The sequence below is a fragment of the Perna viridis genome, chromosome 11 (genome assembly GCF_037379345.1).
Source record: "Perna viridis isolate PV_CMFRI_1.1 ecotype Kerala chromosome 11, ASM3737934v1, whole genome shotgun sequence".
NCBI lineage: Eukaryota > Metazoa > Mollusca > Bivalvia > Mytilida > Mytilidae > Perna > Perna viridis.
Genome location: NC_142455.1, coordinates 16958738 through 17102916, shown reverse-complemented (window position 1 = coordinate 17102916; position 144179 = coordinate 16958738). Strand labels below are relative to the sequence as shown.

The window sequence follows — 144179 nt, the reverse complement described above, 5'->3', positions numbered from 1 at the left end:
GGCTGACTTCACAGTGTGTGGAGTATCCTTTTTCTCAAGTTCTTTTGGGTAGATGTGATGTATAAAATCCCTTAAATTAGGATTGTTTAAAGATAATATGTCATCTATATAGCGGAAACTGAGATTGAAGGAGACTGTTGACTTTTAATATAAGTGCTATAATGGTCATGCTAAAAATCTTGAAATACAATGCGTAAAAACACGTCCTTTACACCTGCTTTGAATAGGTGACCTTTTTTTCAATTTTCAGGATACAAGTACTTATCTTGGTTGATTGTTTTAAGATAATATCTTCCTGTTCGATTAATCTACACTTAATACTTTAAGCACATGTAAGCGAGGCATGTTTCCAAAGTCTACACACTTTTTGAACTAAAACTGTTGTTAATGTTACGTATACAGCACTTTTATATCCTTAAAGCTGTTCTGGCAAGACTCGTAACTATAAAAGGGAAATCAAGGGAACCAGAACATAAAGAAACACATGTAAAAACCATAATATCACTTAAAGACAACACCTCACTATTTTCAAATATCCAATTAATATGTTTTTAAATTCTTCATAACATCAATTCTGACTGTGCTTACTGTGAAAGATTTTACGATAATTCATCAAAGTTTTATCTAATGTGTGACAAATATGTTAACAGAATGCCAAAAGATGTTGCCAAATATTAGGTAATATGATTTGCATAGCGTTTTTTTGTTTTTTTTTGTTTTTGTTTTGTTTTTGTTTTTTTTTTTTTTGTTTTTTGTTTTTTTTGGGGTTTTTTTTTTTTTTACTAAATCTTTCAAACACGCTAAGAGATTCAAAATTTACCAAAAAAAAGAATTTTAGCACATTTTCTTTTTTAACTTGTTTCCAAAGGGTTTTTTTTAACCATAATAACAATAAATCAGATGTCATATATCAACTTCCATCTATAAAACGGCGACTATATTTAGATATAGAAGAAAACCTTTATGCTAAATCATTGTTTTTTTTAATTTTTTATGTGAATAAAAAAATCTGACAACTACAACTTTTTATCTGCTTCCGACAAAGAGATGGGATCAAATATGTGTATGTGTGGGCGAAACTTATTAAGTCACTGTCTTTGTAAGAATCATGCAAAATCTGAAAAATGTGATATACCCCCTAAAACGTTACATATTTTTATTTTTGTAATTAAGTTGTGTTATAGGTCTATATTGTGAAATGTGTAATTATTCATTCATATCTGCCTGCTCTTAGGAGATAATCAACATTGAAAATCCAATAGATGTATTTGAGTGTCATTTACAGAGTTATTTCCCTTAATTTTGAAATCTATAGTGCATTCTATATAATTTGTTTCTCATATGAACATGGATTATATGAAAAACCACATGTTACTTTCTGTTAACTATGACATTTTAAATAAAATATCAAAAATAAAAATATGTAGGCTTTCCAACCATGAATCATATTTTGCATGATTCTTATTGGGAGTGCTAATTAATAGCTTTACAACGTAATCATTATTGAAGATTATATTTGCAATACCAACTATGATATTGATGTATTCTTCATTTACTTATAATAATTTGAATAGGTAATTTTGTTATTCTTTTATAATTAAAAACAGAACTTTTTATTGTAAGGTGTTAGGAACTTATAATAAAATTACTAGAAAAGAGGAGACTTACGCCTACTGAAAGAGAAAACCCAATCATACTGACGTACTCGAACCGTTATTATTTAATAAAACACATCAAATGTCGTCAAAAATAACATTTCTGATATCTAACCGTTTTAATATGTTCCATCTGTATCGGCATCCTCAAAAGTAACCTGTCGAGGCTACACGGAATATGCGCACCGTGCTTAATTTCTTACAAATAAGCTATTCGTACAAAGTCATGTGCACCAAAAATGCATTTGCATGAATGCAGATACCGAAGTATTGGTTGATCTTTTTCATAATCATTGGGGTAAAGCTGATGACCGTAACGGCTTTTACGGACCTCTCATGATGGCGGAGCAATACTTGGGCAAGAATTTTTTTTTTTCATATAGTTTTTTTTTTCTTTTCAAGATATTGAATAATAAACAAACAGTTGGTAATTCTTCCTAGCTTGGAATTTTAAGCGGGAAGCATAGGTGCAAAATGTATGATTTATGAATATTCATGAGATAAAATTATCGACGGGATGACCGTAACGGAGAATCGTATTTTTCAAAGGATGACCATAACATTCGACAATGGATGTCCGTAACATACAGACACAGAAATATATCGTGATGAATGATTATCGATAATACACTCTACGCAAGAAACTATCATCATTAAAGTTTCTGAAGTCTTGTATTGTTGCAGAGACATAGCTGTATGTAAATTTTCATGCTTTGATAGTTCCTTTAAATCTATCAGCGTCATTTAAACCTTTGAGCATCATTTGCGTGCCAGAAATCACTTAATATACACATAAATGTATGATTATTTACTTAGAAATATTTCCTACACAGAAAAACATCGGAAGTAATAGGAAGCGACAACGGGAAACGGCGACAGAATTAACAAGTTATCCTCTATACAAGGATTGGATAAAATCAAGAATAGGAAAAACTGAGGGGATAAGTAGGGTTGAGAAAACACTCACGTTTGAAATCTTACTTAAACGGACATTAAAAATGAAAATTTGCTGTGAAAGTTATATATTTTGTCATTAAGCATTGTGGTTTGAAAAAAAAACATCCGAATAGAATTGATAATTATATTTGCTATATTTAAAAAAGGGTGTTCATAAATATGATATGAAAATTGACATTGTTGAACAATATATCCTATATCAACAATGTTAATAAACCTAATTCATTTCTAATCTGTGCTATGAATGAACCTTTTTATCAATTCTATTTGCTGCATTAATAAAAAAAAACAATGTTCATTATAACGATCTGAAAACTGACATCGTAGAATAATATACTAATTGACAAAACATAACAATGGAGCAGAGGCGAAGAACTAAACAAAATCAAACACTTCCACGTTTTTGTAAAGGTGTTCAATACTTTCAATTAGATGCATATGCATTGTACCTGCAATTAAGTTTCACACGTAGCTAAACAATATATATATTTATTCTGTTACAAATTAACAGAACTTTTAGATACGCAAATTTATAATCATCCACAAGACAAACAGTGACCGAAGTAATTTCTCTTTGGATTGTTTTAAGTTTAAAAATTCCAGTTACAACAAACATGATAGAGATTAGAATTAATTGTAAGTCTCTGTAAGAATCAGTCAGTGAGTGAAACATGGTATGAAAAAAACCCATCATTTTGAAAGTATAATTTGACTACTTGCACCATCAGAATCAAAGAAAACAGACAGGATTTTCCATATCATATTGAACTGCACTGAAAAAGAACATTTCAAGGGCAGATAACTCTGTCAAAAAGCTTATTTTCTAACATTCTATTGAAAAATTTCTGAGCAAAGCCAGTGATGCAGATAACAAATAACGTTATTTTCAAATAGAGAAGGTATCCATTAGTGATATTACATTGTCAGATCAATGAGTTTTTTGACATGCATGCTCTAATTTTTCCCATTTTTACTGATACTTACAAACACTTACACTTACAAATTTTCATCTTTTAATCAGTTTATTTTAACAAGTCACTGTAGAATGACTTTTGGGGATTTATTTTCCGAATGTTATTGACAGACCGTGTGTTTACTTATGTATTGGTCTTTGTTGCGTTTATTGCAACGGTATAAATAAATTTTTGAAGAAAAGAAAGAAAAAACTAAGATACCAACCATTACATTATATAATTTTCAGGCTGTACAAATGCTTCAGGCAGTAACTTATCATCAGCAGCGTACGAATCAATTTCATGGTAAATCAGAAACAGAACTAAATACCAACACCGACCTGCTAAATTATATAAAGGATTTAAACCCATTATAAAAAATCACGGTGATCAACTTCATTTTGTTGATAGAATTTAATCAATGAAAGCGGAAAAAACATTCCATCGACCTTTGTCTTGTTAACATTAGTACCTAGTAGATGTATCTTAGAGCATCAGAACGCATTCAATTTAGAACGTGTCTTTACGTGTGAAAATATATTATTGTAAATAAACTAATAGGAGATGGAGAATTTGCGTAATAAACTTCATCTGTTTTGACCTTCAAACGTATCATAAATAACATGAATTTGACAAAAAAAAAAGAAATACAGCCATTCTTGGTTCTATTTTATCTGTTATTGTTTACGAAGAGAGAATAACCACTTACTAGCAATAGCTGCGAACTTTCTCTCATATTGATAATAATGGTAAAAGAGAGACTATCCCGGTTTATATCATTGGAAAAACATAATTTACTAATATAATTAGCAGTATATATGTATGTTAGATCAATAAATAGCAACTGACGCAATGTTTCCTACCTTTTTGCGAAATTCGGATCGTTGACTCGCCCTACATTTTGTAAACATTTACTTCTGTAAACCAAAACCCAAGCACTCGCCTGGTATTTTTGGGGGAGTAAATGTAGGCTCCTTTTTTACAATGTTTTAGTATTAAAAAGAATCTATAGCGAATGAGAAACAAAATTTATAAGTCAAGAACATTGGTCGACATTAAAGATTTTGAAAATATATTGTTCAGTACTGGAAAAGAAGTTGATCTTAGTCAAAACTTTTTATCTGTACGTATGGTGGTTAATTGTCTTTTTTTTATTCTTTAGCGGAACTCTCACATAACACCGATTCTTCTGGAAACGGCCCCTTGTGAGTTAAGACGTCCTATGTATGACGATGTCACGCACGCTCGTCTTAACTCGTTGTCTTAACAAATCAAACTTTTTTAAAAGTTGCAACGTCAAAAACACAATCAAACAAAGGCAAGAGAAAAATTAACGTCACTGTATTTATTATTTAATTGTTCCAGAAATAGCGACTCTCTCTAAGAGAAGCAAACAAATTTTTTTTTCACGAAAGAACCAGGTACATGTACTTATACTAGTTGCAGATCAAAGATCGGGTATTATTTTACTCGTTGGAGAAATTATTGGTCTTTTAACTCATTCAACTACGCTCCATTTGTGAAAAGGACTTGAGTCTCTAAAATTTGTACAAGATAACCTGATCGATTTTTAGTCTTCACTTATGCACATGTAAGAACCTATTATCCTATTACAATATTTTGTGCCACTTTTGTACCTAAGCGTTCAATATTTACCTTTTGTCACAGGCTGCATTTCTAAGTCGAGCCAAAGTCATAACACATCCGAGAGGCTTTAACAAGAGATTGCTCAACGAAGCTTTATTGTACTGTTGTTCAGAGTTCAAACAAAGTCACAGAAATTATTTATGAATGTCATTATCTTTCAATAACAACGTAATGCTCTTTTGCCTATTTTTAGAGACCAGACAGTACTGTGATACATTTTGAAGAGTTTGAAACACGGCACATTTTTTTCTGTGTAGTGTTAAAAGTTTGGTTCGAATAGGTTATAGCATATAAATAATTGGTAGTTTGTGCACTTCACTTTTTTTTGGTTTTCCTTCAGGTGAGGTATTCAGTCTTTTTTATGAAAGTCTGTATTCCTTTCACCATATAATATTTTTTCAAAACCTATTTTATACTTGTCGTATAAAACTTATACCTTGATATTTTTCCGACACAGTCACTATGGTTCCGCTTTTTACCCTTTGTCCTTAAAGACGCTCTTCCATGGAAATGCAAGTCACCTGATCGTAATTCTGTTTCCTGATTGGCCAAATACTAATAACTTTGTGGCGTTCGAAAAAACTGTATCGAAATTGCTTGCCACGTGTCATTTCCTGAATGAAATGTAGAAAATTATAGGTAAAAAGAACAAAACTATTTTTTTTTCTAAAGATTGTACTTGTTTAGAATGCGCACGTCGTACGACTTTGTTACTAATTGTATAGCAGAGACAAAGTCGTTAAGAATTAATAAACCTATGTTCAAGATATAATATGAGATTTAGGTGAGGATTATTTATTTCCATCATTTAGAAGCACGTCTGGCGGAAACATAAACCAGTACATTTTTTACTCTGGAAAATTAACTTCCGTAGAATATCTTTGCATCATTGGAACCTATTTCCTGTTTTATATCAATTTCCCATTAGTGGAAGTTTGCTTATTTATGGGATGACGGGAATTTGATCTTCAATTCTTAAGACAAGTGTACTAAATCCAATTTATGGCATCGTTCGTTTATTCATTTTACGATGCATAACAAAGGAAATATTACATAGCATTGTTATCAGAATATATCGAAAATACGCGTCTAACATCCTTAGAGCGGAAATACTGTCAACTCAAAACTAAAGTAAATTTAAAAACTACAAAAAATTAGAAACTATTTTACCTTGAACTCGAAATAACGACCTCAACACAGTTTTAATGATTTCAGAACAAACGTTTAACATAGGATATCTACATGTTGTTGCATAAAATTATTTCTGACAACAGAAAAAACATATAGGGTCGTTCTATCTTATTTATTCAACATTATTTTCCTATGTAGACGAGAAATGCCTATTTATTATCCATGTGGACAATTTGAATGCATGATAATTTTTTTATAAATTAATTTGAGATAAATACTGTAATCTGATTGGTTAAAATAATTTTGTTATATCTCAATGGATAAAAAAATATTGACACACTATTCAGTTAAATTCGCGCAATAAACAATATGCACATGGAAAATTTGTTATTTTTTTAATAGACACATTTTTATTATTGCCAATTATTAAATATTTTCATATCATTATTTTTTTATCATTTTTGTCAATATTTTAATGACTGTCATCATCATTATTATTATTATTAATAAAAGATTCAATAAAATGTGAAATGTTGTGTTGGCAAAACGGCTGCAGAAAGCGGAAAGACGAGATCTGGTAAGACAGTACAAACCACCGAGAAGTAAATTGGCTGAGGTAGGCGTTTCGCTAGTAACAGCGATAACGGAAGTTCCTCCGTGCATTATTGAGTGAACAGGGAGCCTGATCCTCACATACGTTAGGCCACATGTAAATAAATAAATCTGGTTACAGAGGACGAGAAATTCCGACTGGTACCAGTTGCGAACCGGCCGCTCTGGTAACTGATAAAGTCTTATTTAAATCCACCTTCCCCGTGGTACCACAGAAAGATATAAAATTATATGGTCCAGCGCAGAATTATAGGATCCTGACCCCATCTCATCTTGCCAGATGCCGCCCGCCCATCACTGCAACAATTTCATTTTATTCACTTATATAGCAATAAAATACAATATACAAAAAATGTCATACTAAGTATAAACCGCATTATGAATATGCAAAAAAAAAAACAGATTCTAAAACAGATTTGCTGCCTTTCAAATTCGGTCTTCTGAGAGAATGTTGCTGGTCATATGGTTTTCTTTACATATCGTTAAGAACAAACATGTACAGTTTTCCATTCATAGGGCATGTCGGGTATTAAATGAACATCATAATGACAAATACTACTGCAATTGTGGTCAAATCTGTACCACGATTAACAATAACGTTTGGCTTTGTAAGTTTAAACTTCGACGTTCTGAATGACAAATCCAACTTCACAAAAAAACTGTAAAGTTGTACTATGCGATTCTTTGTATCAGGGATTTAAAAGATAGAAACGATAATACGACATCTTGCTAGTCTGCAAATATTGAATATCAAACCATGCATCATTAAGATAATATCCCACCTGGTGATTCTGAAAAATATCGGCGTTTTGATGACAAATCCTGCATCATAAGATAATGTTGCGCTTTTCGAGTCTGTAAATAATGGTGCTTTGAATGTCCCATCGTGCATCATACAAAAACGCACTTCAGATAGAATGACAACAGGCAAAATAATTATCGCGATGCACAACAAAGCTGCGCTTCCTTACTGAAAGTATCTGCATGTTGAATATTGTTACGCTCGTGGGCATCAATCGCTCTGGCGACTAAATCTGTGCTGTAATATCTGTAGTTATCGCTGAAAAATATAAGAATACAACAGCAGAAAAGTATCTGTGGAAGTTGAAGGGGATGGAGGGAGGGTTTTGCGAACCGTTCGCCATTCATGAACGCTGACAATGACGTAACAGGTTACTGACGTAAGCATGATAAAGGCTTGTCGAAAACCGGACACAACTCCGGAATTAACGTTACATTAATTGAACTTTCATTAAACTCGCTTTATCGTTTACCCGATAACTAGTACTTATTATTATTAATACAAATTTTAATTTAAGTTTTTAATCTTCTTAATTTCAAAACAGAAAAAAACGAATTGAATTATTAAATTGATTTTAATTTGATTATATTATCAATACTGAATTGTTTTTTTTTCCGTTTTTTTTATATAACGAATGAAAGCTTACTATTCCAGTGAACGAAGTTTTAATCGAACCGCTTATTTCTTTTTATTTATTATATAATACTGTTGTTGTGTTCGTTTTTATTGTTTACCACAGATTCAAATATATAGATCAATGTGTCCTATTTATGTGACAATAATAGCCTTAGATAATAATGTAATCTGGTCTGACAGAAGTTTTAATAGTCTTTATCAATACTCCAAAAGCACTGAGTACTAATTAATACCCCAGAAGTACTTAGTAAAATGTCATTTCTGGAATGAAAAACATCTACTTACTCTTATCATTTATTTGATATTTTTACAACTTCCTAACTACATACACGTCTTATTGGGTATAATTTGAAATAAGAAATACTGTATAGCCTACAGAATGAAAATAAACAAAAGATTTAAAAAAAAATGTTTTTATAACATATGGTAGTATAGTCATAATTTTTTTTTATAATTTGATATTTTGTCGAGAGCTGATTTTGAAACGTTTTGCTTGGGATGGATATGAATTTGATTATATGTTATCAAAAATATGGCACCTTTAAGAAGATGACAAAAGGAAGCATACTTTCTACTTGAGTGGTTTATTTGTTTAAAGATAGGACTTACGACGAAAGCAATCTAGCTGTCATAAGCAATTCATAAAAAAAAGTGGATACCATAAGGTAGAGTAACAATTTGAATATTCAAAACTCAATTCAGAAATATAAAAAAATTGTCATACCAGTTACGCGTCAGCAAAGGAAAAAAAATCAAAAATTGTCTCAGTACGTAATCCATCAGCCTGATGATTTGGTTACAGTATAAACATGAAAAACTGCAGTTGCACATGATAACGGACTAGGTGTACCCCATTCGGCAAACTAAACTCGCTTCTTAAGACGTTTGCCCCATCCATATAAATCTACCTTGAGAGTGATTTTTTTTCGTCCGATACCAATTTCTTTTCTCGTAGGACCACCAAATATTCACTATATGGAGTGATAGAGTAAAAATTAGAAGGTCACAATAGAAATGAAATTGATATCGTTCGGAAACAAAAATCACTTACAATGCCCCATCTATATAAACTGCTTACCAAATGTGAAATCAATTCTCTCTTTGGGAGTCGCGATAATAATGAAACAAAAATTAAGACTAACGGAAGAGAGATCCAAAATCTCGATATTACGTTTTTGACAACATATTTGAAATTCACTTTTTGTCGCAACTTTGAAATCCCTTATCTTTTCATTATTTAAATTAAATGTACAAGTATTCACCAGCCTAGTAGTCATGCCTTTCTGAGTCAAATTATGTCAACGACAGATCCGATATTTATCTGCTGTATTACGAATTTCAAAACCCAAAATACATAATCTTCATTCGTTGTATTGCACATGGTAGAACTTTTCGGTATTCAATCGATTTAGATCTTTCTATGTTTTTTTGTTCTATGGCTGATGATGTGAGGTTACTACATGTGTTCAATATAACGGATTTTTTTTTAAATTACTTTGAGGTGTAAGTTTTTTTTATAATTTTGTTTTGTTTTGTTTTGTTTTGTTTTGTTTTGTTTTTTTTTATTTGTTATTTTTATTTTTTTTATTTTTATTTTTTTTATTTTTATTTTTTTTATTTTAATTTGGTTTGGTTTGTTTTGTTTTGTTTTGTTTTGTTTGTTTGTTTGTTTGTTTGTTTTGTATTGTTAACTTTTACACTTCATTGTTACCTTTATATATAGATTCATTGTTATTTATTGTACAAATCTATATATATTTTTACAAAAATGTATCTCATTATGGCCGTTGTATGTACTTTGCAAATTGATTTCGATTTCTGATGGGAAACCCGTACAATTATACTTGACAGTAAAATTCACGATCGTTAGTTCGACAATGAAGATTATGGAAACCAAGAACTGTCATTGTTACTGTAATGTTGGTTTAACAAAAGAAATTGCAGGTATTGTGGTTTAATATTCAAGACTTTTGGCTGACGAAAAGCGATTCTCTTTTCAATTTAACAAGATATGTGGTATATTAAATACAAAACAAATGTAGATAAAAGACTGTAATAATACTGACAGCACTAGAAATTATTTTCTCACTCAAGAGACAGGCAAAATCCTATTTGTTTGCCACTTTATCTGGTCCGTGGGAAGTATAACTACACTGCGTTTGCAATAGAGATCAACCGCATGTAGACATTACTCAACGTAGCGATACGTAAAAAGAAGGGTACCAGTTATTTTCAACCTTAAAATGATGACCAAAACAAGCATTTTGCAAATAGCATATCAGGGCTTATACAGTTAATTAAGTAACTCTCTTTGTAAGAATCATGCAAAATCTGAAAAATTTGATACACACCAAAAAAGGCTACATATTTTTATTTTTGTATTTAAGTTATTTTATGGGTCTATACTATGAAATGTGTAATTATTCATTCAAATCTGCCTGCACTTAGGAGATAATCAACATTGAAAAACCAATAGATTTTATTTGGGTGGTGTCACTTACAGAGTTATCTCCCATAATTTTGAAATCTACAGTGCATTCTATATAATTTTTTATCTCCTAATAACACGGGTTATTTGAAAAACTGAATGTTAATTTCTGTTTACTATGGCAATTCAAACAAAATATCAAAAATAAAAATAAGTAGACTTTTTACCAACGAAACACATTTTGCATGATTCTTAACTGGAGTGCTACTTAATTTCTCATTAATTTGACTTTATTTACACTATTAACCTTCTCCAACAAAACGGGTTAGTGTTCAGAATTTGGTCGCTTTATCAGTAGGTCTGGTTAGGTTTCAGCAATTTTTCTTACGTGCTTACAGACAGCTACCAATGTTACTGTTCCTGTTTTAATGGCTGTATGTGTCTTCTTTTAGATTTAATGAAACTATTCGCAAAGCATAGCAGAAAAGTAAGAAGTAAAAGTAGTTGGAATGGAACATACTAAATCATATATAATTAAATAATTACTATTGTTTTATGTGCACCAAATAATTGTATTGTAAACGTATATCATGCCACCTTTTCAATTTCTAAATATTCTGTGAATGTGCACCAAATAATTGTATTGTAAACGTCTGTCATGCCACCTTTTCAATTTCTAAATATTCTGTGAAAGTACTATTGTTGGCAGCATACCAATTTTCGTGGTTTCCTTGGGTAGGATAAACCACGAAATATGGTTCCCAAAGAAAAGAAGATTTCCCTTGATGAGTATACTGTAAACCTTAAAACCACGAATTCAGGATTCCACGAACTTGTGTTTCTTCCCTAATCCAAGAAAATTGGTATCCACGAAAAAAGTATTTTCACACTAGTCCCTAATTTTCCAAATAACTGTTTGACATTTAAGATGTACAACAATGGACGGATGCGATATTGTATTGAAATGAAAGAGAAAGTCCCTGCATGAACTATATTAATGTACTAACTTCAAAATCTTCGTTTGATATAAGAATGAGATATTTTTTTCTTTTTGGTTTCATCTACTTTTAACCAATTATCACATAATGCTAAGCATTCGACAATCAAGTAAGATGGTAAAATTATGACTCTCACTGGTTTCCGTAGCAGAAAGTAGACGTGATGAGGATAATTTTTTTATGTTCTTTGTATCAGATAATCAATTATATAGTCAGGTGTAAACGTAACTGTAGAATAAGGCATTAGCTTGTTTTCTACCAATTTGACTCAATGTAAAACAGAATTATAATGTTATTCATTTGTTCTATGTGCGCGATTTGGTGTTTTACCCACTTGAGGATTTTGAACAATTTTCTTATTAATCTATCAATCTTACTGATGAAAATAAATTCTAGAAATACATATGATATGAGACATTATTTCTATTACGCTAGTAAGAATGAGAATAAACAATGAGTCTTTTGGAAGTGTCTACTACGTTGCACATTTCACCGTCAAAGTTACCTATTTAACCAAGATTGCCCCCAAACAATGTCATAGGTATAAGTAAATATATTTTTAACACATTTGTGTAAGAAGTATCCTGTTTGGGCAAGCTTTGGTAGACACAGGAAAACGAAAAAAAAAAGCACAACACAAAGAATTTTGCAGATATTTCCTTTATGAATTAAGTTTTGTTGAAAGGTTAAGTGCAAATTGTTTTTCCAGTACCGAAACATTGTTTTGAAAATTTTTATTGGTACATGTTTAGTACATTAGTCAAAAGACTTGGTCACACATTCAGGGCATGTCTTCGTACCTAAAATTAAAATCATTTGAGCTTTAGCCTTTTTGACTTTACGCCAGGTTTCCGCCTTCAATAATTTCACCATAGGTAAAAAAAAAATATGTAGTGTACCCGAATATAGGGTGGGTACCCTGACATACATGTATGTAGTTAGCAGCTTTGGGAATGCTTTTATACAATATTTGGTAGATGTTTGTGACGTATATCCTTTATTTGACGTGGTGTACTGTTTTTGAAGATACCGTTTTTATATGACTTGCTAGTTTGGTAAAACTTTTATTATTTTTACAAACTTTTGTTACGCTCTCTTTTACATGTAGAACACTTTAAAAAAACTGATTCAGGAAAGTATGTAATTGTGCAAAGTTTCTTGTGTAACACCATTAAAAAAACGTTTTTTTTTTTGTTTGTTTGTTTGTTCGTTTTTTTATAAAATAATAAATAACATTTATATTAACTATTTTTGTTGTTGCAAACCGACTGTCTGGTTCCCGCCATTTGATCCTAGTTGCCTGAATAGATTTTAATGAAACTTTCACTTTGGTTAAGGAAGGACACCTACTACGTTCGGTATTACCATGTCTAACGTCAAGGTCTTAATTATTGAATAGAAAGTTTAAATGTTTTCAAATGAACGTAGAGTTTGTCATTCCAGCTGACACGTTCTCGTTAAGCTGGAAAGAAAATTGTATCCATTTTTAACATTAAGTAGAATAGCTTGGAACTTCTACATTATTTGAAAGACATTTAAGAACAAACAAGGTTAAAGTTTGTCTTTAAAGCGGGGACTGCAAAAGCATGTTTTCACTTATTTTCCTTTCCCTGGACACGTGACTCGGTGGGTGCTTCTAGAAAAGACGCTTGTCCTACCGATTAAACTATTCCATTCTTCCAGTTTTATAGGAAATGCGTTCCTGTCAAATACATTTACTTGTGATATATATAACTTTTGATATTATCTAGAATCCTTCAAAATTTTAAGCTAATAAATCTGACAATCATATATATGACGTGATTGAAATAAATACATCACAAAATATAGCTGATTCAACCGATTTGTTGTTTTATTGCAGTTGACATCCAAATACAACTCGTTAAAATTGGCCGAAATTGCTCTTATTGCAAATCAACCTTTTATAATACACTGCTTTATTAAAAGTTGGTATGTGTAGTTCCATTCTTTGTCTGTGATCACATTTGACGTGGTATTGTCTTCGTACACAAATTCAATATGAAATTACTTTTAAAGAATAACAAAAAAGCTCTATAAAAAAGGAAATTTATCGTCATAAATATGATACATGAAATGAAAAATATATCCTATATTCATTAAGTGTAAGTGTTTGTAAGAACATGTTAATAAATATTTATTAATATCTATAAATGGGGAAGAATTCCACAACGGCTTGCCATTGAATCAGGCAAAATGGGAAAAATCAGAAACATGCATGTCAAAATCTCACCGATCTGACAATAAAATATCACTCAATGATGCTTTAAAGAAAAGACCATTATTTGATCTCTGCAACACTGGCTTTGCTCAGAAATTTTTCAATAGAATGTTAGAAAAATGAGGTTTTTGACAGAGTTATCTGCCCTTCAAATGTTCATTTTCAGTGCAGTTCAATGAAATTGTAATTCATTGGGCCAGCATGATATGGAAAATCTTGACTGTTTTTCTTGATTCTGATGGTGAAAATAGTCAAATCAAACAATCAAAATGGTGGATTTTTCATACCATGTTTCAACCATTGCCTGATTCTTACAGATACTGACACTTAAAGTTGCGATCACTACTAACCTCTCTTAAATTCTGTCAGAATGTGTCAGGTTTCTGCTCTACGACAGCAAATAGAACAGAACTCCTGACAGTGTCTGACAGAGACTGTGCTGGGTCGTGACAAAGAAAAAAATCTTGATTACAAAATTTACATTGAATTTCCAATGATATATTTAGAGCTCGTCGTGATTATCATCCCACAATCACTCGATCGTTGTTCATGTTTCAGTTTTCATCGATCACCGTCCAGTCACTCATCGTTCAAAAATTATCATACCTGTGATATTAATTAATTTAAATTATTGAATAATAAAATTAAAGGTCTAAGTGTAAAAGTGGTAACCGATAACTTTCAGATGTTTGGTAATTCGCACAAAGTTCAAGATAGACAAAGTACTTTTTGAGTAAAAGCTACTTTTAATAACATAAGGGTCACAGATCATTCTAAAACAATGTTAAAATTGACAATTTTAACTTGAAATGGGTGACTGATACCTAAATATTTCGATCAAAATTCTTCAAAATTCCACTTTTAATTACAAATATGAGTGTGAACACTTCCAATTTACCTATATAGTCTTATATGTGTACAGAATGTTGAAATTAAAACAGTTAGTGTCATGTTAATGAATATGACACCTGTATTTAAGTAAAAATTCTGCAAAATGTATGAGCAGTTTTATTTTTCACAATGGTCTAAAATTATTGACTAAATTGCTAAATTTTTCAATATAACAATGATATAGTGGCTCTGACATATTAATTTGAGTCAAAATCCTTTAAAAAATGTCATATTCTTGCAAAATGTATGAGTGCGCACACTTTTAATTTCATTGAGGATTGAAAATTAATGACTGGAATGCTAAATTGTTCAATATAACTATCATGTTGTGGCTGCAATATATTAGTTTGAGTCAAAATTCTTTAAAAATGTCATATTCCAGCATATGTATGAGTGCCCACACTTTTAATTTCTATGAGGGTCTGAAATAATGACTAAATTGCTAAATTGTTCAATACAATTATCATATAGTGGATGTGACACATTTATCTTGGTCAAAATTCTTTAAAGATAGCTTATTCGTACCAAATGTATGAGTGCGGGCACTTTTCATTTCCATGAGAGTCTAAATTGACTAAAATGCTATTTTTTTGTAATATAACTACCATGTGGGTGACACTGCGACTTATATATTTCAGTCAAAATTCTTCAAACACGTATATATACATCAGTCAAAATTCATCAAAAATGTCTTATTTTTTTAAAGTGTATGAGTGTGAACACTTTAAAGTTCCATAAAGGTCTAAAATGTCTGTATAATCTGTTTAGAATTGTCAATATATATAGGTACTCTGTATCATACCGGTGTCTAGATCTACAACCAAAAGAATTCAGTCCAAATTCTTTAAAGTTAGGTGCGTAGCCGATACGCAGGCAATATTTTTTATTGTTACTGCATGTCATACATAAAGGTCGGGTAAAAAATGAAAAAAAAAAAACAAGTTTAAACATAGCAAGTCTTCTCTCTCGTCATACGAATCGGGATTCGGATGCTACGCTTCTTTTTTTTTTTTTTTTTTTTTGGAATTACGTACATGTACTGTATGTAATTCAGTCAGAGAAGTATACTCGAGCTAATGACTGTCAGAATATGTCAGGACCTCTTCTAATCCACAAATCTGTTCTACCTAGTACAGTTTTTGACAGGAGAGTGTCAGGACCCATGACAGATTATGACCGAGCTTGTCCAAAGCCCTGACAGACCCTGACAAAGTGTGTCGCGGATCAGAACAGTTTCTGACAGTTTAGAACTGTTCTATGACAGCGAATCATGACTGGATCGAAGAGAGGTCAGAAGTGATCGCAACTGTAAGTTCTCGTTTTAGCTTCTTAAAGCGGCCAACTTTTACTTTAATATCATTCATACGCAAGGTTTACTAAGCCTCTTAACACATTACTTTAAATGTGTATAAATTGTTTTAGCCAATTAATCGAAAACTGTATCTATGTTAACTCGATCTGCCAGAATTGTTCTATAACTAATTCTACTAGCCTTATCTATTACCTACACTTCTTTCGCCAGATATTAACACATCGACTTTGAAAACAAAATTGAACTGGTAATCTGACTTCTATAAACATTTTCAGGTGAAATAAAGGTAATCTCCGATGAAGCCTTCGCATTTTCTTTAACTAGCCAATAAACATTCGTCAAATAACTGGCTTTTGATATTCAAGTCATTTATTATAATTTATGCTGCTTAACTCCTTTAAAAGACTAAAAGAAAGATGTATCATTTCATCTAAATCACATCAAAGTAAAGTTGAATAAACTACTTTGAAAATGAATATATCAGTAAATAATTCAACTAATTTTTCTAATTCTTCGTTTCAAGTTATGAAAATTGGATTAACAAATCAGTTTTTCATTTCATTATTCTTGCTTTATATACCAGGAATCATAACGAATATTATTTCACTGATCGTAATCGTGTACGAAGCGAGACATACCGGCCGGCCTACAAATTTTCTCTTGTTCATCCTATGTATGACTGACCTGGTAGCTGTCATGACTTCGGCACTGTGGCACAATTTAGGACGATTTGGTGTGATCCAGACGTACAGTGTTTGTGCGGTGAAGTCGTTTATGCAAGTATTTTGTCCAATTTTTTCAGGTTCCGTTAGTGTATTACTTGCATTGGATCGAGCACTAGCTTTTTGTGCTCCGTTTTTTTATCGTTCTCATGTTACTAAAAAAGTTTGGTCCGTTGCGTGCCTTTGTGCAAGCCTGTGTGTGTCTTGTCTTTGTCTGCTACCTCATCTTGGTCTGGGAAGTCTTTGGAATCCAGTATATAAAGGTAACACGGTTAGATATAGCTGCACGGCATTTCGATTTCAGGAAGAACTTAAGAAGAAAACATTCCTAATCCTAATATCAATCATAGGACTTTTGCTTATCATATCGATCATAACGTGCAACTCCATTGTTGTTTACGAAGTTCTTAAGCTGCATCAAAGAAAAGCATGTGTGACGAAATCATCCAGGGCATTGCCACCTACAAAAGCATCTGAATTACGATTTGCAGTTATCGTTGTTGTTCTAGCTATTGTATACTTAACGTGCTGGACACCATATAACGTAAGTAAAAGTTACATGTTTAGCATCTGAATTACGATTTGCAGTGATCGTCGTTGTTCTAGCTATTGTATACTTAACATGCTGGACACCATATAACGTTTACTAAGTAAATGTTACATTTTTAGCATCTGAATTACGATTTGCAGTGATCGTTGTTGTTCTAGCTATTGTATACTTAACGTGCTGGACACCATATAACGTTTACTAAGTAAAAGTTACATTTTTAGCATCTGAATTACGATTTGCAGTGATCGTTGTTGTTCTAGCTATTGTATACTTAACGTGCTGGACACCATATAACGTAAGTAAAAGTTTTTTATAAAATTTTTATAGGTATTTTCTATGTTACAAAATTAGGTTTATGAAAACCATGACGTTGTGATTGCTTCCATTTTTTATGAAAATAAAAAATAGATCATTCCGAAAGTATATTGTCTGTTAAATGCTGATATTTTACATATAATACCGTTTCAATTTCCGAAAGAAAACATAGACATTAAAGCTTATTAACATGTGATCAACATACATACTTCAAGCATTTCCTGAAAATATTACTGCCCAACCTCGTTCTGATATTTGCCATATTCACAGCTTCGTGGATAAACATGAAATATAAAATGCATACGAAGAACATTAACAGTCCGGTTTAACATGTCATGAAATAATATTATTCACACATAAGTTTTCCCCGGACCTGAAAGACCTATCTCTAATCGTTTTTCTTCTTTGAAATCTTGTTTTTATTCCTTCCTTCTTTTATTTATTTTTTTTTCATAATCATATTTACCTCTATTTTATAATTTTGATAGGCGTGGTTGTCTCCTTGACATCCTTGCTTTAAAAATAAATACAGTGCTGGCCAATATAATAGTTTGTCTCAATTCACATTCATTCATTTGAAGTTGTTAAAACTAATAAGAGGTTACAGCTGTAAGAAAAATAAGGATTTTGTTCCCTGTATACAATAACAGTTTGACCAAAAAATTAATCGGTATCATAAGCGTTTGATATTTATAATTGTTACATTGTTTCACGCCTACCGTTTTCTTTGTCATTGCTTATATGCAATTGGTCAGGTATTGTAAAAAAAACAACTGTTTCACTTCCACGTCATAGTAATAAGGGTTTGGTTTTTAGTTTCACAGAACAAACAGAAATCTAAAAATAAAGAAAATTTAATCAAATACAATATTTCTAATTAAAATCGTCATGATATAATTATTATGTAATCAACTTATTTATTCTTAAGGTTTGGATACTATATTCCCTTGTTGGAGCGGAAATGTCCGCAGCTGTACGTGGTAAAATCCACATGATTGCTGGATTCAATTTTACTATCGATCCATTTGTGTATTTGATCATTCGGAAGTCCAATCGACAGATGCTACGACGCCTTTTTTTCTGTAGAAATTGCACATCATGGAGACGTGAAGCAAATTTCAGTACTACAGCCTCAGATAATTCGATGTCTAATTCCATGACAATGCAAACATCGGTTACGAATATAAAGCCTTGTAACGATGTTTTGTTTATGAAGACCGCACATTTCAGCCATGGTCCAAATATCCAAAACAAATAGAATCGTTTATTTTCAAAGAAACATTAGTGTTCTGTTGTTTGTTTGTTTGTTTGTTGTTTTTTTTTTTAGATCTTTCCACATGGGTGTACTTTAATGTGCTGTTAACTTTTTCAAATTTTTTTTTCAACATTTTGTCAAATAAATATATTCCTTGAATAAAAAAGACAAAATCAGTAAATAGTGTAAGGAATTGTCAATACGTAACTCAATTTTGTATACCTGTATTGTATGATATACATTTCTATTGGACAAATTATGGTAGATTTATGTTATGGTTATATTGCTTAAAAGTGTAATAAAGAACTCTGCGTAGTTTCGTATTTGTTTTTGTTCTCTTGAAAAATTCGAAAAATTCAATAAAAATCTATTTTTCTTAAAATGGAATATGTACGTCCGAATAATTTTCTACAAATAGAATTATACGGTTTCATTTATTTATTTATTTTTAATTTTATTTTTTTCTTAATATTTATATAACTTGTTGGACTGTGGATGGATTGATCATTTTGTAGCTGATGGAATTAGCCACACCACATTATATATTTATATATTCGAATCATTGGTTTTTATTTTATTAGCCCAATAGGATTTATAAATAAAAAAGTACTTTAGTCGAATATCTCGAATTTATCTTTTAACGTTAATCCAGTTTGAATCGACTTTCTTTTTGATTTGAAAATTAGCTCGATTCAGACAAGTTTTTTCCCGCTTACCAATGGTTAAAATACACTTGTATTGCCGTAGAGAGACATGTTGTTGGAATATTCAGGGTTTGGTTTATACTGGATTATCTGTTAAATAATGGTGATCATATTAAGATTTGTTTTCTTTTCTTTGCAAAAGAGGCATGTGGCTCTAAAATATCATCATTGTTTTGCTGGCAAAAACTTTTTTATGATTTTCCTCTCGAATTAACTCATTGGCATGATCATTTTAGGAGCAAGGTATTTTTGTGCAACATCTATAACGATTACCTAGGTATAACTGGCGTACAGGATACTTTGTGATTGGGGTAGAAAAGCGTATCCTAAGACCTTGATAGTTTCTATCATTTTTTACCTGGTCTTCCAGTCTGACTGATCGCTTTTGAATGTTTCTACCAGACAAAAATACCAAAAACATCACAAGTTATAGAAATTTTATGTTAATATCTAAAGATTAAATGTTTTCTTCAAAACTTACCTTGAAGTACACTTTTTTAATTTCTTAGTGACTTTTACGTGGTCGTCTGGAACTACTGTACACATTGAGAAACCGGAAAACATACTGGTGCGGTCCGTCGTTTGACTTCAACATTTACAATCAGTGTTTTGCAAGAGGTGTGTTTCATTTGTTTTGATTTAATTTCTATGTGAGCGGACAAACGGCCCTTCTAGATTTTTCGTGTAGAGAAAGATGTTGATCTGATCTAACAGTGTGAAATATGAGCGTGGGCTGTAGGTACACTCATATTGAATTTGTCTTAGAACCCAGAAAATGGGCACCATTTTCATGATTATTAACGACAACACTATATTAATTGCCACCTATGTTCAAGTACGGTTATATCTACTGACACTGGTGTCTTATATATTAAACACCCGTGGTTGTGCTAAAACAGACGTATAATTTATTTAATAATATCCGTCTTTTAAAATTTTCCAAAAAGGGATCAACAACCAATATCTTACCATATCTCGTCCTTTGTTCTTATAATGAAGAATTTACCGATATTACAGCGTAGTTAAAGTACTTTGACGTGTTCAATCTCCCCTTAAAATGTGGCCATGTGGCCACTGTGGATAAAAAAATATTACACAAACAAACATGTCTCAGTTCAAATAAGATCTGAGTCACTTGTTAAAACAGAAATGAAGAAACTGATTATACGTTTCACAAATGTACAAACAAGGGAGTACTAGCGGTAAATTGACATGCCATCTCAAACTTACAAAAGGTTATGTCCTCATGCATTTTAAAAGATGCATTTCTTGTATGAGGACACTAAAAATATCTGTACTTTCTGATACTAACACCATATTTATCCTAGTATCAAAATTAAAGTTTACTTAAGTACCAATACATATTAAAATTCAGACACTACCAATGGTAGATATGATACATGATCATGAATTATAATTCCTATAAAGTACTAATTTCATGTACAATCCATATAAATGTAATCTCCAAAGCGCAACATCCAAATGAAAAACCAAGACTGATTACGTTGTCTGTAACTGACTTTGAATAGGAAATAAAAGTAAAGTTGGTGGGTGAAATTCGGGTGAATCGAGCCTTGATGTGAAATTCACGTGCATTGTTTACGTTCATGTTAAGCAAATTTCACGTGAAAATCATGTTCATTTCATGTGAAATTGAAATTCACGTGAATTTTATATGAAGCTCGATTAACATGAATTTCATGTGAGAAATATTTGGAAATATTTGCCTGTGTAATTCAAGAGCGAAATAGTTCTGGAGAAAACAATACTGTTCCTTTGACTGGCTTTGAGCACAAAGCACACAATCAATTTACAGTTAACTTATTATAGTGAATCTTATAACCGAAATCTCACAACGAATAAAGCATTTTTAAGATAAAAAAAAATCGAAAAAAAAATGATTCCAAAGAACTCCATAGAATGCGTTCCAAAGTATCAAACTATTTCATAATTCGTGGACAAAAACAGCCATAAAATATCATAAAGCAATAAATACGAAGAGATATGCACTTGAAATACGACGGACTTAAGTAGTTAGACCTAGGCTAATGAGCATAATTCTTACGAATCATTGGAACGTTTGTGTAAAGCATTTTACATCTATGTCATGTAAGCATAAAAGTAACTCGGATTGATCTCCAAAACTTGAAAGGCTTTAGTGAAATTGAATACGATATACATATATTACTGATTTCAAGAGTTATGCCCCTTGCCTTAGGTCTACCTCCATAAGAAGTACACATAAAAACAGCTAACGAATTTTTACTTGATTATCTTTTTAAAACACAACTTGAGATTTCCACAAATCCTTACAGTTGTCCTCAAATCTTAATTTGAAGAAATCTGCAAACCATCAAAATTTGTGTTGAAGAAAGAAAATGTGGAAAGGGATATTTTCAGGAAATATCATAATCGGCTTCGAAAAGGTTTATTTCATTAAACACTTCTACTTTAAAACATATTTGTCTTTGATATTTAAACATCAATAACCGTTTCTAATGGGACAACTTTTAGCATAGTATTTTCAAAACGTGCGATTTATTATTTTTGGATTACAAAAACTTCTAATTTTGTTACATTACTTCGAAAACATAAAATATTGTTTATTCTTTACGGTGTATCCATTTGCGCCATGAAAACTGCTTTGTTCAACGGGTCATAGTTTTCCTTTCCTCTTTCGTCTACCCCGGACTTGACTTTTTATAAGCATCTCGGCGGACGCTTACCCTACCGATGCACCCGATCCATGCTCCCATTTTTTAGTGGAGTCCGAGTTGCTCATTTGCTTGTGTTACTTATTATGTATGATTTTAGTTACTTTACGTTCTTTGTTATGCATGTCTGTTTTTCATGTCTGGTCTTTGTCCCTGGATTACATTCTTTTGATTACCGCTCTTTAACAAAGGATTCAGATATTGTTTTAGCTTTAACATTTGTATATTAAAAAAATCAGATAAAATATTGAAATCTCGACAAAACAGTAGATCTAAAACTAGTGTTAGTGAACCTACCGCTTCAAATTTTAGACATATATTGATTCAGACCTTAATCTGGATAGGTGATCATTTCTTAAGTCCTAAAAGACACCATCCATGTTAAAGACCATGGTTAATTGTCAATAGAACCCATGTATATTCAAATTATCTCAGGTTGTCTTTTAGGTTATTGGTTTTACCTAAAACGTACACATGGCTGTTTTAAACCCAAATTATAGAACTGGATTATACACTTTAAGCAAAATCAAGTGCATAAGTCAAAATGTCAAAAGAACGAACGTCCTTATAACTAACAGCAATACTAAAGCAAAAAAGATAACTCTGCAATGGTTCACACTTGTTTCAGGCAATAAGACACGATCGAAGCAACAGTAAGACTATATTAATATGCATTGGTAATTAGATCTCGTCCCTTACATTTACAGAATGCGTGGATACTTTTAGATGAAATACGATTATCCTCAGTTGAATTATTAACGGGCTAAAACACATCGGTCATTGTGGATCGGGAGATAGTCCAATGGGTAGATATATTGGGTTTTGGTTTATATGCTTTCGGCACTTTCATAATCCAAAACTTAAAATAAATCCACAACAAAATTTGCATACAAATGGACTTTCAGAGCGTACGAAAAGGTTTATTTATACTGGTTAAAGACTTTTTGGTGATGTCTGAATGTATATACTACTTTATTTTACGGTTATATACTAGTGCATGTATTGCGTTTGTCATAAACGTCATTTATATACATTCTATACAACAGATAAACAAATCTAGAACATAAACACTGTAAATCCATATAGCAGAAAAATGAGAAACCTCGTAATATTCTATGATTTACATCATGTTTAGAATGAATGCTTTCTCTAAGACATGTTTATATGTTATTTCGAAACAATTAATTATGTACAAACATTAAATTCTGTGTATATATCCGATTAAAGCCATATTAAGGTTTCATAAACCCGTATGTAATGTCCGCTTACCGTGATTACTCTTGTTACAAATATACTCAAACAATGCAAAGGATGATTGTACTGAGATATAAAGCACCGTTTGAACCATTGTTGGCACGTTAACCTATTGCTAAAATAGTGTTTTCTTTTCTTACTAATCAATGGTTGGCAAACAACAGAAAATACTGGACAAACTCTGACCTAAACCAAAGTTGTAAATCATAGTGTATCCTCGTCATTGCTTCTAACTAATAGGTATTTTACTCAGGCGAGTAACATATTCTGCTACTAAACACTTTTTTCTGATGTAACTTACATTTTGTGTTTGTATGTTTTGTTTTGTTTTGTTTTGTTTTGTTTTTTATTTTTTTGTTTTTTTTTGTTTTTTTTTGTTTTTTTTTTTTTTGTTTTGGCTTTTTTGTGGTTGCTTCATTTTTGTATTTGTTTTTCTTTTTTTTTTTTTTGATGTTTTGGTTTTTGTTTGCTTGGTTGGTTTCATTTTTATTTTTTTCTTTTGGTTTTGTTTGATCTTGTTTTGCTTTCTTTTGTTTTTGTTTTTGTTGTTTGTTTTTAGTTATTGTTTTAGCTGTTGATTTCGGAACTTGATCGGCTGGTATTACACATCAGAAGTGGGGACAGTTGTACTTCTAGTGATAAATGTTTTAATGAAAATACTTTAGTGGCAATTAAAAGGGGGTATCCATAGGCAAAACATATTAAAGATCTTATAAACTGACAATAGAAAACACAATTATATACATTAGAAACGAGAATCTTGAACACTGGAAACAACTAAGTTGCTTTGGAGCAATCAGTAGTAAAAACTTATTGCGAAAAACCCGTGCGATCCATGAGGTTGGATTCAAAGTCACATATGAAACAATTGGAAGGATTATTGCATTCTTTAGCGTATGTTCTAATCAACGAACGTCCAATTTTAAAAGATAAAAATGACTTTCTATTTCCACCTAATAATTGAAAATAAAAAGAGATGAAATTAGTTATTCTGGCTTTCACGTTTGTAAATTGGCACATAAAAGAAATGAGCTTACAAAAGCTTAAATTCCTTCAAATTCCGGATATGAAACTTACAGATCCAGAGAAAATATATTCTGACGTATATGTCATGTCAAAAGGTTTCATAAAACAGTTAATTCAAATTTCATAAATCTATCGAAAGATTTTTTTCTTGGGGAAAATATGTAGTAATGCCTCAATTGAAATGGAAGTATGTGCCATGCTTTTATTTAATTATATTGTTTTCCGACAAAGGATGTTAACTCGAACCAATCTGTTTCCTATACTTTTTTTTATTAAGTTGCCTTTCTTTTTTTTAAAAAAAAAAAGCTTGCTTCGCTTATCCTGTGATTTGCATTTTTGTTCTAGATTTTCTTAATATGTGAACGGTAAAAGTATTAAATTACATCCTTCTTTATTAAATTAAAACAGAAGAGTATGGTAATTTTTCTAAGTGAAACGATTTTTTTTTCAAATATTAAGTACCAGTCCATATAAAATTCAGACACTGCCCATATTGAATTAATTCATGGTGGAGAAAACCCCCCTAACAAACAATGCTTTTCAAATCAACGTATGCTATACTTTTACGTAACAGTTGTCCTTTCCATGTTAAGATCTGTACTTTTTAGATAATCATACATTTATATCTCCTTAAAATCAACAAAATCTAACTAAATCAAGAACAATAACTCTTGCAAAGTGCTAATTGGATGTACAGTATAAATTCTATTTCAAAAGCGCAGTCATCACATGAAACACTAAGACTGGTTATATGGTCTGTAGCTGATTCTGATTAAGAAATAAAAGTAAATTCAGTGGGTTTTTGACATGCATGAATCACCTCCTTTATGACAAAAGTCAAAGGAATAATTTTTGAGTCATATAAAAACAAACTGTATTTTGGGTAAATGTTTGATTTATTGCCTAGTATACAGTAATACAAAATGTCACATATCAACAATCCCTTTTCCACAATTATACTGCAATTTTGTAAAACAGAATAGAGAATATCTCCTGTAACCTTTCCATCACCAAAGCGATTGTTGTTTTGTACGATGAAAATGTTTATTTCGTGCTCGATATTTACTTGTTTTAGTATGTATTAGCTGTACATTTGACTCTTTGGGCTATTTAAGTTTTTTCACATGAAGTATTTGTTTGTACTTATATCTTTTCGGAAAAAAAAGCGTCATATTCATGAACGCATACAAAGTTATGATTCATTAAGTAACAAATATAATTAGTTTCACAGGGAATGCATAAATTAGAGGACAGATTGTATTTGCGTATTTTGAATGACTATGAATATTTTACTCTCTGGAATGGTATTATTATAAAATATAAAAAAAGTATAAAAAAAAATGTATTTTGACTAGCAATTCTCAAAGTGATCTATATATAAAACACGGTTAATTGTATCTTTGTTAATATATGTCATTATACTAGTAAGTTACATCTTGTTACTGCTGAAATGACTGAAACTTAACAGATGTTGCTTTTCCTCAAATACATTTTATAAAAGATAACAATCGAAGTGGAATAGTACTATGACTTAATACCAACTCGTGCAGCATTTATCTTCCTGAAGTCAACTACCAACCAGTTACTAACGTTGCATGATTGTATTAAATCTTTGAGTTAATAGATGTCTGTTGTGCCAAACAATTTTAAATTAAGTCAAGAACAGCTTTATAACTTTCTTCAAATACCGTTTATGTCAGGTACATAACCAAGCTACTTGTGTCTACCCTATTTTCGGTTTCATATATTACTCATTTACGTCATATAATGTCACAATGATGTTAAGGCACTTCCGGTTTATTCATAAGATCAAACAACTGATGATTTCCGTTCTGTTTTACTTTTACCGGAATCTTGGTCACTGTTCTCCTGAAACATAATGGAAATTAACAATATGTAAGGAAAGTCTTACAATACAACATGAGTCGAGTAGTTTTGTTTACACACCTCTATAGTTGCAAAAATGATGCATTCGTTTTGAATTTGAATTATAGTTCATCTATCTATTATCGAAAATATATCATTGCAACCTCTGTACTCGGAGTATTGCTATAAATACACCAACATAAGTGATATTCTATTCATCTACATAATCATCTCCCCCCCCACCCCCCACCCCCTGTAAAATATTTAAAAGCATTTTTTATTTATTTATGTGTGTATAGACTGGTGGACAGTGATTCATATCTATTGGCTACAATCTACATTTGTTATGTTTTTTTTTCATCATGGACCAATAACATATCAAAGGGCCATCATCGAGGATATTACTAGTGTATTATGGAAAATGCATTTCTTAATACATTAGAAAACCAGTTAATTAAAACTTTTTATTATAATGTATGTGAATAGTTTTTTTTTCTATTCTGTTGTACGCCAAAAGACTATTGACCGGTCAATAATATTTTAAAAGTAAGGTTTTTAACGCCTCATTCAGAATTCTCAGCTTTCAGTGTAATTCAAGGTCGAGTCAAGTTTTCAAATTTCAGTTTGACGATAAAAAAGCATGGTCAGTTGCAAGTCAATTTGTCTGCTTTCTCCTCGAAGTAAAAAAAAATATGACTATGTGCATGATTTCTTGAAAAGGTATATGGATTTCCTTATTTCATGAGATCTAGTATGCTGTCTCTATCAGTCTTTGGTATAAATTTGTTTCTTTTGTCTCTTTCTTTTTAATGAAACACTAACCGACTCTTTATTCGGGGAAAAGTAAATTTATTTCCCCTCAGTTACAATTATGGCTCTCAGTAACGCCTTGGGCAATAGTTGTACCTCAGGGAAAAATAAATTTACTATTCCCTTTATACCCAGTGAGTAAGTATAAATTGGTTGTCTAATTAATCATCATGTACAAGTTATGTTAAAAATGTGTTTTCTAAAGATTTACCTCAAAATAAAATGACATATTATAACATCTGCATCATTCTAATAGGAGTTATAAAAATAAATTAACATCATCATACTTGCACCCCTTTTGTACCTATGAGGATGCAACATGAAATATCTTTCGGAAGTCGTAATTGGCCGTTTCGAACCGCTAAATTAACCGGTTTACCCTCTAATGGATTTGTAAGAAACATAATGTACACTATATTGTTAAATAATTCAAGGAAATGCATCTACAATGTAATTAAGAATCAGTCAGGGGTGAAACATGGTACGACAAAACCAACCATTTTGAAAGTTTATTGACAGTTTGCAACATCAGAATCAAGGAATAAAGACAAAATTTTCCATATCATATTGAGTTATAATTTTATTGAAATGCACTGAAAATGAACATTTTAAGAGCAGATAACTCTGTCAAATTCATTTTTCTAAAACTCATTTGAAAACATTTTGAGCAAATCAATGATGCAGAGATCAAATAATAGTATTTTCAAATAGAGAATGCATCCTCGAGTGACATTATATTGTCAGATTGGTAGTGTCTTGACATGCACGTTTCAGATTTTTCCTATTTTGCTTGATTCTTACAAATATTTACAGTTAACTGCTTAATCTTACAAATAGGCTGGTCCGAAAGACAATGCAAATTGTTGGCATTATATAAATCAAGCTAATGTTTTGTTCAATAACTGGTTAATAATTTGAAATACAAATCAAACCACTTCAACCAACTTATTTTCTCCATGTTAAAAAAATACCTCTGGTTCAGCTAGTTTTACACTGTCATCTTTACCATGTACTTTTTGATTGGCTAAATGAATGGATTTCTTTCTATTATTATTTCCCTGTTGAACTGCCGAGTATACAAAACTTCTTCCGGTCTCCGTTCGACTCATTCGACGTTTCACCCATTTACATTGGGTTTTCATAAGAAAGAGCACCTACAACGATATGACCTATTTAATTAAGATTGTATGGTATCTTAGATACAAAGAACACAATACGATATAACATGAGGATATTAATCCAAATAAAGCAATGTCGTTGTTGTTTTAGGTAATATCGTATACAAAAACGGATAACAGGAAGTCGAGTAAGTCACGATGAGATTAAATTAATCGCATAATATCAGCTTACAGAGGACAAACGGCTTGGCATGAACAATAAGTTTACGAAAATTGTTCAAGAAACCAGATAAAATGACAAAAGATTCAGAATGCAAGAAAAAACAAAGATTTATTTTGATGAATATTTTTTGTGTGGTCGTCTTCGTGTGCTCGTGGATCGTTGCGTTGTGTCTATCTGTGCATGGGGCTGATTTGTTCGATGTGCCATAATTTTCCTTTCACCTTTCATCTACCCTGACCTGAACTTGACTTTTTATGAGAGACTCGGCGGGTGTTTCTAGAAAAACAGAGGACGTATACTGGTGCACCTGGTCCATGGTCCTAGGTTTTCATGGAGTCGCAGTTGCTCTTTTACTTTTGTTACTTTGTATGTATCATTTTGTTTATTTTATGTTCTTTGTGTTTGTTTTCCATGTCTGGTCTATGTCCCTAGATTACATTTGTTTGAATTACGCTGGAATCTTGGTTCTTAGGATTACTCTGTGTGGTTTACTTAGTGTAAACATTTATTTATATCTTAATGCATTATAAAATGATTGCACGCATAATACACCAGTTCTGTATCCGCCATTGTTAACAAAGAACTATAAGTAAAATTTGATGCATTTTTTGGCCTTTTTCTATTTTTCTTCATACAAAGCTTGAGCAATCAAATACAGTACACAGAAACACAGAAAACTGATTGAAGAAGTAACATTTATATAAAATTACGTATCATTCTGTTTGGTGTCTCTTACTGAATATTTCTTTCGTCATAAAAATGAAATACCTTTATAAAGAAAAATATCAACCATCTTACCTCTCCGTTCAGAAAGCAGAAAAGGAGCGCTACTAAAAACCCCTAGAAAGACAGATTATTGATACAAAAAAATCATTCGTTCAATTTTTTTTTTATATGTAAAATATATATGTTTGTGTAAAATCACTAACAAATGCCTTGCACGTTTGTATATATGTCTTAGTAATAATTTCGGTGAAGTCATTTGTTGTAAAAGACGTTTAAACCGTAATAAGTAGATCGAAGATGTTGAGTATAAAGTTCAACTAACTACGAACTAAGTGGCCGTTGTTCATCAAATAAACATATGAATACTAAATAAAATCTGAACAGGAAGGTCATAACTAAATCATTAAATCATATTTTTAATGGAAGTTTGTGATGAATTGATGGTGAAAAAGTGTTGCCGGTGAAATAACAGAAGTCCATAGAATAAACATCACTTTGAAAATAACCACTGCCTTTAAGCGTGGGTATGAATAGAATCTATGAAACTATTTGTGGATCTGCCTTTCAGGAAAGGGGTGAGGGTTAGGTTACATTGACATTGTTGTATCTAAACTCTTACCGGATTTTACTAAAGTGTTGTGTGATAGGTACCGCTTGTAGAGCAGGTCGGTCCCGACTTCCGGTGCCGGGGCATATACTTCCGGATTTTTGTGAGAGGTCCCCAAGTCCTTTAGTTTTCCTAGTTTTCAGAATGCTGGAAATTTTTATCGACAACATATTTGTCTAGTGTGGTGGATGCCTTTTTCGAAAAACGGTCATTGATTACTCTTTCATTTCCTCTTTCGTCTACCCCGGACTTGACTTTTTATGAGCAACTCGGTGAGTGTTTCTAGAAAAAGCAGAGAACGCTTACTCTACCGGTGCATCTGGTGTATGCTTCCAAGGTTTTAGTGGAGTCTGATTGCTCATTTAATTTTGTTACTTAATATGTATTATTTTGTTTATTATATGGTCTTTGTTGTGTTTGTCTGTTTTTCATGTCTGGTCTTTGTCTCTGGATTACATTCTTTAAATTTCCGCTAGAATTTTGGTTCCTTGATTACTTTTCCAGAAGTAATTGTATATTATTGTGTTCGCTTCCTTATGTTTGTATATAGTGTCTGTTTCTTGTCTTCACTATTAGGCCATGCACTTGTCATATCTGTCTTAGTTTTGACGCTTGCATATTTTTGTCGCTATTTGGAACTAACCTGGAATGATGCAAGAGTTGCTGATGCTATGTCATATGCAAATTTCTGATGTTCCGCACTATCATCCGGTCTGTTTGGGACTAGAAAACACTGGATACCAAACAATGGGATGAGAATTAATGTAGCTCGCACTGTCTGTCTGTAAAGTAATTTTACAATTTCGATTTAATCAAACATCTGAGAAAGAATTTGCTACTTATGTATGAAAATATACAAGGGTGAATAACTCATTTTTTTCAAAATGGACAAAAATGGCTAAGTTAACATTTCCTTAACTGTGTCAGCAATATAGTCTTTTTTGTTTTTGTTTGTTTTTTTTTTCAATAACTTTTCTTTTTTGAAATAAGTGAAAGGTATTTCAGTCGCGACTTTTATGACATTAAAAAAACCTACTCTAATTTTCCTAAGAAGATACAAGGTAATGAAAGACTAAAATATACAATGATACAAATATCTTTAAGACGTGAATTTCTTTTTCTTTTTTTTTCACAAACATCCTATATAAATTTGTATAGCATTTATTATTGAAATATATTCTATTAATTATTTTGTACATAGCAGCAACTGCTCGATGTCATTTATGGTAGATCATAGGTTGTTGAGGGCAATTTTTTTCTGACTCGATTTATATTATACATTATTTTACTAAATTTATAAATTCAATTCAAAAAGTGCTAAAACATAAGGTTCACTTGATAAGATCTATGTACCTGATTCTAATACCGTTGTTGATAAGAGTATACCTTTCAATCACGTGAGCAGCACAAAAGAATTTATTATATTGATAGAAGGGGTATTCCTTGCATTTGCTTTACATTAAACTCCCGAATGCTGGAACCAAATTACCATTTACTTGTACATTTCCGTTGTCATTAGAACGGGAAAGCAATAATGATGATATCTGCATATTCATCTATGATCTATGACTTTTTAGGACGTCCAATTAGAACTTTTGATATATCTGTCTATCAAGATACGTTTTCCATTCAAACGCATCGTTGTATCTTAGCTGTACATACCTTACAGGATGAGTTTCTTGTCTGTTTAGAGATCGCACTTTTGAGCATAATATTCGTAACACATTGAGCAAAAAGATAAAGTTAATCTGCAAACAGTAAAAAATGTACATATGTCATTACACATATGATATGAGCTAGTTACAAAAACAATAAAAGCTTTATAAAATTCAATGTATACCATCTTTAACCCACACCTGCATATTCGTATGGCACATTCATGGCATTAGCTAGTTCAAAATATACAGTGACCGTCTGTAACATCTCAAATTCCCATTTCATCACTAATACTAACGGAAAGGTTATTTATAAAAATGTTTTTAGAAACTACTCATACAATAAATTCACCAATTTATGAATCCAAAAAAAGTTCCAGAAAATGTTATTCACGAACTAAGTAGTCTGGACTATGTGTCAAGTGGTCACGATTCGAGATGTCAGGTCTTACAATAGGCATTGTAATGCATTGTAACAAAAAATAATACAGAAAAGTATAATATATTATCGGTACAATACTGTGATAATTGTTGAAATTTTGAAGTTGTATTGAGTAAAAACACAGTCGCAAAGGTAGCTAAGCAAGACAAAAAAAACAATCATACAATGGTACGCTTAAAAAATTGATTTGGAAAAGATAGTCTCTATTCCTAGTCAAATTAAGCATGTAACGTAATAGTAAGTTTTTAAGACGCACAAAGATTTAAAATAAATGTTTGAAGAACAGCATGTAAGTAAGTTATTCAATATATCATTTATTACTTACGACTAATGAGACTGTAATTGGGCCTGTAAATATCCATTTGTAGTATGTATCTTCATGCCAGCAGCTATAAATGGAACACATACAAAATCTTAATGGTCAAATTACTGGTTACCAGGACATGATTTCTATTACCGTTCCCTTCAGCGTTGTTTTATTGTGGTCGACCATTGGTCACTTGCAACCTATGTTTCCAGCTAACAGCAGATTTGGCATAAACATCATCGTTATACAATATACATACATGTGCAATGGTTAAATGAACATGAGAAGAAGAAATTTTTGTTTTGTTTTTTTGTTTTTATTTTTTTAGTTTAGTTTAGTTTTTGTTTAGTTTTTGTTTGTTTGTTTGTTTGGTTTTTTTTTTGTTTGGTTTCTTGTTTTGTTTTTGTTTTTGTCTTTTGTTTTTGTATATTTGTTTGTTTTTGTATTGTTTTTGTTTTAATGACCTATGTAAAAGTTTTCATTTGCAGTATGGAACACATCTTTCCTTCTTTCCTATTTATTTCCATTTTCATTAATGGTAAGACTTCAATTATTTCATGTTTGTGTATTCATAACATTTTCACAAGTCTTCTACACGTTATTTCTCTTTAGTTTATTTACTTTTTTATTAGTTCCATTTAAATAAATGCTACTAATTAAACATTTCTCAGAAAAGAGGACGATCACTACGACGTTTATAACTATAGAATTGGGTGAATATTTCCAAGGCATCCCGTCGTTTTGTCGTACTTATTTCCTGCCTTGATATTTAAAAGACTCTTACGCAAAAACTATTATGAACGAACTATTGTCAGAACCAAGAAGTATTTCAAGATCAGTTTTGAAATGATTTTAACAAAAACACCCACTGAAAATATAGTGTAACCACAAACAGAAGATCAAGGATCACCATAAAGGGGGTATATTCACGTTCTAATTAAGTTTTTGTAAGAGTCAGGCAATATGGGAAAACAAGAAACATGCATGTCAAAACCCCACCGACCTGACAATTTGATTTCACTCAGGGATGCTTTCTCTATTTGAAAAGACAACTATTTGATCTCTGCATACTGACTTGCTCAGACATTTTTTTTCAATAGAATAATAGAAAAATGAAGTGAAGTTATTGACAAATTTGTCTGCCCTTGAAATATTCATTTTCAGAGTGCATGTCAATGAAATTATAACTCAATTTTATTCAGTGACATGGAACATCTTGTATTTTTCCCTTGATTCTGATGGTGCAAAAAGTGAAATAAAATTCAAAATAGTTTTGTTCATACCATGTTTTATCCCCTGCCTGATTTGTACAAAGACTGGCACTTAAGCAAGAAAAACGATCGTATCGAACAGAAGTCGTCTAAAATTATTCATATTATGCTTTGCTAAAAATGGCATTTTGTACAAGTTTTGAAATTGAATAAGGAAACACTAATGGTTTTATGGTCTAATTATCTATTTCTAGAAAAGCTGAGGACGTTTACCCAACCGGTGCACCTGGTCCATGCTCCCAGTTTTTAGTGGAATCCGAGTTGCTCATTTCCGTTTGTTACTTTGTATGCATTATTTTGTTAAGTGTGTGTTCTTTGCTGTTTTTGTCTGTTTTCCATGTCTGGTTTTTGTCCCTGGATTACATTCTTTTGATTTCTGCTAGAATCTTGATTCCCTTGATTACCCTTTCATATTGACTTTTAAAACAATGAATCGTTATACAAATGTGTGCATGTATATTTTTCAATTGCAGTTTGTAATAAATTTAAAAGAAAGTAAAAATATTAAAATTTTATTCATATAATACAAATGTTATTTTATTAAGCCTTTGTTTCTTTCCTTTGTTTTTAGTTTTTGTTATTTTTTTGTTTTGTTTTGTTTTGTTTTTTGAACTCGTGATTATAGTTTATCGATTTACCTTTTGTCTGTTTCTTTGTTGTTTGCTCTGTACCCCACATAAATTGCAGATGGAATCAGAGACACCACTGAATTATATAAATACATTTATTTTATAAGTTACTGTAGTACTTCTACAAACACATTTTCGTGATATTGTCACTTTGTCCAACACAGCAGAATACTGAGTACCGATTTGTTCGACTTGTCATAGTTTCCTCTTTGGTCTACCTGGACTTACTTTTTATGAGAAACCAGGCGATTGTTTCTAGGGAAGCTGAGGACGCTTGCCTTACCGAGGCACATGTTCCATGCTCCCAGTTTTTAGTGGAGTCCGAATTGCTCATTTACTTTTGTTGTGCATGCTTTGTGCGTAGCATTTTGGTTATTATATATATTTTATTGTGTGTGTCTGTTTTTTTCTCTCTGGTCTTTGTCCTGCATTACATTTTTTTTTTATTTCCGCTAGAATATTGGTTCCCTTAATTACCTTTATATGCATTAAATAAAAAAATCAACAAAATTTCTTTGATCAAAATTTGAATTAGGCTTTTTGAAGAAATGAAGTTATATAAAATTAATAATTGCATTATTTTTTCCAATGTTACCACGTCAGTGCTATTCTATGCATTGGATTAGTTTCATAAAGGGTGCCTTGTATAAATAATGGTATATCTATATAAAATTACCTTGATGTATCATTGAAAAGAGAATTTAATTATGCATTACACACTTTCTTTTTAAATAAATCCTCAAACAAGCCCTTTGTTTAATAGACGTACTCTTTTGTATTATTTGTTAAAGTGTTTGTTTTCTGAATTAATAACAAGAGCTAAATCTGAATTCAAAAGATATTTATAGTTGGTTTTAGTTTATTGTTGAATATTCTACCAATCTTTCGGGTTAGGGGGTGAGCGGTCTCAAACATTTTACCCATGCCAGATACTCTATGTGCCTGTCTCATGCCAGGAATCTTTAGTCCAGTGGTTCTCGTTATTTGTTACGTTCATAATTATTCGCTTTACGTTTTTCCTAATGATTAAAGCGATTTTCGTCTTTAACGAATAATTTCACTTCATTTATTTTAGGCCTTTTCCAGCTTGCTTTGTAGTATTGGTTATGCCCACTGAAGACCGTGTGGTGACCTGTAGAAGTTAAATTGTTCGTCGCTTGACTTTGAGTGGGTGACTGTTTAATTGGCAATCATACCACATCACAATTTTTATATTCATCCTCATTTTCTACAACTATGTAGTACATAGCATATAGACATTACAACTTACCCCACCCTATGATATAACACACGGTTAAAAGAACAGTTTCATTGCTAAAGGTCCACACAAGTATTGTATGTAGATAGAATCCTTCACATACCATCCATGCGTAGTTACACATTGTTACATACTGTGCAAGGACGTGTAGAACTTTACACCACATCTGAAGATAGATAACGCATACTGAGTAAGGACTTGTAGAACTTGCACCACATCTGAAGATAGATAACACAATAAAATGGAGATAAATAGAACAGAGTGCTGAGTTTCATATGGCATTATTTACTAAACTATATTTCTTAACACTATCCGAAACAATCGAGACAAGATTTCTTTTTGGTTTCTGGGTTTGATTTCGTTTGGTGTTTTTGTTTGTTTTGTTGTTTTGTTTGTATTTGTATTTTGTTTTTGTTTTTGCTCTTTTTGCGTTTATTTTTGTTTTGGGATGTATGTGAAGAGTTGGTTTTTGTGTCTCAGTTAATTTTTGTCTAAGGACAATTTTTTTCAAATCTTAAGTTTTAAATGTTTTACCTTCATATTTTATTGCTACCTTGTTTCATACTTCATTAACTTAGTCACTAGAACATTAAATAAAATCACGCAATTTTATTGTACCGAATATTCTTTCAAATAACTTCTCTGACTAAAATGAATATATCATATTAGTTTTAGCACAAAGTGGGACATACATTTTTTTTTCATCAAAGACCTATCAACAATATAAAATAAGACTATTAGTAGCCGTATTTGATATAGTCATTAAAGACATATTTGTCATTTTATTGTCACGTTATGTTCTATTTTTAACGGATAAATCAACCCAATATCCTTTTATTGCATAGAATATCATTCTTATAATGATTTTAATGGCTGCAATCTTTCAATATCAGGATCAAACCTCATTTTATGTACTAAGATCTTGGCTTTTAGACATATCAATATACTTTGATATAAGTAACAAAATAACTAAAGATGATTCTTTATGATTAAATGATGCATAATGTAACATATGAATGTTGATTTGTCTACGTTTTATGTATATATGTATTTAGAAAAACCAGGCAGGGTGAAATTTAATAAGAGTTTTGGATACAGATAAGTACAAATTACTAACCCTGAGTTTCTTTGAAATATCGATCTTGACATAGGAGATAAGGAATGTACAGAATGCATAAATACAATGGAAATAATTTGAAACTTGCTACAGAAATACTTCCTAAAGGCGCTACTTGTACTATTTCATACACTAATTGCATTAACATCTTTATAATAAATAAATAAGAAACAAACAAGATTTTATTTATTTTACTGTTTTATGGTAACTCAGTAAACAGCTGTTTGGTCAAGAAGTTCTCAAATAGCCGCTCATATAGTGAACATAATTATTTCATTGCGTTACAATCACTTTTCCAATAATAGCTTTCATCCGTTGTGATTTACATGATAGCGATCATTATGACTTTTAAAATATGTTGGTACAATATTTATTGAACTAGAATCTCAAGAGACCCTGAATCACTCACCTGGTTTATCATTTGCTTATTTGAAAAACTTCACGAATGAGACAGGCTAAGTTAAAGTTTACTGAATTGTCAAATGCCGGAAATGCTTTTAATAGCATTTTTATTACCTGAACCAGAATTGTGCTAAAGGAAATAGTTTTTGAATTATTTCAAATATCTGTCTTCAGACCCCTATTTTCCATTTTTAGTATAGGCAGCCGTATCTATTCACGGATTTAAACCACAAGTCATTCTGAACACATTACACTACAGAATCAATATGCTTATTTTCATTAAATGATATTAAATGGTTTTAGAGAACATTTTCAAAGATGTGCATGTGGGGAAAAAATAAGAATTGTTTTAGGAGCCATCAGTAGCTGAATTGTTTCGAAATTTGGGCATTTGTCGGTCTTATGATGTGGAACAATAATATCTCAGCAAAACTTTTGCCAAAAGGAACGGTTTTTGAGTTATTAGGAAAAAAACTGTCTTCTGACCACCTATGTTCTTTTCTTCTATGGTTTTTCAGGGATTAAAATCCCAAATGTCATATCGTGTGGGATAACCTAAGGAGCAAATATGCCAACGTTCATTAAATTCTGTACAATGGTTTTAGAAAAGAAGATTTTCAAAGTTTCAGGGGCCTTAACTCCTACATCAAATGATGAATTGTTTTGAAAATTTTTGGCAAAGGTCCATCCAATGATGCTGACGAATATTACCCTGACAGAATTTCGTTAAAGGTAACAACTTTTGAGTTATTTGCAAAAAAATGTCTTCAGCCTCCTATGTTCTATTTTAAGTAACGGCGGTCATGTGTTATCACGGATCATAAATCCCAATGGTCATCTTGTGCACATTACTCAAAGAAAAATTTGTTCACGACGACGACGGATGTCAAGTGATGGCATAAGCTCAGGTGAGCTAAGAAATGAAGATAAGATCAATGTATTTTAAAACAAAAATTTACAAGTACAATACTTTTAGAGAATAAGGCAAATCTAGAAAGACCAATAAAATTTCTGAAAATAAAACCTGAAAATATAAATATACTAAAGGAAGTCTTCCTTGTTTGAAATTACCACTTTTTGGTCTCTGCATGACTGGATATGTTAGGCTTTTTTTTTCATTACAATTTCAGAAACTAGAGTTTTTTTTTCTGCCCACGAGATGTTCATTTGCGGTGTTTTCATATAAGATGACAGCTCAGTTTACCACGAAAAAATCTTTGTCTTTATTTCCTTTATTTATTGATTTGGTTCACATATACACTGTAAAGTGGTGCGTTTTTTTTAATACTATGTTTCACCCCCTGCCTGATTCTTACGGAGGTTGACACTGAAATATTTAATGCATCCAAAACCAGAGTAAATGACTTATTTCAAGATAAACATAAAATAAATTTACTTTTCTAAACGATTTAAGCACCCTATATACCATTTAATGTACAAATTGAATACTAAAGGCAACATACAAAAGTAAAAGGTTTTTTAAGGGAAGTTAGAAAACATCAAACACAGTTAACGCTTTTCAAAATAGTTCTAATCAGATATTGTAACAGAAAATGTAATAAACTGGTAGGTTTACAGTTTATTAACCTTATGTCAACTTTATGACATAGTAGGGTAGATGTATAACACGTGGGCATACTATACCAAATATTTTTTATGCTATTGCCAAAAGATTACATTAATTTTCTTCAATTTATGCAACCCCTACAAACTAACAAGTACTAGCTTTTTTAAGATGAATATGATACACAACGGGGTATGTTTCCTACAACATTTTATTTTATTTTTTAGATCATTTTAAGTGCCATTCATTTTCTTGACTTCAATTTCCATGTCAATCGGAACTATTCAACTATAGTCCTTTGACTATGCATTGGCACAGATGGAAGAATTGGAGAATGGTGTTCACCGAATTAATTCTTTTTTTTTTTTTGCGGATACTTATTTCTGCATGCAAGGATGTCAATTCACTTGTGCTTCTATATTTTTTAGAGTAAACCTTGACTTATATCTATTCCATATAAAGGGGTGTACACATATGTAATCTTGATATGTTAATTTTTACATAATGTTAAAACGGTTATCAGTTTGGGTCGAACAGGATGTAAAAAGGGTTATAAGTTCGGGTCTAACAACCGGTTTCAGTTCCGGTTATTGAATTAGCATACGCATTATTTTACCGTTTGAAACTACGTTTTGCATGGATGAGACAGGGAATAATACAATAACAGATATCAACTTTGCACCGGTAACCGGTACAATTCATTAGAAAAGCTACAAATGTAGGTACGATTATTAAAGTGTTTCGAGCTTAGCAGTAGCTTAATGGTTTTGTATATTTCTCATACTCAATTTATTTTTTAATCTTAATCTTCCTTATGATTTGTTTCCAATCCGGCTAATGATAGGTCACTCCTTAAACGCATATGTAGCATGCCGAAATATGCGTGTTGTATATGAATAATGTATTTATATGTATTTACAATTCAGAGTTGTAGTTTAAAGTGTAAATGTTAAACGCAACTCTAGAACTGTATCTTCGACTAATGAAATCTCAATACGTACCGGGTTTTCTACAATGATTCTTGGGTCAAAAGCACTACTGGCATAGTAAGTTATCCACAATATGGCTGTGATGATATACGACAGAAAGAGATTTTTATGGATGGTCACTCTGGTACATCGTAACTGTCTGAAATGTTGAAAAATGTGTGTGTATATATATATATAGAAGGGTCTGAAAAATTCCCAACGATGTTAGAACTGTCAAATTTGCGATCCAATTTTTTTGTCGTTCCCTCCGCGGGACAGCGGAATTCGTTCCGCTGTGACATCTATGACAACAAAGTCCAGCGCCCTAGACCACTCGGCCGGCTAGGCTATATAAAAAATATAGCTTTCGCTGACCGAGTCATTCCTTCTCGTAGGATTAATCTAGGGCTCTTACTTGGTATACGATGTATGGTAGTACGAGACGGATCACAATAACACATAGATGAACTGTGCAGGCGGTGTTGGCATAAATGTCACAGCGGTACGAGTTCGAGTCCCGCGGAGGGAACGACCAAAAATTTGCATCGCAAATTTGACAGTTCTAACATCGTTGGGAATTTTTCAGACTCTTCTAGATAGATAGATAGATAGATAGATAGATAGATAGATAGATAGGAATAATCAAGGTAGATAGGAATAATCAAGGTAACTAAGGTTATAGCAGGAGTCAAGAGGGTGTAATCCAGGGACAAAGACCAGACATGGAAAACAGACATACACAACAAAGAACATGAAGTAACTTAAGTGATACATACAAAGTAAAGTAATAAAAGCAAACGAGCAACTCTGACTCCACTAAAAGTTGGGAGCATGGACCAGGTGTATCGGTAGGATAAGCGTCCTCTGCTTTTCTAGAAACACCCGCCGAGTTTCTCATACAAAGTCAAGTCCGGGGTAGAAAAACAATCGAATTTTTACGTCAAGTATAATAATTACAAATAACATACTGGATAAATGACAATAGCTTTAACTTTTGCCATACTATTCAGAGCCTCCACATTTTATGAATAATTGCAGAAAGGACAATCCGTTACCCGCTTGATTTGCGTGACAAAAAATTGCTACAACTTAAGTTTGGAAATGTCATAGAAAGTGTGCGAAAGCTATATTGTGTCTTTATAATAGTTGTATAGTTATAATTATCCTGGACAGATTGGACTGCTGACTTGTATTGGAAACTCGGGTTTCATAACAAGTCATGTATCAGCACATGCATCTCCTAGGGGATGGCTGATAACAGCTAGAATGTATGTGATTCAAAGGAACTAGAACTTTCCTGACCCCAGCTTTCAATTCAGAAGGGAGTTCTATGCTGAATGACAATGACAAGTGATTTCAAACTAAATCCTTGGAGAAGGTAAACAAAGTCATCTTCAACTGAACTTGTAACATAAATTACATGGGTTCAATGAAGAAAATAAAGATAATATTCCACACAGATTTGACCTACATAATTGTAAAACAAACAGTTAATTAATCTCCTTAATAATCAGAAGTATATTTGGAATATCTTTAGACATACCAACAAAATTTTAGTACACTGATTTTAATAAGTTTTAACCTCTGAAATCGACGTACGCTACGCATACAGCTCATCATATGCTGATTATTAAAGGTCATGTTTCACCTTGTCTTGAAGTGACATTGATTAGAAATTCGGCGCGTTTGTTTTTTTTTTTTTTTTTTTTTTTTTTTTGTTTTGTTTTTTCTCTAGAAAGTAGATGATGGTTATCTTTAGGGCTTCCCTGTGTCCCATGTTCCAAGTTTGTAGTGTATTTAGGGCTACAAACTAATATCGTTCTCTATCAGTCTGTTATTGAGATTTAGTAAAGTATTTATATGTGTATAATTTTTCTTTGTCCAATATTTGTTCCTGGAAATGTTTACGTTAGAAACATGGGTCCCTCGATTTCCAGTCCAGCAGATAGATAAAAACGAGATACGTTAGCTTGCAAGTTAAAATTACAGACACAATTTAACTAAACCTTTCGAATTCGTTCTAATAAAGAATCAGAAACTGTTGCTAGTAATGATTAGTTAAGTAGCACTCCGCCTAAGAATCATGCAAAATCTGATTCATGGTTGCAAAGCCTACATATTTTTATTTTTGATATTTTGTTTAAAATGTCATAGTAAACAGAGAGTAACACGTGGTTTTTCATACAACCCATGTTCATAGGAGATACAAACTATATAGAATGCACTGTATATTTTAAATTTAAGGGAGACAACTCTGTAAATGACACTCAAATACAACAGAATCTATTGGATTTTCAATGATGATTATCTCCTAAGAGCAGGCAGATATGAATGAATACTTAAACATTTCACAATATAGACCTATAAAACAACTTAATTACAAATATAAAAATATGTAGCCTTTTTTAGGGTGTATCACATTTTTTCAGATTTTGCATGATTCTTACAAAGACAGCTACTTAAGATGTCGTAAGAAGTAGTCTTTGCAAGATCGAATCAATACAATAAAAAATTAAAAAGACCATGCAGACTAAGTCTTTCATCATATATAGTACTGTTTGAATTACCTAAAAAACAGGAAGATTCCCAAGGACAGGATAAGAGACACAATGGACAAACTGTAGCCACTAAAGTATACATAAAGCACATACTTCGCTCTCTGAAACAGACAACATAACAACATAATATTCTACCTGTTTTAGTTTAGGTTTTGACGTAACAAAGAACATCTATTAGTATTTCTATAAACATTGACTTCAATAGCCTTATCTCAAATACTATGTTATAACAGTAAATTATTCAGCAACCAAATCATGTTCGAAATAATAAGATAAAAAAGAGGGAGTACTTAGGAAAAATCCTGAGTCAAATTAACTCTAACAATGACAAGGTAATAATGCTTCAAGAGTTAAATTTCTACAATTTTTAGTTTAGTATTTTAGCAATTTTGGGACACCAACTTCTAAAATATTTCAGTTATTTTGTTTTATATTAATGTACAAACATCAACCATTGTAATTATACAACAGGCATTATATGTATTTCTTGTTTGTCAGTACACGAATTCACAATCATAATTATACTCCGAATGACATCAGGGAAACAATTAAATTTTACCTTATGGCGTCAGTTATCTTTCCATTGAAGAGATGTAAATATGAAAACAACGGAAAAAATATATTTTTTCTTGCATTGTCGTCCGCATGTCTGAATACGTCTTTGATCCATAAACATAGATGCTCAGCGTCTTTATACATGCTCATAAATTCTTCTATAGTGCTGACTCAAAATGGTTAAAAAAGGCTCTTTCATGCATGGTACCATTTGAACAATTTTTCAGGCGCAATGCAAAAGTGGTTCCCTTTTTTCAATTTTTATTTTTCATATGACAGTAAAAAATAGTTTATTCTTCATTCAGATTCAAATTTGTTTACCAGATAGCCACAAAATGAAATTTAATTTATCATCACCTATCAGATTTTTATATGGGCCTGTACTTAATACCATACTTTTAGCTTGAATGTGTACATGTATTGAATTTATCTGTTACATGACTATGGAAGATAATTGTCGTTGGAAGGAGACATTTTGACAGATTGAATGTGGTATCGTTTACTTCCTATTATTTATTCGGCTTGAGTAATGAACAAGTGATTGTAAGAGTAGGTTACATAACAAATTTATCGGATGCAGTTTAAGTACAACAATAAATTTGAAGTTAAAGCATAAATTGTATTTGTTACTGCTCTATAGTTTTCATACAATGCAGCAATCTTTCTATGATCGTCAAGAAAATTTGGAGTCAAAGGAACTTTGGAAACCTTTCATGAATTTGTTGAATATAAATATGTACAAATGTTTCGATTTGACAGCTTTTTTTCCTTTAGTATCTGATGCAGATTCAAATCATCAAGTTGTATTTGGTTTAACTTCCGAGTTTTAAATAAGCCTTTGAATGTGGTTACACGTAAACAGTAAATATTTTATTTATTATAGAAGTAGTACAGAACAAAAAAAGCCTACTCTCTGTTCAACAAAATTGTTCTCATTAAAAAAGATTTACAAGACAACATGATGATTTACAACTGAAACAGATACTAAATGAAAAAGGTGGAAAGTGAAATAATAAACTAGACAAGTAATGCACGTGAATTCTCTTTCACATTTTTTGTTAACCTCAGTTTAAATATTTTTTTTTTATTTTTTTTTTTGCATTATTGTATTTTATCCATTGAAGGTTGAACTATATCAAGAGAATAAACCGCCAGTTTGGTTAGGTTGAATTCTACATATCAGTTGACATATTCTTCTTGTCCAAAGGCGTTAGTAATGTATATATTAAGATAATATATTTCAATTTTATTCAAAGAGAATAAGTAATTTATTTAGACTTTACAAAAACGTGCAGTATGAGTTTCTATGGAAAACAGATGATAAACCCACTTACCCGGACTTTGTCTGTATCAGAACAAGGGAGATAATTGGTCCATGGTCGCCCAGATTCAGGATGTCTGTACCAGGTGCCATCCCTGTTACAGTCTTTGTAGGGCAAACCTTTAGAAGATAAAAATCATAGAAAAATATGTTCTAATTAATACAGTCCGCTCCAATGTTCATATCAACTACTTTTTTTATCAAAATTAACCTATGGAAAACGATAAAGGAAAAGTGGGTAGAATTGTCCAATCAATTGGGTCTAATATAAAATTGAAGCCTCTGTCTAACGTTTACAATTTACAATAGATTAATATAAAACAAAATCCAAGGCATGTGGTTCTCGAATATTTACTGTATTTCAATTGTCTATGAGTTAGAGCTGTTGCACAGGTCTGTATGGTTGGGTTTGATTTAAACGACAAGGCAAAATATTTTCTTTCAAGTTAAATTCAGAAGTCTTACAGTCTTACTTCCTCAGTCTTATATTTCATTTATTGTTGTTATAAGAAGGTCATAGTCTCGCAAAATGATCAGTTAACTGTAGTGTGATATGTTCAACATTTTTGCGATATTATAAATCAATTTCTCAAAGAGTAATTATCATATTTAGTCGCCAACAATATTTTATTCTAACTTGCAGGAAACACCTTACGATGCATTTTTTAACCCACGATGGCAATAAACCACTAAAAGATAGTTTTTTTTATAGTTCTATGGGACCTCAAAACATCACAATAAAAGGATATTGACATCTTCAATTGAGAAAAAAGCTTTTTCAATAAATGTGTCATAGTATGGCAAAATGACACAGCGTCCTTTTAAAGACAAGGCTAATGACAACGGGACCATTAGCCTAGCATGTTGAAATATGTCTGTTAGTGTAGAAATTTCAAACAGAAACTTGTTTGTGATATTTTACATTTTGTATTACAATTAAACTGTCTCAGTTTATCAACAAATAAAATAAGACCAACCTAAATTGTTAATACATATCTCATAAAGTAGAATTGCATACTAATGCATTGGTTACGGTATTTCTATGGAAAAAACTTCAAATTATATGATGTACAGAGGGTGGGGAATGGAGAAGGTAGTGTGTGATGGAACGGGGATTTCAAGTAGGGTGAATAAGGAAATTGGTTTTGAAAAAAATTATTTATCTGAAAATTGGATTGAGAGAAATCCCGAGTCAAATTTACGATAACAAAGAAAAAACGCTAGCATAAAAAATATAATTCAAAATTACAATTCAAATGTTGAAGAATTTAGAAATGTAAAATTTATTTTTTTATGTAAATACTTTATAAATGCAATAGGGAATCAAAGGAGAATGGTGATGGAAACACGTGGACAATTTGCGTGGACATTGCATTGCTGCCATTTATTAATTTATCACCATATCTTCTATATATGGCTCGTTCTGATTTAATCATGTTATAAAAGCATATAAGATATAGACTATTCTCCTGTGGCTTCAAGAAACCAGCCAAGGCTATAAATATTTATATGTGTCCAATATCAGTTTAATTGATAAAGGTGAAATTACTTAAACACTTCAAGATCGATCAAAATGTTACCTAATGTAAAAAATACCAAGAGAAATTATATCATATAACGTCTATCTTCCTAATACCGAATAATGTAAAAGGGTAGACAGGTACAAATATGTTACACATCTACATCTTGGATCTTTATATACATGTCCGGTTCTACAAGTAAATCCGATTTATTTAAGATCTCACAAACATGTCTGACTGCAAAATGATTACAAAAACTTATACAATTTATTTCAGTAAATACATACAGTAATATAAAGTAGCAAATTACTGGATATATCTGCATATCCTCCATACATAACAAAAGTAATTATTAGACAAGTTTGTCTGGATTATATCAAAACATTTATGATTTTTTAGAAAAAGCCCTCAACGTAAAGGTTTACGGAATCCCGCTAACAACCCTAGTTTCTATTACGTCGTCGTGTTTGTTAAACACCAGAAATAATGAAGACCATAGTATCGGCTCCTTTTCAAATCAACCAAAAAAACAATGTTCTAGTATCTACAGAAGAACGTTACACGAAAATTCTTTATACATCTTCATTGTAGGAGGTAAAATGTTTTGTTTTTTTTTTTCAAATCCAAAAAAACGTGAATAGAAGTCACAGTATCATTGGATCTGTTTGTGAAATTTGACTTTTTTGTGGAACCGGACATGAATCTTAGTCTTGTATATGTTTTTATATATATCATTGTTTTTTGTCAATGCTTCTGTTAAGAGAAACTCTCTTTTCTTACAAACTAATTTTTCACAAACAAACATATTGGTAGAAAAACAAAATGCCAAATCGTTTTGATTTTATACACAAATATAAGTAATTACCTAGGTTTTCTCCGAACTTAAACTCCATGAACTGTGGACATGTACCGTACGTTCTGCTACCAGCTTTTGCAAAGTTCCAGCAATCATAGCCATCAAATGTAGCATTGCAGTATAAACCACCTATAGAATACATAATAATACGAGCATTATAAAATTATATATAACTGATGTGTTAATTCAAATAATACTTTTATTTGTTATGAAAGAGTAATCAAGGGAACCAAGGTTATAGTGGTAATCAAAAGAATGTAATCCAGGGACAAAGACCAGACATGGAAAACAGACATACACAACAAAGAACATAAAGTAACTAAAATCATACATACAAACTAACAAAAGTTAATGAGCAACTCCAGTAAAAACTGGGAGCATGGACCAGGTGCACCGGTAGGATAAGCGTTCTCTGCTTTTCTAGAAAAAACCGCCAAGTTGCTCATAAAAGTCAAGTCTGTGGTAGACAAACGAGGAAAGGAAAACTATGACCCGTTGAATAAATCAGTTTTCATGGTGCTGATAGATACACCATAACGATCCACGGGTTCATGATGACGACCATAGAACTTCTGTAGTGATGACTTCAATCTTGTAGCAACATAACCCTGCCCCAGAAGCCTATTTGTTAGAGTTCTAGCGCGATACAAAAAGTCTGCGTAGTTTCGGCAAGCTCTGGCATAACATACAAGTTGTGATATGAACACTGCATACGCAGGAGCCGAAGGGATGTTGCCATAGATAAAAACATACAAAAAATACCAATGAATGATAGCAATACTTCAGTTTCGATATGCTGTACACATGCTTCAAGTAGATATCTGATCAACAACATTAGAATTTAATACCCAGAAATATGAGATATAACGTTTTTCTGAAAACGTGATATAGGGGAATAAATTAATAATAAAAAACATTTTTCTAAGTACTATTTTGAATTGCACGAAATTGCCTTGTGGTACTTATAATGTGCAATACACTAAATTTATTAAGTATTATTAGTTACGACTTAAGGAGGTAGACTTAGGGTAAGAGACATAACTCTTGAAATCAGTGATATGTTTGTGTCATATTCAATTTCACCAAAGCCTCTCAAGCTTTCATTTGAAGCAGAATAAAATCAAGTCACTTAGATGCTTAAATGAGATTGATGCAAAATAAAATGCTGAATACAAACGTCCCAATGATTTTTAAGAGTTGTGTCCCTTACCTTAGATCGCCTGAATATAGCTGAAATATTGCTGCTCGGGCGTTAAACCCCCAACAAACAAACAAACAAACCCTTACCCTGGGTTGCCTTCTTAAGTGCTACACAGTAGATAAATACTAGTTTTACAAATTATGCAGGAAGAAAATGGGTACTTATGATTAACAGTAAAAATATCTTCGAGACATGACCATATCATTTGTCATTTGAATAAACTTGTATTTTAGATCAGGAACGATTTAAAAATAACTTAAAGACTTGTTATTACTTAATGTGTCTCTTGTAAATTCCCAAGAGTCTTGATCATAAGGTAAAGTGTATAAATAAATGAATATTTTGTGTAAAATTTACACTTTCTATTTTTATAGGGAAGCAAACAGCAGAACATCCTGCAATGGAAGAACATATATATTTGGGTCTTATAGACTAATTGGTATCTGAATAGATTTGTGACAACATCCCCTTTTTTAAACACAGAGTTATTAAGTTTTATAAATTTGCTCTTTTACATATCATGTTCTAGATATATTACGTGACGTAATGCCATTATCTTTCGTAATTGGCATTACGGAAGGGAATAACATATGATAAGGGAAAGTCGAAAGGCGATATATTTGACAGGACGGCCTACCTGCAATATATAATTTAGAAGATTTATACAGCCAGTTATTTGACTTGATTAAATGAATAATTCTTAAGACGAAACACTTTGTTTCTGGCCTACCTGTCAAAAAATGTACGATGTATTGGGATTCACCAACATCTTATAGCTTTCAAGATTTTAATTGACTATTAACTGAAAAATGTAATGAAAAATGAAAATTATAATAGCTGTTTGACAGTTTCACTATCTATTTAATTCTAATTTAGCCTTGTCCACGGGTTCATTATTGACAAATGAAAATATAGTTTCTTGAACCAGTTATAATGATGACGTCAATATGACATGGGTATGCTTTGTGTTATAAAATGGCAAGATACAATTAAATCCATCGTATGCAACTCATTATCAGCAATTTCCAAACATGTTTAGCAAAATCAAAAATTGGTCTTAATGAATATGAAATCAAGAGATAAAACTAACAATGAAGGGTAATAACAAAACTATCGAACTGATAAAATTTAGGCAATTGTCAAAAGGAATGTCCGCATAATAAATGGTAATGTCAAGATAAAAACTGAAAAGTTTGAAACCCCCGTAAATGTACAAGCATTTCAAAAAGAAATGTGGGTTAAACCAGGTTTTAAAACGCACATAACCTCCGACTGCCATTACGATCACTCACACAACGAGTACAGTTACTGGTGTATTTGTTCAGTTAAGACGCAACGATAGTACATAATAGACTATGTTTTACAATCACATCTACAGAGTGAACTATTTGTACCATATCGTAATTTTTTTTAAACTGTCTATACCAGACCCTTCCAAATTCCTCTTATATCAATTATAATGTATTTTAAAACTAGGGAGACCGACACACCTGACAAAACCAATTTTAGTCCAAAAAGGACAGGTTTTAAAGTATTTGAAAGGATATTATGGTTTATTTATCAACGATAGAATAGACAAAAATCATTCATATAATTAATAATCGCATGGTAATATAAAACCCATTCACCTATTTGCCCAATCGTGTTTGTAAAGAAATCAACATACTTCTGTTTTACCACAGTTTGAATAGCTGATAGAAAAGAAAAAAACAATGTTTACAAGTAATACTGCGTTTGCAAGCAAAACACAAAAGTCGCCAAAACCGGGAAGTAGTCGAATTTAGTCGAATTATGAATCCGCCATTGAATTAAGAATGCAGTGCTTACCCTAGAAATTAATTTTCGTTGAAATCCAACTATGTTGACATTTTGTCGATTTTTGCAGCCATTTTAAAACATTTTTAGGCCAAATCTGAAGCCGTCATTGAATTTAGAATGTCATGTTTACCCTAGATATCAATTTTCATTAAAATCGAACCATGTTGAAATTTTGTCGATTTTGGAGGCCATTTTGAAAAAAAAAATGACGGCATTCTAGAGAATTATTTAACGCCTATGATGTCAGCAAGTCAAGAACAGCGTTCATACGTCTAATGAGTTCCACTAGTTCTATAGAATATCTTTTTTCATTTTTCAGGGTTTTGTTTTGGCGGCCATTTTGAAATCGGCAGCATTTTGAAATTCCGGAAGTGGCTTGCACACTCCCTGAGCATGCTTGATTTGTGAGCCAAGTGTGGTATAAATCGAATAAACGGTCTCCGAGAAATCACCAGGACATCTTTACGTGCAGAAGAAGAATAATAATAATAAGAAGAAGAAACGGTGCAGAAACAATAAGTCGCAAAACTTCGTTCTGGCGACTTAATTATGTTGCATGCATGTGTCTGGTGACCCAATAATATTTACTGTATAGGAACTGTAAAAAAATCACTTAGATATGAAGACAATGTGACAAAAGTTTATAGTTATTGTCCATCGTTAAACCTATCCGAGTTTCTAGTACATGAAAACCTAGGGAATACCGAGGTACAAACCAGGATGAGTGGCCGTAGACAATAACAGCTTGAAACAATAAAAACATAACTGACAAAGAAAAAGACAACATAACACAGTAACATACATTTTCCTTAGATAATAAAATTATCACAATGACATTTTCATTTCTTTCTTTCATAGGAACTTGTAGATTCCTGCATGATAAAAATACTAGTAATAATCTATCAAGGTAACCAAGAATTTAAGTACTTCTCCGTCTAAGAATCGGGCAAAATGTATATACGGTGTGGCACATGAAGGGAAAAAACGCTGAGATTTTATTGCATTAACCAATTAATTGTACCTAATAACCATCTAAGTGTTTATAAAATTTGCCTTTTTAAGATATTGATAGGTCAAATTTAGTTGAAATGCACAACAGAAAAATGGCCGGAAAAATTTTCCTGCACTCTTTCCCTGTATAAGCAGTCAAAAGATATCTACATCACAGATGCTTCAGGATAAACTTAAATAGCTTTTTGATTGTTTTCTAGATGTACTGAATATATTTTAGGCAAAAATGACTACATTAGTGAAAATGATGTGCCACCCATTGCCTGATTCTTACACAAAATGGTACTTAAAATGACAATAGCAAGTTATAAGTACCACAACAAGTACTTAATCAGATAAATGAGTACGACTTAAAGTAATTTTAAAATTTAATATTAAAAATTGTACAGCACATGATAGGAAATTGTTCCCTATTAGTGTCTCATTTTTAACATTTCTTTATTTTTATTCAACGTTTCTTATATTGGACCCTTTCATCTTTATTAATTAGAATGCATTACGAATAGGGGAGATACATTACATCAGATCAATTATTTAAGAATATTATTTTGCAAAATGTTTTCATGGAAGAGGAAATGGCTTTTAAAACAGGTTTTTTTGTGCAGCTTTGCTTAGTTTAATTTGTTATACTAAATGAAAGGATTTTAATCACTAGAGCGTTTGAATGACTCCTAACATGCAAGCTTCAAAGTTGTACTAATGTTTAAGGGAAGTAAATAAGGGTTCAACTTCTGGAACAAAGATGCCAGCCCAGTATATCTGCTTTGTTGAAGTGATTAAACGTTTCAAATGGGTACAATGAGGAATATATTTTATAAGGTGGGAAAACGTTTGAAATGATGCCTTCTACTGCAAACCAAGATTCCTTTAGATAAAATATTCAAACTGAAATATGAAATATGAAAAATATCTCTGTCATGTACGGCTAACCAATAACCTTGCCAGTTTTATAACTCCTTAACCTTTTAGAGTTAAAAAAAATCATAATTCCTTATAAGACTTCAAGCTATCTGTTTTCATTTTGTTGCTTTGTTCAGCATATGACTATCCAGCATTGAACTATGTTTAGCATATAATTTTGTCCCTTCGTGTAGGAGTATGAATATTTTTGTGGCAATATTTTGCTACAGCAGTTGACTCAAGCCGTGCCCGGCAATGTCATTTCTTCAATATATCATAATTTGATATTTTGTAACTTTATAGTATATTAACATAATTATAGCTATAATGATTAAATCTTTTAAAAAATATATTTCAATGCCTTACCCTACAATCATTAAAACATTAAAAAAAACTACACGGTGAACATTTTTGAAAATTTGTTTAATGATTTGCATATGAATATTCTATATAATACATGTATCAGTTTTGAACGAAAATTGAATTATGGATTTTTTTTTTTTTTTTTGTGCAAAATATAGGTTTTTATATAAGCAAAAAGCCGAAATTTACCATTCTTTTTGTTATTTTGGTAAATTAAATGCCTAGAATCTCTTCCATAAAATGGATAGAATAAAATTTCATGGTAAATCTGATCTATTTATTCTCTTAAAGTAAATTTGACTTAATACTCAGTTATTTATTTAAATACATCGTCAAAATTACCCTAAAATACCAGATATGGGTCAGTTTGGCCAATATTTTCTAAAAATAACAATATTTTAGTCTTCATTGTTCAAAATCTGCACGGTGAATTTTCTTTAAAATTTTACAAATGAAGAGCAACAGTTAGTGTAATATCATAGATAAATTTACAGAAATTAGAATTATGGGAAAATTATGGGCGTACCCTAGGTCTACTACCCTAAGTAGCAGTGTCTTTGTAAGAATCATGCAAATTCTGTAATATGTGATACACTCCAAAATAGGCTACATATTTTTGTTTTTGTTGCATTATGGGTCTATATGATGACATGTATAATAATCCATTCCAATCTCTCTGCTCTTAGGAGTAAATCAACATTTAAATCCAACAGTTTCTATTGTATTTTAGTGTCATTTACAAAGTTGTCTCCCTTAATTTTGAATTGTACAGAGCATTACATATATTTTTTATCTCCTATGAACAAGGGGTATATGAAAAGCCACATGTTACTTTCTGTCTACTATGACATTTTAAAAAAAATATCAAAAATATAAATACATAGGCTTTCCAACCATGAATCACATTTTGCATGATTCTTATGTGGAGTGCTACTTAACAAAAAGAAGCACAGCATATTATTTTTTATTGTTTTACTAGCGGTATATCATATTAATGTACGTTATTAATCACATTTCTTTCATATGGTCATAATACATCATGTGCCACCTTCATATTTGTTTGATTTCTTATTTGGGACTGTATTCATTTTCTCCCTTTTAAAACATTTAAAAAAAAGATATATTAATATTCTCAGCCAAAATGACCCTATCTTTTCAGATTAAGTTGAAGACAAATATATAACTATCGTAATTTACCGAGATGAAATACAATTTCTATTGAAATACTGCATGGCCTGCCAAATATATTAATTGACGACAGACAACGATAAGTTGGTGAAAAAATGGGTGTCGTTCAAATTTCTACAAAAATGACTTATTTTGACTATCAGAAATACCAACAGAAAATCATCGCTTTTGTTTCTTTAATAAATAGATATTGATTATATTAATATATTTAATGAAGGTTTTTTTTCGCTCAGTTCATAGAGATACCATTTAAAAACAAAGAAAGTGTTTGTTTATCGAGCTAGTAAGGACTACAATTTTGACAACAAAATCTCATCTGCGTAAAAAGGATCATAATAATACGAGTTTGTTAATTACGCATAAAAGAAAAAAAATGATAACCATGCATCACTCTGGTGTACCCGGAATTAGCAAACTAAACAACAGAAATAGGTCTTTTGAATTTAACAGTAGAAATTCTGGCTTTTTGAGAACGAGACTTGCAAGCCCTATTGTACTTAATATAGCTATTAGGTTTACATGAAACTATCTTCGGGAAAGATGAATTTACAATATGACATTAAAATAAACTACACTATAATATAATCATATATAATACAGCTATGTTTTGTCCATAAAACAATTTGAGCAAAAATGAGATATAAATATAAAATATTCAGTAAAATCTGCCTTGACCGAACCCTGTATAGGACGAGCATCTCTCTAATCCAGACACATTGTAAAGTCCTTTCATATCAGTTTAAATGTATTTTGAAGTTTAGCAAACCGAATACCTGTCTAAAGCAATCAAACTCTACAGTACAAAAGAGGTTCGATTTAGACAGGTTACACTATAATTGTATTCACTTACCGTCACTAGGATATGGTTTGTGGAGAACTGTATCATTGCAGCGGAAAAAATTCCTGATTATCTCTGCACTCATTAGCTCATCAAATGTCAACGGTGAATTAGCAGTGGTTGTGCCAATTTCCATTTTTAGATATTACGTAATCCCTTTCACATATCTTCTTATCACTTGAACTGTTAGAACTTTTTCATAAGCATATATTTAAGATCTGCTTTCCACTGCCCCATGTTAATAAACATACATGCCATAATAACAAAGTTATCACAATGAAATGACCCCAAATTACTGATAAATATCCATGTTTTTCTTCAAGTTACCATAAATAGTTCCTTCTTTAAAACCGACAAAATGATGCACAGTCAATTGTTAAATCATCAATTCTATTATCTGTTTTTTTTCTATACCATCCACAACGTGTTCACTATACAGTACAGTAATTAGAAATATTATCTCCGAGTCTCGTCCTTTTCTCTTAAATAAGATAATATTTATTGTAATATTTCAAACATATTAAGTCGGTTTATTTTATATATATATAGCAAAAAAACAGTGGCAGCAATTCAGTTACTCACTGATAGGTTATAAGATGTTGAAATCAAACAACGACAAACAGCTAGTAAAAACAGACAGAGTTATCCCCGCCTAAGTATATAGTTTGTCTGAACACTTAAAATCAAAAATATAGATATGAGAGTTCACTATTTTTTCAAGTCACATAAAATATTTTGATCATACAAATTATACTCCAATCTGATTTCAAAATCGTTGTCCTTTGAATTTATCCATGAAACGTGCACAATTATCTGTCAGGAGAGTTAGAATATTTTTTTAGATCATCAGTAACAAAATTTCAACTTTTTCTGGTGACGAAAAATCATGTACGAGAGATAGTCAAGCCTCTTTACTGCAAACTCCAACTGCTAATCCTAAATACGAGTTATAATAGAACACGATATGCAATGTAGATGTCACAATCGGTCTTGATGCACACCTGAAAATCCCAAATAAAGTTTTGGTTTTACATCTAAATTATAACAGTTATACAATAAAAGTAACGAGATACTTCTTAATGAGAACAATGATAACTATACTGTTATAGAAATACGATCTATGATATCGTTGACGATAGACCTAATATGCCTGTCCCTTCTGGAAACATGCAGCTGATGAAAAATAATAAAGTAAAAAAATTCTCGAAATATCAAACTAGAAAAAAAAATGATTTTGTCCGTGTTTACGGGGAAGGGTAATCAAGGGAACAAAGATTCTAGCGGAAATTAAATGAATGTAATCCAGAGACAAAGAGCAGAAATGGAAAACAGACACAGACAACAAAGAACATAAAATATAAAATGACCAAAATAATACGTACTAACAATGGTAAATGACTTAAATAACATATGAAAATAAGCGATTCAGATGTTGCTTTTGATTTATTATTTAGATTTAGACTGATCATCGAAACTGTAAAATTAAAAACCCGGCGCAAAAAATTCCAGGTTATGTCTGTCAAAATATTTATATATATATATATATATATATATATATAGAAAGGTCTGAAAAATTCCCAACGATGTTAGAACTGTCAAATTTGCGATGTAAATTTTTGGTCGTTCCCTCCGCGGGACTCGAACTCGTACCGCTGAGACATCTATGGCAACACCGCCTGCACTAAGTCCAGCGCCCTAGACCACTCGGCCAGCTAGGCTATAAAACATAGCTATTGCTGTCCGAGTCATTCCTCCTAGGGCTGTTACTTAGTACACGATGTGTGGTAGTACGGGACAGCTCATCTAGGTGTTACTAGCGAATAGAGTCGTCACATTCTGAGACGTTTGTATATATATATATGAAAGGTAATTACAAAACTACCGAATGTATAGAACATATATCAGACATGTACAGTTTTTTTTTAAAAAGACATGTGTAAAAACATTACAAATGATTCAATGTGTTTATAGCAAAAAGCAAGAAAGTCCAATATCGAATTACTGAGTTGTTAAAAAATCACTGGAAAAAAAATGTAAAGTAAACAGGATTGATATAAATGTATAATAGCAAAATGCTTTAAACTGTTGGTGTTTATTTTTCGGATACCGTTGAAACAAAATTGTTTCAAACATCGGCTTGATGTTGAAAATAAGTATCAAGGAAATGACAATTTGTTTTAGTTGTCGTGCGAGGAATACCCTCACTAGCATGGCAGCAGCCACAATCGCTTGCAATGCATCTCCCGCATGGAAGAGTAATCAAAAGAACCAAGGTTATAGTTGTAATCAAAAGAGTGTAATCCAGGGACAAAGACCAGACATGGAAAACAGATATACACGACAAAGATCATAAAGTAACTACAAAGAAACAAAAGCAAATGAACAACTCGGACTCCACTAAAAGGTAGGAGTATGAACCAGGTGCACCGGTAGGATAAGCGTCCTCTAAAGTCGATTACATTTTGTTGATATTTTCATACGTAAAAGTGAAAGGTCGCCTCAATCCTTTGCTGCGAAATATGTAAATACTATCAAAGGGATAAATCGTTTATTTTAAGCATGTTTGTAAAGAAATATATTTTATCTCGTGTTTTTCTTCCTGCGTTCGGCATTGATATTTGATTAGTGTTTACTCCATACAATGGCAAATATATTTCACGTAAATTTTAAGTAAATCGAGCTTCACATGTAATTCACGGGAACTTCATATGAAATTAACATGGTTTTCGCGTGAAATTCAGTTAACACAAATTTCATGTGAACTCTTCACATGAATTTTACGTGAAGGCTCGATTCACCCGAATTTCATGTTAACCCTGTCAAAAAGTTCAAGTGAAATTCATGTAAAATCATGTGAGATAATTCTGCCATTGTATAACAAATGTATCTGTGCAAGTCGCGTAATATACTCATGGCAGAATTGATATAAGAAAAGATAACCACAAAAGCTGTTCGAAAAAAAATGGTTTTGTAAAAAAGCTTTTTTAAAAACCTCTTTTAGACTTTGAAATTGGTTCAGATTGGTTAAACTGGTACCTCTCAAATTAGTTTGAGATGTTTTTTGTTTAACAAGTTCCAAACTACATTTAAACTAATATGAAGGAACCTCTTAACGTAATTAAATAGGATTAGTTTTAGGTTTATCAGGTATCGGTAAGGACATGTTTCCTGTATTTGGGTAGTGTAAATGCCACTCATTTTCCCGGTATTTGGGTGTTGAAAATACCAATTTTTTCTGTATTTGGGTAGTGTAAATACCACTCATTTTTTCTGAGTATGGTGATCAAGTGAACCACTCTCAACTGCTGGCGTATGTGTATACTGAATACTATAAGTTATTGTTACGACTATTTCCCGAAACTCTCTGATGCACCGTTCTTTAGTAGAAACTGAATAATCCCATTCCTCTTCGCACAACTTCCAATAAATTACTGATGTTTCCTTTATTAAATCATTTTCAACAAGCGTCTGATGTGTCTCGTGTGTGTGTGTGTGTGTGTGTGTGTGTGTGTGTGTGTGTGTGCATTTGGAGAACGGGACAAAAAGGATAGGAAAGAACTTTGGTTTTCAGTGGGTGGTTTTATTGAATGAAGTGATATACCAGGGTAATGCATCTTTGTTAACCGATGAAAAATGTTTATGTATGAAGTATAATTTATCGTATTACGTACCTGAAACTTAGTGTGCTATACTAGTTCCATTTTTTTTCATAGAATTTCATTAGAAATATACATATGAAAGTATAAAGAGCTTCAACTGGTAACTTCTATTTTGTTTTTGTCAATTGGAAGCAATCCGTTAAGAAAACCACCAATTGATATGCGTATCAATATTTACTCATGAATGTGATAACAATATTTCCTTACGTTGTTTGCGGACAATAAATTTATATAATAAACGTTTTGACAAAACTCATTGCCAAAACATTTTGTAAAAGCATCTGCAATATTCATTTTTGTACTCTACCAATCAATAGAGGAAATCAATATTCTTCACACTAAAGTACATACAATGTATGTCGACTTCAGTGTTTACTTAACATCAGAAGTTAAAATCTGATATCTGCAATAACATTTCATTGTTCATTAGTTTTATGCATTTTTGATATATATTTCAAAACAAGTCTGTCGTAACTCTAAATTCGAAGTGAGACTGTATATTTTCACCGACTTCCCAATAGGAGTACAACGTCATCTCTGCTATGACAAACAATGCAACACTATTTGCATCAAGTTTAATACACAAGACACTTGACTAACTATACTTATTAACACTAATGAAAGAGTCATCAATGAAACCAAGTTTCGAGCAGGAAAAAAAATAATCCAAGGATGAAGACTATACAGGGAAAATAGACACACACAATAAAGAACATCATGAAATAACAAAACACACGTACAAAGAAGCAAAAGTAAATGAGTAACTTCACTAACAATTTGGAGCAAAGGTCAAGTTCACCCGTAAGGAAGCTACCTTTGTTTTTTTTTTCTGAACACAAGCGCAGGTCTTGATGGGATGTTGCCACAAATGAAGGAGAACATTATTGATTTGGCATTTGTGATTTTGCATATTCTGAAATATTGAAATATATATCTTAAAACTTTTCTGAAATAGCTTATGATCATAAGTGTGCATCGTAATTTTTAGGACATACCTCTTGATTTTAATGTTAAGCCAGTCAAATGACACTTTTATACTGCACGCTTGTATAAACAATGTGAGTCGGTTTCGCAAAACACACATTCTATTAAATACCCTATCATGAGACACTTGAGAAAGTGATTAATGAGAATAGCCAAAGAGCTTTGAATTGACATTGGAAATATCTAGTTCAGCTGATAGTTCATTGTCAATATTATAGGCAATATGTCACAATAAATTAAGGAGGTAGACCTAGGGTAAGGAACATAAGTCTTGAAATCAGTGATATGTTTGTTTCATATATCAATTCACCAAAGTCAATCAAGCTTTTATTTGAAACAGAATGAAATCAATTCTTGTTACTTTGATGCTTACATGAGATTAATATAATATACCGAATAAAACGTTCTTATGATTTACAAGAGTTATGTCCCTTACCCTAGGTCTACCTCGTTAAATCACTATAACAGACAATTTCACAACCAAAATATCAAAATAATGAAGAAAAATATTAAAATAACTGTAGCCCAGTTTTGCTAGTTTACTTTGCTTTTTTAAAAACGAAGCTAAATTTAAACAATTGTAAACAATACTGAAAATTAATCCTGTTGAACGGGTTTAGGATACCGATAAACCAATTTAATATATATATATATATATTGTTTAACATGACTTACATTTTAATGTAGAATATGATACTAACTGAAATCATTCAAAAACCATTTATTTTGGTCAACTGTAACTATAACTAGTTTTAAAAATAGAAGTAAGGATATACAGTTACTCGTAGCGTTTTTGTCTTTGACTAGACTACTTATCCAGATGACGTTCGCTGACGTATATTTTTAATATGACGTAAGACTTCTACGGAATCATTTGTACTAACGGAATCCATGACGTGGTATTCTGTTCTAAATTGACCTTGTTTTTATATAAAGCAAATGCAATCATTATAAATATCAACTCTAAGAGAACCAATGCCATACAAGCAGTGACAAATAATATGATAATCTAATTGTAAACGACACAGACTATATGACACGTATTGCAGAATAGGAAATGACTAATTCTTACATTATAAACAAGTTTAACTATGTCATTATTGACTTTTCATAATTATAAATTGTAAATTGTGCAACTTGATGCTGATAAGTAGGTTTATCATTGCCATTTGGTTATAATAGTGTATTGAACTTAATTATTTTTTATTATAACTATAATTACAAGAATGACTTAAAGTTGCATTAGCTGACAAATTTGTTCAGTTCTGATTCTATTGCATTATTATACCTACAGAATATTGTGACAACAACGTTTTTTTAATCAAAGATGATAGCTCTGATCTAATTATTTTTAGCCATTACTTCCGAAGATTGCCGACAGGACAAAACCTGGGTTAAAAATACTTTCACTTTGGTAAAACAAATAACAATAAGGGATGCACAGGTAAGCATGTGTCTTGTGTACATTTCATTTCATCTATTTCTTCATTAGTTTTCAAATAAATAATGACAATTACTGCCCATATTTGTGCCACATTATACCACAATACGTAAATTACAAAAGGATCCTTGCGTTTTATTCGAACTTTTTTTCCTTTTACGACTTGAGTATCTGCTTAATTATCGGAAAGAAATTGACATACGTATAAACGACACGATTATAAGTATACTTAAGTATTGCTAGTTACAACCTTATGTGCCTCATGAGGATAAGACATCAGACTTAAATTCAGCATAGCAGTGTATTATAACGGATAAATCCCTAAGATATGCAGTATCGTCTAAATCTATTTGTGATACAGTCATTTTCTTTTCATGGCGAAATAAATTAATTTGAGATAAATACTGTAATCTGACTGGTTAAAATAATTTTGTTATATCTCAATGGATAAAAAAAATATTGACACGCCCGTATTCAGTTAAATTCAGCGCTACTTTTCTCATTTTTAAAGATAAAAATATGTTTTAAAATTAATTTATACGAATTGGCAATAATGAAAATATTGTCTATTGAAAAGTAACATAAATTTTCCATGTGCATATTTTGTTTATTGCGCTATTGCGAATCAACATTCATCTTATGTTTATTTATTTCTTGTAATATTATCGTAACACTTCCGTAAATTTTAATAGTGTCTCTCAGACGTTGATGGGAAGAGAGACATATTCCTTTTGCTTTGGCCGTCTGGTGGTTTGTCTGTCCGTCACGCCTTTGTAAGCACAAATCCTTGGAAACATCGAAACCAAATTTCCACACCAAACTTTATAGGTATTTAGGACATTTTTTGTGCATGTTACACGGAATTTTCGATCCAATGAATTTTGCTTGAGTTTTTGAACTTTTGAAGGGAGGGAAACATATCTTTTGTATGCGAAAACAACATTTAATGTTGATATACGCCGACTGTATCACATCACTTTTATCATCCTATTTCTTTTCAAAATATCGATATATTGTCCAAAAGCCGTTCCTTTTACCAGTATCATGTATCATGGTTTAAATGATGGATCAAATTCACTAGGTTAGTAGGTTATGTACTAGTTCCATTTTGATACACTATATCAAATTATGCAAGTATGCCATGACTTAAATTTTAACAATGTTATTTTTAAACGCTTTGCAAATATATGTCAAAACACTCTTTAATATACTCTGAATTTACAGTTCTGTGTCGATATATAAAAGCGACCCAAAATAGGCCGTTTATATGATGAGATAGAGACAAAGACAAGTGAGAGATGTGATTTACCACATTCTCGAAGTCAATTGTTAAAAAAAAACAGAAAACGGTTCTTTCACATTGCGTGGAATGACATAATGTCATTGAATTGATTGCTGATTCTTTAAAACAATAATGAGGACAGGACGTGTCAATTTATATTATACAGTTTTATCTTAAAAATTACTTACATTGAAAAAAAAGTATATTGTGTGCATTAAGAAGTATTTAAAAATATGTAAATTTGGTCTGTAAAAACTAGATGAAGTTTCTTCTTTCGTCATGAATTTTATATTTTATGTCAACCAAGTTTGACAGCGATAGGTTAGTGAACGATCACAACACCTTTGATTTTGCTGCATATTTTTCTTCATAAGAAAATAAATTAATATGAGATAAATACTGTAATCTGATTAGTTAAAATAATTTTGTTATATCTCAATGGATAAAAAATATTGACACGCCCCTATTCAGTTAAATTTCTCATGTTTAAATATAAAAAATATGTCTTAAAATTAATTTATAAGAATTGGGCTATGATAAAAATTATTATTGCCAATTCTTAAATGTTTCGATTTATAGATGTCAGTGTTCATATATACCAATGACGAATCATTATGATAAGTGTCTACTCTGATTTTATTTCATAATTAGTAAAGCATAACATATTTATACTGTTTTTACGCATTTCTGTTGATAAAAGTGTGGTCTTAACTGTGTAAACTATCACTTCCTTTTCATTTAAGACGGATAAAGAGATCTTACAAGACCTCAGCTGAGATAAGTTGTTGCAAAGTCTTGAATGAACAACATTAAGTTCTTCTAATGATGCATATTTGAAATACAGCTATTTTTATGAACGCTCTTTCACATCTTTTTTCTCTTACACTGAATAAAAATGACAATATGGGCATATCTTAATTGCTTTTGTGTTTTATGTCATTAACAAGATCTGACACATCCGTAAAAGAAAACGTGATGCTTAAATATTATGAAATAGAACTACTAAATAATTAGCTTTACAAGGAGAACATTGTTAACTTAATGTAGTTAAGATAATATACTGCTTTATCACATGAATATATTTTTCTTCTGATTAGCTTGAAACTACTTTCAGGTCATGTTAAATCATGATAGTAGTTTCAATTAGCTGCGAGACAATTATTTCTTGTATGTTACATTCTATAAATAACCAAACTGCGACCGGAATACCGGTCATGTGGAATATAATAGCGTATGGTTTTAATCTTATATAAAATCAAAAGTAGGTTGATAGTGTAAATGATTGTGAGGATAATTGTGAATCATCAAATGTTCCTTGTGTTTTAATTGTAAACTTCATAAAATAGAAAGTGGGAGTTGAATATCACAAAATATCAATTTCAGTTATTTAATCTATACATCATAATAAACGAGCCTCGTTAAGAGAGCTGATATTTTGCGATATTCAACCTACATGAGTTATAAAACCTTTTTTCTATGATGCCTTTGGAGTACTTTAGCCGACTCACATTCGGCATGTGTCATGGCAGAAATTCAAGCGATTGTCCTTCTATGATGTTATCAATAGTGTCAAGAGAACAACGTTAGAAATGTTGGCTTCCGACCAATCAAGTTTTACAGAAAATCACACAATAACCAATCGCAACGTCGATTTTTTTTATCACTTTTCATATCACACCGTCTATGATGTGATTTCGTATCATAGACAAATTTTGATAACTCATTCGTGAAATAAATTCTGCGATTTCTCTTTCTTCCACTAAAATGACGTCTGCTATATTTGACGTCTGTGGTGCGATTGAATAATACAAAATACAACATTTATTTGAATATACGAAATTTTGATAGATATTTACGTGAATAATCAAAACATGTTTAATCCTGCAAAAATCCCTTCGAGATTTTAAGCTTGCACGGAACAGCATCCAGTACTCGTGTACCAACAAATTATACAATAATGAATGTTACATGATTTTAAGAACGGAATATTTTTTCTATTTCTGAACCAAAATAATTTAGTCCATACATTTTCATCTTTTTCAGCAGGAATATAGTAAACTATTTCTACTTTTAACAACATTAGACTACATTTTATTTTTAAAAATGACAAACAGCAATACCAGTGCATCAAACGATGGAAAATGTGTTTAATGACTACACCGGGAACACGAGAAAACAAAGTTTCATTTTTTGGAAAAAAGAATTGAATTCATCATTAAACAGAACAAATAGATATTCAAAAATTCCATCATACATTAATTAAAAGTATATACCATGTTCTACAATCTTCGACTTGCATTTTTTTCATTTCTTATCATTTTTTTTATTTTGTTTTATTTTGTTTGTTTGTTTACAACAACAATTCTTCCATTACATTTATTTTCACATTAGTACTGATGGAAAAACTTTTGCGCTACAAACAGACATGCATAAACCATTATAAAATGTCCCTAACATATTGATGCAGTAACGATTCAATAATTATCTCTAAAATGATGTACAAAATCTATATTATCAAGCGACAATCGTGTATAATTTGCTTGGTTTTAAGAAAAAAATGTTAGACTGGTTTGAGGAGGTAGACCTAGAGTAAGGTACATAACTCTTAAAATCAGTGATGTGTTTGTATCTTATTCAATTTCACCAACGCCTTTTAAGTTTTCATTTGAAACAAAATAAAATAAACCCAAGTTACTTTGATGCTTAAATGAGGTTGATCTAAAAATGCTGAATCCAAACGTTCCAATGATTTGTGATGTTCCCTTACCATAGGTCTACCTCCTTAAATCACAGTGGAGTGTAATAGCTGAATGATAACGAACTATTGTATTGTTTTAATTAGGCTTTGACATTAAGTTTAGTCTCGACATCTTTAGTCTTGTTCTACCCGACACTGTAGACAATACTCTGATGCAACAATGCTTTTAAAACGTTGCGTGAAAATGAAATTAGTCTAGCTCTATAATAAATCCCTTAGAGAAACACTTTGCTTTAATAAAAATCATTTGTGTTGTTCCAATTAAACGTCCTCACATTCAAACTATGAATGATGCTGTCTGTGTGGGTTGGGTGTCAATTACTTCAAGAATAAAATCCCAAACCAGTACTTTTAATTGTATATATGCTAATAGGGAGAACATACGTTGTCCATTATCAAGCACCTTCCGTTCTACCGTTTAGTAATTTAATATCAAATTCATTATTACAATGCACAAGCCCGGGGAATCGACTTTACACTATATATCTGTATTTGCATGGAAGCTTTATAACTATTACAAAAATAACCAATGAGTTTGAAAAATTAACCTGATCGTTGTCAAATTAGGGGATAATAGTATAACGAGAATAGGTATGGTGAATATGTCGATGAAACAACAACCCCACCTAGATGAAAATGTCAGCTCAAGGCCAATCATTTGTCTTCAATGAACGACAAGGAAACCCTCACATCACACCATTCTAAATGCATTTTTGTTGTTGAAGGAACTACCACATGTATGATATGGATATGAGATAAAATGATGGTCGTTAGTGAGAAGCATGAATTTAACTTCGTTATGAATAATACTAGAACTAGTACCAAATAAATCTAGGTTAGCTAGATTTTTTTGGATCCATAAAAAACAAAAAATATATATCTCAAATGTTCATTACACTATGCAAAGAAATGAATTTTTATCTTTAAAATCTCATTTTTCACCATCTTCATTTTATTCACCAAATAATTCAGTGTGACAGTGAATTTGTAGTAACATGGAACAATTATCAACAAAAGCAAGAAAACATGGTCATAACATCAATCGACCAAATTTATGTTTCAAAACATTGCAACAATACAGCTAGTGTTATACCTTTGGGCATCATTGATCATTATCTGACATATGCCATTTGCAAAAAGAAATAAAGCGGTCCGAACAAATATACAACCATAAAATACAGAGACTACAAACATCTTGACGAAGCTAGAAGATTTGCGTAATATCAATTGGCAATTGACTGATAGAAAGGCAATTTAACTTTTTAAATCCTTAAATCCTTAGTTCAAGAATATTCAGATGCTCTCAAATATTGTTCATCAAGTTAGTACTAGATCCACAAGGCCAAGTAGGCAAAATTTACATAACATTCCTAATTCCAAAACTGAGTATTTCAAACGCTATTTTATTTTTTCAGGCAGTTATTCTGGGAATGACTTAAATGCAATTTGACAAAGTGTGTCGTAAAACTTGTCGGATTTTAAATACTTGCATTAACAGGACATGCTAACATTGCTCACTTAGAATATTGACGCATCTGCTTTAGTAAACGCTTTGGGATTCCTTTTGTATAAGCAAGTGTTATTGGTTAGACATGGTCAACTGGTAATCAATGCCAAAAGACCTTATATAGATAGCAGTGTTTTATCGAATGTTCCCAGGGTAATAGATTTTCGATAATTTACACTGTGAAATAAATTCGGCAATTTCACTCTCAGACTTTCTCCCGCCAAACACAGAATTTAAAATTCATGTTGAAAATATCGATAAGCTAAGACAAAAATCAATATAATAGATAGGATAATTAATTGGTAAGAGTGAATAACCAAAAAATTATCACTCGTGCCAAGAACGCATGAAGATTTAACTCGTGCGCAGGATATGTTCCCCACACTCGTTAAATTTAAAAATATTTTGATTATTCACTCTTACCAATTAATTATTCATTATTATTATCGTCAATAAAATGAACAAGACATTTATGGTTCGAGGCATTATCAAGGTTTCAGGCAATATCACTGGATATAAATTTATCTGGGCGTTTTTTTTTTTTTTTTTTTTTTTGTTTTTTTTTTTTTTTTTTTTTTTTTTTTTTTTGTTTTTTGGGGGTTTTTTTTGTTGTTTTTTTTTTCGGGGGGGGGATAATTTAATTTCTATTTCATTGGTATAGTTGAAGGACAAAATCAGAGAAATGAATATGCGCCTTTTTAGTCTGCTTGTCTGCCTGTATATCATTACCGATTAAGTTCGACACCAACTCTTTATCAAAGCAGTAATCAAACATACGAAATAAATCCTATTTAAATTTGAGTATAAATAACTTTATTACTTCAGTATCAGTCTTTATAAATATCAGACAGGGTTGATTTATATATGTAAAACATACACAATTCACTTGTATTTATTACTCAAAAACAGTAATATGCCAAATATTCAATTTTATTGATAATTTTTATTTTGTTTATGACAGTTTGTCATACAGAAAATGCAGTTTTGAGATAAAACTATACAGATTGTACATAAAATTAGTAGATTGCAAGAGTTATCGTTCTTGATTTTGATTTTCGTTGATGGATGCATGGGTTCTTCCGTGTTATAGATCTATGAGCAGAAAGAACTATATATCTGACTTTTACATATCTTAAAATCATACAATATTAGTAATACAAATCCTCCTCCAAAAACCAAAATCCCAAACAATTGTATACAAATTTCTCAAATCCAAAAGTATCGAAATAGAAAGCCAAATCCAGCAGTTCTACCATGTGCAATACAAGAAATAAGCATGGTGTTTTATGAATTTTAAAATTTGTATCACTGCAAATTTCGAAATATATGAAATAATTCGTGGTCAGACACGTCTGACTTCTGGGTGACTACGGTCGGGGACCTTTGTTCCACCAGCAATGGCATCGACTATAATTGTTTAATGAATTACCAATTCACTTAAACCAATAAGGGGCTACCATTTGATCCTGGGGTGGAGAGCTTCCGATTAAATTATTCATTTTCATCATATCAACGGTTAAAATATTTGATTTAAAAGTCTCAACCCATCTCCAACACATACAAATGGTCGTCCTCGTATTGTGACTTCATATTGTTCATTTTGAAATATTGTTTTGTTTGTCTGTTTGGGTTCTTTTGTTGGTTTGTTTGTTAGCTTGTTCGTTTTGTTTTGTTTTTTGTTGTTTGTTTGTTTTGATTTTTTTTGGGAGGGGGGTATTATTAATATTATTATTGTTGTTGTTGTTGTTGTTGTTGTTTTTTTTTTTCAAAGTATTTTATGCAGATCTGATAAACTGAATATATACATCTACATTGTATATAGGCAGATACAGGGGATGGCCCGGGTCCCTATCATGAAATTGTAAATACCATACTTTTATATGTTTAGACATAGAAAACATTCTAAAAACCAATGAACATCAAACATTTATCACCGAATTTCTGATATAACATTATAAAATCATCATAAGAACATTGGAATATTGGATATTTTAACATTTTTCATGAGGAAAGATTGTGGGACCATTGTCAGCCCCACCCCACCCCCTATTTGTAAATCTCCGCCACTGGTGTATATAGCTGAATTTAGAAATTAGTACATTGTTATAGTTTTCTAATAAGAAAGGTCTATAACTAATTATTGAAGTTTCTCTTTCAAAACAAAAACATTTAACGAAGTTGGTGTTTGGAAATAAGTATTAATCAACCTGCTCTGTGCAAATTATTGTTCTGTACACTTTTGTCTTTTTTCTCACATTTTATCTATACAACATATAAATCGGTTTTAATAAAGCATTTAACAAAATACGGTATTACAAAAAAAGGGAGTGCGTTTTGTGCAGAAAAAAAGGGAATGATAAATTGCATGAAATTCAAAAATATATTTCAAATCTATAAAACAAGTCACATGATTAACTTGGTTTCAACATAGCTGATTCTGAATACATTACAACCTGGGGAATCATCATTGAACTAAAGGACAAAGAAAGAAATACTGGCATATAATACAACACATTTAGTTTAATGTTTATGTTACTTGAGTATATAGGGACAACTCTTTCGATGTACCTGTGTATGTTTTGTAGCCAGCTGCAGCCTGCCCTGAGGTGTGAGGGTTTCTTCGTCGTTCATTGATGATAAATGTGTGGCCTTGGACTGACATTTTCATCCCTGTGGGTTGTTGTCTCTTTATTCATCATGATGTATGTAAATCAATCTGCACTCTTTTTGTGGTGATGCGTTTATCGAATAACCAGAATGGATATGGTGAAAATGAACAACCCCATCAGGATGAAAAATGTCAGCTCAAGGCCAATACAACTTAGGTGCAGGTTTTTTTACTCGATACTTTTTTACGGACCTTAAAGAAACTTCTGACTCTGAGAAACTCCCTTCAGGCGTGGTGGCAGAATTAAGTCACAAATGAGCACATTTGGGAAAGACCAAATCAGATACCAATCAAGCAAGACATAGAGACGATGGATTTATAATTGGCTAAGGTATACACTACATAAGGCAAACATCACTTGCCAACACCTACACGTTTAAATATTAATGAAATCGTTAATGTAATGTCCTCCATCTTTAAAGCATTGATAATGCGTCTACACTTGCATTTCAAAAATGTGAAACTCGTATCCAGCATTTCCACTGCCACAAAAAGTGGTTGTGTTATCATAGCATCAATGTTTCAATCTTTACACTATCACTGTTTCAATCAGTAAATCATGATTTATTGCCCTATATCTGAAGAATGTGATATCTAAAGCTTTAAATGACTATCATCAATATTTTAATAGCAGTTCGCTTTATATTCAAGATGTAAAACAACCCATAAACATCTAGAACTGAATGTATAACTTAAAGTACCAATGACACTGCGTATAGAAGATGAGATTCATGGTGATGAAAAATTGACCGAACTAACGAATTTTTTCATCGGTCTACGTATATTTTGTTTGTTATATGCATTTTTGAGGGAACAATATATTAATATATTCATCTCGTACATAAATCAACAGAATCAAGGACAATGACCCTTATTCAGTAACAATAACATATACAATCTATACATTTATCTATCCCAAAAGCGCAGTAATCGAATGACTAACGAAATAGTAATCAAGGGAAGCAAGGTTATAGCGGTAATCAAAGAGTAATCAAGGGAACCAAGGTTATAGCGGTAATCAAAAGAATGTAATCCGGGGACAAAGACCAGACATGGAAAACAGACGTACACAACAAAGAACATAAAGTGACTAAAATCATACACACAAAGTAACAAAAGCAAATGAGCAACTCGGACTCCACTAAAAACTGGGAACAAGGACCAGGTGCACCGGTAGGGTAAGCAAAGATTGGTTATGTGGACTGTTAATATTTTAAATTAGAAATAAATTAATTGGATGGGTTTTTGACATGCATGAATCACTTCTTGTCTGATTTTTATCACAGGCTCTTGGGTTGAGACAGTTGGAAGATCGTATGGGAATGGAATTTTTACGAGAAATTGCCTCGTAATATGCCTTTGCCCAACGTTTTTCCAATTTTCTCTATGGCATGTGTTTTTTGTAAAGACTGTTGCTTAATTGCTTAACGAATTTTGTTGGTTTAAAAATTAGTGACACGTACATGACGAATAAGAGAAAATTGCCATTTGGACAGGTCAAGTATTTATGTTGTTACAACTGAGTTAATTAAATGAATGAATATATAATAAGAATGCAACCTTAATAAACAAAATCATTCCATAATTTTAGCCAATCTTATATATATACGAAGAACTGGCAAATTCGAAATATATCTATGCATTCAATGGAAATACCATATCTTATCTTTAGACTGTCAAATAATTGTAAAGGTAACTTTTTTGCGGTGTACTAATTGTCGCTATTTTCGCGGTAGACAGAAAATCGCAAATAATAGTACCCGAGATTTTGATTTTTAACACCATATAAACTTGTAATATTTTGATACATCAAAAATTTATACCTGCGAATATGTTCACTTGACAGAATCCGCGAAAATTATCAACTATTAACATTAATACGTTTACAGTAGCCAACATTTTAGGATAATATGTTAACTGAATTGAAGTGATCAAAATAGTATTTACCTACATCCCTGCATATAAAAAACAGTGACTAAATGGAAATATTTTGTAAGATTTAATTTTAATTAGATTATTTTCCACAAAATATTATACAGTTCGCTTATTCCTTTGTAAGCGTAAACTTTCGTTTCTTTTACTTTAATTCTTTAATTAGCCTTTTAACAGATACCTTTTTTTCGGAAAGTGTGGTTTTGAGGTCATTGATTTAATTTACAATTTCAAATCAAACTTGATTTCTAAAAATATTTAAAACAATTTCTTTTGCCGTGTACATGTACCTCGTTTAAATTCACATATAGTCTCTACTGTTTACTTTAATCGTAGATTGGAAAAAGAACGGATATTTTGTGAAACCCAACAAATATATCTGCGTAAAACCTATCCTGGTTCCCGGGACTACGTTCCAGGTATTCGCTACTAATCTACATCAAAAACAGTAAATACCTTAACAGGTCAACAAAAGTTTTTAGCAGGTGTACACACACCTTTAAGAAAGCTCTGAAAGGCTCCAACAGCCAGAGTAAAGCATCTATGATGACAAATGATCATTATCCTTGTAAAAAGTAATATAACGTCACAAGGTCACATTTAAAAACTGACTGTGGACTGGCACGTGAAACTAGTGGTGGGTTATAATGCCTTAAGTAATACTCCAGATAAGAATCATGCAAAATGTGATTTCTGGTTGGAAAGCCTACATTTTTTTTTATTTTTGATATTTTGTTTAAAATGTTATAGTAAATAGAAATTTACATTTGGCTTTTCATTTAACCCTTGAGATAAAAATCATATAGAATGTACTGTAGAATTCAAAGTTAAGGGAGATAACTCTGTAAATGACAATAGAATATAATAGAAACTATTGGATTTTCAGTGTGCATTATCTTCTTAGAGCAGATATATTGGAATGAATAATTATACATTAATTTTCCTAATATACATGTATAAAGCAACGTAATAACAACAAAAATAAAATGTAGCAATTTGGGGGTATCACATATTACAGAAGTTGCATGATTCTTACAAAGACTACTACTTAATCATTCTCCTATAATGTGAGGTAAAAAATCAACTGACACATCATGCGTGTCTGTATAACTACTGTGTCCTCAACAAATAATCAGTTATGCTTCAATATCATCTCCACTATTTTTAACCCAAGAAGAGTTTTAGTAACTAAAAAGAAGTGTATATTCTTTGACAAACGGAAAAGCAAAATACGTGATAGCTCTAGTTTTGCAAGGGAAATTTTATTTGTATCAATAAAAATCAGAATGGTATTCAACCCGTACGCAAAACTGACCGTTCCAAAGGTTTCTTCAAATCTGTGTTCGTGAGACATGTGTCTGATGGCTACCTTTGTATACACACTTACATTGTAATAGACAATTATTTTGTTTTGCTTACTTCAGATCATTTATTTACGAGTCCATAATCTGGTTCATAGAAGACATTATGTAAACCATTGGATTTCAAGGTTTACTGTGGCGACAAAACGTATGTAACTTTCTATCTTTATCGATTGTATCCTGTTTATTAATCTGCTTGCAAATTGTAAACAAATACTTTGTCCCAGAAGAAAGAGATTGACGGCAAATCTTCAAAGTCTGTCTGAAAAGATTGTGTAAGTTAGGGACTCAGTCTGGTCAAAATTTATCGCCACATAGGACCAGTGCAAAAACAATAACAGATTTAATCAAAGTCGCTACCCTATGGCTATCTTACTGAATAAAAATTATATCCTATGCTAACTTGGTAATAAAACGGTGGTCTCCTGTCAGTTTCCTAAAACAAAAACATGTATGTTTAAAAATTCTACTTTCTACACTGTACTTTGTTGTTTAAATTCTATGCATTTCAATTTATCCAAATGTTTAAACATAGTTCTGTGAATTCTACAAATGAGATTTGAGATTTTCTATTAAATTTGAAGTATACATTGTATACAGTTGGTTCATGTTAAATAATAGTGTCTACTCTATGTGGTGCTCTATGTGGTAGATTATTTGTGTTAAAAAAAATAGTTGTGCTTTATACGTTTATAAATATTTTATCTTCAAAACACTTTTTTGAAAAAAAAACTGTGCTCTATGGACATCATCAGTGAAAACAGTGAAAATAGTGATGTCCCAACAATAGAAATGATAAACAGTGCCTGTCCTACTATGATTTGCACCGGTCCTAAATGGCGATAAAATGGATTTTGGTGAAATCTTTCGGCATAATATAAAACGCAGGATGAGATGATAACTGTCTAACTGTCCCCCCCCCATTAAAGAGATGTAAGAGGGGTAATCATTAACATGTCAAGAACTTATAAGCCAAACTTCACCTACAACCCTCAATAGAAAGTGAATCTACATGGTGCACCTTAAATTGTTCTACTCCAATACAGCTTTAAGTGTACTTAAATGTCCCGAAATGATCTAATCATTAGATGAAATATTTTATATATTAAGACATTTTTTTGTAAAAAAATTGTTTTTGTAGATATTAAATCTAAATTGATAAAGATTTTATGTGCGAAACTTCACCTAAATCAGAAATTTTCATAATGGATGACATTTGTCATCGCATTATTCAACAAATGTATATTTATTTTATAAAAGTAGGGTATCATTTCTGGTTATGCAAAAAATATTTATAGTACTTGCTCTTACAAGTTTGTTCATGTTTAACTCATGAAATTATGTTGTTAATTATTTCTGTTTATTTTTGCTTCTTTAAAAATTAGGCCAAGTGATCATATCAAATAACTGAATAATCTTGTGTGACTCCTATTCCAAGTGGACAGACATTAAGACATATTTATATTAAACCTCAATTTATAATAGCACTTGTTGGTTACTTGTGTCCACTTACATTTTATACTAATAATAACATATACATGTAAGATTTCCTGCCCAGTGCCGCCTACTTGCTCTCGTAAAATTTAAAGCTTTCCTGGACTATATGATATTGGTTACATCCGTTTAAGTTCTCATTCATAACGTTCTTGGGATTGTTTACTGACAAATTAGAGGATAGAAGTAGTTATGGTGATGATTTTAGCAAGATGAAAATGCACACAAAGAACCTTGTAAAACCAACGACGACAAAAGCACCCCGAGTAGTTTTCGTATCAATTAGGATATCGAATTAACACCCGTTTGTTTTAATCAAAAGCACTATTTAAATTCATCTGCAGTAGCGACCCCTTATAAGTTATAACGCGTGGTTCTAAGAATAAAACTATGCGTTTCAAGGCTGATATATATTACCCATCATTAACGTTATAGTAACGTGACACAAAAGATAAAGCCTTTGATATATGTGATCATGTGACCAATGGTGCAAAAAAAAGACACTGAAAACTAAGATTTTTTCAATCTTCGTAGGTTTTACTCCAGCAATGCTAGAGGTTGTCTGGCAAACTGCAAGCTATTTGCTGACTGGGTTGGGGTATGGCGGAACGGAATTCCAACCTCTTACGTTGTAGGAGTACATATGTTTATACAATTATATTCCTTACTATATACAAACTGCATTTTGGAGAAAACAAATTCAAGAACAATAACTCTTGCAAACTTTCAATTTATGATATCTAATCTCATAATTGCAATAACATGCAAAATAAGACTTGTTCAGTGGTCTGGAACTATTCCTAGGAATTTGAAGTGAATTTGGTAGGTTTTCGAAAGTCGTGACGCACCTCCTATTTAAAATTTATAAAGACTGCTCTAGTTGACCGAAGTCGAAATCTCCATGAAAGGATGCCACCACATGGAGAAGAATTGGTAGCAACTACAACAATATGATTCGGTCTGGAGATAAACCAATTAGGCACAGACTATTTTCGTCTCGAAGGGAAGGGGTGATGGAACTTCTTGTTGAGTGTGACTTTTTCTCTACTGTTTAGCAGCATGTAAAGTTTTCATTTGAAGATCTACATCGTTTATTACTGGGGAAGCATGGAATCAAATGTGTTTTCTGTCTATGGCCGAGTAAAACTTTTCGACTGAAATTTGTATAAATAAAAAGGAAAATACCAGGCCTTCCCTTGCTAATAAAATGTTTGGTGCCTAAGCTCCTAATCAAAACAAGTACAAGGTCAAAGATGCGTAGGAAAGGTCAAAGATGTGTGGGAAAGGTCAAAGATGCATGTATACTAAATGAGGAAACATTTTAGCGTTTACATTAAAAGTACCGCAAATAATCTGCGTTTTCCTTCTAAAGATACATCAGTACTTTTCTCTGATGTCGTGGAAAGTAGGACACTTAACAGAAGTCATCAATATATTTGTTTTCTCAGTTACTTGTTATGTAACTTTATTATATCTACTGGTATACATACCGTTCTGTTTGAATTACAATCTAAAGACGACAAAGATAAAAAGATAAAAAAAAAATAATAACCCAACAGCCGTTTCTCTAAAGAGCATAAGTCAATAAAATATCAGACAGACTGTCACGGGTATTGAAAAATATACATAACAAAGTGATCGTATGCTATCAAAGACACAAAATGATGAATTGCCACCATTATCTAACTTTTGTCATAAAACGTAAATGGAAATTTTCCCTAAGGTTGTGAGCAAAAACAACAGACATTATAGTCTGTATGTAATCGACTATTAGTCGTTCTGGTCTAAAAGGTGTCTACAGATATGCTGTTGTTTTGTCTTAATTACATCTTCAACATACTTAACAAAGAAAAGAAAATATTGTTGAACCACATTTAAGACTCGAACAAACAAGTGAGAACTGAAAAATCAACAAATACCAACCGAATACTAGTACATGTGTATACAAATTTTTGATAACCATATCTGTGCAAGCGTTTGGAAAGATGTCAGGTTGAATTTTGAATAGACACATCCTTAACATTTTCATACACATCCTTGGATTTTTAATTCTGAAGCATTCTCCTCCTTTGTCATTCATTCTGTGACATCCACTGTGTAATTGATTCTGGGACTTTTCCCATGTCATTGGTTCTTGGGCATTCCCTTTTTAATTGAGTTTAAAGCATCTCCTTTGTCGTTGATTCTGTGACATTCACTTTGTTATTGCTTTTTTAGGCATTATCTTGGTAATTGATTCTTGGGCATTCCCTATGTCATGGATTCTTGGGCATTCCCTATATCATTGATTCTGGGGTATTACATATGTCATTGATCCTTGAGCATTCCCAATGTCATTGATTCTGGGGCTTTCCCTTTGTAATTGATTCCTTTGTCATTGATACATGTATCTAATTTGCCATTGATTCAAGAACATTCCCTCCCTTTGTCATTGATTCCATGGTATTGCCATGTGATTGCTTGTGGGGCATTTCCTTCATTTGTTATTAATCTAATGCAAGCCTTTGTCATTGATTCTAGTTCATCCCCTTCCTTTTTCATTGACTCTGGGACATTCCCTTTGTCATTGATTCAAGGGTATTTCATCTTTTTGTCATTCAATCAGGGGCATCATTCATTTTCCATTGTTTCTGGGACATTCTCTGTGTCATTGATTTTTTGGGCGTTTCCTCTGTGCTTGATTCTGGGACATTCCCATTATCATTGATTCTGGGCCATTTCCTTTGTAATTGATTTTGAGACATTTACATAGCCATTGATTCTGATGAGTCCCCTTCCTTTGCCATTGGAACATTTCCATTGTCATTGATTCCTAATTTTGCCATTGATTCAAGGACATTCTCTTCTTTTGTCAATGATTCTATTTACACGTGGGCTGGAGTAACCTTCCGTGCACCCCCTTCCCACTTATCAACAAAAATATGATTTTTATCTATCCTTATACATCGTAGTCAGAATTTGTCAAATAATGCAAAAATTGGATTTTCGCTTTTCCCGTAAAAAGTCGCATAATTTTATATCTACAAGTATCTACAAGTTATAGCTCAACTATAACGTCTAAAATTTAGTATCAATCGATAGGTAATCTTATTTCTATATGAATAGACCACGAAAAACTAATTTTCAAGAAAGAATTTTCAAAAAGTGTTAAAAATATTACCCTTACCTCTAGAAAATTGGTCTGAGTATTAAACATAATTTTCGTTCAAAGTACACCAACACTGTAAAACCCATTCATAATTAAGATAATGATTTTCCCAACATATCTGATCAATTTGGGCGCTTATATTTTTGGGGGGTACAATTACTATTAAAACGTAAAAACGGGAATTTTCAGAATTTCAGAATTTCCTCTATATTGCCCGTTCTTGTCATTTTGTCTTCAAAATACCGTAGTGTAAACACGCTTTTGTGTGATACAGTACATTTATATAGTCTCTCTTCGCTTTCAAATGAGCCCAAGTTAAAAATATTTGAACTTTTTAGAGACAAAAATTGCCACCCCTACCCATGAAAAAATACCTCAACATGAACTTAAATGTTATTTTTAGCTTATAAACGGTGTACAATATACATGGTGTGTACTGTCGTTTTAATTATCGATGTAACCAACATATCTACTCATTTCAGGCGCATATTGTTTTCAGTTTCAATTTGACAATTTGAGTTTTTAATAATGAGGAGAATTTTCGGAATTTCTTCCATTTCATCGGTTATTGGCATTTTTTTTTCAAATACCTTTCTTCAAATAAATATTTGAACTTTTCCATGTCCAATCAGGTGAAAAATTGCCACCACTACCCATGAAAAAAATACCACAACATGAACCAAAATATTTTTGTTGCTGATAAACAGTGTACCATAGACATGTTGTGTACTTTTGTTTAAATTATCGATGTATCCAACATATCTGCTCATTTTATTCGCGTTCTTCTCAGTTTCAAGTTTACAATGCATAGTTTTTAATAAAAGGGAATTTTCGGATTTTCATATTTTTTTCTATTTAACCTGTAATGTGCAACTGTTTCAACTACACATATTGTCTACTTCAAACAAGCTTTTGCATGTTCAAACACATTTATGTAGCATCTAAGTTTTCTAATAAGCCAAGGAGATGTGTAATTAACGTATTCCATATCGTTTTGGCGAAAGAATAATTCCCCATACCCAAAAGAACTATTTTAAAGAAAATTATCGTTTATAGTATACACGAACTGTACACAAGGTCTATCTGGCATTTATTATGGAGATCTTCATGTATCAATCATTTTTTGTCCGGCAAATATGCAAAAATTATCCCGAAGACATCATAATAATAAAAAAGGAAAATTTAAAAATCAACAGATTATCACGAATTTTAGCACGTAAATTTCGCCATAGATCCATCTTCTATTAGTGAACACTTTAAACCATGTAAGAATTTGATTAATTCAATTGTTTTTGAGTTATTTGCAAAACAAAAACTGTATTTTGATCCCTATGATCTATTTTAGTAACGACAGTCATATTTTTTTAACATTTCAAAATTGTAAACGATCAAGTTTGTGAAGGATATCCTCAGGATCAATTATGTAACTTTAATTAAATTTTGTTGCATGGTTTCAGAGAAGATTTTCAAAGTTGTACATGTGAAAAACAAAAACAAATTGTTTCAGGGGCCATAATTCCTAAATCAGGTGATAAATCATTTTGGAAATTTCGACATAGGTCCGTCTTTTGATGGTGAACACTAATACCCCATGTCAAAATTTTGTTAAATTCAACTGTTTTTGAGTTATTTGCAATAAAAAACTCTATTTTAACCCATATGTTCTATTTTTAGTAACGACAGCCATTTTTTTTAACATTTCAAAACTTTTAAGCGATCAGCCCTTAGGAATAACCATGCCAAGAATCATTCCAATTGGTCAAGCAGTTTCAGAGAAGATATTTGAAAAAAAGCTAATGATGCCAGACGACGACGACAGACGACGACGACGACAGACGGACGTAAAGTGATGACAATTGTTCACACGGCCTTTAGGCCAGGTGATCTAAAAACGCTAATCTACTACATATAGGCCAGGTGATCTAAAAACGCTAATCTACTACATACGAATTGTTGGTTTTCATAGAAATTTGAATCGGTAGTGGGTACCATTCTTTTGCCCAAGTTGCATGGAATACATTAAATCATGCATTTTCTTGGCTTATTAGAAAGGAAAGATGCGTTGTAGAATATACAAAAGCTTGTTTGAAGTAGGGTACTAAAAAAATGCAAATTACAGGTGAAATGGAAGAAAATATGAAATTCCGAAAATTCCCATTTTTATGAAAAACTCGTTATTGTCACATTGAACCTGACAAGTACGCACCTAAAATGAGCAGATATTTTATATTAAGTAGATTAAGAAATAAAACAATAGAATCAAATATGTCTATAGTACATAGTTTATAAGCTAAAAATTAACTTGAGGTATATTTTTTCATGGTTAGGGGTGTTGTTTTTTCATTTAACTTGACTTTAAAAAGTTTAAATATTTATTGTCTGGGCTCATTTATAGCCAAAAGACTATATAAATGTACTGTATCTCACAAAAGCGTGTTTACACTACGGTATTTTGAAAAAAATAACAAAAACGAGTGACATAGAAGAAATTCTGAAATTCTGAAAATTTTCCTATAATTTAAGATTTTATAGTAATTATAACCCCAAAAAGAAAATCCAAGCGAATATATTGATCAGATACGTTGGGTGTATCATTACCTTAATTATTAATGCCTAAAACATGAGATTTACGGTGTCGTTGTGCTTAGAATGAGAATTATGTTTGAAACTCAGGTTAGTATTCTTGGGTCATGGATAATATTTTTTTAACATTTTTGAAAATTCTTTCTAGAAAATAAGATTACCTATCGAATAATACCAAATTTGAGACGTTTTAGTTGAGCTGTATAACTTGTAGATACAAAATTGATTCTGAGTCATTTCCTTTATCATTGATTCAGGGGCATTCCCTTTCTTATTTTGATTCTGGGGCATTCCGTTCCTTTATTCCTTTTTATTGTTTTCCGTCAAAATTTGTCATTTCCATGTCTAAAAATTGACAAAAAATGACGAATAATGTCCTAGCACCCCCTTTTTTCTGAGGAACCGAATATAATTTTATACGCGATGCTGTCTCATGTCTTAGAAGCTTGTCTAACATATTTGGCAGAAGTCGCTTTGCCACGGTAACTTTAGAATGCAAGAACTATCTACTACAACTTAAGCAGGGTTGTTTTATTAAACATACTTGGCTAAGGACGTTTCTCCATCTTTTAAAACGTATTGTAGTTAAGATATGGGTTGAAATTCCTTATGTATGAAGATTGTAACTCTGCTCGGGAGGGAACTCGTGTATATAAATAGAGAATAATCAAGTAATTAGTATTAAAACATGAAAATGTTACATCACCGAGAGGATTGTCGGCTTACCGTCTATAGAAATATTGTCCTATAAATGATAACTATATTCCACAAAGTACCATACGTCGACGAACTGTAGAAGCTCGCGGCCAGACTGCGGTAATGTCTGTAATCATTTGTAAACAAGAACTTTACAGCGACAGCTGTGAACAGTGCCACACATTGGTTACCGCATTTTGATTGACAAAAATGTGGCAAGTACTTGTAACAGTATGTTCAGCAAAACCCAAACGAACAGATGATAGAATAAACCATTGTCTAATATATAGTTCTTGTTTGTTTCTTCATGTAAACAAACAGCCTTGGAATGCTTTTATTATTTTACATGCTGCATTTTGCTTTCGCAGTGCATGAAAGTTTTTCGTGTACTTTTGAGTTGATAGTTCAATTCTCTGGAGGTACGTGCATTTTTAGTTCAAGGATATCAGCTTTGTGATTGGCTAAAATTCGTTCTTTCGTAGATTTAAGAATAAATTGGAGCGCCATAGATTTTAATGAGATTTTGTCTCAAATTCATGGTTTAAACCAAAAGTAGAAATTAAAAAAAAAATAGAACCCACGGACAAATGTTCTTCAACATAACAAGAAGTTCATCTATATCGTGAGTTTACAGTAAGAAATCGTCGTACGACCATGCAAATTACAGATTCAACTTTAAGTTGACCTATATATATATATAATTAGCTACTTGCCACAACAGTTTGAGTAGTAAGTTATTTTATGTATATTTACTATGCGCGTCTATAAATTGAGTAGTGTAAGGAGAAACTAATTTTTGCATTAGAATTTCCTTGGTCACTAGTAATGAATATGAATATGATGTTACGTGAATGTAATGTATATGAAATTGTTTCACTGCTTTTAATATTTTGTTGTTGGTTTCACTTTCTTCCCATTATCTATTTTTATTTTCTTAATAAATATTTGATGACAGCAACTCAAGGCTGATAATAGACCTACAAGGTACCCTAAACAGCGGCTGGTTTAATACTCAATTTTTGCACGATATTAACACCACCCCCACACACACCGAATTCGCAATTGCCTAAACATATCGAGAGGCTTTCAGATATCAAAAGGTCAAAAGCTATTAAAAAAAGGAAATAAAATAATGATGTGATTAGTTCATTGAATTTACTCGAAGTGGAGACTGTCTCATCTCTCCAACTTAAAACAAACAGCTTGTCCATGACCTGTCATGGTTAATGTCACATGTATGTATTTCTATACTCCGTTTATTACGTACATACCTTTATTTTTTTTTTATTATTATTTTAACCTTTCACTATAAAATCATGAACCTGAATCGTATAAGAAATTGAGTTAGAACTAAAAAGATTTATCTAACGAGCCTGCAAAATTGTATCAACTGACACTAAAAAGAATTACTCACCGAGATCTTTGAGGAGATAAACCCAAGATGACAGCTTCAAACTTTGTAAATTAACTTATATTTATTCAAGTATTAACAATATTGAGTATCCTGTTCAAATTACAGTAATCTGCCTATAAATACTTCCTAGCCTGTAATACATTTTGCTATTTAAACGATACATGTATTAAACTTAATCTCTACAGTGTATCTACTGGCTGCTCACCTGATGCAGCATTATTGAGGCACGGAAAGTGTGACATATTTCTGTAACATAACTGTTAATCATCATGCAGCTGGATATACTGATATATATATTTACACAGCAAAGTAGAATTCATAGTAGATTAATTTACACGAAAATGGTGCACAAGTACTGTTTGTACTGAAAACTCGTAATGGTCCAGCCGCGCATGGAGAGGGCCTTATTTGCGGGGTTTTAGTATAATTAGGATATCTTGTTAAAGAGACAATTTATGGAGATGAAAATGGGATTTATAAGTAAATAATCAGACGTGATATTAATGTCCTGGTCGCGCCGATTTAGTCAAAAACGAAATTAAGGAAAAATATGCACAACTTTTCGTGGTGCAATAACATCACCATAATAGGATAATAAATGTATTAGAATGTGTTTTTTAACACTTATATACGTCAAAATCAATAATAGTTGGCGCCAGACTGATATAGTACTCAGCGTTGCCCCGGACAATATCAGTCCTCCTTTGTTTCTTGGGCATATACTACTGTCTGTCCTATTACGGAACAGTGATGGATCCAGAAGTTTAGAAAAGGCCTGCTAAATAGTCTAAATGGGCAGTGCTCAAGTGATTTTCATTTTTTACTATATAATCTACCAAACTTTTATAAGCATTCGTAGGGGGGCCCCTCCCGAACCCTTCGGATCTGCCTATCAAAAATAAAAGTTGTATTAATAAACCCTTCTCTTTTATTGGCGGGAGATATCAATGTCATCTTGAAACTATACTGGCACGTTAGTACATGTACCAGGTGAGCCAGTTATTATAAACACCTAGAGGGTTGAAAAAACAAAAACTTATAAAAATAAGATAAAACACATTATAGATAACAGATCCTGACATTGTAACACATGTTTTGATACATTAAACAACTAATGTGTGTTTCACTCGAATAGTAATCATTTAAATTAATGTAGCAAAAACATTTTCTGGTCACAAGCAGATGTTTCCCATACTAATGCTGTCTATAAGTACAGTTTCTCCAGGGAAGAAACTGACAGATTTTCGTACGGTCCGTCTCCGGGGCCCGTCGAGCCTATAAAGTAGTATAGATCTATTTAAACAGATGTGAAAGGCCTCTTTCCTTGTTTCCTTGGCTGACGTTTCGGTGTGACAAAAATAGAATATCTACTACAGTATATTGTATTTACGTCAGCAATTTCATCGCAACTCAAAATGATCGAATTTATTGGTCGTTCAGCAGTGACGTTAGTATACCCTATGTTTTAGTTAGTTTTGTGTGCCTCTTTTTTTTCTTTTGTTATTTTTTTTAAAGGGGGGGGTGCTTACACAACTCAAACTCTTACAATGAGTTGATTACGATTTCTGACCTTGTTGAAATGGACTAGCCAGTTTCCTTCACATAGAAAAATGTAACTGTTACGAGTTTCAGTAGGTGACAGAATAAAAAAAACCTCCTGTACTGGTAAAATCAATGTTCAGATAACAGTATTTTGTATTTTCCATTTGCTTAAGGTGTCTATTTAAATTACCACAGATGAATGAATTCATTTAGCAAGACTGGTACTTACGTTAAGTTATTCCAGTTCAATAAAACCAGAGGTCAGTCAACTCACTGTAATTAATTTCAATTAGAAATCTGGACGATTCGTGGGCACTGATTTATCGCTCGTGGCAGTTAACCAAGTACAAGACTTAGCTGTACAACGCAATTTTTCTATAGATTAAAAAGTCGTTTAATATACACTAAGTCATGATATTACACAATAGAATATAACGATTATTATTCCTCTTATAAAGAACCATAAACTCTAATTCATCGTATCAAGGCTTAAGTATATTTTTGTATTATGCAACATAACAACGTTCCATTTGTGAAACAAATAAAATAGAGCTGATAATTGAATTATTGTTGTGAAAAAAAAGTGGCTGCCTTCAAAGTACAAGCCTCCTATGTACCTGTACATCATCAGGCTTAACCGTCTCCTCCTAATATAGAGCCTGCGTATCATCATGTCTTTCAATCTCCTTCTAATATACAGCCTGCGTATCATCATGTCTTTCAATCTCCTTCTAATATAGAGCCTGCGTATCATCATGTCTTTCAATCTCCTTCTAATATAGAGCATGCGTATCATCAGGCCTAACCATCTCCTCCTAATATGGGGCATGCGTATCATCAAGCCTTTCCATCTCCTTCTGATATGGAGCAAACGTATCATCATGCCCACTCCTCTCTATTTGAACTTATATATCTATAACCGTCTCTAGGTTAATATTTCTTAAATAACTTTCTAATGAGATTATACACAAATTAAAAAAAACATGCAGTGCTTCGTTTTGTTTGAACACATAAGTATGACTTTCCACGATCGAGCTGGTTTAAAAAGTTTCCTGTCACTAATACATTAACTGAAGCACGGGGACTAGTATATAGTCGGGCTGCATATTTGATAATATTCCTCGAGTTTTTCCTTAGAGAACATTGAGTGATTTCTGAAATTCTTAGAAGTAATCAAGGGAACCAAAATTCTAGCGGAAATCAAAAGAATGTAATCCAAGGACAAAGACCAAACATGGAAAGCAGACATACACAACAAAGAACATTAAATAACCAAAATAATACATACAAAGTTACAAAAGTAAATGAGCAACTCGAACTCTACTAAAAACTGCAGATATGGATACACCGTAACGATCCATCAATTTATGATGACGACCATAAAACTTCTGTAGTGATGACTTCAATCTTGTAGCAACATAGCCCTGTTCCAAAAGCCTAATTGTAAGAAGTCTAGCTCGGTATAAAAAGTCTGTGTAGTTACGGCAAGCTCAGGCATAAGGTATGATTTTTTATATGAAAACTCCATACGCAGGTGCTGAAGAGAAGTTGCCACATGTGAAAGGAAAGTTGACAATACGGAATGAAAGTCAAGATATGAGGCTGAATACAGTGTCTGTAGTATTCTTTATCTCAAGTTCGTTGGGGGTAGATTCGGTGTATCAAATCCCCGAAACTAAGATTGTATAACGATAATACGTCATCAACGTACCAAAAACTATGATCAAAGGATCTGACTAAACGATGTTCCTACGTTTGGATTAAATCAGCTATAAAGTCAGTTTCATAAGAGTGATGGAACAGGAAGAGGTGAAAAATACCCACTCTGGTAGATTCGAGCTACTAATTGTTCCATTCAATTACTGCATGTATAGGATCTAACTACATTGTATTCTGTTCAAATGAATTTCATAACAATGAAAGCATACCGAGAATTCTGAAAAGGTCACTTAAAAAGAAAAAAAATAGAATGGAAAGTTCGATCGTATATGAAGTGACCGGAAAAAATAATTAGTAAGTATATTTAATTTCGTTCGTTGGGTACATTCATGATCAAACCCTGCTACATGCATGTTTTCCCCTCAACCTAGATTTCAATCAAACGTCTCCCCACACGTGTATTTGTCTGTAAACATTTTATTAGTGAGGGACCATTGGTGCCTGTTATCTTTTTAAATTATTTCAAATTTTAGCCCCCAAAAAATTGTTTCCTCCGCTATGAAAGAAATAAATTATGATTCAATATTTCTCACATTATTTAATGAAATTTAATTATATAATGTCAAATAAAAATAATAACTCTGACTGCTACAAACTGAATTAATATTTTTGAAACAACGAAAGATTCCAGGCTCCCTTTCCAGAGGATATGGTCTGTGTCTTAGCAATTAATTGATAAAATAAAACACTGAAATTATTGTTTATATTTTTATTGAAAACCAAAGCATTAATTTAGCACATATGTAACAGAAATATTGCACTAATATATTTTAAATTAATTATCTTTGATAAAGTATATGTGTATTCTGTATCATATTTTTTGCTGTACAGTATGAATTGAATCATATATATCTTTTTAGGCAAATATTGTACAACAGTCCCTAAATCGTAACAATTAACCCCAGAGAGATCCCAAACAGATTCACCAGAGCAATGCAAATTTTCTACATTTTTACTACCTAAAAGGAAAAATTAATGTTTTTTTAATATGGGAAGTGTACTTTATGCTTAAGTATCAGTCTTTATTTAAACGCAGATGAGAGGTGAATCATGCATATCAATCAAAGTGCTGTTAGCACTGGAGGTTTTTTTGATTTTTGTGAAAATTGTAGCATGAACAAAATTTCAAAGAATACATCATGTAAATAAAAACTGTGATCATACATTTTGTACATTGCATATTTTTATTTCTAGAACTGTGTTTCCTAATGCATATAAACTGAATATCAATCAATACCACAGATTTCTGAAGTATAACCTGTAATCAATAGTTAAACAGAATCCAACTTTACACACATTTACAAATTTGGTTAATTTTCACCTTTTTTCACAAAAATTTGTTCATTCCACAATTTTCACAAGAATCAAAAACTTCCAGTGCTAATTACAAGAATTACATTTGGACTGTATTTTTGCGTAGTGGCCAGAAACAGTAGAGAAATACCAGTCATGAACTGGTGACATAGGTATTTTTATCCTACAGAAACAAAAACCCCAAAAATCCATCAAATCCACTTTTATTTGGGGGGGGGGATGGGAGGCATTGCTCTGAGTGGATGGAAGCAGAGATGCAGTACTCCATACTGTGATATAAAAACCTTGAAAACAGTGAAATAAAAAAAAGTGCAAGTAAGCTCCTAAATAGAATGACCACTACTTGAAGTGAACAAAAGGTCTGTCTTGTATTTTTTGCCCCAAAGGCTTCTCAAGTATATCTTAAATTTTCATGATTTTTTTTTTTAAAATAGACATGGAATTTCGATCTAACTTTTGACCATTTTTTTTTCAATTAAGGAAATGTCAAAAATAATTTTTAGGTCCATTTTAGAAAAAAAAGCATGAACACCAGGACAGATCAAACTAAAAATAAACTTTTTCTACTTTTACTTTTATTTTGAGTTCATAAAATAGACACCTTTCCTGGAGTACTATTTTTCATGAAAACACTGTTTTTCCTCAAAAACACGTTTTTTGTGTCAAAGCTTGATATTTACCCTGTACTTTTGATGAAAAATGATAGCCATTTGCCAAGAAACAAAAACAGGAAAAGGCAAAAAAGAAGCGCACTATATTTTTTAGCATCCATGTTTTGACGTACACCCACTCAGGAATATGTAATACAAGACTGATACCAAAAGGGTTTTGCACACCATTTAAAAGTGTATAGTAACCTGTAGAAGTTCAATTGTTTGATGGATAACCATCTCACTGGCAATCATACCACATCTCCTTTTTGAAAAAAAAAAACACTGTAACCCTGGATGTAGATAATCTCTCTAGGCAGCGATCTGAAATTAACTTCTAATGTAACTTCATCGAAACACATCTCCATGTGATTTCTTACCTTCCTGAAATATTATCAAAACGCATTGATCTCTTAAGTGGAGTGCCACTAACCAGATATATGGGCAGACTGACAGACTGAATGGCTAAAATGTATTTCTTACATATAATGTAAGTACAATGCATACTCAATGGCTCAATGGATTTTGATGACAGAAAAAACAGACAGAATGACTCCAATTCATAGTCTATATATCTTGTATGTGTGACTCCTCCTTAACCACTCAATGAATTCTGATGAAACTTAATTGCAAGTTTAGTTAAGGTATACAAGAAGAGATTATTATCATCATTATTATCTGATAACAGCAAAGAGAGATATAACAAATGAGATTCAGATGTTTTGAAAAGGGGAGTCAAGAAAAAGGGGGTATCAAGCTATCATTTGCCCATTCTCGCCCAAATATTGCAGAAAAACAAAGTTTTCCAACAAAAGGGGAGGGGATCTTACTCCCAACACCCACTGCACCACCTTCGATGATGTGTAATTTCCTGAACACCTTCTTGCTCTATCATACAAAGTGAGAACTGTTTAAAAGATAGTGTATTACCATAATATGTTAGAAGATAAACATATAAAATATGAACCTTTATCTACAGTGTTCATAAATAGAAAGTAATAAAAATCTTGGGAGAATTGACAAAGATACAAAGTAATATTTAAAAATTAAGTTTACACAAAACTGAGATCTATCAACAAACTTCTTTTGAATTCCAACGACATTTATGGTGGTTCTGTGTAATTTTTCATGTCCCCACTTAGTATAATTTTATGAGAACAATTTATATGAATTCTACTTAATTAACATAGAGTTTAAAGTATTTAAAATGCCCCATTAAAAAGAAAATTTACACAAAATTTGAAGTATTTGCATTTAATGCAGTCCACTTTTATCATTAATCACCATATTTTCTCTACAAAATCACAAAAAGGAATAATTTTGACTTCAATATCCACAATACAGCTTTGGTCTTCTGTAAACATATGTCATATGTAATGACATGTACTGACTTGCAGAGATACTTTGATTCTGGTTAAACATGGTACAAATACTGTAAAACCTGTCTAAACCAAACCACTTTTAACCTGTCTAAACCAAACCACTTTTAACCTGTCTAAACCAAAGCACTTTCAACCTTTAAAATATGATTTAGACTCTTTTCTGTTTTTTTTTTTAAATTGACATAAAGGGACTTTAATAACTATCTGGTGTAGACAGGTCTTTAAATTATTAATGGTTTGGTCTAGGCTAAAATAAAAAAATTTCTAGATTTGCATCCTCTCCCTCAGTGAAAAAAAAATATTTGATTTTTTCCAAATTTAGGTCAATTTCTTTCAAATTGACAACATTTTACACTTTAGTTGATAAAATTCACCCACCTGCCACCAATTTTGAAAAATGTTGGATGAGAATGACTTTTTTATGATGGCCTTAGACAAGATTTCACCGTACAACATAACCTGGAAAAAGTCCACTAAGATTATAGTATTCTAACAAATGTTGACAGTATATCACATGGCTGCTGATACCTTTGTTCTATGAACCTTGATTGATTCAGGTGTTGACTCAGGAAAAGAAAGGGGGAGGGGCAACCCCATATCCTCCCTTTAAGAAAAAACATAAGGCATCTAATGGGGCATTAAATGGTAGCCCCCTCCACACACACGTTGAAAAAAATTTAGGGGTATAAATAACTTAAAATAGCCTGAACTTTTGTTTACATTGTCCAGTCAAACTGGAACTCCATCTTGATCTGTATTTTCTGATATTCAATTACTACACAAAGTTTGTAAGATGATACCTTAACATCTTACAAAGTTATCATCTGGAAGCCACATGGGGACAAAGGGACAGATGGACATTTAACTTGTGGAGAGTTTAATATTTGAAGCCACAATATGCAAGCATGAGTATCTATTCTTACGGTGTAGGTAAAATTGACAGAATAAGGCAAGGTATCTATAAAACCCATCAAAAAGGGAAGGCACCAGCACCTCCCCCTCACCAAAAAAAAAAAAAAAAAAAAAAACATGTATCTGTAGGGAACACTTACAATATGTCTATTGTCCTTATAGTAAAGATGAATTAAAATGGATATAGTATTTAAAAATACAATAAACATTGTAATCTTTTTTTCCATTTTATCAATCTACTCTAAAACCTCCAGCTGTTCATTTAACTAGTTACTAATGATACCAACAATGCTTTCAATGCAGGTGCTAATAACTGTAATGGTATTATTTGATGTAGACATTCTCGTGTACGAAGTAATATCTGTATGCAGGCACTAGCTTCAAAGAAGTACTATTTGTATGCAGGCGCTCTTTTCTGTGAACTACAAATGGGACAGCTGTTCTGTTAATAGACAAACAAAAAAAACCTACTACAATAATGTCAAGATACTAATAATGTTCATTGATCCATAATTTTAAATTTGAATTTGAGTAAGATGTGGTTTGATTACTTTTGCATTTTTTCTTTTTGAAGTGTGTTATTATGGATCAATGTTTATTAGTCACACATTATAGGATATATTATACATTATTACATTATGAAGTGTCACTTTGAAGTTTATATAAAATATCATTGTAAAAGGTTAACTTAGATCACACCTTCTATTTTTTGCCCCAAGAGTTTCCTAATTTTTCTCAGCGATAAACTTGGATGAGCATACTTAAGAATTTCAATTTAAGAACTTAATCTGGAGATAACTGAGCCTTGAAGTTTTTTTAATAAGATATTTCTCCATTTTGTAAACTATCAAAAACTGGTGCATGGAATTTCAATGAAATTTGTAAAATTGATTACTTATCTCAAATTCTTTCCTTCTGAAAAAGATGGGGGAGGGAGGGTTCACAATTTTGTTTTCTTGTTTTTTTTTTAAATCAAAATTCCTACTACATTTCAATAGGACATTTCCCACTAATCATCTCCCCTTTAAAACAGGCTTTCAGAATAAATGTTTATAATTTTACAATACACAATTGTATATCAAAACTTCTCTTAAAATAATTTAGAGATAACATTTCACACCATATCAAACACATTATATTTTATCAAATTTAGAATAGGGACTGGTTGGTGCTAGATCTCCCCAACAAAAACCAGAGGTCAACACAGTGAGTAGAGCCTCTGAACAGCAAGAGTGTCTTAGATTTCCTAGTCTTATGTTTCTGGTGGTGTTTGGTTGTTTTTCTCACTTCAAAATCTAATTTTGTGGTCGGTCATTTCTAAAGTCTCTGTGTGCGGCTATTCGTTGTTTATTGGAAGATGTCATAAAATATTTCATTGTGACGTGACCAACTTTGGGTGAGAAAAGAAAACCTCAAATGGCTATAATTAGGAATATCCTTGTTTTAGAAGTGAAAAAAAATCTCCAACTGCCACACAATCACATGCTATCTGAGACAATCATTAACTAAATATGCCTGTCCCTAAATGTTGGGGTACAATTCATATCCCAGCTTTTGTGGATAGATTGGAAGTGGTCAAAAAACTTTAAAATTTGTAATAAGACATAAGGTAACAAGTGAGCAGTTTACAAAACTTAAAAAAAAGAAAAATGCTAAACTTTGGCCCCTTTTTTATCCTGATTACAAAATGCCTTAGGCCATTACTCTTAAAATCAATCAAAAACTCCTTTATGTGATATGTAACATTGTAGTATACTTTGATAGCAACCAATTGACATTTACTCAAGTTATTGCCTGGAAATTTTTTAGTTCTGATCCCTTTTAGACCCCTAATTCCTCTACACTTATGTTTATAATCCTGAAAATAAATCTATGCCTGACCCTTGTTGTATGGAACCATGTAATAAAATTTCATAGAGATCCATACATCTGTTATACAGTATGCATAAGTTACTTAATATACAGTTATTTTTTTTCAAAAGCTTGCTTTTGGCCACTATTTGATCCCTTATTCCTAAAAAGTAGGAACCATAACCTCTAAATCAAAGCAAACTTTCCTTATGTGAAATGGAAAGTAGTTGCAAAAAAAATTTTCAAGATCCATTCACTCAAATTCAAATTATCACACCAACATCTTGTGTCTATAACAACAACACAGAAGAAAAAACTATAAATGATGACATACCATCATAAACATGTGCATGTATCTAAACTGCAAAAAATTGCAGTCATATGAAAATTGTTTGATCAAAATGGTGGGATAAAAATTATTTTCATTTACTTATACATACACATGTGTATACAAAATGTAAAACCAGTTTGATAAAGGACTTAACAGAGACTGCCATCATGAGTTGAAGCTTGACAGGGGAGCAGTTACTTAATAGATGGGCATACCGAAAGTTAGCTATACAAAATTTCATCCAGTAGAAGCCATAGGAAGTTATATGAAAGTGTGACCATACATTTGTATGGACTTACAGTTGGATACATAAACAGTGATTGTAGTATGGCCCCCATAGCTACTCCACAGAGTGTGGGAAAGTTATGGTTTGGAACACAGGTAATTACATACTTATTAATAACAGTAAAGTTTAAACAATGAGTGTGTTCAGGACAAACTCTCATACCCTATCCCCAAATACTTCCAAATATTGGAACTTCTTTCACCAATGACTTGTCTTGAAAAGTATTAACACACAAATAGATAAACTGATGGATCAAAAACTAATATCAGCATATTCCATGGAAACTCCATTGAATTGAGGTCAATAGCATTATTACATCCTACCAATATTGAAAGAAACAGAAAACTAATGTGCTGTGCAGGAATGGACTAGGGGCCATTTGCCCATCAAATGAGCCTTTATTGTCAAATAATTTTATAGGATAGAAAAAATATGACTTACCATTCCTCTAACAGGAAGACAGTCCTCATGGAACGCATGTTTACAGTGGAACACTATCACATCACTGGCATATCTCATATCTACAAAACATATCACACAGTAAAGACAGATAAAACATTTTATAGGTTAGAGTTTGTCGTGATCAATATTATTGTTACTGAACTAGTATAGAATTACCGAATGACACAAACTTGCAGTATGTTGGGCGCTGCTGGGGAGGGGGGGGGGTTATGACATGCTTACCCTTCCAGAGCACCTGATGTCACTTCTGGTTTTTGTGGTAGTTTATACCGCTAGTGCTTCAATGTTTTGTGTTATGTCTGGTTTTCATTAACTTCACTCTTTATATTTAATCTATTTTATTCAGTTTGCTACATTGTGTATGTACATCATCTTTGATTTCTGATTTCATATTCTGGTCTTGTAATTGGATTTTTATGTATATGAATTGTCCAATTGTTCACACTTTGGTATTTTTTTTTTCCAGATAACTTGATTGAATGACCATTACCTACCAGTACCTTATTTAGTTAGATGAGTAATTGACAAGGAGATTTAAACGTAATTTCTATACAATATAAATTCAAATACTTATGGAATAATAGAAAGTTACAACCTTCTTGTTGTTTGGCAAGTTAACTGTGTAAGTCAGTTCATCAGGTGATTGTCAGTAAATTTAAAAAAAACAAAAAAGAAAACTAAATTCTATCTCCTGGAGATAACTGTTTTACTTGCAACATGTATAACCTGAATATTTTCAAATCTTAGTATATTATTGGAAAAGTCTTTGAAGACTTCTTGATATGTGTACAATGGACAACAATGCTACCATTTTTTTAAACTTCAATAAGTTAAGCTTTTAATCTATTCAACATGAAGTTGAGGTGTGACGCAGACAAAAGTCACATACCGTATATTACCCATAATGCTGAAGCTACATACAAGATTTCATTACATTTTCATGAAGATTTTATTTTTAATATGATAAAAAAAACCAAGAGGTTGCATGCATTGTATTGGGTAATACCTCCTCCTGTACTCAGTAAACATAAAAATAATATTGTGATTGGATAAAAAGAAAGTAGTTTTGCAAGATACATGTCTTTATTCCCAGCCATATATACAAAATTTCATCCAGTAGAAGCCATAGGAAGTTATATGAAAGTGTGACCATACATTTGTACAGACTTACAGTTGGATACATAAACAGTGATTGTAGTATGGCCCCCATAGCTACTCCACAGAGTGTGGGAAAGTTACGGTTTGGAACACAGGTAATTACATACTTATTAATAGCAGTCAAGTTTAAACAATGAGTGTGTTCAGGACAGTGGCATAAGAAATGTGTGTGAATTTGAAATAATGTAACCTATTGGTACTAAACCTGAAGAAATATATTCATATGACGTACATTTTGCTGATATCCAATTACCATAAAGTTCAAATAAAGATGTTAAAAAGTAAACAGAAAGTGGGTGGATAATGGAGACTAAACTTACTATCATTTGCATGAAAAAAAGTTCCTACAATACTAGTTAATGAAAGTTACTATGCAGAAGAATATTCCTTAGGACAGCGCCACACATGCTGAAAAGTTTAAGCATATCAAATCATGCTGCTGTTTTTAAACACATGAGAATTCATCAGAGAAGACAGACTACTTGTAATAGTGAAGGACCCATTACTAGAAATAAATTGAATTCAACAGCAATCCTTAAGCACAAGGAACCTCCATCAGAGCATTTCTGAAATATTGTATTGTGTGTAGACAGACAGACAGGCAGATTGACAGGACGGACAGATGGACAGACAGTGAAATACTATGACATGTTTAACATATCAGAGTTTTTTCTTAATTTGTGTGAGGAAGAGAACAATTGCAAGTCGTCAAGAAAATTGATTTATAATTAAATCTTACCTAAAACTACAACTCTCTGCTGGCAAACATTGCACATTGCTGCACCTATAATGTAAAACAAGTTACATAAATTGAATTTTTTTTATGAATAAATAACCATTCTATGGGGAAAAAAATGAATATGGTTAAATGCAACATATAGTTTTCAATAGGTGTAAGCACAGATTTCAGTAAGCTCTGAAATGCCCCTACAATCACGTAATAAAGTATGACTGTTTTTATCAACAAAAATAATATCTTTACAGAAGATGGGGTACAACTATTGAGAATTTTACATACAGTCACTGCATGACCATCGTAGAAATTCAGGAATTTGCCTTAGATATGATGATAATAATATGATACTCACTACTGACAGCAATTCCTTTTCTTTGAGTCTTTATCAGTTTGTCCAATAAGTTAAAACTATCAGCTACCAGAATTTTTCTACATCCTTCTCTCAATGAGATCTGAAGTTAATAAAACAAAATAAAAAATTCTCGACTATAAAAAATGCTCATTTTAATTGATAGTTTGTGTGTGTTTATTTTGTCAACTTAACTGTAAACAAAAAGGGCAATTAATCTCATCTTTTTACTTTATATTGCTTAAAATGCCTAAAGAGCATGCATATTTTTGGGTACCCTTGAATTTTACAGTTGTGACTTAATGAAGAAATAATTCAATGACTAAATCTAATCAATTCTTGAACTACTGGCTGATCATGTAATACATGTATCTTTATTACTAAACTTGAAAAGAGCTTAAGGAGGCACACCTTGGGTAAGGGATACAACTCTTAAAAATCACTGGAAGTTTGTATTCAGCATTTTACATCAATCTCATGTAAGCATCTGAGTAACTTGGGTTGATTTTATTTTGCTTCAAATTAAAGCTTGAGAGGCTTTGGTGATATTGAATATGATACAAACCTATCACTGATTTCAAGACTTATGTCCCTTACCCTGGTCTCCCTCCTTAAGTACTTCTGTTGCCTCTCCGACACCCACATGATTAGATAGTCTCTTTGATCTAATCTATTGCCCTCCCTTTGACTCACCTATGACTTTCTACCCCCAACCCTTGCACTGATCTGTAGCTGGTGTTTCAATAGTATTTTGACTAGAACGTCACTAAAAACCTTCTATTCCTGCCCCCCCCCCCTTTTACACTTACAAACAAATGGTATTCTTAAGTGAATTTAAAAAGACCTTTTCTACTACCCTCCTCTATCATTTAATTGTAGATGTTAATCCTGAATCATGTAATCTTTTGACTGTATAATCTTAGAACTTCTATCCCCCCTTTTTTACTAACCTGTAGATGGTAATCCTGTAATATTTTGACAAGAGAATCTCTGAGACCTTCTATTTCCATCCCTTCCTTTATTTTATCTATCAGTATTATAGGATCTACATGGGTCCCAATGTTGTGTAGCAGCACCTTGATAAAAACTAAACAAAAAGACATGCATTAAAAGTCATTGCTTTTGTTCTAAATACAATTGATTGACTGATTATGGTTTACTATCCTATGGGAGATATTTCATGTATTTCAGGAAAAGAATGATTGACCAAATGAACAGACCCTGCTCTGTACTAAGAGAAGGTCTAAGATTACTTGGTGTTACTTAACCAGGGATCATATCCACATCTTCCTGTACTTGAGGTGAGTATACTACTGTACTTGAGGTGAGTATACTACTGTACTTGAGGTGAGTATACTACCATACTTGAGGTGAGTATACTACCGTACTTGAGGTGAGTATACTACTGTACTTGAGGTGAGTATACTACCATACTTGAGGTGAGTATACTACCGTACTTGAGGTGAGTATACTACCCTGAGACTTATGAGTTGGTAAAACTCATTTGAAATCCATACTAGCATTAACTGCCCTTCAAAAGAGATGACAGTGCTATATTTATTTACATTCTTCTTTACCGCAAAACAAATGGTTTTGATGGAGGAGTTGTTTTTAATTGAATTATTTTACATATAACTAGGTGAGAGGCCCTCTCCAAAAGAGACAAGAAAAGGTCTTAATTAAAAGCATTTTTCAGCATGACATGGGTTTTATGACTTATGATGTACTGTGGTTCTCAACCCCTTATGGAAAGAATTGGATTTGATTGTACATACGAGGATATAACTTTTTGTACCATAGTTTAAATTGGTCTGGAGCTGGCATGACAGTTAACTGTTAGTAATTAGTCCTTTGTTTATGCATTTGTGTAACATATAATCAGGGTCTTTATTTTTTAACAAGGGACTCAGACCTTTTTGAACTGATTTTATGATGTGTTTAACTGTGTAATAATTTTTGGATAGTCGTCAGATTTAAAAGGCTAGGATTGTGATCACACCAAAGTACTTTAACCTCACTGCATATTTCGGGCCTGACCAAGTCATGAATTTCTGGCCGGTATATGTATTGTTTGGTTTTCACTTCAGTTTACTTACATGTTGATGGAGTATATGGGGGCAACTATTTTGCAGTACGTGTGTATAATGTTGTTTTGGGGCCACTTGCAGCCTGTCATGTGGTGTGAGGGTTTTCTCGTCATTCATTGAAGACCCATGGGCAACATTGAGCTGACGTTTTTCATCCTGATGGAGTTGTTGTCTCTTTAACATATTCACTATACTAATTCTCTTTATATCTAAGAACCTGCAACCAATACTTTAGTCTTGTCTTCCATGACTTTCTCTGCAGGGGAGACAGAAACTACTCAAACATACACCTTTATACACACATTGCCAGGTAGCCAAATACATTCATAGAATGTTTGTATTCTGCCTGCATGTAAATACACATACAGTACATGTAACAAAATACACTTGAAAATTTTCTTTTACTAAGAAGGCACAAAATTACCATTTATTAGTATTGCTGTAAAATCTAGACACCCAAGATTCATTACACGCCACATATGATATATGATATTTACATACTGGACACAGCTAATGCTTTAAAAAAAAAAACGCTGAAAACATAGGCATGTGAGGGCCACAGATATTTCAGGAATTCACAAAAATAACACAATTTATGAAAAAAATTATTTCTCCTATCATGCAAAAACTGAAAAATGTGATACACCCCAAAAGAGGCTACATATTTTTATTTTTGTAATTAAGTTGTTTTGTGGGTCTATATTACAAAATGTGTAATTATTCATTCAAATCTGCCCGCTCTTAGGAGATAATTCACATTGAAAATCCAATAGATTCTGTTGTATTTGAGTGTCATTTATAGAGTTATCTCCCTTACTTTTGAATTCTACAGAGCATTCTATACAATTTTTATCTCCTATGAACACAGGTTATATGAAAAACCAAATGTTAATTTCTGTTTACTAAAGCATTTTAAACAAGATATCAAAAATTAAAATGCGTATGCTTTCCAACCATATATCACATTTTGCATGATTCTTAGCTGGAGTGCTACTTAAGAATTTTAACCAATAGCATAGATGGGGACATTTCACCAGAAAAAATCTCCTTACAGTGCATGTAATATTCAACCAATATAAGATTAGTATACAGCAGCTGTGAAGATGTGGTTATCCAACATTTCTACTTTATTTTACAATTATATTTTACTGTATTGTCAATAAAATAGGGACGCCTATGACAGAGACTGAATAGTTTTCTCAAGTCTAGACAATGAAGTATCAATTGAAATATTGAGATATGACAAATGTGTAAATATATTGTGATTCAAAATTGGAGGCTCTAAAAAGCCAGAATCAATCAACTGGCTTAATAAGCTATATTCTATTTTGTGTAAAAGCAGCCATGTTTCTTCATGGATGAAAAAATCTTATACGAATTTTGTCCGTGATATCCTCTTTCATAGAATTCTGTTCAGTAGTTTCTAAAAAGAAGATTTTTTTATTGTAATAACATCAAAAACAGCAACAAAAAAAAACATCCAAAAAAAAGCAATGATACGGATTAACAGATTTTCATGAAAATTCAAGCTAATGTAGATCTCATCATGCTGAACACATTTACTGTATTCAGAACTGACTTTTTCCTTACATTTTTCAAATGAATTTGGAGCTGGAGTAAATCGAATAATTGTACAAACCAAACCAGCTAAACAATTCAAAAGAGTTAGATATAGACTGGTCTCACTATACTATCAGAACCAGTCTGACCATTGTGGTATAGGCTGGTCACACTATACTATCAGAACCAGTCTGACCATTGTGGTATAGACTGGTCTCACTACTATACTATCAGAACCAGTCTGACCATTGTGGTATAGACTGGTCTCACTATACTATCAGAACCAGTCTGACCATTGTGGTATAGACTGGTCTCACTATACTATCAGAACCAGTCTGACCATTGTGGTATAGACTGGTCACACTATACTATCAGTACCAGTCTGATCATTGTGGTATAGACTGGTCTCACTATACTATCAGAACCCACCTGACCATTGTGGTATAGACTGGTCTCACTATACTATCAGAACCCACCTGACCATTGTGGTATAGACTGGTCACACTATACTATCAGAACCCACCTGACCATTGTGGTATAGACTTGTCACACTATACTATCAGTACCAGTCTGACCATTGTGGTATAGACTGGTCACACTATACTATCAGAACCAGTCTGACCATTGTGGTATAGATTGGTCTCACTATACTATCAGAACCCACCTGACCATTGTGGTATAGACTGGTCTCACTATACTATCAGTACCAGTCTGACCATTGTGGTATAGACTGGTCTTACTATATTATCAGAACTCACCTGACCAATGTGGTATAGACTGGTCACACTATACTATCAGAACCAGTCTGACCAATGTGGTATAGACTGGTCTCACTATATTATCAGAACTCACCTGACCAATGTGGTATAGACTGGTCACACTATACTATCAGAACCAGTCTGACCAATGTGGTATAGACTGGCCACACTATACTATCAGAACCAGTCTAACCATTGTGGTATAGACTGGTCTCACTATACTATCAGAACCAGTCTGACCATTGTGGTATAGACTGGTCTCACTATACTATCAGAACCAGTCTGACCATTGTGGTATAGACTGGTCACACTATACTATCAGTACCAGTCTGATCATTGTGGTATAGACTGGTCTCACTATACTATCAGAACCCACCTGACCATTGTGGTATAGACTGGTCTCACTATACTATCAGAACCCACCTGACCATTGTGGTATAGACTGGTCACACTATACTATCAGAACCCACCTGACCATTGTGGTATAGACTGGTCACACTATACTATCAGTACAAGTCTGACCATTGTGGTATAGACTGGTCACACTATACTATCAGAACCAGTCTGACCATTGTGGTATAGACTGGTCTCACTATACTATCAGAACCCACCTGACCATTGTGGTATAGACTGGTCTCACTATACTATCAGTACCAGTCTGACCATTGTGGTATAGACTGGTCTCACTATATTATCAGAACTCACCTGACCAATGTGGTATAGACTGGTCACACTATACTATCAGAACCAGTCTGACCAATGTGGTATAGACTGGTCTCACTATATTATCAGAACTCACCTGACCAATGTGGTATAGACTGGTCACACTATACTATCAGAACCAGTCTGACCAATGTGGTATAGACTGGTCTCACTATACTATCAGAACCAGTCTAACCATTGTGGTATAGACTGGTCTCACTATACTATCAGAACCAGTCTGACCATTGTAGTATAGACTGGTCTCACTATACTATCAGAACCAGTCTGACCAATGTGGTATAGACTGGTCTCACTATATTATCAGAACCAACCTGACCAATGTGGTATAGACTGGTCACACTATACTATCAGAACCAGTCTGACCATTGTGGTATAGACTGGTCACACTATACTATCAGAACCAACTTGACCATTGTGGTATAGACTGGTCACACTATACTATCAGAACCAGTCTGATCATTGTGGTACAGAATATTATGAAACAACATCAGACATTCTTTTGCCTTTTCCAAAGTTGTATAATTAAATTTTATGAAATATGTGCTTTCGGTCCCTTTTTGACCCCTAATTCTAAAATGGTTTGGGCCATGACCTCCAAAATCAATACCAACCCTATTTGTGGTTTGGAACCTTGTTATAAAATTTTAAAAACTAATATTTAAAAACAAAGTGTCCAGGGACAACACACAGACGATGTCGATGACAACAGTGCCTTACCATTATACGACAGGAAAAAAATTTGTGGCTTATAAATATAAGAAAATTTTTCCTAATTGCATTAATATTTCTCAAAATGTATTTAAATGGGTAAAATAACAATACATCATCAGTGAAATACCTCAGTTTTCTTACCAACTTTGTTTTTACATCAATGTTTCATTTTTTCTTTGTTTATACACTAAGACTGGAATCTAAATAGACATGAGAATAAACCAGTATCCCACTTAAACATTGGAAACACTTGGTAAAAGGCTATACTCACCTGGTTTATCTAGACTACTCTGTATTAGGTCCTCCCATAATTCAGGCTCGTTGTGATCTTTGCAGAAATCTATAGCTTTATTTACATCTTGAAGTTTCTCTGTAATCAGCTTCAGAGCTTGTTTCACGTTACCCATTCTCCCTGTAAATTTAGTTATTTAAGGATCTAACATTGTTTGTTCAAGATTTAAAAAATAGGGCATTAATGGAGCACAAAGTTGTGGTAAAAAGTGATAGCAAAATTTTCAAAATTGTTTAACTCAAAAACCACATTTTGGATTTTGCTGGGAAAAAATCAGTATTTTTTTATGCTTAATAACTATGCAAAGTCTCAAAATATTCATGGATAAGTTCTCCAGGAATCCTCCTGAAACTGTTGGGGGACAAAACTTTCTGGAGGGTATCACATAATACCTCACTATCTTGTGTGGCAGAGCAAAAATTGGCCCATTTCCACACAAAATAAATGATAGTCCACAGGTTTTTCAGTTAGATTTGAGAGCGAATGGTCTGATATTTTACAGATTAATACAGCCCGATGCAGGTCCGGGTGTCAAAAGAATAGGCCTGCAGCAGCGCTAAGCTTGTCGTAAAAGGTGACTAAATAGTGCTCAGAAACCTAGCCGACATTATTAACCTTGTTTCCCATCCCATTTTTCATTTCATCATCATTTCATGTTCATTTTATCATCCATTTCATGTTCATTGTCTGAATATAGCTGAAATATTGCTGCTAGGACATTAAACCCCAACAATCAATCAATCAATCATTTTATCATCCACTTCATGTTCATCGCCTGAATATAGCTGAAATATTGCTGCTCGGGCATTAAACCCCAACAATCAATCAATCAGATTAATAAATTCTGGAAAAAAAAGTGTTTAATCCTCAAAATACCAATCTAAATAATCTGTAAATGTATTTATCATTTTTTTTTTATCTTACATGCATGCAGGCATGGTTGTTTATTTCAATGTATATTTTAATATGTGCTACAATCATCCAAATCTATTTTTAAAATGTCAAAAAGTAATAGATTAAAGCAAAAAAAGACACCAATTCCCCTTCAAGTTAAAATGATGTTACATTATAGAAAAAAAGACACCAATTCCCCTTCAAGTTAAAATGATGTTACATTATAGAAAAAAAGACACCAATTCCCCTTCAAGATAAAATGATGTTACATTATAGAAAAAAAGACACCAATTCCCCTTCAAGATAAAATGATGTTACATTATAGAAAAAAAGACACCAATTCCCCTTCAAGATAAAATGATGTTACATTATAGAAAAAAAGACACCAATTCCCCTTCAAGTTAAAATGATGTTACATTATAGAAAAAAAGACACCAATTCCCCTTCAAGATAAAATGATGTTACATTATAGAAAAAAAGACACCAATTCCCCTTCAAGATAAAATGATGTTACATTATAGAAAAAAAGACACCAATTCCCCTTCAAGATAAAATGATGTTACATTATAGAAAAAAAGACACCAATTCCCCTTCAAGATAAAATGATGTTACATTATAGAAAAAAAGACACCAATTCCCCTTCAAGTTAAAATGATATTACATTATAGAAAAATCCAATATATTAAAATTACAACTTTGCATGTATTTTTTTCTATTTAAAAACACACCTAGGAGAAATACTTGTTCTGGAATGAGATTTCTCATTTCACATTCATCTAGCGCCATCTGCAGTGGATAATAAATACTGCTCTTCAGAAAGGGAAGTAACTTCTTTGAATCAAACTCAGCATACAGTTTAACCATCTTTCCATGATACTGTTCTCCCATATGGGGATCTTTCTGGAAGATTTTATCTAAATACTGAAAAAAATAATGAAAAATAATAAATAACTATAAAAAAAATTTGTTACATAATGTGTTTATTTAAGTACCAATATATATAATAATCTATATAAAAACCAGAAAATGCCAATTGTAGAGGTGATTAAAGATACAGAAAAAACCCACCAAACAAACAATGCTCTTTTATCTTCATAGCCCATATTTTTACATAAACCTTTCTACATACAAACCAGTTTTTGGGATAAAACCAAAATTCATCTCTCTCTTAAAACAACAAATCAAATATGCTAACTCTTGCAAAGTTTAAATTAAGGTGCAATCTATATAATTTTTATCTAAAAAGTGAAGCAACCAAAAAACATCAGTACAACTTAAAGTGAGTTTTTGGGGGATAAGAATATGTGATATGTATTAGTGTTAACACTACATTGCCATATGATAACGCCATGTCTCAAATATATGGTAAATAATGGAACTTTATTTCCGTGTGTCTAAAAAAGAAGGAAGCTTTAGTCACACAATCACAGAAATAATCAGGTTTCTGAACCGAAAAAAAAACACATCTTAAAAAGGAGATGTGTCATTACAAAGAGGATACCAGAAATATTTTGTCATATTGGTAAACATAGTGCCATGTTTTTTCTTACTATTGAGAAAAAACTTTTTCTGTCTTGACCATAATGAATTGTGCCTTACATAATGTGTTTTATTTTGTACATAATCACACAACCAGCACTTTCTAAATCTTCCTAAATCTGGAAAGATAATGAAACTAGGATATGATTGGTTAGAAAGTTAAAGAGCTAATCATGCAATGACAAATGATAATTAAAATACTGTGAAAGTACTATTTTTCATGGTTTTCGTGGCCGGGTGAACCAGACCATGAAATTTGGTTTCCAACAACAAGAAGATTCCCATTGATGTGTATACTGAAAACCTCAAAACCACAAATTCAAGAATCCACAAACTTGCGTTTCTTCTCTATTCCACAGAAATTAGTATCTAGGAATTAAAGTCTTTTCCCAACCTATACCCAGATAAAATATGTCATGTGTAACTTAGCTGGTATTACAAACTCACAACAAACAGATACTTTGGTTTTTTCTCCAACTGGCTAACTACTTTTTCCATCTGTAAAAACAGGAAAGAAATTTCATAATATTTAGGATTAATCTTGATGCTTATCTGCATAATATAACAAAAAAATTTCAAGCTTAACTTCATATTTTCAAAAACCTGTAGGGTAGTACAATACTATAAATAAGAATTTGATAAAACAAGGTGTCAAAATGACTTCTGATTGTTCATTATCCTCATAACTGTTAAGCATTAAGACAGGTTGACAAAATGTCATACCATACCCAAACTGTTGCAACATGTAATTCCACAGTAAGGAAGTCCAACCCAATGCATAATTCTTATGTGGAGTAATACTTAAATAGCAGTCTTTGTAAGAATCACACAAATTCTGTAATATGTGATCCACCGGAAAAAAGCCTACACATTTGTAATTTTGTTATAAAGTTGTTTTGTGGGTCTACATGATAAAATGTATTATGATTCATTCCAGTCTGTCTGCTCTTAGGAGATAATTCACATTGAAAATTCAATAGTTTCTACTGTGTTTCAATGTCATTTACTGAATGATCACCCTTAATTCTGAATTCTATAGTACATTCTTTATAATTTATATCTCCTATAAACAGAGTGTATATGAAAAGCCAAATGTTAATTTCTGTTTACTTTCACATTTTAAACAAAATATCAAAAATAAAAAAAAAATGTAGGCTTTCCAACCATGAATCACATTTTGCATGATTCTTAGCTTGAGTATTACTTAATATTCTTTTGCATAAACTCACAGGGATTTTCTCCATATTGTCCATCAGCATTGAAACAGCCTGTATTTGGTCAAATTCCATTAACTGGACTATCTTATCACTGATAGAGCTAAATAAATTGTGTTTCTTTATCAACTGGAACACATCTGGATGTTTTAGTCTAAAACAGAGAAAAAAACTTTATGGAAATTCAAGATTGTAGTAAGTCACAAAAATGCTGACTGCTGAGGGAAAGCAATAAAATAGCATATATTCTTAACAAGCATTCTGAAAGTATTGCATGACAATAAAAAGTCCCCTACACAAAGAAAAATCTGTCAATTATAGTAATCATAATGAATAATTTGTTAATGAGAACGTGTATAAAACTGAGTTTCGGCATTAATCTTGAAGTTCAAGGGCCATCACTAAACAAAAAATTAACAAACCAGAATAAAATTCAACTTACTTTGTAAGTTGTCATGGCATAAGAATTATACAAAATATCAAATAAATATCTGCAAGCATGATGAAAAACGTGCAAAAAACTGAATTCTTACATTAATTTTCAAAGCCCAAGGGCCATCACTCAACAAACTAGAGGCGCTATAGAGCCTGAATCGCTCACCTGGTTTGATAAGTAATATTTTATTTCTGTAAAAGTAGCCATGTTTTTTCTTGGACAAAAATTCCTATGCTCAACCTAAGAAATAATCATATCAATTTTCATTGAATTCTGTCCAGTAGTTTCTGGGGAGAAATTTTTCGAAAGTAATAACATTAAAAATAGCAAAAAAACATAACAAAAGGCTCCCAGGAGCCTGAATCACTCACCTGGTAAAATTTTTGCCTTTCAAGGGCAATAACTCTAACAAGAAGTTGTCCAACAATTTTAACTCCATGAAGACTTTGGTAGGACTTATAATGAGGATCATTTCATCAATTGGAAGTTTCATTCAATCTATTATAGTTCTCAAGATTTTACTGAAAACTGCAAAAAAACGTAATTTTTTGCCTTTCAAGGGCAATAACTCTTATACGGAGTTGTCTGACAACTTTGATCCCTGGAAACTTTCGTAAGCCTTAAAATAAGAATCATTTCAGCAATTGAAAGTTTCATTCTATCTATCATAGTTTTCAAAGTATAAGCTGAAAACTGTAAAAAAAAAAATTACTTTTCACCTCTCAAGGGCAATAACCCTTACATGGAGTCGTCTGACAACTTTGACCCCATGAAGACTTTTGTAGACCTTATAATAAGGATATTCAGCAATTGAAAAATATTGGCCAAACCTAACAGTTTTGGAGATATATGCAAAAAACTACTGTACGACATCTTTGTTCTTTTTTTAGTAAAGGCGTCCATGTTTTTTAACAAATCAAAAATCCAAACTGTCATTTTGTTAAAGATACCGTAAAAAACAAAAATACCAACTTTCATTGAATTCTGTACAGTAGTTTCTGAGGAGAAGATTTTCGAGAATAATAACATCAAAAACAGCAAAATATGTCTAAAAAGGGCAATAACTCCAACATGGGTCAACAGATTTTCACCAATATTTTACCACAGATAGATCTCATCATGCTGAATACTTTCACCCCGTCAAAATTTGGCTAAACCTAAAGGTTTTGGAGATATATGCAAAAAACTACTGTGCGACATCTACGTTCTATTTTTTGTACAGGTGGCCATGTTTTTTAACCAATCAAAAATCCAAATGGTCATTTTGTTAAAAAAACAAAAATATCAACTTTCATTGAATTCTGTATATCATTTTCTGAGGAGAAGATTTTTGAAAGTAATAACATCAAAAACAGCAAAATATGTCCAAAAAGGACAATAACTCCAATATGGGTCAACAGATTTTCACCAAAATTTGACCACAGATAGATCTCATCATGCTGAAAACTTTCACCCCGTCAAAATTTGGCTAAACCTAAAAGTTTTGGAGATATATGCAAAAAACTACTGTGCGACATCTACGTTCTATTTTTTGTACAGGTGGCCATGTTTTTTAACCAATCAAAAATCCAAATGGTCATTTTGTTAAAAAAACAAAAATATCAACTTTCATTGAATTCTGTATATCATTTTCTGAGGAGAAGATTTTTGAAAGTAATAACATCAAAAACAGCAAAATATGTCCAAAAAGGACAATAACTCCAATATGGGTCAACAGATTTTCACCAAAATTTGACCACAGATAGATCTCATCAAGCTGAATACTTTTATCCCATGTCAGAATTGGCTAAACCTAACGGTTTTGGAGATATATGCAAAAACCTGCTGTCTGACCCCTTTGTTCTATTTTTAGCAACGGTGGCCATGTTTTTCGACCAATCAAAAATCAAAAGAGTCATTTTGTGCAGGATACTCTAAGGAACATTCATTATAAGTTTCATGCAAATCTATGCAGTAGTTTCAGAGAAGAAGATGTTTGAAAAATTGTTAACGATGACGACAGACGACAACAATAATAAACATCTGCAAGCATGACAAAAAATGTGCAGACATTCATTTTCAAAGCCAGAGAGCTTTAACTTGGCATAAAAATAACAAACAGCAACAACATTCAAACTTGATCTGTAACTTTTCATTGTTAAGCAATCTGTGGAATGGCATGTATTCCCAAACAAGTTGTTCATTTCAGAAACCTGAGTTTTAAGCTTCTTATGACCATTTCTAATGATCTAGATAACCAGTGCTAGTATATTTGTATCAGTAGGTGATAATGTAAGAAAAAGTAATACCCTTTTTTAGAACACCAAGGTTCTTCTGGTCAACTAAAATCTTTCAGTATACAAAGATTGACAGGTAAAATCTTAGTATATGTTCCACCAAAATCAAAGGACTATAAACTAATTTACTTACCTCAGAAAAATACTTAAGGCTTTGTCAAACTGTCTCTCAAATGAGTATCTACAAATTTAAATATCATCAAATAAGAAAATGTTTGATTGGCACAGCTGATCACATCTGCTTGATATTTTTGTAAGAAAACAATAAAATATCATACATGTGCAGTGTATATTCCAAACAAGTGTTATATTTTTTACCTGATATTTATATGAAATGAATAATGTTAATATTTACATGTACATAAACGGGTGGAGCCACAAAATGGAAAAATCTACCCATTGAAACATCTGATTTTATCATACCTAATATTTAAGTCATTCTTCACATAAAATAAGTAGTTTCAAAAATCAAAATGAAAAATGTAATTATCGGACAGGCATGTGCAAAATAAACCTCGTATATTTCATAAAAATTTTCATTCAATTATTTTTACTGCATTTTTCTAGCCTCCAACAAATAATTCAATAAGGCCACAAGCCTTGACAGGCATCATATTTGAACCATGGAAAAATAATCCGAACATAAACATGCTGATAAAGTGTCTTTATCACAAATGCATTATTATTTTAAGACAGAAATTCTGAATTTCAAAAAGTAAATTATCTCCCTTGAAATATTTTACACAAATTTATTTACAAAAATAAGACAAACTTACAAATCCCCAAGGGCTCGTATGAGGTATGTGTTACTTCTGTCCCGATCAAGTCTGTCTAAACATGCATTGATTACTGTCTGTACCTTGTAAAGATGTGGTGGCCATTCTCTTACCATCTGTAAAAATCTCTGGAGGGAAAAAATTGGTGAATTAAATCAAGTGGAGTTTCAGACTTCTGACAGACGATAGGAGATATCTAATAATTCATGAGTTAAAATGTTATATTCTGTTTCTTAATTTTGAAATTTACAAAAAATAAGAATTAAAGAATTTGTATAGCTTGAAATGCTTCAACAAAAATATGAAGATAACATCTGAATTTGTAAATGGACAACTTTTGTTATACCACTATATGGACCAAAAATAAGCCAAGGTCTGGGTTTTATAAAAGAAAATCTCAAGTTGAGAATTTCCTCAAATCTTCAATTTCAAATGATCTGATTGGTCAAAATTGAAGTTGAGGAAAGATTTAAGGAAATCTCAGTTTAAGATTTTTTATGAAACAGGGCACAGAACTCTGAAATATATTGTAAAATAAATACCTCTCCATCTGATAAGAGAAACTCATTCAGCACCATTTCATATATTGCTGGGTCTAAGACAGGATTCTCCCTGGGTATATATGGAGCTATAGCCTGCAAATAATTTATAACTGCACATTACATCATTTCAAAAAAACTAAAAAGTTAATTGTGAATTATAATACTACAATAGTTTCACTTAAGTTATAATATTAAGTAGTAGTCTTTGTAAGAATCATGCAAATTCTGTAAAATGTGATACACCTAAAAAAAATCTACATATTTTTATTTTTTTATATGTAGTTGATTCATGGGTCTATATTATGAAATGTGTAATTATTTATTCGAATCTGTCTGCTCTTAGGAGATAATCAATATTGAAAATCTAATAGATTCTATTGTATTTGAGCGTCATTTACAGAGTTATCTCCCTTAATTTTTAAATCTACAGTGCATTCTATGTAATTTTTATCTCCTAAGAGCATGGGTTATATGAAAAACCAAATATTAATTTCTGTTTACTATGGCATTTCAAACAAAATATCAAAAATAAAAATATGTAGGCTTTTTACCCATGAATCACATTTTGCATGATTCTTAGCTGGAGTACTATTTAATAGTGTGTTTTGTTTCTTAGTGCTTATGTACTCTAACTGTTGGAACTGTTTTGGTTTTTTTTTGGTTTTTTTTTTTTTTTTTGTGCTTTGCTTGGTCGAACAGTTCATTGGTGTAAATTTTGCAGCCAGAGGTCATGACGTCATAAACAACTTATACTAGAATATATTTGAGCGGGATTATTTTCATGATATTTCATTACGACAAATGTAGCAAAAATTACCCATTGTACCATACAATAACACAAAAACAATACCTTATCATATGTATATACAATAATACAAATGTATAGTAAGAACATATGGCTTACCATACCTCCTCCTCCATTATTGCTGTAGTTATAGTATAAATACCTTGAGTTGTTTGATTTTAGCAAACTTATACACTTCTTCCTCCCAGCTATCTTTACTCTTACTGAGAATCTTCACACAAATCTGAGCTGCCTTCTCATAGTCCTTTTTACTCAGTAAGAAGTCTAGATAATCTTTCCCTAATGACTATAAATACCATAAATGTATGTTAGAAATTTTTTTCTTTTTAATGTTACTTATAAAAATTATTATCTTATAATACCTTAGAAAGAGTAATCAAGGGAACCAAGATTCTAGTGGAAATCAAAAGAATGTAATCAAGGGACAAAGACCAGACATGAAAGAGTAATCAAGGGAACCAATGTTATAGAGGAGATAAAAAAAATGTAATCCAGGGACTAAGACCAGACATGGAAAACAGACAAACACAACAAAGAACATAAAGCAACTAAAATAATACATACAAAGTAACAAAAGTAAATGAGCAACTCAGACTCCACTAAAAACTGGGAGCATGAACTAGGTGCACTGGTAGGGTTAGCATTCTCTGCTTTTTGAGAAACATCAACTCAGTTGCTCATAAAAGGTCAAGTACAGGGTAGACAAAAGAGGACAGGAAATACTATGACACTTTGAATGAATAAGTTTTCATGGTGCAGATGGATACACTGTAATGATCCACTAGTTCATGAAAAGAATGCACCTTGCTTTCTGACTTAAAATCTATAGCAAATTAGGGATTCAAATTAGTGCTGTCAAAAATACAGGACCCTCAATGTCTAATGCAGGACCATATATATTTTCTTTACTTAGGTACTGGACCAAGGGTCCGGAAACAGTAAAAAATGCTGAATATTGACCAACAAATTTTGCAAATGACCAAGGACCATTTTCCAAAATCGAACATCAAAAATTGGATCTGCCATGATTTATATTTACTCTTACTGAGAACCTTTCAGTTTCTTCAGAAGGACTTTTCATGTAGGATGCAAAAAAGTCATGGACCTTTCACTCTTGAAAAATACATGTAAATCTGAACCCCTAAGCAAAGAAATATGCTGAAACCTTTTTTTTACATTTTTTAAGCTTCTTTTCTTTATGTCAAATTAACCATTTAAAGGAATAAGTGACAGTAGATGAAGAGTAATTGTAGTAATATTCAAAATGAACAACAAAGTCAGGAAAAATAACAATATAACAAGACGCATTTACACAATGGATACATCATATTACATGTACAATGCAAAATCATGTTTTCTTCTTTTCAGGTTTCAACATGGGTGTGAATGTGAAAGTCATTTGTAAAGTCTTCTATGCAAGCTTTGTTCACCAAATAACATACAAAGTTTTCCTGTATTATTTTAATACATTCAAGGATATCACTTTTGCAGGGTTTTTTTTTCAAATTAATTTCAAAGCTACTATTTTTCACACTTATTTGACTATCTTGAAAATATTGAAAATTAGCATAGAGCAAAAATTTATATATTTACAGAATAAATTGTGTGAATAAATTAACGGTTTAAAGTAATTCCTACCTGCAAGTTGTGTTTCTGTAAAATTTTCTCCTTTTCTTGTACTTTGGCCAATGCTGCCTATAATGAAACACAGAGTTTATTCATTGAATACATGTAATAATTAATCTGAAATAAAGGAATAACTTAGTTATTTGACACTTGTACTAAACTTTTTGAAGTGTGTAGCAATTTCTCTAAAAATTACTAAAATGATGATAATTCTAGAACATTCACAAAGGTGTGAAAGGTGTACAGACTTACAGACAGTAAGATGGGTAAATATTGAGTAAACAAAAAATATTGGCACAGAACCCAGTTGTGTGAAACTTAATCAGCTAAATAAATATTTATCTGTTGGATAACATGTATTGATAGAAATAGACTTCTCCACTGGATAACTTGTATAGATAGAACTAAACTTACGAAATGGATAATTTATATAGACAGAACCAGAACTATATACTGGATAAATTGTACATGTTGTATTGATAGAACTAGAATTATACACTGGATAACTTGTATAGATAGAAATAGACTTTACCAATTGATAACTTGTACAGATAGAACTAGACTTATCCAGTGGATAGCTTGTATAGATTTAACTAGACTTATCCAGTGGATAGCTTGTATAGATTTAACTAGACTTATCCAGTGGATAACTTGTATAAATAGAAAGAGACTTACCTAGTGGATAACTTATATAGATAGAACTAGACTTTACCAACTGATAACTTGTACAGATAGAACTAGACTTATCCAGTGAAAAACTTGTACAGATAGAACTAGAATTATCTGGTAGATAAATTTTGTCCAGCAGATACATTTTTCAAATAACAATACATCAGTGAAGCATTGTACCTCATATTGTTCATGATCAATTAACCATGTCACATGATCATCCTCATCTCTCAATTTTGACACAATTATATCCTTTGGACTGACGATATAGAATAAATTTTCTTCTGGTAGGCATTCTGAAAATTTAAAAATAAGAATAATAGGTTTATTGACTGCAATCTAATTAAAATTGAACCTATCAATTGTTCTATTATTAAGTCATTGCATATTGGATCTAATAACACTCCATTCTACTTTCCTCAGGTTTTTCCCTTTGAACACTGCTTTCAAAATCATAAAAGATGAAATCTGATTGGCCGATCAGAAAGTTCACCAGAACAGATAGTAGAATGAAGTGTTGTTAGATCATACATTTGACACGAACAAAAACAAAAGGTCAAAACACTTCGGAAACAAAACTTTAACAAAAGCAATATGAAGAAGTACTCTTGAATTTCCTTAATGCATATCTAAAAAGCCATCCAACAACAAATGCTACTAAATGCAGAATGTATCTTTGTAATTTGTTGGTGCATACATCCAATGAGCATAAATACTCATAATGTAAATAAGTATATACTGCAGTTTTATTTAATTTTGCTATGTGGCCAAAAAAGAATTAAAAACAAAGCATCAGTGAAAGTCATTTTTTTCCAAAACCACATAAATGCCTATATGTTCCTAAAAAAATGAGCATGTTTACTTTATTTTGTGTACTTAAGATTTGAATACAGGTGCTTTCAAGCTCAACACTCAATTTTGTATTGCCAGGGTTTAACAGGCATTACTAAAGGTCATCTCCTTTTAATTGTCTAATCACATCAGGCTTCAGAAGTCTGAAAATGCAGGATAGATAATTACATACATCTATCTGAAATCAGTGTCTAATTTATGCTTCCTGCTTAGAACACAAAAGTTTTTCCGGAACAACTGAAAATTTTCCAGATCAAAATTAAGTGTATAAGACTGGCATTACTAAATATGAGACTCATTTTTTCAAACAGTTGAAAATTAATGAGAAGACAACCGCTTACAATAATGACTTCCGACTTTGATGAAAAACAAATTAGTGTGGATTTGATTTTTAAAACGTAACTGTTTAAGACTGGCACTAATAAATACTCATTTGTTTTTATCAAACATCTCAATAGTCATTAGAAGATGATCAATGATAAATGACTTCAGGCCTTGATGTATGGATTTAATTTTAGTCAGATAACAGTGTTTACCTAGATGGTAATCATTGCATTTATACTCCTCATATCCCCTGAGAGAAAGAGCATCACTGGTCACAACATCATAGTCCTCCATCTTAGGTGTAACTATCTGTAACTGTGGACGTCTACTAGAACTCTCCTGCACTGGAGGTAATTTATCAGATGAGTAGACAACACCATGTCGCTTGTCCTAAATAGAAATAAAAAAATATTCATCCAAATTAATTAGAAAACTTATTCATTCCAATTGCTCAGCAGGTTCAGTATATACTTCCGCAAGAAAAATGCAAGAATTTCAACACAAAAACTCAGTTGAGTGCTGTAAGAATTGTTACGAGTCTCGCATTTCCCCACAAGAAGTTCTTATTGAGTCTGCTCAGAAATTAGCAGAAAATAATTACTTGTTTTTTCCTTCGCTGAAGGAAAAAGAAGTGCATTTTGTCTGCTTTTATACTATATCAGGGTAACAGGATCATTGAGATCCCCAACCATAAGGATCATTGAGATCCCCAACCATCAGTATATTGAGATCCCCAACCATAAGGATCATTGAGATCCCCAACCATCAGTATATTGAAATCCCCAACCATAAGGATCATTGAGATCCCCAACCATCAGTATAATGAGATCCCCAACCATAAAGATCATTGAGATCCCCAACCATCAGTATATTGAGATCCCAAACCATATGGATCATTGAGATCCCCAACCATCAGTATAATGTCAAAAGAAAACACATCTTAGGCCCAATTACAAAAAATGAAATTAGTGAAACAACTTTAGAAAAGAAAAAGTTATTTCAAATATTAAAAAAAAATTATTTCATTAAGAATTTCAGTTATAACTATAAAACAAGTCTCGTTGAGGTGAAATAAAAACTACATGTTCACTTTTTTCTGAAAATCTGTTTCACATTTTATGAACTTCCTGTAATTGTAGCTTGGTACAATTTTCACTTGCCCCATATTTGCTACGGAATCTAGGTATATTGATTCTTCCCGCCTAAAAGCTACAAACACACATCTGCATAACTCATAACTTACTTATATACAATCTTACATACATGTACGTAGACAATAACAGTGCACTGACTTAACCTAAAACTTGTATATATATGAGGCTAAGAACCACAGAAAAATGCAAGGCACTGCCGAGCATTTTGACTAGTTCAAGCCAAATTCGTAAATCAAAGTTTTTATCAAGTCAATGCGATGTTATTGCTTTAACCTGCACCAATTTTTCACAAAAAAATGATATGCTACGTACGGAAAACAACATTTTTTATTCAAAGTGGACAAAATCCTGGCAACTTGTAACATTCATGACGTCACAACAGAAAAGTAATACTTTGTCAGGTACCATATACCACTTGTAAATATACAGTCAATGCATTTTGCCTGCTTAAACAGAACAGTAGCAGTATATATGTATTCAGCTCCTCATGACGCATGTGGAATCTTGACAGCATCTAACTATTTCTGTTAAGACAAACAAACCTTATACAATTCCTGTACTTCTATTGGTTTATCATATGTCAGTAATACCACGTCATTACCCAGGGGTGCTATACCGCACACAAAACAGTCCATCCTAAACTGGTAAACTGCAAAAAAAGGATGTTACTGTTTCAAAAAGACATATAACAAAGTTAATTATTACACACAAAACAACTATGAATAAGAATGACTTTTAAACTTTGTTGTTCCATAGGTGGTCATTGACAATCAAACCAATAAAGGAATTAGTTCATATACACCAATATGTGGCCCTGAACTACATTGTAATGTGTAAAATCAGAAATAATTGATCAAAAACAAAGCACTGTGAACAATCTATAATGTTAGTAATTTGTCTACTGCTGCTGAAAGAGTAATCAAGGGAACCAAGATTTCAGTGGAAATCAAATGAATGCAATCCAGGGACAGATCTGACATGGAAAACACACCAACACAAACACAGGACATAAAGTAACTAAAATCATACATACAAAGTACCAAAAGTAAATGAACAACTTGGACTCCACTAAAAACTATGGATTATTAAATTATTAGTGCTACAATCCTCAACTTACCAATCTCAACATATCTGCTGGGCAAGTTTCTAACATCATCACCAATTCTGTCTCTAATTACACATATCTGTAATACATAATAGTACTTCTAGGGATGGATCCAGACATTTTGAAAAGGAAGGGTGCCTAGTTGGGTTCCACAGAAAAAGAGGGGGTGCTAGGACATTATTTGCCATTTTTTGTCAATTTTACACATGAAAATGACAAACTTTCCAATCAAAAGGAAGGTGCAACCCACCTGCACCCACCCATTCTGGTCTGGATCTGCCACTGACTACGGATGTATAAAGTATTCAGTATTCATTGATTGCTTGATTTGGTTGGATTGATTGATTGATTGATTGATTGATTGATTGATTGATTGATTTGTTGATTTTGATTGATTGGTTGATTTGGTTGGATTGATTGATTGGTTGATTTGGTTGGACTGATTGATTGGTTGATTTGATTGGAGTGATTGGTTGGTTGATTTGGTTGGATTGATTGATTGGTTGATTGGTTGATTGTAGTTAAATGCCTAATGGTTTGATTTGAATGAGATTTATTAAACTAAGCCAGTTTACCAATAAAAGAACTCTGGTCTTTGACTAAAATCTTTATACTGACATTTTCTCATTTTAAAGTAATAGAAATTGAGGTATTTCACTATATAAAAAAACTTCAAATTTCAGAACTGGAACATAACTGACCTGAACTCTATCAGCCCAACCAATAAACAAAGTTCTTCTATCTCTCCAACATAAATTACAGCGATACATTTCTGGTCGGTAACTAAAATTCAAAACCCCAAAATTTAGAATAGATACAAATAAGATACATGGTAAATATACGTAATCTTTTCAAAAACAAAATAAAAAAAAGTAAAGTGTAAAGTGTACGTTTTTAAGATATTGATAGGTCAAAATTTAGTTGAATATCACTATAAAAAAATGCGAGGAAGATTTTCCCAAAGTTTTTCCTTATATAAGCAGTCAAAAAATATCTACATCACCAATGCTTCAGGATAAATTTAAATACTTGAGTTGTTTTCTTGACGTATTTGAATATGTTTAAGGCAAAAATGACCAAATTGAGAATCATGTTGTGCCACACCTTGCTTGATTCTTACACAGAATGGTACTTAATTGGTCAAATGTCAATACATTGAAACCTGTCTAAACCAAACACCCTTTTGACTGAGAGATTTGTTTGGTTAAGGGAGGTGTTTGCTATATACAGGTTTCAATAGTATTGAAATTGATATGAAGAGACTTCAAAAGATGTCATGTTTACAGAGTTTTCCGTTTAAACCCAGAATAAAACGGACAGAATAAAATTAGACAGGTTTCAATGTATTGACATTTGACCAATTAAGTACCATTCTGTGTAAGAATCAGGCAAGGTGTGGCACAACATAATTTGTAGAGTTATGTATTTGTACAGTTAAACCCGTCTTAACACATGTATAAACAATTGTATTAAGAATTCTTCCAGGAAAGGACACTATGTAAAAGTATATAGCAAGTGAAATTGTTTAATATTTCCTACCTGTGATCTTTAGGGATATGGGTTATTCTTGCTCTTGAACTCATGTCATATATTTTCACACCCTGTAAATATTAATGGGATAATCCATTAAAAAGATTTAACTAGTGTGCAGGACTTGTTTGGTGCACTTGTTAAATCTCTTATCAGCACAAATAACTGTATTTTGGTTATTCACAATAATCTTTTGATTTGTGCTTTCTGTGAAAATCAATCTTTCATTGCTACTAACCATTCACCAAAGGGAATTTTCTCAGTAACAACCCTTATTTGATTATTTTTAAATAATTTAATTTGATTGTTCATTTCTCATCTGGGCAAGATAGATTATTTTCTATAAATAAACTTTGTACTGTGACATCATTAGCATCGATCCGTATGCAGTCCATGATTCAAATAATTCCAAACTAAAATAAGGCTTCAATGAAGGGACAAATCTTAATTTTGACTCGATTAATTATTAAATTATAAGGATTGTTTTAATTTTTTTACCAAGTTATGCTTGCATACCTTACTTTAATACTACAGTAATATCAAGCATTGCATGCAACATTAACGATATACATGCAGCCAACCAAAATAGGTATCAGATAGATCCACAGAAATGGGTCTGGGAAGTATATTTAAATAGAAAGTAGCCTTTAAATTGATTTAAAATTAAAATGTGCCTTTCATAAACAAAGAAAAAAATTTAGAAAAATTATTTACAGTATCTTAAATTGGAACATTTAATAATTTTTTTTGTAACAGACAACCATTTACCTATTCTATCTCACCCCTTTAATCTATTGTCCCTTTTTTTTCAATATTAAAAATGTATAAGTGTGATGCTCGGTTGTAGGCTGTGCGTAACTCGTAATATCTAGAACTTTACAAACTAGAAAAAAAATGATATTTATTATTACAACTCCTACACGTAATAGCTTATTCTGTTTTTTTTTTTTTCATCACCTTCAAGTTCAATTTCAAATTTATTTACTATTACAATGTATATCTTACCTGATCGTTAGCCCAGGCTATAAATTCCCCACACCATTTTATTTCCCTTATTGGACCCTCTCCTTGGTGTAACAAAGTTGTTCTATTCCTGTTAAATAGTCCTCCTTTTTCGTTCAGAATCAACTAAAAAGGCCAATAAAAGGTATACAATTACCAGGTTGTCCATGTAAACCTCAGACAGATCCTATGATATGGGTGGCACAGGTTAAATTTTATCCCACTGAATTTTTTGTTCCAATATAATGTTTATATCATATGTATGTCAAATAATACAAAGATTTTTTTTTAAATCGACAATAGATGACCATTCTTAGGTAGTTAAGTGGACAATTGATGAAGAGATTTAAACCATCTTTCCAACTTAGATTTAAATACCTATGAAATGAAGTTAAAATCTCCTTGTTATTTGTCCAGTTAACTACCTTAGGAATTTCATCAGGAAATGGTCATTCAAGCAAGGGAATGCCAACTCTATTCCGTGAAGTTAACTATTTCACTTGCTGTAATAGATAAAGATATATAAAGAGATACAAAAATAATCCTTTTCAAGTCACTACAAACTCAAATGTTGTTAAATGGCATGCTTTGTTTAACTAGGACAATTATAATGTTAAATTTCATGCTTTATTTAACTCAGACAATTATAATGTTATGTTTAAATCTGCAAAATTTTGAAAATCATACTTTCTCCAGTAAAATGATTGTAAACTATGATGTTTATGCTTTAAATAATATGTCTGTTTTCCATATATTTGGAAATGCTTATCATGTGTATATATGTTAAATTTTTCTTTAAATCAACTTTTTTTATATATTATATTAATTTATGTTCAATTGAATGTATTCATATACCCTAATTAAGAGTCTTGAGAAATAACAAGCTGAAACTAGAATGAGCCAATTTGGACTATATTTGAAAGAAACCTGTGGCAAATCTAATTATTTAATTTGAAAAAGAGCTACCTTATCATCTCCAGTAACAAAATGCTTCCCACTGCCATGTTTGTAGAATATGGGGTCCATGGCTACAGCCTTCACTGGTCTGTCAAAGTGAAGAGACTGATTATTCTCAGTTGTATAAAACCCTGTGATCAGGACCTACAAAGGAGTTGTAAAATTTCATCTCTTTCACTACAAGATTATCCATGTCAACAAAATGATCTAAACAGAGCTTATGTATATTACACAAGGAACTTCAAGGTCAAACTACCATAAAAATAAGGTCCATATAAAAGACCTTAAATGAGTATTAGAATGATCATTGCCCATGTTCAATCATTTTGGTAAGTTTGTTTGTTTGTTGGGGTTTAACATCCAAGCAGCAATATTTCAGCTATATTCAGATGATGAACATGAAATTGATGATAAAATGAACATGAAATGGTGATGAAATGAAAAAAATGATGGGACACAAGGACAATGGGGTCAAAAAATTTTGATTGCCACTGGAAATAGGGAGAGGTGGGTAGGGTCGGGCAATTTTGCCTCCTGTGGCGGAGCCCTATGGTTCCTACTCCAGGAGAATACCACAGTAGGGTTCTTTAACGTGCGAGGAACGTGGCATCTTTCCCAACACGGTGCACCACTATGGTTTGCGGTCAGGCTTTCCGTATTATAGCCTGACAACCCCAGTGTGTAACATGCCAGGTGTACCCCATTCCACCACCTGGGGCACACATCCCAGTTGCTCTGTGGGCAGAGCGCCCCAGCCCCAAGATAAGGATCTGAGCACTATTTAGTCGCCTTTTACGACAAGCTTAACGCTGCTGCAGGCCTATTCTTTTAACATCCGGACCTGCACGGGGCCATTTTGGTAAAATTTGGACTTCTATTGCTTTATCCATTTCATAGCATTAATATTTTTTGTCCAGTGATCCCATTCATAAAACACACCTTAAAATGATATTTGAGAAGATTATATGAAATTCTTGTTATTTCTTCTGGATTTTTAATAGATAAAACCAACGAAGACAAAGCTTATGGAAAATCCAGAAAATCCTTTTCCCACGAAAATTTCAAATGCCTTTACCTCAAAAACAAGCACATTGACCTTTATTGTCCTTAAGTATCTTTTTTTTCAAGAATCCAATCTTAAATACAGTTTTGTAAAGTGATCTCCCCTTCGACAAAATCATTTCTCGTTACCTTGCCATCATCAGAACAGCTGGCAACATAATCTCCATTATCATCTATGCTTATCTGGTTCACTGTAGTGGAATGCTGGCAAAATAGAATATAACAAATTAAGTATCAGTCTTTGTAAATATAAGGCAAGAGGTGATTCATGCATATCAAACACCCACAACTTTTATTTCTAATTCAGTTACATACCACATAACCAGTCTTAATTTGTTAATCAATTGTTCCAATTATCACTCTTGATTTGGCAGCTTTAAATGGGAGATGAGTGAATGTTTTTTTTTAAAAAAATACTGATTTGAATACAGAAAGAACTATTATTATGTAAGAATATAGTATAGGTAAACCAGAAAGAAATTGCTAATTCAGATGTTTTTTTTTTTTCACCTTGACCTCAATCATAGGCAATGCCTGAACTTTAAATGGATTGGTACCTTATTTGTCTAAATCAATTAAACAGATAATTATTCAAAAGAATGTAAAATGTGTTTTTTGAAAGTCAAATGGCATGAGATCTATGGTAGTCAAAATTTTTATGCCATTCTAAGGCTATTTTTTTTATTTTCTATGGTCAACTCCTTGTAATTCATTAATGAGTCTCTAACAAGAGGCTCCAAGGAGCCTGAATTGCTCACCTGGTTGAATTTTGCCTTTCAAGGCAATAAATTAAACAAGAAGTTGTCCAACAATTTTGACTCAAGAAAACTTTGATAGGACTTATCATAAGGATCATTTCAGTAAATGAAAGTCTAAATCTATCATAGTTTTCAAGACAATGGCTGAACACTGTAAAAAAAAAAAAAAAAAAAAAAAAAAAAAAAAAACAGTCATTTTCCCATCAAGAACAATAACTCTTATAAGAAGGCCTTGACAAATTTTATGCCTGAAGACTTTTGTAGTCCTAAAAATAAGGATCATTTCAGCTATAGAAAGAATTTGGCTAAACCTAATGGTTTTGGAGATATATGCAAAAAACTACTATCTGACCCCCATGTTCTATTTTTAGTAACGGTGACCATGCTTTTTGACGGATCAATAATCCCAACATCAGTTCTATGCATGATACCCCAAGAAACATTCATACTAAGTTTGGTTCCAATTGGTCAAGTAGTGACAGAGGAGAAGATTTTTGAAAGGAATAATATTAAAAATAGCAAAAAAAACGTCGAAAAACGGCAACAACTCCAGCACGGCTGAACAGATTAAAATGAAAATTTGACTGCAGATAGATCTCATGCTAAACACTTTTACCCAGTCAGGATTGGGCTTAACCTAACCATTTTGGAGATATATGCGAAAAACTATTGTCTGACTCCTATGTTCTATTTTTAGTAACAGTGGCAAAGCTTTTTGACAGATTAAAAATCCCCACATCAGTTGTATGCATGATACTCCAAGGAACATTCATACAAAGTTTGGTTCCAATTGGTCAAGAAGTGTCAGAGGAGAAGATTTTTGAAAGAAATAACATTAAAAATAGCAAAAAAATGTTGAAAAAGAGCAATAACTCCAACATGGCTTAATAGATTAAAATGAAAATTTGCCCGTAGATAGATCTCATCATGTTGAACACTTTCATCCCATGCCAGAATTTGGCTAAACGTAACCGTTTTGGAGACATATGCCAAAAACTATTGTCTGACCCCTATGTTCTATTTTTAGCAACAGCGGCCATGTTTTTCAACGGATCTAAAATCCCCACATCAGTTCCATTCAGGATACCCCAAGGAACATTCATAACAAGTTTGGTTCCAATTGGTCAAGTACATGGAGTTTTTGAGGAGAAGAGTTTTGAAAAATTGTTAACAACGACAATGAACGACGATGACGATGGACGCCAAGTGATGGCAATAGCTCACATGGCCTTCGGCCAGGTGAGCTAAAAATTCCATGGCAATCATCATGATTATCTGAACTATGTGAGTATGTATAAAATGTTAGGGTCCTTTTTCAAATAAATATAATGTATATCTCTCTTCAATCATTGCCTTAGGAACCATTAACTTTAAAACATTGTTACAGACATCATTTTTACAACCTTTGAAATATCAACATTGGAATATCTGGAATAAAATATATATCAGAGATTCAAAGCAACTTGTAAATTTTAAATGAAGTAAGTATACATTAAATAATTTAAGTAAAGATGTACAAACAAAGTGTCAATGACATACAGACAGACAGACATTGAAGGGGATTGGGCAATTCTTCCAAACACTTTTTACCCTGATGATAGTAACATAATACTAGCAATACTGATGAAGGATTGATAAAAAGTTGGTGGTAGTGAAAAAAACATCCTTAATGTCTCTGCTCTTTTTATCAAACAATACCAGAAGTTAGTTTCTCATTATCTCATAAGAGTAAAATCTATTGCAAGCTTTGATGTCATTGTGTGATCTCTTAATTTTTCCCACATAATTTTACACTTACTATTATTTTGTGAAACTCAATTATAATATGAATCAGTAAGTAAAGCTTAAACAAATCTTTAAAAACATTCTTACACTCCTGTTCAATATTTTTTCTCAAAAAATTGTGATTAAAGATAGTGTTTGATTTTCGAGTAATTAATATTTGACTAATTTCATTCAAATTTTTGTATAGGGCTAAAAATTTGTCCTCAGATTTAAAAATACTATTGGAGAATTTCAGTGTGTAGTGTGCAAATGTGTAAAGGCAGGTTCTATATTGGTTCGTTTTGTTGTTTCATCATGACAACATTGTACGGATGATTGAGAAGTGAGGTTTGATCATAATATGCTAAGACATGTTTCCTCCCTCTGCAAATGTATGATATGAATAAAATTATTACCTCAATAGCCTGAAATTTATATACATGTACATGCAGTTAAAAATGTCTGTTATGCTATAGTGATGATACAGTTACAGTTTGAATAATAGAACAAGCTGCATAATTACTTCAGTATAATCATTTTTTTTAAATAATTTGAAGGTTTAAGTAAAGTTCTTACAATGTACATAATCATTCAGTACAGAGGTATTAAGTAAAGTTTATCATTTAGTACATAAATATTTGTATCACTTAAATGTAAAATTCTTAATTTGGAAGTTCAAATGCACACAAAAACACTAATTCAGTAAAATCAGTAATGATGACAAAATAACCCACTACAGAATATTATGATTGATAACTCTATACATACTGCTGTTATTTCAGTATCTCTAATGTGACATCCAATATGGTCAAGAATATAGATCATGCCCCAGTGTGTTCCTGCTGCTAAAAACTGTAAAAATAGAAAAGAAAATAATGTATGGTTCACAAATGACTGTGATATTTTTTCTGTCAATGAAGAAGTAACGGGACTAACCCCAATTGTGTGATGCTCAACAAATAACCTGCAGAGCAGGATATTTTGAATTGAGCATCAGGGTCATTGGGGTTACTGAAAGGAAAAAAAAGGAAAAAATAAAACATGCCACATAATTTAATTTTCTTGTCAAATTCAACACAATAGATCATCAAAGAGTTATCAAGGGAACCAAGATTATAGCGGTAATCAAAAGAATGTAATCCAGGGACAAAGACCAGATATGGAAAACAGACACACACAACAAAGAACATAAAGTAACTAAAATCCTACATACAAAGTAACAAAAGTAAATGAGCAACTCAGACTCCACTAAAAACTGGGAGCATGGACCAGGTGCACCGGTAGGGTAAGCTTCCTCTGCTTTTCTAGAAACACCTGCCGAGTTGCTCATAAAAAGTCAAGTCCGGGGTAGACAAACAAGGAAAAGTAAACTATGACCCGTTGAATAAATCAGTTTTCATGGTGCTGATGGATACATCATAACGATCCACGAGTTCATGATGACGACCATAAAACTTCTGTAGTGATGACTTCAATCTTGTAGCAACATAACCCTGTTCCAGAAGCCTATTTGTTAGACTTCTAGCGTGATACAAAAAGTCGGCATAGTTTCAGCAAGCTCTGGCATAACGTATGAGTTGTGATATGAACACTCCATATGCAGGAGCCAAAGGGATGTTGCCACAGATGAAAGGAAAGTTAACAATTCTGAATGAAAAGTCATCACGTGTGTCGTAAAGTTTGGTCAATAGTTTTACTTTACCATCGATTTGTAAGTGTAGATCAAGATATGAGGCTGACTTCACAGTGTCTGTAGTATCCTTTATCTCAAGTTCTTTTGGGTAGATGCGATGTATCAAATCCCCGAAATTAGGATTGTTTAAAGATAATACATCATCTATATAGCGGAAACTGAGATTGAAGGATATAGCCAAACGATATTCTTTCTTTCTGATCAAATCAACTATAAAGTCAGCCTCATAAGAGTGAAGAAATAGGTCAGCAAGTAAAGGAGCACAATTTGTTCCCATTGGAATGCCGACGGTTTGTTGAAAAACATGTCCACTACACTGGACAAATATGCTGTTGATTAAAAATTCCAGCATTTTGTAAACATCTTCCTCAGTATATTTGGAAGATGATTTGGAATTACTTCTTACAAAGTATGAGGAATCTCTACCAAGAACTATATATTTGTATCTAGGTGTACCATCTTTTTTGGAAAAACAATGATGTATAATGTTTTTAAGTCAGGATTTTAACTGAGTATGGGGAATAGAAGTATACAGTGTTGAAAAATCACAGAAAAATCAAAAATCAAAAAAGGTTGATAGTGCCACAGTGACATAACAAAATTGTGGGCATGTGTTGATAAATGGTTTTGTTTCTTCAATCTGAAGATGTGATACTTCTGATACTACCGCAAATTATTCCAGAATGAACCTAAACACTATTTTGATACTGATAGCAATTTAAGGAGGTAGAAATAGGGTAAGGGACACAACTCTTACAAAACATTGGAACCATTGTATTCAATATTTTACATCAATTTCATGTAAGCATCAAGTAACTTGGACTGATTTCTTTCTGTTTCAAAGGGAAGCTTGAAAAGCTTTGGTGAAATTGAATATGATACAAACATATCACTGATTTCAAGAGTTATGTCCCTTTCCCAAGGCCTACTTCCTTAAAAAAGAATTGTATAAATGCAGAATAGAATTGTATGTTGTTCAAAGCAAAATGGGACTCATACAGTTTTAACACAAACAAAATTTGAACTGCTCTGTAATTTCCTACCTTACTGTGACAGTATCATTGTTCGTGGGGTACCAATTTTCGTGGTTTTCATTGATTCATTAAACCACGAAATTTAATTCCCGATGAAAAGGAAATTAACTTTTCATTTTTATGATGAAGTTGTCAAATCCATGAATTCAAGAATCTACAAACTGATGATTTTCCTCTTAACCATAAAAATTGGTATCCCCAAATAAATGTACTTTCACAATATATTTTTGTTCATGCAGTAATAACTCAAGTGTTGAAACATTATACCTTTAAATATACTGTCAAACAGCTGATACCAATATTAACTATTGAGTTGAAATGTTACCTTTGAGTGTACTGCCAAACAGCTGATACAGTCCTTTTTTAAAATATCTACCAAATCATTGCTGATTCTCTCATATTTCAGTTTAGGTTCCTCTTCCTGTGAATAAAATAACCAAGCTGATAAACTCAAGGCAATGATTCATAGGAATAGTCAAAAGGGAAAATTTGTAAAACAAATGTGAATTGTAAGGCAAAAACCAGGAAGTTCCAAACAACTGCAATGGTCCTATCCCATAATTTGGCACAGGCATTTACTGTTACAGGTGTATTGCTATACAAACAGGCAGCATAAAATTGGCACTGGGCAAAATTGGTAAAATTAGTAGTCAAAACAGTACAGAAGGAAATTTTGAGAAGGGGCCCTTTTCAGAATTTTCCAAAAAGATATTTGCAATCTGAAGACGTCATTTGTTAAGAAACCATATAGTTTTCTTTCAGATGAGGGAACCCTTTCCAGCCAAAAAGCACAAATGACCCATGGCCTCTTGCCTTCCCAACCCCTGGAACATCTGCATTTAGTAAAATTGATTGCCTTCAATAACTCCCATGATAAGGCTGCTTCCTCTTAAGAAAGTTTCCCTATTTCACTTTGTCCATAATAACAGCTAAAATTGACCAAACTATGATAGATTATTTCTTGTAGTAAAAGTGCTCAATATGGTGTTTCTGTTTGATATTAAACTGTTTATGACTTATTTAAAATGTTTCCCTATTCTTTATAATATCAATAATCTTAACTAAAAATTAGAAGTGTACATTTAATTCTTTATTCTAAATTTTCCAATTTATGAAGAAAAGAAACATACATGTATTTTTTCCAATTGAAAGGAAATGGGCAAACATTTTTACTGATATTTTAATATTCAGTCATTCACTATTTAGTGGCTACCGTCTAGTATAAACAAAGTTATGAGAGCATAATTGAATTTCATCTTCTCTCCAATACATCATGTCAACTTCATCTTATAGCATAAATGGTAGTGTATCAATTTTTAAGTTGGATATAATTCTGTGAAACAAGTTATTTAAATAAATCAGTTTAAAGCACATCTCTATCCTTCTCCTTCATGAACTTACTTCTACATTATTGTGTTTTTTATGCTTCACATAGAAAGTTGTCATAATCTAAACTCTTTATCTGTTATTTTTTTGTTTAAATCATTTGGACCTAACATCTTTTCAAGTCCAAACAAAAAATCTTAAAATTCAAAATCCTTTCCCTACTTTTTTTTATTAGAATTAAAAACATAATCTAATGTACTGAGGGAAAAAATTGTTATATGTTTAAAATATAAACTTATTCTCGGGTTTTTCTTACCTCCTCTTCAGATTCTTCCTCCTCACTAGTCTCCTCATCCTCCTCAAACTTTAAAAAAAATAATACTCATGTAAAAACCCAGGCCATATACCATCTGCTCCATAATGACTATTTTAATACATGTACAAATGTACGCGGTTGTATTAATACATATGCAAATTTTATAGGATGAAGTCCAGTGTTTCGTTCAGCCAACGCTTATTGTTTCCAGCTTCTAGTTGAACAGTGTTCAAGCCCTGTTGTGCAAATTCTCCTAAATTTTATACATTTGTGTATTGGACAAGTAAAAATACAACTTAAAGAGCAAAAGAGGATTGGAAATACAGTGTATGTATAATGTTCACATTGCAATCAAAGTTGTCCCATACTAAGTTTCATAGACAAACAATATGAAAATGCAAGAATTTTTTGGTAACAAGACAAATGCATTTATGGTTCAAAGCCATACATGTAAATATTTTATTTACTTTTTAAAACAATTTATTTATTTTAATGATATTTTTTTTTTAAATATATATGAATATTCAAAGATCTCTGCTAACCAAGTTCTACTCATGTATGTCCTGTTCTGCATACATGTACCACTTACATTGAAACCTAACAATCATCAAAAAGAAATGCTGTGCACCCTTTTAGGTAATGCCTACTCAATATACATTGTAGGAGGTGTAAACAAAAACTGCAAAACGGGAAACTGAAAGTTAAGAATCGGTTTCTCATTTAAATACATCATATGGCATATTTACAGTCTTTTGGATCTAACTTTAACGCTAAACTGGTCAGAAAGTTATATGAAATAAATATGTCAACTGCAAAGGTTTGTTTAACATAAGCAATTTTCCAACTAACATCATCTTCTGTTGCAACAGACGCCATTTTGACCGAGTCACATGACCGTCTTAAATAGTTCACGTCGTACCGAACAGTGTTTGTTTGTAACCCATCATTTTATTTCATGATATTTCAAGAAAACATTTGCTTTATTTCATTATTTTATATTTATTCGTTCTCATTATTAGATTGCCTGATCGTGTGTCTGTTTGTAAGGATTTCCTCTTTATTTGCTTGATACGAAATTTAATTGGTCCGAGTTATTCTAGAAAATATTATTTCACAACTTCCTGTTTACATTTTCGATAAGAAACTCGGAAAGATGAGAAAGATGGAAGTATGACACAACAGGTCATATAATACGTGTTATATGTCCCTGGACAGACTAACTTAAATTTTTTGTCAGTACATAAATAAATAACAATGAACGTTTACTTGATCTAGATTCTAAGAAAGATTATTTTTTATGAGCTTTAGAGTTTAGTATTCATTGTCAATAACTGAATAAGCCCCTCATCCTTTGTTTTATTTTTAATTTTATTATTTTTACCTTTTACTCATAACATGAAAATATGTTTGTATTCTCCTGAACATGTGGTGACCCTTATCATAGGGTGGATTTCCTATACAAAACAAGAAAAGAAAGATGGAAATACGACAGAATTACTCAAAACTATTGTCAGTACACATATAAAATACACAAATATAGCATTGATCTATGTATAAAACAATTTCCTCTTTGGATTTTTTACATTGAACAGTGACTGTGTATTGACTACCTATAATTTAGCATGATAATCATGATCTTAATAGGCATGTTTTTTTTATTCTATTGTTTATGTCATATGGAGGCAATGAAACCTCTAATAATTTGGATTGTTCTCTCCTTTAATAGACAGGTGAAAGTTGAAAAATTCACAAAGAAACATAAATTCATACCACCTTCATTTTATAACACCTGTTATCACTAGATACAATAAACTTGAGGAAGGCATTGGCATTATTGCGAGCAAAGTGGACCCAGTTGATAATACAACTATTTATGTGGCCAACACTATTTACTAGCAACATTAATTTACATACTCATACCCCAATTTTACACCCCAAATTAAATTGTTAGTAAAATCTCATGGCCCTTTGACAATAGTTTAGTAGGTTTCACTCTTAAACTCTTAGTTCCCTGTTTACAATAATCTGACCGACCTAATGTAGGCTACTACCCTAGTCTAGTGACAGTCATTGTTTTAGTGTAAGTAAATAAATCTTCAGGGTATAAATCAATTCTGCTCTTTGATATCCAGTAACCATTGGCACTTCAGTATTTTTTATTTGTTTTCAATATATTGATAGAACTCATGATGACTCTTATTTCAAGAAAATATCCTGTATATATATATACCCTTTTGTTGATAATCTGGGATAACAATTTTAAACTCGTTGTTTTTCTTAACAGGTGATGTATATTGCATTGATGTAAATCATTGGATACAACAGTCAGTAAGTAGCAGACATGGTTTTCTTCCCTTTTTATGGGATTTCTGCTTTTCAAATCTGGATTTATACTGTTATGATTCTTTTTTTATTGTATATTTACTTTAGATTTTTTCCAATTTCCACTTTGTTTGTTGACCTCTCAAAATCATCACTGAAGTAATCATTAAAATGTTGGTCTTTATTACAATCATTCCCAATTCTAGTTTTCTCAAGTTCATACTTTGATTAGCATACTTCATTAGTTCAGGGATTATAGTTGACATTAGCACACAAGACGTGTACATTTATCCAGGAAATGTTATGAACTTTTTGTAAGGCTTGATCAAGTTGTTTTTAATGTTGGTATGTACATGTATATGTACCAGTAAAGTAGATAGTAATTTTACTTGCTCAAAAATTCACATTCGAGAAAGGAATTTGAGTTAGAAATTTATAATATTTGGGCTTAAATCATTTCTTTATACCTGTGTGGTTAATTGTTCACTGGTCCCAGTGTTTCAAATGTTTCTGTACCCATTTATATCATATTTGTGTTAAATACTTGATTGATCCAGTAATACTTTTGGAAACTACAGGGTAACATTTTACCTACAAAAAAATATTGTCTTTTTTAGGTACTTGGGTTAGCTGACATGTATTTTTTCTAATATACATTTGTATGTAGAACATGGATACAGAAGTTAAAATGTTGGACCATGCTTTGTGTCAGGAGATGGAAAAGTATGTAGAGGAGTTAACAACCAGCGGGAGGCCGGTCCTTAATCCTGACATCATGAAGAGTTTCAAAAAGATCTGCAAGTAAGAACTGTCAAAATGAGTAAATGGGTAAAACAACTATAAATCAACATCTACAATAAAATTTTACAGACAATTCTTAACAGCTAGGCATTGTCCCGTAAAGAAATTCTCAGGTTTACACTATCATAACTCACACTGAATGCTAATATCTTATTTGTTTATTGCATGATTTTCATATGGAAATCTGTATTTTACCTCATAGTTGTGAATCAAGAATATTTAACTGTATAGTCATTGATTTCCTCAAACAGTGGCAGAAATTAAGACTTAGAGTAGATGAATAAATGTTTGGAAACAATGTTTCGTTTTATGTTAGAGAACAATTTACAAGTACATGCATGTATGTAATATATAAACATGTTTTACTGTTATATACATGTATGTTAAAAAAAGCATTGCTGGTACATATTGATGTAAAAGCTTGCAACAGTAATTGTTTTATATCTATTTTAAAATACTCAGCATTGCTTGTTTGCCGATACACATACCACATAGTATGTCTAAAACATAGATGTATCAGTATTTGGGTGAACTTTTAATTGTAGGTTATCTCCCTTGTATTGTGACCATGCCTATCACTTGCTGAGTACCCAGCTGACAAAGAACCACTCTGAGATTCGTCTTTCAGCTTTCCAGATGATAGAAGAACTGTTTTATAGATCTCATGGTTTTAGAGAATTGTTGATAGAAAATTTCCAAAGGTTCCTTGAACTTACTGTTGGTAAGAGTTCTTCAAATTGCCTGTATTATTTACTCACAACTGTAGCCCCCTATACTAGATGGTCTTATAGTAGCCTATTTGTGTTGAGTATGGGAGGTTGTGGATTAAATCCCCAAGTGAGTCATACCAAAGACTTTAAATTGATAGTAATTGATGGATAGTCTTGGCCTAGTACATAGCAGATGGAGGACAGAAATATATACTTTTGGATGTGTCGCTCTATGAAATATATACCTTCGGACATTAAACATTATTAAATCTATCAATCAATACTCAAAATTGTATTATAGTACATGTAAACGTATTTAAACAATATTTTGCCATTATATGGTGATGGTATCATTGTTTAGGGGTATTTGTTACACTTATTATTTGTCTGAGTGTTATCAATAAAGTTTTTTTGTTTTTTGTTTTTTTTTGTCAGAAATGAAATATTATGTTGTCATTGAATTGATCATGAAGTGTAAACTGTATCTGACTATTTTTAATTCAACCATTTTACATACTAAGTACTGGGTTGTTGGTATTACCTTGTGTATGTACCCAAATATGGTATGATATAATTAAAAAACATTTTCTCTTTTTACAGAGACTGATTATGATAAACCCCTTCCTCCTCCTAAAGCAGCGGCAGATCTACTGAAGAAGTCAGCTTACTCTGCCATACAGAAGTGGTATGATAAGTTTGGTAATGAGTACAAAAGACTGGCTCTTGGATTCAACTTTCTGAAAACATGTAAAAAGGTACACTATTAAAAGGCTTTGAAAAACTTGTCTGAAAGGAAGTATTTGCTACATTTATAACTCTATGGTCATTTACAGTAAGTGTGTAAATTTTCTAAACTTCACTGGTACAATACTAGTAGTATGGATGTTTTCAGTGTAAGAAACTTAGTTTTTTGTCCATCATAGACCCATCATAATTTTATGTAGACCGCACTACATTTCTAAGGAAATTGAGCCAATTTTATCATAGACCTGCTTGATTTTATATAGACTTAGTCCATAGGTCTATTAATTTCTTTCACTGATGTTATTCAAGAACTTCAAAAATGTTGGGTACTACATATGATTGAATAAAAAAAATTATGAAAACTTGCAAGGGAGATAATCCAATTTACTTATTTTTCACACTAGCAAAATTTTGAAATTCCAAATATTTTGAATTTGACGAAACCTTTGAACTAGTTTATTACAAATACAGATGAGCTTTGATATACAACTACTATTGGAGGCTTGAAAGGGGAGATAGTTGAACTTATTTAATTAGTTTTCAAATGGATCAAGGGTATTTTCTTTTCAGTTTTCCATAAGTATTTCCTGTTGGTTAAAGCCTTCAAAACAGCTTAACAGTGTAAAGTATTGTAAGGTGGAGAAACAAATTTGACTGATGATTACCGGGGTAATTATCAGTAGTGAAAAAAGAATTGTTGGGAATATTATTTCTCTACTAAACTAACAAATTTCAATACTTTATAACTTTGGATATAAATCTTATAGAATTATTATAGAGTCACTTTCTCAAAGAATGTTGAGAAAGTTGACAATTTTATTTCAACTATATTTTTTTTATATACAAATTTATTTTCAAAAGTTAAAGTTCATGAAAAACCTCAAATTTAGATTTTCCTCATATCTTTGAACTTTTATCAATTATTCAATTTCTATGGGTCTGATTTGTGAAAATTTGAGTTAACAAAAATAAATTTTATGCTTCTGTATGAAACCAAGCTCTGGGATCTTTCTGAAGTTTTAAATCAATGGGCAACTTGGGGAAAATTGAAAGTCTTCAATAAAGTGGCAAATTATAGGTTTAGAAGGTCCACGCCCTGGTAAATAGATTTTCTAAAGTCCATGTTAGAAATCAGATAAGTTCCCTGACCTCTGACCACGGCTTAGTTGAACTTCTGCAGTGTTGGATACAATAGGATAATTAAGTGTAAGTGTTTGTAAAAATAAGGCAAAATGGGAAAAATCAGAAACATGCATGTCAAAACCCCACTGATCTGACAATGTAATATCACTCAAGGAATCTTGCTCTCTTTGAGAAGACTATTATTTGATCTCTGCTTTGCCCAGAAATTTTTCAATAGAATCTGAGAAAAATGAGGTTTTTGACAGAGTTATCTGTCCTTGAAATGTTCATTTTCAGTGCATTTCAGTGAAATTGCAACTCAGTGGTACAGGATGATATGGAAAATCTTGTCTGTTTTCCTTGATTCTGATGGTGCAAATAGTCGAATTACACTATCAAAATGATGGTGTTTTTTTTTCATACCATGTTTCACTGACTGTTTGTTTGTTGGGGTTTAACACCCGAGCAGCAAAATTTCAGCTATATTCAGGCGATGAACATGAAGTGGATGATAAAATGAACATGAAATGATGATAAAATAAAAAATTGGACGGGACACAAGGACAGATGGGTCGAGCAATTTTGATTGCCACTGGAAATAGGGAGAGGTGGGTAGGGTCGGGCAATTTGGCCTCCTGTGGCGGAGCCCTATGGTTCCTACTCTGGGAGAATACCACAGTAGGTTTTTTTGACGTGCGAGGAACATGGCATCTTTCCCAACACGGTGCACCACTATGGTTTGCGGTCAGGTTTTTCATAATATAGCCTGACAACCCCAGCATGTAAAACGTCAAGGGTACTCCATTCCATCACCTGGGGCACACAACCCAGTTGCTCTGTGGGCAGAGCGCCTTATTCCCCGGCTAGGGTTCTGAGCACTAGTCGCCTTTTACGACAAGCTTAGCGCTACTGCAGGCCTATTCTTTGGACACCCGCACCTGCACAGGGCTGTTTCACTGACTGCCTGATTCTATAAAGACTGCTACCTACTTATAAAGAGTGAATATCCAAAATATGATCATGAGTACTGTAGAAGGCCTAGATTTAACCAATGTGCAGAACTTGTTGGCACGAGTGATAATTAATTGATTATCCTATTTATAAGATAGATTTTTTCCCTTATTTGTTGCTCCATTATATTTTTGACATAAAATTCAAATTTTGTAAATGGTAGATGTTGTGACGTTTTGTGACATTTTGGCAGGAGAAAGTACAAGAGTGAAATCCCCGAATTCATTTCACAGTGTGAATTATCAAACATTTTTAGACAGGGAACATTCAGTAAATCACTGCTATCTGTTTAATAAACTATGTTCTGTTTCTAGGTTGACTTTAATGGAATAAGGTCAAGGTCAGAACTACAACAAAAGCAGTTTAAAGAACAGGAAGAAAAAAGAAAGAAGTTAGCTGAGGAGAGAATGACAAAAACACTGCAAGAAATGAATGGTATGGATTTAAGAAAATATTCTAAATATGATGGCAGTTGTAAGTTAATTTGCAGTTCTTTTTTTTTAAATTCTTATACCACCTGTTGAGCTGTATGAATTTAAAATTTACATCGAACTACTGTTAACTTGGAAAAAATTCACACTATATTTTTTGCAGCTTTAGCAATCCACAAACCTATGTTCAGTTTTTAATTTGTGATTATTCCTCAAATCAGATTGTAATGTCCTTTCCATTTTTGAATGTTTAACTGCAAGTTTTTGTATAAAGAATCAGGTAAAATGGGAAAATCAGAAACATTCATGTCAAAACTCCACCAATCTGACAATGTAATATCACTCAAGGATGCTTTCCCTATTTGAGAAGATCATCATTTGATCTCAGCATCACTGGATTAGCTCAGAAAATTTTCAATAGAATGTTTGAAAAATTAGGGAAATGACAGAGTTATATGCTCTTGAAATTTTCATTTTTTAGTGCATTTCAATAAAATTATAACTCAATTTACCAAAATGATATTGACAATGTATTCTTTATTCCTTGATGTTAATGGTACAAATAGTCGTATTCAACTTTCAAATTGATGAGTTGTTTCGTACTGTGATTCACCTAGTGCCTGATTCTTGTAGAGACTGATACTTAATCAGGGAAAGTTAAACTGTCATGAAAAGTCACATTTACAGCAGCCTTTATGTACAAGTATATGTACATGTAACTGTTACATACATGTACTTGTACATGCATGTAAATATCTGTAGAAAAAATTTAATGAAACTTATGTAACAGTAGCCTGAGCCATGAAGATTTAACAAGTGCTGATAAAATTATCACAGTTACAAGTACTGTGAAAGTTCTTTAGGTCGTGGATACCAATTTTTGTGGATTAGGGAAGAAACACAAGTTTGTGGATTCTTAAATTCATGGTTTTGTGGTTTTCAGTATACACATTAATGGAAATCTCCTTTCCATTGGGAACCAAATTTCATGGTTTGTCCTACCCACAAAAACTGCAAAAATTGGTACCCCACAAACAAATGTACTTTTACAGTAACACAATGTGTAAATATGTTCCTAGGACTCCCAGCGAAATATTAGGCCATCTTTAATTCCTTAAAGTAACATGTAGGACTGGGTAAGGCATCATACAAAATCTCAAATTTAGGATTCTCTTACATCCTTACTCAGCTCAATATTCAACCAATCTTAAAGTCAAACTTAAAGTGTTTAAATAGTCTGTTGTTATGTCATCTTGGAAGCATGTTGTTTACTTTTCATTATTTTTTTTATTCAGATTTGATGGGAGACATAAAGAATGCCATAACTGAGGCCAAGACTGGTTTCCAACTGGTGTTACCAGCTCCTGATGACTTTTTCATAGACTCAGCTGAAACCAGTAAAAATGGTTCTGATGAAACAAAACAATCTGTGTCACATGACCCTATACAACCATGTGGGTCACCTTCATGTTTAACAGTCAACAAAGACAATGAAAATTTGGCATTAGACACTACTTGTAACTCAGGGACAAGTGGAAATGATGAATTGACTACTATCGATGTAGGATGCAAATCTCAGGAAAACTTGTGTGTTGAAAAAGTTGAAAAGGATAGAACTACATGCAGTGATACCTCCAACAATGAAAATAAATGTATAGAGTTAGATAATTCTTCTAAAGGAAATATTCCAGGAACTTCCTTAGATAAAGGAGAGTCTTCGTCGTCGTGTTCAATGACAAAAGATACTAATAATGAAATGGCGAATAATCGCAGTGACAGTTGTGAAAATTTTAACCAGAATGGGGAACTGAATAGTGGCAGTGACGCTGATGACAGTGATGAATATAAAGATGAAGATGAATCTGATGATGAAGATGTTTTACACAAACATGGCCTTGGCAATGTGAAGTATAACTTATCAATAGATGTAACTCCTGGAGTAGTGTCACTGAAGGAAACAGAAGATAATAAGGATATATTGCAAACATTAAAAGATCATTACAGACTTATTGTTTCTAAATATAAACCAACAGTCAACAAATGGATTCAGGTACTTTTATAGATTCACTACGTTTAATCCATTATTATGCATCTTAAGGAGGTAGACCTAGGGTAAGGGACATAAATCTTGAAATCAATGATATGTTTGTATCATATTCAATTTCACCTAAGCTTATCAAGCTTTTATTTGACACAGAAGGAAATCAGTCCGAGTTACTTTGATGCTTACATAAAATTGCGGTCAAATGCTGAATACTAACGTACATATGATTTATAAAAGTTGTGTCCCTTACCCTAGGTCTACATCCATAAATAGATCTAAACTACATGTATCTTACTACATGTTGAAATTTCACATAAAAAGGGTCCTTTGTTAAAACAAGAAAATCATAATAACAAAACTAAAGAAACATATTCTTTTAAATGATACATTTGAGTAATTTTATTTATACGGTGTTGAAAAGGTTGAATTTAATATGTTCTTCGGGAGACTCAGATTTTTAATGATATTAGTGGCCAATGTCTACATTTTTACAGAGTTTGACCAAATATGGAAATAAAGAGAAAGAAGCATTAACAAAAAGTGTAATTGATGTTAAGGAAGATTTAGATAATCTCTTGTCTAAATACCATGAGATGAATATCATCCCTGAAGAAAAAGCACCAGTTGATGAAGGTAGGATTATAAATATCTGCACTGAATCTGTTCAGACGATAATGCCTTAGTGATATGTTTAGGAAGTTTTATTTTAGCTGGGACTGTTTGTTTAGACAATAATGCCTGAGTTATATACTGAAGAAGTTTTATTTTAGCTGGGACTGTTTGTTTAGAAAATAATGCCTGAGTTATATACTGAAGAAGTTTTATTTTAGCTGGGACTGTGAAGACAACAATCAAATGCCTTGGTGAAATGTGAAGAAAATTTAATTTTTATCAGTATGTTTTCTCAATTAAAAGTATAGTATACATTTGAGAATGGATACATTTTATAGTACAATACAAATCATCTTTAATAAGTTTCAACCTTATACCACAGTTACTTTGGTACCAAGCTAGAAATTTTGATTTTAGATGTACTCATGAAATTTAAGCTACATACATGTACATGTAAATACTACCAGTTACTGGTTCATTATTCCAAGGCATACCATTTGTTGAAAAATGTACCATGTATATCTGTGAATATCAAAGGGCAATAATAAAATTCTTTAAATTGTCACATTGCCAAGATATCATTGTTGACTTCAGAGCTTTTCTAAACTAAGAGAAATATGATGTACATGTATTAAAGTGTATGCATTTCTTGTCCTTTTTACAGATGAAAGTGATGATGATTTTGAGGAGGTTGCAGAAAAGGAAGGATATGAACCTTTCATACCTCCACATAAAAGAGCAGAGTATGGTTGGTAACAATTTGTTCCTTGTCCTCTTTTTTCAACAATTAAATACATGTACTGTATTAACATAACAAAAAAATGGAATAATTCTTTACATACTTGTTAATCCATCCTCAATAGGGGGAGACTCCCACAAAATCATTGAAAAATTTAGAATCTCCCACATAGAATTCGTAGTAAATTTTTGGTTAAAATTACGATACAAATGTATTTTCTGTGAAAAAAATAATAAATTTTTCACAAAAAATTAGCTTTTACATAAAAATCTCTCAAATGAGACAGTGACGATGGGGGAGAATCTCCCACATGAACTGTTCCAAAGGTATTTGTGTCTTTAAAAACAAAGCAAGTCTTCTAATACAAAAAAAAGTATCATTTACTTTACTTATCTCTTTATTTCAAATAGGAGAAAATTTGCTGTTATGAGTCAGTATACATGTAAAATGTAAAATTAGTTGCTACATATGAATATGTTCATACATGTATATATATGTACTAAGTAAGTAAATACCATCATGCTTGAAACACATACTTCAAAATAATGTAAAATACATTGTATATAAATTTAAATAATTTTATTTCAGATGTAATATGTTTTCTGACTGGATAAAAAATTCTGTTCATCATCTCATAAACCAAATTTTATATATGACTTGGACGTCGTCAACCTTTTTCAATGGTATATTCCTTGAATTTTGATACTAAAAAAGAAATTAAATTATAAGGAATGGCTGTTATATTTTTTGGTCTATTTGAAATAACTCTAATGCCCGTGGTGCACACTTGAAAATAAACTGCTATGCAGGTTATTTAGTGTGCGCCATGTGATTGAGGTAATTTTCTCATAGACCAAAAAAAATATAACAGTCATTCCTTAAATGTAAAACTATTCACTCAACAACTTATATTTAAGTTCAAAAACTCCTGTTATTTGTAGGACTAGAACCTTTACCACAACCTAAACCCTCAACTTTTACGAAACAACCAAAACCATCCACCAGTCAGCGGACCTCAGGATTCTGGAGTCTATCAAGGACCATTGATCAGGAACCTGAAAATGATCCTACAACAATGAAAGCCAACATAGCACGGCTACAGCAGAGATGTGGAGAGTATGTGCAAAAGATATCTGTTTATTCAGAAAAATAAATAACATCAATATTCTGTTAACAACTTAATTATCTTGGTTGCTAATTTTCATAGATTCTGTCAATTGAACACATTGTGGGTATCCATTTTCACGGTTTTAAAAACTGATTAGCTGTATAAAGTGTTAAATATCAATTATGCAGGTACTATTTTTCGTGGTATTCTTTCCACTGTGAAAATAAGTACGTTAACAGTACATATTAACTATAAGCTTATGTGCATATTGTATTCAATACAACTTTCTGCCCCAGATGAATTAATTATTTATTGCTGGATATACATGTAGATATTTGGATTTCAAAAAGTGTATTGTATCTTATAACTCTAATGGTACTCTAGCACCAAGAGATAATTTTAAGTTAGATAGATGATGGAATGTATGTGTACAATAATTGTTTCAGTTTTAGGACTGACAAAATATGTCAGATCATGAAACGGTTGTGGTTAATTGTGGTCTGAGTCAGAGATACTCAAAGATAAATGTATAAAAACTAACTCAGTAAATTAAAGAGTGCTTTCATAACATTAGGATGAAATGGAGTTCTGTTTTGGTACCAGAGTTGTCTTTCTTACAACCAATATTTGTCCTGTGTTTCAGAAGAACATCTACTTCTGCTATTTTTTTTATACAAACCTTATTAAACAATTATTAAAAAGAGGACATATTTATACTTTACTGTGAAGCTTCAAAAATGCGTTATTGTAGCATTTTTCATATAAATTCTCTGTTTATTTATAGAAATCACTTTTTGTGCAACTAAACACATGTATAGATAATTACAGGAGTGAGATAACAAGTGTGCTAGAGTTACTCATAAATTTACTACTAATGAATTTTACCAGAAAATAGCTATAAATGCTTAGAAATATGTTGAGCATCTTTTTCTTCTTAGTTGCCTAATAATGAAAATGATACTATCATTTAGAGCTAGCACCACTGTCATTAAAGACCTTCCAACCCGGAATAAAAAAGTACTCTCTAGAAATCCATATAAAGACAAATTATTACAACAAGCACCTGTTGTACCTTATGGAGCTGACCTAGAACACTGGGAAAATCCAGACAAGATGGAAGCTCCGCTGGTTATCAAGTAAGTGATAATGACATGGTGAAATTCATTTAGATTTAGTAAAAATCGACAACTGCATTATTACTAGTATTAAAGAGTGAATATATTTGTACTTAAACATAAAACCTACTATAATAAGCCTACTTATAAAAAGTCATGAGCTGTAATAAGTTTTAATATTTGTTCCAACTGGTAAGAATTCATACTCTGCAGTCATATCAAGCTGCACCCTGCAAAGCATTTTATTTGTAGTCTGATGTAGTCACATGGTTTTGTACACAGTAATTCCTTGGTAGTGAGCATGTGCAACCAACTTGTCGGCTCATGCATATACTTAAAGTAATAATGTTAAAAGTCATATGGATGCATCAAATTTTATCAGAGGTGCATATACACAAGTCTCAGTTCACATAAATGATTTTTTTTTCTCAGATTGTGTCTTCTCTACCCTAATTCTCTAGCTAGCTGGATCACTAATTAACAGGGAGCAACACATTTTTAGCATTATTCTGAGTCCAAGCATGATAAGTTTATCAAATGTAATTGTGTTTGCAGATATGATTCTTTACATAAATTTTGGGCCCCACATGAGTTTGAAGAATTACAAACAGATAAGGTAGGCATATCTACTGTCTTTTTTTCCTAGGCCAAATATAAATAGTTTCATGCTTATCAGGCCAGTCCATGCCTCTCTGAAGGGTTCCTCATACATTTTTATTGTGTAAATTTGATTCAGTCTAGCACTATTATCTGCATTACAGATATACTTCCTCAATAGACAATGTCTGGGCCTATGCCAACAATGTTGAATCAGAAACAGATCAGGTAGGGTCAACACTAATACAATGTCATTGTAGAATTGTAGTGATTAAAATTGTAGTGTCTCACTTACACCTAGGGTAGTACCTGGTACAGTAGACGTACCAATAATTTTCATTGCTACAGCATGCCATACCTAAAATTCTTGTCAAAATATTTTTAAAAATAGGATATTTTATGACTTTTCCCAGAACCCATTTTTTGCTGTACCAATCCAGAATTGGTTGCTACACTTCTGTACACAATCTAGTGTATAACATTGTAGTGTTTCATCTTAACACAATGCCATTGTACTGTTTTTTTTATCTTAACACAATGTCATTGTAGTGATTTGTCTTTACACAATGTCATTGTAGTGATTTGTCTTTACACAATGTCATTGTAGTGATTTGTCTTTACGCAATGTCATTGTAGTGATTTGTCTTTACACAATGTCATTGTAGTGTTTCATCTCTTTACACAATGTCATTGTAATATTTCTTCTCTTTCAGAAATATGTAGTTTCTGCTTGCAGACAACTTCTTAATATTACTGATTTCTAAGCCTGTGACAGTATTGTTAATTGTGTATACAAGATTGCCCTCATAGTCTGACTTAAACCCTTGAAATTTCATTTGCATGAGTCCTGGACTGTCATGACTTTTAATTGACATTTAACTGTAGACTGTTCATATTCATCAAGTGGACCATTGATCCCAATACTTGCAAAATTCCAGAACTTTCTACCCTTAATTAAAAGTAATTTTGAACCCCTGCTTTGAACCACTGCTATTATTATGAGTATTTTACAGGATGGTCTTGCTGCCTTGAAAAATAGGACTATAAGTTATGTTGGAAAGTTTGAACCTGTCAAATGGAAATGTCGAGCTCCAATGCCTGATGGTAAACTATGTGAGAGGATGGATAGGTTCAAGGTACAGTGAAATTATTGGGTATAGATAAGAGATATCCAATAATTCACATATTGCTGCTTAGTAGTCTGTTTCTCAAGGCGAAGTTCTTTTCAGTACTAATTTTTTTTTCTGCAATTTATATAAAAAATGTGTGATTTAATTGAGCAATGCCGACTGTGCAGAACTGGACCAGGTTTATTAAAAGTTTTTTTTGTCAAATTTTGAAATGTTAAAATCAAGCAAAAATTTATATCTCGTGTAAAGAGTTAGATTACCCTCCATAATTGTGGGAAACTCTGTCTGTTCTAAAGTATAGAACAACAAAATGGGTAAAAAGTTCACAAAGAGCTTAAAGGAATGCAGTCAAATTCAGATCTCCAAATCTTCAATAGATGATGTGTGCAAAATGCCACCAGGGTGTATTCGGTAATTTTAATATCATATTTTGAATGATATGTGCATCATTTTATTCCAGTATTTGAAATGATTGATTTCACTATTAAATGGTACATGTAGTCACATCTTCCAGTCTGTAATACATGTAGTCACATCTTCCAGTCTGTAATACACATTGTCACATCTTCCAGTCTGTAATACACGTAGTCACATCTTCTAGTCACATTTTCCAGTCTGTAATACACGTAGTCACATCTTCTAGTCACATCTTCCAGTCTGTAATACACATTGTCACATCTTCCAGTCTGTAATACACGTAGTCACATCTTCTAGTCACATTTTCCAGTCTGTAATACACGTAGTCACATCTTCTAGTCACGTCTTCCAGTCTGTAATACACAGTCACATCTTCCAGTCTGTAATACACGTAGTCACATCTTCTAGTCACATTTTCCAGTCTGTAATACACATTGTCACATCTTCCAGTCTGTAATACATTATCTGTAATTAAAAGTCCTTATACACAGCAGTAACTACAGTTCACAGGATGCTTCTACTTTGTGATTCATACTTCTGATATTATTTGTTTCACTCTGCAGTGTCCATTCCATGGAAAAGTTATAGGAAGGAATAGTAAAGGAGAACCTACAGACCCTAAGGATATAGCCTCTCTGTCTAAACAAGATGATATAGATTGTAAGATATTACTCATAGCTAAGTGTATTCATTTTGTTTTGCCTGTTAGATGGAAATTAATTTCAAAAACATTAAAAAACATAAGTCTCCTCTCTGAAGTTGAGATAATTATGTCCAAATGTAATACCTCTTTTTGTATTATGCATTTTGTCTTTTTTTTTTTTAAATAAACGCCCAAAATATTTATTTTTTTTTTCAATATATACCTCTTTTTTTAATTAAATTTTGTATAATGATGTACATTTTAAATAAATATATCTTGGTTCTGAAAATATATTTTTACATTAACATTTGGTGCAAGATGCATACAAATTTACTCAAGGTAGTTGTTCTTTTCAGTATTAAGTATCAGTCATTATAAATATCAGACAGGATGTGATTCATGCATGTCAAAAACCCACCAAATTCAGTTTTATTTCATAAACAGAAACAGTTGCTGATTACTTAACCATTGTTCTTGATTTGGTTTCATTTGGTTGATTTTAAAGGGAGATAAATATATGATTTTATAAAAAGTGCAGATCTGAATGTGAATGTGTAGCATATGTAGACTGAAAAAGCATCATTTCTTTGGTGGGTTTTTCTTCACCATGAATCACTTTACAATCAGTAGTGTCTGAATTTTATGTGGACTGGTAATTAAGTAGCTTGCCACTTATTATCATGACACCCAATATCATTTTTGATCTTCATTTATTTTTTCTTATTAAGGAATGGATTTGTCCATGTAGCACTTGCTTGCATCTATTATATCATTAGATACAAGTAATGTTAATAATAATGGTCTTTTAAGAAAAAAAAGCTCGGTGAAATGACTTGCTTTAAATGATTGCAAAAAATGGTGATAGTATACTGCTATGGCACTGCCATCTACATTGTACCAAGCCACTGTCTACAATGCGCTTTATTAATTCCAGTAACCAGTAATGACCAATCCTATTGGAGAGACCCAGAACTAGAGGCAGATATAGAGGCTGCCCTGGGTATTGACCTGGGGTCAAATAAAGGCAAGGGCAAAGGTAAAGGTAAGGGCAAAGGGAAAAAGAAGTACCCAAACCTGACAGACATCTCAGAAACTAAAAATACATCCAGAAACAGGCTTGAGAAAAAAGTTTTCAAAAAGTAAGTATGTCATGTATGAACTCCATGTGATTTTTCCCACTTTATCAAAAGAGTAAAAAGTTTGTGCCAAACAGTTCATGGACAAATTTTTCCCACATCACAAACATTTGAGAATGCACAATTTAAAGATATTAGCCAGTAATAGACAGTCCTTCAAACCAAATTTGTATTTGAGAAAATTTGACAATACATCGTGGATACAATGGAGGTAAGACTGGTGCATCCTGTTTAAATTGAGTTATCTCTCTTTGATCACATTGTTTGTAAATCTTCTTTCTCTATCAAAGGTTTGCTGTAATTTTGAATGATAGATTTCTATTAAGACACTGCAATATTTGTTAACTTTGTTTCTGTTTTCAGAGCTACAATAAAAAGAGTTGCTGCTGTTATGAATGAAATAGACAATAAGAAGGCCAGAGATAAATTTGGGAACCAGTTTGTTTATCAAATATCAAATAGATGATATAGTTTGGTTTATCGTTTAGGGAACATGTGATAAAAGTGCAGTGTTCGTGGCTTTTAAAAAGGTCAAAAAGTCAAATAGATTGCCTGTAAGAAGATTTTATCAACAGAAAATGTGATATTCTATGAAACTTTGAATTTGGTTTTGACATGAGGAATTCAAATTATTACCTATCACAAATTTACCAGGATAAACTTGATGTCTTCCTGTAAGGACATTTTTGGCATTTTGTGCAGGACTTAGTTTGAGGCTTTCATTGGTTTTAACAGTAGAGATACAGTTAGAATGTGATTACATTTTCATATTTTCATCTTGTAATCACTTTCAATAACAGGCAAAAAAATTGATTCATTGAAACTCATCCATATCAGGTGCTGCAGTAGTCCACATGGACTATATCCCTTCATTATTCTACCTCAAACCAAGAATATTTAGAAATTTCAGAATTGATTAAAAAAAATCAACAAACTTAAATTGACAATGATAAAAACTGGCATTATGGATTTTTCAAAGTTTCTGATGTGAATTTTTGCTCATAGTTGCAGAAAGTTAAAATTGTACTTTGGACTAAAATGTAAAACTGAAATAATTAATATGTGTAAGAAGTTTTGAATATATAGTACATTGTATATAGTCAAAATCAGCTCTTAAAATGTCCAAAAAAATATTCTATAAATATTCAAGAGAAAAGTTTAATTTGTTCAGTTGTTGTAAAGCTAGCTTGAATTGAAAGATTGAGGTTACACCATAGGCAAGGTTGATAGGTAAATATCTAAACAATATAATCATCCATCTGCCAGTGTCCCTTAATAAATTAAAGAAAAGTTTTGAATGTTGTTTATAAATAATTGTTACTGAAGTTTGTTTGATCGCAATTGATTATAAATACTATTTGTATAAAAACTATATTATGGTAGATATATTAGCTCTCTTTATTTGTTCTATTTATTGTTTAAGGAGGTTTACCTAGGGTAAGGGATATAACTCATTAAATCAGTGATATATTTGCATCATATTCAATTTCACCAAAGCCACTCAGCTTCCATTTGAAGCAGAAAATAAATGAATCCATGTTAATTAGATGCTTACATAATATTGATGTAAAATGCTGAATACAAACGTTCCAATGACTTTTAAGTGTTGTGTCCCTTACCCTAGGTCTACCTCCTTAAGTTAATAGATAATGAAAATTGTTAAAATTCAGTGGCAGATGTACAAGGAATCAAGGAATTGGAACACACCACCAACAAACCCCTTACCCCCCCCCCCCCACCGCCATAAATAAAATATAAATAATATGTAAATTACTAAATTAGTTACAATGAACTTGAATAATAGTTTAAAAATGCAAAACAAAATACTGTCAACTATCTGTGATGATGGTTTTGTTGTTTCTAGTATCATTTATTTGACATGTAGTTCTGTCAGTTGATCTGAAGAAATAAAACATTTCAATACAGTGGTAGTTTGTCATGTGATGTTGAGATATGATTGTCTGCAATTACCACTTAATCAGCATTACCAAAGTGATATGCTCCTACAATTAAGTGTCAGTCTCTGTTAGAATCAGGCAGTGGGTGAAACATGTAATGGAAAAACCCGCCATTTTGAAAGTGTAAATTGACTATTAGCACTATCAGAGTCAAGAAAAAAGGACAAGATTTTCCATATCATTTTGGTAAATAGAATTATAATTGCATTGAAATGCACTGGAAATAAACATTTGAAGGGCAG

General features: G+C 32.0%; 3 protein-coding genes and 1 long non-coding RNA gene across 16 annotated transcripts in view; 1 reads left to right on the top strand and 3 right to left on the bottom strand.

Annotated features, from left to right (window-relative positions):
* The window catches only part of LOC148603155 (uncharacterized), a 4089-nt gene extending 3987 nt beyond the window's left edge, over positions 1-102 (bottom strand). The window contains exon 1 of the long non-coding RNA XR_015916578.1: positions 1-102. This exon is cut by the window's left edge and continues 31 nt beyond it. This is a non-coding gene — a long non-coding RNA (uncharacterized LOC148603155).
* Positions 103-25678: 25576 nt separating this feature from the next.
* Positions 25679-80954, bottom strand: LOC148603154 (calcitonin gene-related peptide type 1 receptor-like). The gene is made up of 14 exons (XM_088553061.1): positions 80821-80954; positions 53906-54894; positions 46584-46703; positions 44212-44318; positions 42332-42423; positions 39798-39924; positions 35726-35879; positions 34465-34531; positions 32574-32637; positions 31814-31899; positions 30795-30933; positions 29617-29658; positions 28449-28631; positions 25679-26670 (listed from the first exon to the last, which is right to left on the bottom strand). Exons 2-14 carry the CDS (start codon positions 54027-54029, stop codon positions 26611-26613), a joined length of 1365 nt encoding a protein of 454 aa, XP_088409187.1. The 5' UTR covers positions 54030-54894; positions 80821-80954; the 3' UTR covers positions 25679-26610.
* A 3821-nt stretch (positions 80955-84775) lies between these two features.
* Positions 84776-126198, bottom strand: LOC148603153 (vacuolar protein sorting-associated protein 41 homolog). 3 transcript variants are annotated; one of them, XM_088553598.1, is made up of 27 exons: positions 126147-126198; positions 125298-125345; positions 123981-124076; positions 121697-121780; positions 118536-118610; positions 117354-117488; positions 116391-116513; positions 115395-115456; positions 114557-114638; positions 113868-113934; positions 113293-113399; positions 111809-111986; positions 110601-110716; positions 109764-109820; positions 108268-108411; positions 107321-107413; positions 106779-106906; positions 106136-106183; positions 103306-103444; positions 102524-102574; positions 101266-101458; positions 99623-99763; positions 94463-94599; positions 93516-93615; positions 93167-93211; positions 91249-91328; positions 84776-88781 (listed from the first exon to the last, which is right to left on the bottom strand). In XM_088553598.1, exons 1-27 carry the CDS (start codon positions 126171-126173, stop codon positions 88731-88733), a joined length of 2607 nt encoding a protein of 868 aa, XP_088409724.1. In that variant the 5' UTR covers positions 126174-126198; the 3' UTR covers positions 84776-88730. The 3 variants fall into 3 exon arrangements, with proteins under 3 accessions (XP_088409724.1, XP_088409725.1, XP_088409726.1); XM_088553599.1 differs by lacking the exon at positions 126147-126198 and adding an exon at positions 126044-126059; XM_088553600.1 differs by lacking the exon at positions 126147-126198 and adding an exon at positions 125887-125902.
* Positions 126199-126402: 204 nt separating this feature from the next.
* On the top strand, positions 126403-143904 carry LOC148603152 (UV-stimulated scaffold protein A-like). Of its 11 annotated transcripts, none has more exons than XM_088553596.1 (16): positions 126403-126479; positions 127582-127625; positions 128287-128420; positions 128966-129141; positions 129731-129885; positions 132322-132442; positions 133734-134488; positions 134977-135115; positions 135759-135842; positions 136775-136949; positions 137913-138077; positions 138818-138881; positions 139667-139789; positions 140764-140860; positions 141778-141982; positions 142343-143904. In XM_088553596.1, exons 3-16 carry the CDS (start codon positions 128290-128292, stop codon positions 142443-142445), a joined length of 2493 nt encoding a protein of 830 aa, XP_088409722.1. In that variant the 5' UTR covers positions 126403-126479; positions 127582-127625; positions 128287-128289; the 3' UTR covers positions 142446-143904. The 11 variants fall into 11 exon arrangements, with proteins under 11 accessions (XP_088409722.1, XP_088409715.1, XP_088409719.1 ...); XM_088553589.1 differs by having other exon boundaries at positions 132322-132481; XM_088553593.1 differs by having other exon boundaries at positions 128237-128420.
* Positions 143905-144179: the final 275 nt, after the last annotated feature.

Excerpts from the sequence above, each read along its gene's own strand:
- LOC148603154 (XM_088553061.1), bottom strand. The coding sequence starts at position 54,029 with ATGGAAATTGGCACAACCACTGCTAATTCACCGTTGACATTTGATGAG. Across the intron at positions 44,319-46,583 it reads TAAGTTCGGAGAAAACCTAG|GTTTGCCCTACAAAGACTGT; the intron begins GTAATTACTTAT and ends TATCTTCTAAAG. Across the intron at positions 28,632-29,616 it reads TCTGCTTTCTGAACGGAGAG|GTGCTCTTTCTTATGAAAAC; the intron begins GTAAGATGGTTG and ends ATATCGTTGTAG.
- LOC148603153 (XM_088553598.1), bottom strand. The coding sequence starts at position 126,173 with ATGGCGTCTGTTGCAACAGAAGATGAT. Across the intron at positions 124,077-125,297 it reads AGGAAGAATCTGAAGAGGAG|GAAGAGGAACCTAAACTGAA; the intron begins GTAAGAAAAACC and ends TTTTATTCACAG. Across the intron at positions 94,600-99,622 it reads GAGTAGTCTAGATAAACCAG|TTTTTATCAAGGTGCTGCTA; the intron begins GTGAGTATAGCC and ends CTTTTTGTTTAG.
- LOC148603152 (XM_088553589.1), top strand. The coding sequence starts at position 128,290 with ATGGATACAGAAGTTAAAATGTTGGACCATGCTTTGTGTCAGGAGATG. Across the intron at positions 134,489-134,976 it reads CAGTCAACAAATGGATTCAG|AGTTTGACCAAATATGGAAA; the intron begins GTACTTTTATAG and ends ACATTTTTACAG. Across the intron at positions 138,078-138,817 it reads GAAGCTCCGCTGGTTATCAA|ATATACTTCCTCAATAGACA; the intron begins GTAAGTGATAAT and ends TCTGCATTACAG.